Source organism: Tetrao urogallus (genome assembly GCF_951394365.1).
Source record: "Tetrao urogallus genome assembly, chromosome: 7".
NCBI lineage: Eukaryota > Metazoa > Chordata > Aves > Galliformes > Phasianidae > Tetrao > Tetrao urogallus.
In genome coordinates, this window is record NC_136820.1 from 2,651,559 (window position 1) to 2,767,772 (window position 116,214).

The 116,214-nt window shown below is 41.8% G+C and overlaps 2 protein-coding genes across 2 annotated transcripts; both read right to left on the reverse strand.

Moving 5' to 3' along the window:
• Positions 1–18,592: 18,592 nt before the first annotated feature.
• Positions 18,593–69,560, reverse strand: CDK13 (cyclin dependent kinase 13; the record flags this gene model as incomplete). The annotated part of the gene is made up of 14 exons (XM_079538032.1): positions 18,593–19,452; positions 20,643–21,200; positions 24,089–24,294; positions 26,594–26,725; positions 27,735–27,851; positions 29,934–30,011; positions 30,124–30,225; positions 33,225–33,281; positions 35,919–36,108; positions 45,644–45,814; positions 49,895–50,034; positions 50,344–50,511; positions 57,113–57,718; positions 68,356–69,560. 14 exons carry the CDS (start codon positions 69,558–69,560, stop codon positions 18,593–18,595), a joined length of 4,590 nt encoding a protein of 1,529 aa, XP_079394158.1.
• An 18,699-nt stretch (positions 69,561–88,259) lies between these two features.
• RALA (RAS like proto-oncogene A) lies at positions 88,260–96,397 on the reverse strand (the record flags this gene model as incomplete). Its single annotated transcript, XM_079538386.1, has 4 exons — positions 88,260–88,382; positions 91,595–91,769; positions 95,076–95,284; positions 96,284–96,397. The coding sequence occupies 4 exons, from the start codon at positions 96,395–96,397 to the stop codon at positions 88,260–88,262; spliced, it is 621 nt and encodes a 206-aa protein (XP_079394512.1).
• Between the last annotated feature and the right edge of the window lie 19,817 nt (positions 96,398–116,214).

A 116,214-nucleotide genomic window follows, 5' to 3' on the forward strand; every position in this document is an offset into this window, starting at 1 on the left:
AGAGACCGTTAGAGATGGAACTCTTTTTACAGTAACCAATATCAGCTGCCCTTGCACGCTGCAAAGATGCATTTTTCTACTTTGGCTTTCCAGTTGACCAAGGGATCAAAGCCAGCCACCTCTTTGCTGCTGGAACAGGGTGTCAGACATCAGTGAAGGTAGATGTTCCAGAAAGTGAATTCAGGAAATAATCTTGAAGCACTGTTCAATCAGTGCAGGCTTTCCACAGTGCCATCTTTTAAGCTGCTGCACCTATGCACTTGAGGATATGACCCAACAATTAAAAGTACATCACACTGCTAAAGACTCCTATAATTTGGTCAACAACCTGCAAGGAATTTAGATGCAATAAGAATACTAAACTCATCACACCATACCAAAATCTTTGCACTGATTCAACTTTCTGGTTCCTAGGAGACATTCTGAAATTACAGTGAAATTTCAAAATGTTGTTGGATAGCTGTAAAATGTGTGAACACATGCTTAGAACCATAAATATAAAAATTAAATATTAAAGCCAGTTTAAACTTTGCCTTTTTTTTTTTTTTCCTATGATATCCAAGAAGCTTGAGCACTTAACTTCCTCACTGATTTTTGTTTCTTTTCCCATATGGCAAACATTCTTTCTCCCACATGTTTTTAATAAAGATAGGATATACCACTTCCTCATTTGTTTATGAAGCCTCTTCGTAGCAACAGTGTGGTTCTGGAAGTAGTATTTGATGATGAGGAAAAAAAAAAAAAATCATCTGAAATGCATCCTTCCTTCATGAGCCCATGAAGCAGTATAGTTTCTGTGTCTCGCTAACGAAGGTATTCTTCTGTAATGAGCACTTAAGAATTTGAGTGTTACGCTTTCCTCAGCAGACTTTCAGGTAAGTCCTTGAACTCTTCAGAAGTTTGGGTTAGCGCCCATTCTGTCCTGTCAGTTGTGTTTGAGTTCTTTGTCCATTGAGACTTATTTTCCATTCAGTCATTATAAAAGGAATTGCATAACTCACTACTCCTTTCTAGCAAAAAAAAAAAAAAAAATCTGTAATTCTTTTTACTAGCTACTGTGTTCAGTGATCAGCTACATATGACACATTACTGAATTAATTTGAGTACGGTTCTATGTGACATGGTAACACAGCAGGTGTGGAGTGATCCCAAATTAGGTACAGCTATACTGGAAGGTGGTTCAGGCTTGGGTTTTCACTGCAGCTTTATGATACAGAATAGTAACTTTTCTCTGGCACTGCAGATGCACTGCTTTACATTGAAACTGTAAAACAAGCTATTTAAAATGTTACATTTCAATTAAAATGGGATTTTAAAGTTTGTATCAAACTTCTTTTTTTAAAACTAGAATTAAGATACAGAGGTTTACCTTTTTAGTGTAAAAACTGGAAACATTGAGGAAGAAGTGCTTCTAATCAGCTGAATGGTCACTGTTTCTGCAGTCAGGCTGTTTTCCTACTGAGGGTATCTTTATATGCTCTTCAGTTTGTGTATTCATTAGACATCTGGCAGAATAAGCATACATTTTATGTAGAGTCTGCAAGTATCTATTCTCCAGCTCCTCCCCCTAAAGAAAAGCTTTTATAGACTGTTTGGCTTTTGGGCTATGTTTATGAGAAGTCTCATTGACATCATAGGCTTCACTCATGCACCTAAGATTCATAAACATCTAACCAACATTGAAGTTTGATAATTACCAGCCATTGGTCTTTCGTTGTTCTTTATGAACTTTGCAGTGAGCTGATGTGGCTGGCAATTGCTCTGAGTTCCCTTCTTCGTTCATGTGCATTTTATATATGAGCCAAGCTTGTCATGCAGGGAAATCAATTTTGTTTTAGCTGCATTTTCCTAAATTCTTAAGAGTAGACATTTTGTTCTCCTTTCCCCAAATTTTCCTTCTTTCCAACTTGCTTATATTAGGAAGTTAAATGAAGGATTGCATCCACTGGCTGCTGAAGGATGATGTAATGATTTCCATGTCCCAGTCCCTCAGAAGCTTGTGTGCCATCTGAAGTAGGTAATATAATATCAGATGGCTCAACTGCTTCTCATACTAAATGGAAGGAAATTAAAGGTATGTTAAGAGTAGTATAGTTTGTAGAATCACAGAATGGCCTGGGTTGCAAAGGAGCACAGTGCTCACCCAGTTCCAACCCCCTGCTGTGTGCAGGTCACCAACCAGCAGCCCAGGCTGCCCAGAGCCACATCCAGCCTGGCCTTGAATGCCTGCAGGGATGGGGCATCCACAGCCTCCTTGGGCAACCTGTTCCAGTGCTTCACCACCCTCTGATGAAAAACTTCCTCCTCATATCCAACCTAAACCTGCCCTGTCTCACTTTAAAACCATTCCCCTTGTCCCATCACCATCCACCCTCACAAACGGCTGTTCCCCCTCCTGTTTATCCGCTCCCTCCAAGCACTGAAGGCCACCATGAGGTCTCCCCGCAGCCTTCTCTTCTCCAAGCTGAACAAGCCCAGTTCCCTCAACCTTTCCTCACACAGAGCTGCTCCAGCCCTCTGCTCATCTCAGTGCCTCCTCTGGCCCCGCTCCCAGAGCTCCACGTCCTTCCTGTGCTGGGGGCCCCAGGCCTGGACGCAGCGCTGCAGATGGGGCCTCACAAGAGCCGAGCAGAGGGGGACGATCACCTCCCTCTCCTGCTGGCCACCCCTTTTTCATGCAGCCCAGAACACAGCTGGCCTTCCGGGCTGCGGGCTCAGTGTAGTTGCAGTATTTGATCAGTTCACAATCAAATCTAGCACCCAGGCTAGCTTTTGTTTTCGACTGAGCATCTCTCAAAGCACAAAGAGCTGGATCAGTTTTGGTTTCTGCCATTTTCTTTAAAATATGTGCTTTACAGATTTGGAGTTTAGCATTTCTTCAACCTGGAGTTCTGAATTGTCCAGTGGGGAGTAGGTGCTTAGTGCCAGAACAAGGTCACTTCACTGTTTATCTCCCTCTATTTTCTTGCTATTTCCATTTGCTCTCGTCCAGGTGGTGGTTTCAGCCAAACAGTCAGACCTTCTGTTTCACCAAATCTCTCTGTGTTGCAGCATTTAAAACCATTTCAGAGGTTTGCTTACAGCTCATAGTGGATTTTAAATTCCAACAGTACTATAAATTGTAATTTGTAGTTTAACCCCTAGAACTCTTACCTGTTCTTCTGCAGTAAAATCACAGATGAATTCCACTGCCTTCCATCACCTGTGACTATGACACATGCCTTTTCTCAACCATTTATGCATTTATATACAGCAGGGTAACTCCTATGGCTAAAAAGGACTGCTCCTGTACAGTTTATTATTGACATTTTCAATACTGCTAATACTACTGCTATTCAAGTAAGAGCTTTTCCATTCCCTCTTTCAGCAGGACAAAAATTAAGCCAATGCTGGTAATACTAAAAAAAAAATCATCCCACTCTTTAGTAAGACAGAAGAAGGGATAAAATTGAAAGAACTGCACAATTTCACAGATCATGAGACCTGGCTTGTTTGTGTTTTTCTTCTGGAGAAGCACTGACTTGTTACTAATAGGTTCAAGGCTGGCCAGGTCCTGAGCTTTGGACAGAGTCACCCAATCACCATTCGACCTATTTAGTGATAAAAAGGACAATTCTGGTTTATATAAAACACAGAATAAATTGCACTGACCTGTAGCCTGTACTGTTCACTGGGTGTGGAAGGATTTTGACAGATTAGTGTGTATTCCTTTCAATTAGAGTAGAAAGTATTCCTGCATTGGGAGTTCACGTTGCCAGTATTTCTGGTAATAAAAAAACGTTATATATTCAAGCACTAGCAGGGAAGTAATTTTTGAATGTTAAAATTAATTCCCAAAGTTGCTTAATTCTCAGTACTCAGTTTTTTAGGTAGCAGCAAAATAGGGGCATGGAGGATTTATTGAGTTTATACTCATTTTTTTCTTACTGAAGAAAGAAGTTTGTTTTATTCAGATGTCAGTCTGAACTGGAGTGATGGTGGCAGTTGCATGCTGCAGATCAAAGATCTGAGTCTCTTTCATTTCTTACTTGGAAGAGCTTCCATTTTCCAGAAGAAGCTGATGCACTTCACGCAGCTTTTGCAGTGAAGATGCTGGGGCTGGAGGCATTTGAGACTACTGTGATCTGCACAGGGCAAGATGGATGGCATGAGTAGAGATGTCACTGCAATTCAGTGTAACCTCTACTACCGTGCTTCCAGACTGCAGATAGAAAGGAATTTTAACATAGGCAAAACAAGTGAGTCTTGCTTCCATCCCCCTGCATACATTCCTCAAGGGACCTTTCATTTTCTAAGCTTACATTGAATCCCAGTGTCACTGGGGTGAAGACTACAAGGATTTAAGTAGCGACAGAAAACTGGGAGGCAAAGAATTTGGTATCAGGTCAGACTGAGATTTTTAACAATTATTTTAGAACAGAGTGCATTTATCAAAAATGTGTATTACTTTTATGGGCAGCAGTGATCGTGCTGCTTAATGCTGCATTAAAATACATTTAAACCTGCTATCCATGTGTTTTGCCACAATCTAATTGCTGTGTAGTCGAGTCAACAAGTGTTTGCTTCGGGTTTAAATACTCCTAGCCTGCATGAGGGAACTGCATGATTCAGACTGCTGAGCTTGCTGTTGATACATCAGTGTAAATACTTATAAGAAGTGGAAGAACAACCCCTTTTTTACACTGATGCAAATCATTCCCTTTTCAAGAATCACACTGAGCTAATGCTGCAACAAGGGAAGAGGAGTCAGGCTAATTGACAACTTCTGTGGCTGATTACAGAGCATAAACCACAAAAAACAGAGCAAATATGAACTTCAAAAAACACTGATTGCCAGCTGGGGAGTAGTATCAGCAGTAATTGGATTATAAGTAGTAGTTGCACAACACTTAAAATCAAACCACTGCCTCCTGTGGCTTAATGAAAATCATTAGGTTAATGTGAAATCACACTTTTGAGTTGTATTCTCTTAGCAGATGTTAGGAATTAACATGTTATTCCTGCAGTGGAGTTGGCAGAGAAGAGGCATCTTCACTTCTCTGTTGTGTGTCTATTTTCTTAAGCTTAGTTAAACTTTGCAGATTAAGATCTCAGGGATCTCCAAAACAAGAAAAAAAAAAGAAAAAAGAAGACAGAGAGTAAACACTTGCATATGAGGCAGGCATACACCCTGTGTTGCTAACTGCAGGAAGGCACCAAGGCTCACACCTATTGATTACTGGCCGTTCCACATTCCTAATGCTTTTTTCTTTGTCTGTAAATTTGTAGTAGCCTTGTGGTTGCTATGGCAATTAAATTACACCAAACAAAATGATTTGGTTGTTATTTCCAGATGCTAAGAAAGCAGTATGTGGACCAAGTTGAGAAATTGTGGCTGTTTTCAGATGAGTGAGCTGCCAAGTCGCATCTCTGTTGAAACTGAAGACAGCTTCGCTATGAGCAGTATTCTTGCACTTAGAATAACTTCCTAAACAAAGTTCCAAGTATGTAGAAAGCACACACAAAGAACCTTTAAATCTCTGCTTTCAGGATTTCTGTTACTTCTGGTTATATTTTCTGACTACCTTTAATTTCAGCATAATCACTGGCTGGTCTATGCATTGATTTTGCTGTAGCCTGTCACCCTCACTGCTATGAGGTGAGGAAGAAATAGTATTTTACCTGCTTTCTAAGCACACAGTTGAGATGTTCCCTGGTTTAATTTCACTCACCTACAAGATTGTCCCAGCAAGCAGGTGACAGAACTCTCCTTCCATTAATCAGATCTCTATCATTTATCTTACAGATTTTTTTTAACACGCGTGCAAACACCCCTTAACTTCACTCAGAGAAAATACCTTAATCAGATTGAGTTACCGTGACTTTCTCTTGTAAGTCTTGTATTATCTCTTACCCCCCTGCCTTTTTTTTTCCCCACAAAGTGGTTATTGAATCAACTGTATCTTAAGGCTTTTGCATGTAGATTTTCCATAGAAATAAGCCTGCTTTTGCTGCGTCTTCTGTTAGAACAAGCTTGGTATGTCCTTCAGGGTTCTACTCTCAGTCTGCTGGAGCATGTGGTGGAATCGATCCTTTTTTAAGCTGCACACACACATACACACATAGCCAAATACACCCAAAGCTCAGCATATGTATGTGTACTGAAACAGTAAATCCTCAATGGGAGACAAAGCTGGAGGGAAAAAGGGAAGAAAACTACCTCAGGAAAGTGCAAAATGAGGCACTGTCTCTCCTCAGCAGCCCCAGAGCATGCTGTTTTTCAGTCCATGAGTGACAAGGAAGGAGATGTGTGTTTCAGAGAGAAGTGAGTTTTAAGAAAAATAAAAAGTCTGTGTGCACAGGGACTTTTCAGTATACATCATTTACTGTAAATTAAAAAAAGAACGTTCAGCTTTAGCCTACTTGCAGTTACTTTAGTACAAAACTCTATTTCAGAAGCTTTTAAATTGCTAGAAGATGAGCTGCAAAGCAACTTTCCTCTGTCTTAAAAACTTTCCAGTGTGCAGACAGAAAAAGCTGGTTTCTGGTTTCATTCTAACTGTACTGATGCATCACAGAAGAACAGCAGAAACACATGTAATGACAGTGTATACCTTTACTAGCAGTTAGGCTGTTGCTATGTAAGAATCCAAAAACAAATAGTTCAGTTCCTGGGGTTTTACTTACAGGCCTGGGGAAGATCTTCAGCCTAGCAGATTTCCCTCTCCAGCACCTCTTGGCAAGGAGGTCCTCTGGTGTAAGACTGGCTCCTTAGAAGCACATTCTTTGTTCCCCCTGAGGTTCGGCATCAGCCTCACTCAGTTGTTTCAGCAGAAAGCAGAAGTCCACGCTGTGTTGCACCTTCCTGTAAAGTGACATCAAGGAGTAGAAAGCTCAAGAAAGATATTAAGACCTGCATTCATTTTTCTGTTTCTTCACAGACTTCACAACATGCTTTGCCCTTTCTCCACATTCTCTTTCCACCAGCCGTTTCTATTTTCTTTCCTCAGCTGACGCTCCATTTGAAGCACATGCTTCTCTCTTTTGCTCTGTTCTTAGGACACTTAAACTCTTTTATGACTTAAGCAATTCCTAAGCTACTCTTCTCACAGCTATCTGTACCACACAGTCCTGTTTGTGCCGGACTGATTACCACTGTTCCATAGTTCTGCCAACAAAGCAGCTCTTCCAACTGCTTTCAAATCACAGCTTGAATAGTTTAAAGTATTTTTTAGACTGAACTTACTGATGTCTGAAACAGGAAAGCTAACTCCAGTGAGCTTTTCCAACAGCAAATTTCACAATAGAAGCTGTCAGTCAACTCACTAGTAATAAATTGCAACTTCAGTTGGAAAACGCTCAGCAAAGGCACTTCCATCTGTAATCTGCCTGCATCCTCTTCCTTTTTACTTCCTGCACATTCTTTTCAGGCTCTTGCTTCACTACCTTTGTCCTGAGGTCAGGCGGACCCTCTTTGGTTGTTGTCTGTTTTTCTCTCCTCCCTCTCCCTATTTTTTCTTTTTAACTAATTCAAAATTCTAAGCATCTTTCAAAGAGGTAAAGACAAAAAGCTTTTTAGGTACCAAGCAAAATTCATGCCTACTGAGTTACAAAGATAGGTGAAATTAATAGCTTCAGTGACGCTAACTTGTTAAGAGATACAGATTACACATCCTTTCATTAAAACCTGGATTACACCAAATAAAACTGAATACTGTTCTTATTTGCCTAGTCAGCTATACATAGATCTCATCAAATCCCAAATCACCCCCCACATCCACCAGTCGGTGCCAGAATGAAGTATTTATCCTGACATCCTGCATAATGGAAGATGTAAACATCATCCAACGACTTCTGCATCAAACCAACAACTTCACTTCAACCAGGCCATAAAACACCATCATTAGAAAGGTCTCTGATATTTGAAGAATTCAAAAGGCACCCATGGTTGGATAAGGAGAGGATCAGGCTGGGAGTGTCCTGCAACTCCTGCCACTCTGTCCTTCCTGCTTTTAAACCCATGGCAATGAAAAACCTCCCTGCAGCCACAGAGGTGGAGGAGGAGAGCCTGCATGCCAGGCCACCTTCTGCTGTCCCTTCCTGTTCCCAAGAATCCACAAATTGGATTAGAGAAACTGACTTAAGTAACTCTATGTCATGGCTGTGTAATCCTTCTGTGAACCTAAAGATACAGCTCTCACTTTTAGAGTATAGCACCAAACTCAATATGCCTGTCTTGTAAAAAGCGAACAAAGTTGTCCAATCTTTGCTAAGTATTGAAGGGAAATTGTGGAGCATAATAAATCTGAGGTACAAAGATCATTAAACTAGAGATACTACATGAAAAAAAAAGGATTTCAAGACGAAGTTTATTTGGTGGAAGTCTGCACCTCTCCATCACTTCTCCTAATGTGAGAAAGTGCAAACAATCCCTTTTTATCTGATTTAGAGGTCAGTACTCAGTTATTTTGCCACTGTATCTTTCTGAACCGGCCACTGTGAATGATGAGTGCAGGCGGAGAAGTGGGGCGCAGTTCTACAAACAGCTTTGAACCCTTCCAGTCCTCCATGTAGAAATTTGTCTTGCCAATGTTACTTTTAGTGTGAAGTTAACCAACACAGAAGCATTGGAATCAAATTGTAACAAAGACACCTCTTGCTAAGCATGAGCACTGCCTGATGACTGAAGAGGATCCAGTGTTTTATTCCTCCCTCCTTCCATTCCCTAAACTTGTTAACCAAGAAAAACTTCCAGAGCAGGCTTCAAGTGCACACATCCCAGGAGGAGATGTACCAGCAGAGAGGGAGCTGTGCTTTCCAACTCATCCCAACTGGAAATGATGCTCTGAGCACCTGTGCTATGACTAGTCATTAAAATGTTCCAGATTCTGATTTAAGTCTGCAATGCTACTTTCATTTTCCTGTTTTCAGGTTTGCTGCAAAGAATGCAAGTAGATGCAAAAACACTATTTTTAACAATAGGAAAGAAATCTTCTTAGGCTGTTGGACTGAAAGGCTTGGAATGGTTGAGAATCTCCAGTGATTTCACAGATAATCCATATATTTGTATAGATCACTGGATTTTGTCCTCTGTCTAATGTAAAATCTGCAATGACAGCAGGAACAATTTCACACCAATACAACAGTCTACATTTTAGTGCACAGTGCTGTAGAAATGGGGGTCACAGTCTCCAAAGAGCCTGAGAGGGGTACTTGTGTTGTTGAATTTCTCTGCAAATGGAAAAGATCTATGCCACGATCAGAAGTGTAGCTCTTTCCAGAGGGAGATTCTCAAGCAATTATCACTGGTAAAGCAGTTTTTAGCTCTACTAGCCATTAATTTAATTAGTCTTTTCTAGTTATTTTTATGACCAGTGCCTCAGGTGCAGCTGATAGCTGCATAATCCAGCCAGGCTCCTGCTTCCTCATCTCCTGGAGACGAACGTTCTTCTGCTATTCTGATTTAGGACTCAGACTGCAAAACAGTGACAGCTCCTAAACACAGCGTAGTGTCATAAGCTTTCTGTGCTGTGTTTTACAGAAAACAGTCCATAGATTGAGGTTTCAAGTCTTCAAGTTTGTTGGTGTTTTGTTCCGTTGGTTGGTGGGGTGTTTGTTTCCACAGAAAACTTAGTGCCATGATCTCTTTCTAGAGCATAGAACTAAATTATTTTTTTTTTAAGTGTATCTTACTTTCTAAAAGCTATCAAAAAATAAAATTAAAAAAAAAAAAAATCAAGTTTAAAAACAGTAATGCATCATTCGTAGTGCTTGAACTCCTGAAACACTGAATTCAATATTCTAACAACATATATTGTGTGATGTGGGCCTTTCACAAAACACTGGGTACGTAACACAACCTTGTTTTTTTTTTTTTTCTGACTGATTTGAGAACAATTAATGTCAACCTGCAAGTTTTTCTTTCCCACTTATAAATGGTTTCACAACTGCTGTGCAGAGCAGCAGCAACTGTCAGCTTTTCCAGCGTGGTTTGAACCACGCTCTTCACAGAAATCCGGTTTCCTGGGTCTAACTGCTTGTAAATACGATGCTGCTGGTGTCCAGAGGAACAGCTGCTGCTGATGGTTTCTCTTCTGCCCTCTGGAATCCTCCAGCAGTGTCATGCAAGCAATGGCTCCACTGGAACTTGAGCATAATTCTCCCTTTAAATGGTTGCTGAGCAGCAAAGCGCACGTTTCTACATCCTCTGTGCTGGGTTTGCCTCGTTACGCTGGTACAGGTTGCTCGTTTATCCCCTTTGCAAAGAGCAGCAGCAGTTCTGGATTTTGTTCTCACTCAAAATACAGCTGGAAACAGGCTCCCTCGGGTTGGGTCAGTGTCGGTGACGATCTCAACTCCGTGTTGTTCTGCACACTCAGCTGACCTTCACCATCACCCGCGGCCTCTTCTGTTGTCGCAAGGATGTCTGAAAATGTTTTAGCTTGTCAGTGTAACCAGTCCCTCTCATACTGCATTTTTCTTTTCAGTTCTGTAGAAATAACAGATGATCACACCTAAACCACCAACGCTTGGGTGCTGGTTGCTCCTCTTCCAAGACAAACCCAAAAGAAACACGCATTTCAAGCAGTCATGCCAGTTTCACCAAAATCTTGTGGTGAAAATTAAGCCTTCTTTGAAATGCTGACATTTTCTCAAACGTTTCTTTTTCATTCATATTGTTTCAGAAAGAACAGCAAATGTTTTTAAATAAATGTTGCTTTAAGAAAAAAAATAATCGAAAAGAATACTTGATTTACCTACCGGCCTACTGACTGCATACTGTGACACCGTATGACTCCTTAGAATTCTTTTCTTATAAATTCCATATTATACAAGAATCCATATTTAAATGAATTGTGTGAAAGTTGAGAGGCTGCAAGGGGGCGATGTTTGTGATCTACAACAAAAGAAGGAAAAAAATGAAGAGTCTGCCATGAGATCAGCTGAACGAGAAAGCCACCTCTGGTTTGTCTTACAGTATGAGCTGAAACAGAGTTGTGTTTATGACAGAGCAGGTCTGCAATTCGGTGGGATTTCTTTTGCCATTGTGCCCAAAAGGCAAGGTTGTAATTGCAAGTACGGTGTGCAAATAAAAATTCTTACTGCTCCGTGCACTGCTTCTTTCACTGTCCTGTGTAACTGTCTGTGCTCGCGGGGAAGTCAGAGCAGGATCTGCAGGCTGTAACAAGAAGCAATGTGTGGAGAAAAGCATTCACAGCTCCTAACAAAGCCTGCCAGGCTTACAGTGATACCTTCCTGGTGCGGAGCCACCAGACCATCTGCGGATAAGTTTTTAATTAGTATTTGCCACCCCCTTCTCCTATCCATCATTAATAGCTTTCTGTTCACTTCCCATGTCTGCTGTACTCCTTAGCCTGATTTTTCCCCCAGTGATGAACACTTGTCACCAGTAAATAAACACATTTTTACAACTGCTGTTCTTCAGTAGCACGACGGATGGCAGGGAGGTGTGCACAGTCCCACAGCACACTGCAGCTCGCTGTAACAGCTTGCTTTATGGAGACTTCACAAGGTATGAACAGGCTGAGCAGCGGTGCAGGGCAGCAGAGGCAGCAGCCCCACCTCCCTGCAGCGCTGGCCCTGCAAGCAGCCCACCTCCATCGGCACAGGGGCAACCAAGGAACAGCAAATACTGGGGGAGACGAGAAAGTTATCTTTTTCTCCAGCAGGAAAAATAGGAGATGATATATGGCGACGTCAGTAATACTGTATTTTCAGTTGTTACACAACAATATTTGTTTTTTACATTATTATCTGTTATTATTGCATGGGAGTAGTAATGTTACTGGACAAGAACCTCCTCCAAAAATTCAGAGCTTCCTCTGGCTCCCCAAGGAAGAGGACCTCCGTGTTATCTCACCTAAGTGCAGAGAAAGGCATTGGAGTTTCACAAACTGGAACATCCCTTTGCTCATCCTTGTGCAAAGTATTGTAACCCAGGTAGAACCATGGGACAACCCAAATCCACTCTTTATTGGCTGTGGACGCTCTGTGTGACCTCAGACAAGTCCCGTAGCCCAGATTCCCAAACAAGTAACTCCTGTAGCTGCCACCACCCCAAGGACACGTGGGAAGGGTCATGCTGTGCTGCTGAGAGGCAGCTCTCCACCTCTGACAGGAGTCCTTACGGGTAGGGGAACCGCCGCGCTCAGTTTGTACCAGTTTCTCATTTAGTGATTTTTTCACCCAGAAATACCAGATTTGCCTCCGCTCCCTAGGAGCAGGATTTCTACAGTAAGTCAGGGCTCAGACTGGCTGGCAAGCAGGGGGGAAAAAAGGTATACGAGAGAGATTCTTGTTGGATGTGCTTCGTCTTGTAGAGACTAAAGTGGGTCACTGTAAACAAAAATAGAAAAGATGGTCTTGGTATTTTCAGGGAACTTTTGGCCTTAAACATGTGGATGAATTGCACTTCCCTTGCATTTCACTGCAAGATGCTCTGAGGTTCCAGCATTAAGCACATCCCCTGCTTTGCTCTGGCAGACGTTGCCCTGCACAGCACCTCCTCCTCCTGGCTCCATGGGCCTCCCAGAAGGAATACAGCTCCAAGGCAAGAGTTTGCCATGCCGCTCTAAGATCGCTTCATACACTTTCTTCCCATAATCTGCTGCATGAAACAGTTTGAAACAGGAACAAGGGGGAAAAAATATGCCTGTCATTATTTCTAGAGCACCAACACAGCTACTGGATTACCTGGGAGAACAGAAGAGAAAGACTTTGGAGAAGAGATGCAATGCAGCATCTTTTTGCCACGGGGAAACTTTGCCACGGGGCTGGGCCATTCTGATGGCTTGACTTATAGTGATTTATTGACAGGAAGGGGTTTTTTTTTTGGCTTAGGCCTTATTATTCTTAATTTAGAGGAGAAGCCCAGAGGACAAGCTATTCCTATCTCCAGAAACAAAACTTATCAGTGTAAGGGGCATCTCCCTGCCACCACTCTATGGGGAGGAGAAAGCCAGCAACCATTACAAACTTCAGCACAAGCCATTAAATTCAGCTGTGAGGGATAGGATGAGGGAGAGCTTCCATGCATTGCATTGTGCCCACCCTGGCAGGGCTGCAAGTGCAGGGAGCTGGGAAGCCCAGCATGCATGGCGGGGGACAGCAAGGGAATTCTCATGGGGAAGCTGACACCCCAAACCTCCACAAAGGATAATAAAGCTGGAGAAAAACAAGGAGAAGCAACAGCAGCCCTTTTACGTCTCTTCCACACCGTATTTCCTGGTGTTGAAGAAGGTTTTGCACATCCTCTTTGAAAGAGGCCGTGTGAGAGACCCATTCATATCACGAGGATTCCCCACAGCAGCAGCACCTCCCAAGTCCCCCGGAGGAACTGTTTCTGCAGAACTGAAACTGAGCTGTGAGAAGTGATTGGAGTATGGCCTATTAGCAAGTGCTGTTATACCTGAAGAAAGTGAAACATTGCAGTAGAACTCAAATTTCTTTCCGAGTTGAATTACACTGATGGCAAGCTCCCTCCACAGGCAATAAAAAAGAGGCTGAACTAAGCAGACACAACATGCAGGGGGCTCAAAGGAGAGCCCCTCAGCAACGTGGAGGTAATTGCAGTCAGCTGGGAAAAGGAAGCAGCTCTTGTTTGTCAAACCAAATTCTTTCTCCGCTTGTTTGCTGCGGCTGCCAGGAGCTCCGACGTCCCCATGCAACGGGGAGCTGGTGGATGTCATGGATGTAATCCCTTCTGCCAGATGCCTTACAAATAGGAGCAGCCGAATCTTGTTCCATCTCATTTAATAGCACGGGCTGCAAGATAAAATACTTTTTCTCCTGTTCTTTGCCACTGACTTCACACATGTGGTCCTTGACGCGGGCTGTGGCACTGCAGCCATTTCTGCCCCTCCTCTCTCACTTGCTGCAGCTTTTAGAAGGTTGACTCACACAGATCCAGCTGGGATGATTCCCATTGCCCTTTGCACAGCACCCATCTGATCTGCTGTGTGCAGGTCACCACTTGCATAACGTGGAACGAGCTGCCTGCCTGAAGAACAGCCCAGGCTTTTCTTAGAGCTGCTGCCAATATATTTACTATCAGAAAGGAAGATCCTTTTGGCCGCTGCTAGACATTCTGTCAGCTTAACGTCAGCATGACCAGCACTGACCTGTGACTTCTCCTTCACCCTCTGCACGGGGTGTTTATCAACAAGCTGCTGGTGTAAAGGCAGCAGCCTCCTGCTCAGCCTGCGGCTAACGATGCGGAAGGTACAGCAAGTGACTTGGCTTTGGATGAAAACACAGCATGTGTGGGAAAAGGCATCTTTTTCACTGTATTAACTGACGCAGCAGGAAAACAAAGCAGCGAGGCCTAAGGCACTCATGGCACAACCGCTGGGGCCACGCTCTATTTGCCTTGCTGCCCCCGCAGCAACACTGCATCACCAGATCCTGAAAATACCCGACCCTTTGTTTCTGAATCCCACCCTTTAGCATGCTCACCAGCCTCTTTGTGGAGCTGGAGAGGGGGAGAACAGCAACCGTGTTTCTGCTTGGCCAGCAAAGAATGCCCTAAAAACACTCAGGTAGGAGATTGTTGCAGCTGCAGCAGCCTCCCACTCACCCTTTGAATTGCACCCCAGCATGCAGCCATGCCTGCAGCACCATTGCCAAACCACGCGCTGCCCAGGAGCCCGGCTCCAGCACTGAGCATCTGCAGTTCTCCTCCAAAAGGCAGCGGAGAAGGAAGTATTTGTTTGAAGAACTAACAACATTTTCACGTACTGAAAAATCACGTTCCCATGGATCTTGAGAAAGTAATTAATCCAAAGCTCTCTTAAAATTCCCTTCGATAACCAAAGAGGAAAAACAATGAGAGACTTCAAGTTTTCATGTGTTTTATTTACAAGCCACACGATACATTTATATACAAATGGCTTAAAATAACGAAGGGTAAGCAAGCTGAAGCATAACAGTTTGATTATTTTAAATTACGTTGTCTTGAAATAACTCCTGCAATAAAGTATTCTTCACCCTGATAAGCAAAAGTTAGTTCGACTTTAACCCAAGGTCATTTCATTTTTTAAATACAGAATTCATATCACTTTTCTGTGATCCTTTATCTTCTTAACACTCATGTATGAAGAACATCCCACAACCATCAAGAAGGGAAACAGCCAAATTTCCTCCTGTACAAATGCTGTAACAACAGACTGGAGAAAAGTAAAATGCTTGTGTGTTTCATTAACTAAGAGAATGCAAGAAATACATGAGATTTCCTCTCTTGGAAACAGAATTCATGGTCTGAGATCCAATTTGCGCGCGGACGAGAGCTGTGTTCCCACTGTCAGAGACCAAACAGATCCCAGTGCAACTGCGCCACACCAGAACCTGCCTGCAGCAGGGACCAGCAGAAGGGCAGAGCTCCAAACCCCGCAGAGCTCAACACTGCAGCACTCGGCACCTCTGCTGTCGCACTGCCGCAGCAAGAAGAAAATTCAACACAGACTCGTTTTGTGGAAACATAAGAAAATACAGAAATTTGCCATTTAATTTCCGCCCACCCCCCCAGGGAATTCTATTAACATTTAAAGACATGTATTTTTACACCCCTTCCCAAACACCGCTCCGTTTCAGGTCACAGCTAGCAATCCACGACACAAGTCAGTTCCTTTTCCTTTGGCTGATTGTAAGTGTTCTAATACTCTAAGTGCCTTAAGTCACATCCAGCAGTCCGGTCGTGCTCACGTTTCTCCTCTTGGTATGGCTAATGACTGCCCAGTATAAATAACAACGCTTGCTATTCCATGGTCCATGGTTACAGTACTTTGCTATGTTTTAGAAACACAAACACACAACACTTACTTTTTGATGTGGTGTCCAGGTCTCTGTAGCACACTTTGGAATTGCAGCACAGAAAAAGTAAACCCAAAGGAAGGTGGGAAGTAACCAAAGCCACGGCTCCGCAGAAAATCACACGGCTTTCAGAATGCCTGCGACTGCAGCAGAAACGCAACGGCCACGCGAAGCCAAATGTTGCACTAGCACTGACTCGCTCTGCTAAGTGAAGTTTGTTCAAAATGGTCAAATTCTCAACTGATGTGAGCACCTCTTAATACGGTACAGAAAAGAAACGTTGATAAATCACACGTGGGGCCAGCACAACCCCAGGTGGGCAGCCCTCGGGCCTGGATAACTCCTAGACAAGGCCCAGACCAGGGGGAGCCGGGCAGATCCCTGGGCTGCAGAGAAGGCAGCAGCCTCCTTGCTCAGCCATCATCCCATGCTGACTGTCCCCCTGTGCTACACCAGCACCGCTGTCCCAAGCTAACAGTCTTCGGTCACATCTGAAGACCAAAATCCATCTCAGCACAACAGTGCGGCAGCAGAGCAATGCCAGCCAGCAGTGGTGCTGCTCCGCCTGCCTTCACTTGCAGTACCGAAAGTCAAACCACTTAGTCCTCCTTGAAACCTACCTTCCATTTGAACTTGCCTGCTTTTTTTTTTCTTTCCAATTTACATTGGAAGTGCAGTAGAGTAACACGAGGCTGCACGTTTTTAGTGAAAACAATGGCCTAAGAGCTGTATAAGTCTTGCTTAACTCAAAAAACAAACCAACAAACAACTGTCTGAACCTCTTGGGGTTGTTTTTTTTTCTATCAATTAGTAAACAAATAAGCCTCAGCTGATGCTGTCCGTACCTAAATGAGAATAATGATTCCAGCCTTTAAAATTCAACCAGCAGAAAAATGTTACTGAGGTCCTTACTCAAGGAACCCAACCTGCCTCGCACTCCGGCAAGCTGTGACTTTCCTAAAGCACGCGGCCACGAGCGTTTGTTCCTGACTGCCTGGGCTGATTTTGCCTTCAGAGGGCAGGACTCCCTTCTGTGCCTGGCGAAGGCAGCTGCCGGACTTACAGGGACACCTCCATCTCCCACCTGCCAGATCCTCAATCCATGCCCTGCAACGCGGCACTTGGCCATCAACAAGAACCGAGGTTTTGAAATTAAAACAAAACATCGACACCTTTGGCTTCTATTCTGAAAGTCCAAAAAGTCACTGACAAGACTACATTTGAAATAGTGTAAGTAGAAATTTTACTTTTTAAAAAGTAATAATTAAACACTCAGTTACATAAGGTACCGATTTGTCAACTGGAGAATCAGTTGGGAAATTGTTTCCAATATGGGCTTTAAAAACATTCTTTTACGTACATGCAAAATATAACCATACCTCCTCTCTGCAGGAGAGGGACCGCTTGTCACCACAGGAAAAAAAACATGCTCCATGTTATGGGTACTGAGGAGTGGCTCTTGGTTCATTAAGAGTTTTAACTACAGTTGTTTTATCTGTTGTTCAGAGAGACTCGATTCCGACTCTAGAATACCGGGTGGATAGCAGATACAAGGACGATTAGTTGGCACAATCAAGAGTTTACAGAATTAGAACTAGTGTAAAATGTCTGCTTTAAATACTGGTCATTTGTCCTTTGTTTACTTCCCATAATGCAGCAGCTGTCATAATAAGGAGATAGCATCAGCTTTTCACACACAGTAATTACTGCTGTTGACATTTAAGAGGAGAATTTTTTTCACCACTTGGAAAGGACATAAGAAGCATAGTTTATTTGGCAGAGGAAGGGAATCAATTACTACAACTCCAAAGAGGAGCTGAGGAAAAACTGCGCTCTTCGCTCTTCTCACTTTTGCAGTTTCTTACGAAGTTCAATTTGGAAATGATGATGATCAAGATAGGATTAGATGTCTAAATAACTGGTCCACATGAAGTAAACAACACAAAGTCATGACCTATTTGAGTTTCCTATTATTATCTGGTTTTCTTATTAACTACCTAGGTTTCAGTATTACTGTAGCATTGATTTATAGAGTACTTCCAACTTTTGCAGACCTTAAGCTTACGTGTTAAGGCACTTACCATTCAAGTAAAACAGTTTATATATAAACGAGCCCGGGAGATGGAGAGAACATTTTACCAGAACATCCATTCTTTTTTTTTCTTTTCTTTTCTTTTTTTGGAAAGAAAAAATTAACATCGACCAAATATTTATAAAATTTTGCATCAAGAGAAAGGTTGTGTTTTATTATCTGAAATGAGCACAAAGTACGCCTTCCACAATAACACTGAAAGCAGTGCAATGACTGACAGTGACCTTTGACTAAAGGTAGTTCTGTAAAAAGAAAAATACCAAATAAATCAGTGCCCTGCTTTGATTGTTGTAAAATTCTTTTTTTTTTTTTTTTTTACATAAAAGTTGGTCCAAACTTACAAAAAAAGCACAAATGTGCATAGTTCAGAAGATCTGAAAGAGTGCCATAAAAAGCTGATGTCCCTAAATTTAGCATCCACTTAAAACTGCCAAAATACAAAAAAAAAAAAAAAAAATTCAGAACTAGTTTGTGAACATGTACAATCAATTCATCTCTTTTTCAGACAGCATGAGTTTTAAGCATTTTTAATTTTTCCTACTGTATGCAAGACCCTTTTCCACATAAAAATAAAGCTGTTGAATTAATATTATTCAAGTCTGTTGAATTGCTGCTTTAAACTGCAGCTAGAAAACAAAAAAAAACCCAAAGTTTTTCCAGATAAAAACGATGTGCCTGAGGAAAAACAGATACTCAAAACGGTAATCCTCTGCCTCGCCCTCTCACTGCAGACGTGCTAATGTGCCCCCTGTAGCCTTGGGAGTAGCCAGGTCCTTGTGCAGGGGATGTCCAGGTCTGTCCATGCACGTGGCTGATGCCACCGGGGTTCTCCTGTAAGTTACTTCCATAGCTATAGTTGTGCATCTTAGCAGGCAAGGAATGAGTACTCTCCGGCCCCACAGAAGCGTCCCTGCTGTTCCCCAGGACTGAGATTGGGCCGTGGCTGTATTCAAACCTATGGTCTTTATCTCCGCTGAAGAGCATGGGGCCAGCGTTGAGGTAAATGTCTCCATAGCCAGTTACTGAGCTGGGAAAGGACTCTGAAAAGGCAGACGGGGCGGGGGCACCTCCCTGTGAGTGAGATGAAGCAGTACTGTAGTTATCCAAAGGCTGAATATCTGCGTTCCCGAGGAAGCTCCTTCGCTCCAGCGCTCCCGATGACCCGCTTCCTATGCCATCGCTGCCGCCGTAGTGAGCAGAGGAGAAGGCAGACGATGCAAAGTTGTCCTTGTAGTCTGGGCCTGCTACATAGGAGTCTCTAGCCTGGTAATCCACGCTCGTCTGTACGGGCTCCTCTGTCGTTGCCTGAGCTTGATGCTGAGCGAGCAGCTGCAGAAGCGCCGCTTTCACTCCTGCGTGAGGATCTGTTCCTGAAGAGTTAGTTATAGGCAAATGCTGGTTCTCTGTCCGATAATCAAGGTCTTCGTCAGTGAGAGGAGGGGGCTCTGGGGGCTCCGGGGGACGCTGGTCTGGAGGCAGGATCCGAGGGCGTTCCTGTTCCGGCGTTCGGTTCAGGAGCCTCATCTCGGCCTGCCTAGCCAGGTCCTCTTGACCTATGAGATGAGAAATAAAAGCTTTGGAGTGAAAATATGCAATAACAATACCGGGACAGAAAGGGCTCTTTCCTAGAACATCAGAGAGGTTCATTGCCTCAGTTCTCTTTAACTTCTCAGTTAAGTTTTACTCCTGGTCATTTTGGAGTAGGCAACAGCATGGTTGCCTTAGGAAAGTGATACGAGGTTCTCCTCGTAGTAAGATTACCAAGCAAGCAAAGTTTAAGAAAAGTGTTGCACATTCCTTTAACAAAAAACTCCTGAAGCAACAGATAAACACCTGAAACTTCAAAGAGTGACCAGAAACATCTGCAAATGGCACATATCAGAAAAGGTCTTCATGGAAAGAAGATTCAGAGAACTGCAAAGAAAGGTTAAAAGCAAAATAAAAACAACCTTAACACCCCGCTGCACAAAACACACACTCCTAAGCCACTCCAGAACGTTTCTTTCAATAGTTGCACACTGCACACCTCAATAAACCACTATAGCTGAAATAGCAGTTCAAGATGACCAAAAACAGAGCTCTGAACATTAAGACAACTAAGAAAGTAGCCACTATAAGCCAATGGAAACATCCAGCCATGTGTGTTACTGACAAATTATGGGCAGCCAGCTACAGAAACTGCACTAAGAAATTGATAATAGTGCTCTACTCAGCATTAAAAAAAAAAATAAAAAAGCAAGCGAATGAACAAAAACTGCAACCTTCACCTCAAAATAGGCTTTAACTAAACACACAGTCAAAAGTGGTAAATTTGAGCTATGGATTCAATAGATGAGCCAGTCCTCTCCAACACCAGCACCACTAAGAAAAACTCAAACTGCCATAAAAAACAATCAGTGCAACTGTTTCATCAGAAAAAGTGCAGGTGCTGCACACCTGTCAGATGGACCATTTTTTAAATCTGTCGGTATGGCACCTACTACAGTAAGACACAAAGTCCAGCCACGCATTTACATTCCCACCAAAAATCCCCAAACCAACCAACCAACAACAAAAAAGCCACAAACCCAGCAGCTAGTACTTGAACAGTCACAATGCAAACAAAGGAAGCAACCAAATCGACGTAATAACCTCTCCTGTACTCACACAGACTGGTAGTGTTAAGTGGTTAACCCTTCACCCCCAAACTAGCTGCCTTCACAGCTCAAGATACCTGTTGCTTAGCAATGAAAGCCTTCAGTACCTGCAGGAGTATATAATGACTTGATCAGATGTGGGTAACCGGGCGCTGGAGATTCCATGTCGTCCCGGCTGAGAGATGCAGGCGTGGTGGGCTCTGGAGGCTGCCTGAGTTGTAACGACATTTCATTTCCTGATCCGTTTTCCTTCTCCTCCAACACCAAATCTTTTTGTTTTGTTTGCTGAGCCTTTATTAACTGAGACAGCAGAACAGCAAATGCACTCTGTACAGCTGCCTGGGCAGCGTCAGTTTCCACTTTGGGCTGACTCAGCTGAGCAGGTGGCACAGGAGGCTGCGTGACGGTCGGCTGTTTTAGGGACTCCTGTTCCGGCGGTGGCGGTGGAGGCGGCGGCGGCTGCTGCTGTTCTGACTGTTTTTCACCTGCTGACAAAATTCCAGCAGGAAGATTTATTTTATTTAGTTGCTGCTGAGTCTCTGGGTTTACCTTAATATTCAACACTTGGGCAAACTGTGCCAAACTAACACTTGTTTTAGACTGTAGGAGGTTTAGCAGGATTGCCACTTCATTCTGGTTTAACTGCTGTCCAGTGCTTGTTTTTGCTAAAGACAAAAAAGGTGTTTTTAAGAATTATACAGAATTTTCATATTTCAGAAACTCAAAATTAAGACTAATCTAACAAGGCTGTCACAACTGGCAAAGCGTGGTTTTGGACAACACAGAAACGGAATGCTTTTACAGAGAAACTGCCTTTGGGGGAGTATCTATAGGAAATGGAATATAAGATCCAATATAAAGAAAGTGACTTCCAAGGGGCACGCACATGCACTTGGACAGATGAGATACATCAAGCTGGAGCTCAATTTTCCACAATACAACTAAGCTGGGGCTTAAGGCCACCTGCTTTAGGCAGCTGTAAGATTTCCAATCCCCACAAAATTTCCTATCTTTGACATATCACATCCCTCTGTTAAAAAGTGGCCATCTGCAAAACGCATTTGCAGTCACATTCTGGCCTGTTCTAATTCAGCATCTGGATTCTAACACCTGCTCAATTGACCAGGCTGTAGATGACCCAGAAGCTAGCAGTATCAGCACAAGGAAGCAAATGCTGAGCTTGAAGGACAAGTCAATCACTGAGTAGCAGGAAGATTCAGGTTTGTAAGGTACCCCCTTTTTTTAAAAAACAAAAACAAAATGGTGTTTATTTGACAGAAGTAAGAGGGTGCTGATGAAGGGGGAGGTAAGTAAGGAAGTCAGAATACATTTTCTAAATTTCAAGCAGTCAGTGTCAGTTATTCTGAAAGGGGAAGTGAAGCAGCATGCCCCATAACTAGATGATTTAGAAAAGAAAGGTGAAAATTAAAATGGACGTGTTTTGTTTTTCTCTGAATTTCTGTAACCCAGCTCAACGTGCACACATTCTGCCTTCCTGCTAATACACTAAGACACTCATTCCTGGCACATTCAAAGCCACACCTGAGAAAAACAGTCACACAAAAATTAAGCAGTTGCCTTGCAAGACTACCAAGAGCACAGCTGGAAAGCGCTGCAAAAGTCACAACCTACTTGAGGATGCAAGCACCTGGATTCTACTCTGCCAGGTTCTAAGGACTTCAAAGATTTTATACGTCCAAATACAAAAATAAAACCATCTTCTATTTAGCAATAGATAAAAACCATTAACGTTTAATGCCTTGCACTGCTGGATCTCAGCCAGCTGTCACGCTTCACAGTATTTTGTGACATCTGAGGATGGTATGCTCAGGAAGATAACAAATTACATTCAAGCTTCTCTCAGCTTGTCAAGGTGCAAATTCAGCAGAAAGTGCCCCCAGGGGTAACTAACCTACCTGTTACACAACTCTTTGACTAGTTTCAAGTCTATTCCAAGCACAGACAACACTCTGGGAAACCTATCAGTTTCTACCAGAACAAAATGAATGAGCTGTACACAGCTCCTGTTAAATTATAAGATGTAATAACCAACGTTCTCATTCATGAAGCAGAACATCAGCAATTTATGTATTTTTAACCACTTTTTGGCACACACACACAGACACCAGAAAAAGCAACAGTTTTGCTTAAAGCATGCATTTCCCATTTATACACCTGATCCTTTAGCATGCCTTATGGGTGATTTTAACTAAGGTTTATTAGGATTTCAAGAAGAGCTTCACTTAATACAGAAAACACCTATATGCTGAACTGTCTAAGCTCTTTTTGTCTTCTTTTACACATGTATTTTTCTACCTGATTATGTGTAAGCAGTATCTCAGCTCTGAAAGATTTCCTTCTCTCTCTTTTTTTTTTTTTTTTAATAGTTTTTCTTTCTTTTTCTTTTTTTAATGTTTCATTTTAATGACTGATTACAGCAGGTCGCCAACATGCTAACTGCTACAGAAGCACAAGGAAAACTGCTACTGTCCTCTGGGCTTTAAGCCTCAGTTTGCATTTGTGGGGAAAACACTGCGAGGGCTGCAGAAAGGCATCTTTGGAAATACTGCCAACACTGCTCAGAGCGAGTAGTAGAGTGGCAGAAGCTCACAGCCAGCTTATCAGCTCTTAGTAAGAAACAGGATGAACAAGAAGCAATAAATTGCAGTAAAAACATGATGAAAATAACAGTGTACATGTTTAACGTTTATCTTTGTGTACTACATTTGGAGCTCTGCTCCACTGTTAAATGAAAAGTTGATTCAAGATGGCTAATATTCAAGAACTACCATGCTCAGTGAATCCATTTATTGTTCTTCTTCAGATCAACACCTGTGTAAGTGTCATAGGATTTAAGGTCACTTGGCACAATTAAAAATGGCCTAAATTAAACTTACCAGGTATCTACTCAGCGCTGATCATCTCAGCTGGTTTCCACATAAGGAGACCATTACTTTACTACTCACATTATTCTTCACTACGTAAGCATACAAGCAAGACATTTCAGTTAAGTTTCTGAATTAACGGCTGTGCAAGCTGCAGAGGTAGTTACTACTTTTTAGTAAGTTATTTGGGTGGTTGGTTTTTTTGTTTGTTTGTTTAGTTTCTTTTTTAAAGTTGGGTTAGCCCAAACAGCTTGGAAACATGAAGGCCAAAGTGACACGCTGAGGTAATCTCTTCTATTTGAAGTGATGGCTGTTTTAAAGTCTGCCTTTTGTCAGTTCATCAGTATCTTCAACCTGTGATGAACTTAAGAGTACAAACTGACTAGTGGGATTACAGAAGATTTTTATCTCTTACGAGGGATAAAACCTCCTCAAAAATACAGAGCAAGACAGTTGCTCTGGCTAGATTAAAAAAAGAAAGAATAAAAAGGAATTCCCAAAAATAAAGGCAAATCTTTTGTAACAAAGATTTAACTTACAATACCGTTCCCTCCTTCAAGAATCCAGGAGACTCAAGAATCCAGTCAGTACTCTGAAAACAACACCTAAAATTTCTAGAGGTGCAATCCAAGTAGAAAGTAAATTTAAGAACCGAAAATATTACTGACCAAGTGCTACACTAGAGTTGCCCTGAGTTTTGAGTTGGGAAGAAGTTTGCATGCCTTGTGGGGTGTTGGTTCTGCTCTCATCCATGCCTAGAGACAGATCCTTCCTAGGGACTTTAGTTGCTGTTGCATCATCAGTCATGCCCATTTGCTTCTGTCTTCTGCGTTTTTTACTCCACAGCTCATGGCAATCCTGCCACAAAGGAAGGCTGCAAAGAATGATTACAGATATCAGTTTTATCCCAGATTTTTAAAAAATGTTTCTTTAACTACAGTGGTAAAATAAACATTCAAATTACGCATAACACAGCATTTGTAAAGATGAGCCTGCTGGAATTTAGAAATGCATCAGGAAACATCCAAAGTCAGATATGCTTTCTCGCATCAAGTCTCTTTTTCAATTGCCTACTTCACAAGTGCAGGTCTCTCTGGCAGAGAACAGGAACGTGCATCTTACTATGACAATCAATGTCACTTTCTTGCTTGTAGAAGTACCACATCTGCACAGTTACATTTGTTCACAGTAGCAGACATGGCTATCCAGTATGAGCAGCCATACAGCACAGGCAACCAAGAAAGGGGAAAAAAAATGTTGCAGGAATAAACAGTACTCAACACTAACAAATTTATGTTGATAGGAAGAACAAGGGATACTCCAGCCCTTTAAGATAGACAAAAGCAGAGGAAAAATATCTTCTACAGCACTCATTGGAAATTAGTTCAATCTTCCCATTACTATTCCTCCCTACAGGTATCCCAATTCAGATCTCTTGAGGAACACAGAATCCTATCCCATAGCTTATGGAAATACTGAGATATGGCATTAAAACAGCTCCTTCTGTTTTCCCTTTACGTATCAGTAGTAACTGTCTGAGCAGTTCTCTCACCCAGGAACATGGAAAAAAATGAGGTGACAGATGATAAGAATCACTGGAAAGGAAGTTTTGACAGTTGCTTTCTATTCTCTTTCTCCACAGAACAGCAGGTCAAAAGACCTGTCAGGTATTTAGTCAACAACAGCTTGGATCAATCAAGAAACTATAAGAATTATCCTACAGTACTTGCAATCAGCAATGAGCAGCTGTTTCTTCCAAGAGAGGAGCCTTATTCTTTCTTGAGAAGAGTCATCATTTTCATTTCACTGCAACAAATGTTGGTGTCCATTTTTAAAAGGATACCAAAGGACAATTTGTTTGTTTGCTTTTAATTTTCTTACATCAGTTTCTAGAATAGATGCACTACCAAGGCCCTGAAAAGAAGAGAACGTTTTCTTCTCATTCCCTAACTTCAAAATGCATTAGCAACAAGGTTCTGAGATTTTAATGAACAGCTTAATATTTAATACTGCTGTTTAGTAAAGTTCAGATGATGGAAAGAGACTCAGTCTTATGCATCATTTACTACCTTCTATATGTTAGAGGTAAGTCTTGAAAGATTTTTAATGAAATTCTTAGATAAAGCAGAACTATTTTTTTCCAGTTGGTAACTAATTATTAAGAAGTCAGCAAGGCTGCCTTGAAGGTACAATTTAGTCAAACTATTAAATGTTCTGTCATTAGGCAGCTATCTCAAGGGAAAAGTTAAACTTGCAGACTCTTTAAATGTTTTCCATTGTATTGGAATGAGCCCTGAGTAAAAGTTTGTAATGCCTAAAGTGACAATCAAGTCACTGTAAAAAAAAAAAAGAACTACTGAACACTGCAATATATCTCTGTTCAGAGGAGGGAAAAGAACAAATAAAAAGCCACACAAAATATTTCACTTCTGGAGAACCAGGCATCTCATTTGGCACAGTAAATCACGTATGGTATTTTACTTTAACTCTCAGATACCTTTAAAGAATTCTGTGCCTAATGTCATTCTGTCATTGTATGGGAACTGTAAGATCACAGCCTGAACCAGTGATTGAGCACCTGTTGAAGAAGCATGGCTAGCCCTGGGAGCACAGGTGGAAGCAAAATCCTGGGTCCACCCCTCCCTAACCTCACTTAAGGGCTGGCAGCTGAGAAAGAAACACCTCTGTTCAGATATTACTTCCTTCTGGGAGTTTGCAGCAAGCTCTGGCCTTCAGAATGGGGTAAACTATTCCTATTACTGGCATTTGACTGATACGTTTCATGGGTCATTGCAAGACTTGTCAGAAGCAATTTCATACCTCTTCGCCTGAAAAAGCCACCAAAGAAGGTAATTCAAGTTCATGAGGGGCCTCAAAACCCTTGGAAAACATGGACACTGATAAACAGATACATTCCTTTTTTAAAAAAATGACAGTAATAGTCACTAATTCCAGGAGCATCAGTTCAAACTCATCTCAGATCCTCACAGCCGCTGATATCATGACGTAAGAGCCACTAAAGTGCACTTCAGTGCAGAATCACCAACTGTACATATTGACAATTTTCTTCTACAACAAGCTTCTTCAACTGAAACACAACGAGCTTAATGAACTCAGTACATGTTTGCTGCTGTTTCGTAGGTTAAAGAATATTACTAATGGAAATTACTTACTCTGGGGGAGGCATTTTAGATGGTTCCACATCTCGCAGAAACTCGCACTGAAGAGCTTGTTCAGCTGTGCAGCGCTTGCTGGGATCCAGAGCAAGCATGTAATCAAACAAATCTAATGCAGCTGGTGGGATGCTGCAAAAGAACACAGCGGAAAAAAGCATCACCTGTTTTCTGAATCACATGCTTCAGTGCAAAGTTTTCATAAGAACAACTCTCCAGAATAACTGAACATCTAAAATGAAGAATTTACTTTTAAGAGGCAGATAACCTCTGAACCAAAGTTCATCTTTATCAACCCCTGTAAGCATAGAAACCTAAATGTCTTATGGGTTTGGTTTTTCTGTTTGTTTGTTTTTGCAGAGGTGGGAGTGACTGTGGGCAGTTGTGTTTCTGTATGTGGCTGACTTGCTTGAAATACTGTTCTTAAAAAAAAAAACAAAAAGCAAAAACCCAACACAATTGAAGCCAAGACTATAGTGTTACTTGACACTTTGGAATTTGGTGCACAGAGAGGTGCAATTTTGTATGGACCAAGCAAAACAACTCTACTGCTTTAGGGAAGCCTTGTTAGTTCAAGCAGGATGATATACTGATCCTAAACCCTGAAGCAGATGAAGGAAGGGAACAATCCCTTTAAATTGAATCTACAGCTGCTTTCCATAGCTTTCATGTATGACATTTGAAAAAAAAAAAAAAAAAAAAAAAAGATCCAATGGTACGCAGTATTTTAGAATAGACTGTTCAGGTAACTCTTGTGTTGAATGAATTTATGACCCAAAAGACTGTGACGTTAACCAGACTTCATATTTAGCTGTAACCAGTTGTCCTAATAAAAAACAATTAAGTACTGCAAGCTGTTTTTTGGACAGGGAAAGCAAGCAGGTGTACTGATCACAGAAAACAAATGTGTCCTTAGGTGAAAGCTGACAGGTGGCTGAAATTTTAGGGCCTTCTTTCTCCCTTCTTGAAACTTTATTAAATAAGGGTTAATACAAGCTCTGCAGGAATCTTCTAGGATTTGAAAGCCATTTTTCTTTACACGAGTGTTTTCTAGAAACTGGCTGAACATCCATTAAGTTCACAAAGATGCCAGCAACACGTAATGCTGTTACAACTGAGTAAACTAATCCTTTGTCCTTACAATGCAAACTCTTCTCTCAGTTTTCGACGATACTGCTTCTTTGGTTTCATTGTGTTGAAATAAGCTAACTTTATAACATCAGGCCACACTGCTGGACAAGGGCTCCCACAGATTCGGCTGTACAAAAAGAGGAGGAAAGAAAGGCATGAGATCCAAAAGCACAAGTGTGCACAGCTGTCATTTTATTCTTAGAAGTACAGTAAATACAAAACTCATTTTCTAATGTTAACATTCAGTTTCATTTAGCTAAAATTTCTCTACAGAAAGGCCCGATACCATTAAGGAATGGTTAATTATCTAGGAAAGGTAACCACCCTTCACAGACTAAACTTCATAAAATCCACTATTTCTGTGCCCCAACCACTCTAAAGCATCTTCTGCACAAAAGGTTACATTCTGAAAGTCAACTAACTATGTCTGGACACCATTCACGTATTTGATCTGGAGAAGTGGATAACCCAGATCTAGGATGCTGGGCTGTTAGCTCCTAATTGCAGTGAAGAAAGAAATACCAAAGGCCTGAAGAAGTATTAACTTTAAGACTAACTAACTAACTAAGAATTTAGTTGACACAGATGATGCTCTTGGAGGAAAAAAAAGAACACAAAACAACCGACTGGTTAAGTCCTAGGGGTAAATACAAGCTTTTAGCAGCTCAATCTTGTTTATTTTTATCTTTACTTTTTCATTACAGTTATTAGTCTTCTGTGTTGGGCCTAATCTATTTCCAAATATGGAATTGTCCTTAGCCTCGGTCCTCCCACTCTGTCCATGCCTGTTTTTTCCCATCAAGGATGGCAGCACAGCCTAACACCACGCTTCTCAGCAGGAGAATGGGAGTGGTAATTTACCCTGCAATGTTTAAGACCTCTGATGAAGGCAGTCAATAAAAGAACTTGCTGAGGAAATATATTTCCCTACTTCACCCTTCTCCATTTATTTGATTTAAACTGCTTGTGCAAGAGACCTAAGTATGAATTAATTACGTCCCTATGTTTGGAGTACATTACTTTCAGGAAGAAAATAAATTCTGTTTTTTCTCCTAACAGAATTTACTTCAGTTCTATATTTGAGCATTAAAGCTAGAAAGAATAAAATGTAGAACTGTTGACTGTAACATGACGGTTACAGAGATTGTGTATAAAATTATAAACTAAAACTGATATATTACACCTAAACAGTCTCCAAATGCATAGTACTGAATAAAATGGAGAGGAAAAATAGCTACAAGCAGCTAGCTGCCAGCATTCTTCCAGCAGAAAGAAATCTCAAAATGTGGATTTGCTGTACCAGGAGGTAAAATCTCTGATGCCTGCACTCTCACTGCCATCTAGTGGACAAAAGCAAAGACTTCCAAAATCTAGAACTTCGTTCTACCAAGGATGATCACTGGTAGTATTGCACCTCCTAAAAACTTTATTTCTCCTCATCAGCTAGTAAAACATTACACAGAAGCATACTGTCATTTAATCTATCTTGAAAAACATTTCAATATATAAAACTTACATTTTAAAATACTTTGATTTTAAAAATAATTTTACTATTTCCTCTTCTGGTGCTGTAAGTTCTACAGGACTCACCCTCCTTCCCCCTTGTTTTTAGGAAGAGGATGTCTGCTCACTTATGAGGTCACCTATGATATCAGAATCAAGAGCAATTTCTGCTTGCAAAATAAAGAGGAAAACAAGATGCACTGGCTCCATGGAGTTATATACATGCCATCCTAAAATTTACTGAGATGATGTAGTAAACAAAATATTCACCTCCATAAAGTATCTGGCAGTTTGTAAGGGAAGAGAAATATATGAAAAAATGAAAGCCCAGGTGCACACGTGGGAAAACTCAATGCAAGATCTTAAGGCAAGCAGCATACAAAGCACCTACTGCTCCTAAACCTGCTGTCCTTAACTGACCATGTTTTCTTTTGATTTGCTGTAAAGAATTTGTGATGCCATCTTGAAAAGGAATTACATTCATTTACAACTTCAGTAACAGGAAAAGCTCCAGCTGCATTTTGAAACACTTCCCCACATCCACACATAAGACACTTATTCTACATGCCCCTGAAAACCACTAATATCTCACTCAGGATGATAATGAAGTACTTGTAAATGTCAGCAGTGTGTTACCTTTGTTTTTAATGTGAAAAAGATAGGCAGTTTACCAGGCACCTACCACACTGCAGTGCCTGCTAGTTACCTTATAAGTTCCAGCTGAGCAAGTTCTTGATTTGCTTGAAATATTGGTTTTTTTGTAAAAAGTTCACCCAGGATGCAGCTGTAAAACAGTTTCATACAATTTCATCATTATGGCTTCCAGTACAGACTGACAGAAATATGCACTGCTGGCTTGTTGTTGTGCTTTCTACACTTCTGTACCAAACTCTTACCCACAGCTCCAGACATCGATAGCTGGCGTGTATCTTTCTTCTCCAAGCAGAAGTTCAGGAGGCCGATACCATAATGTAATAACTTTGTTGGTATATGGTCGGCTGTTGGAGGGAGCAAAAAAAAAGAGGACTATCATTTTGCTACAATCTCATTTCTGAAAAAAGTGATATTTTGAGGGGTATAATTCTACGGTGTTATTTAAGGACAGCGTTGCCTTCCTTCTTTTCAGTTCTACAAAGTTACTACTGCAAAAAAGCAACACATCCATCTGACCAAGGCTATCGAAGAACAGTCTGAAACGAGACCTCAGAGATACACAAGTAATCAGCAAGCCATCTTGATGCTATGTGCATCCTGTATTTCAGATAATTAAACAGTTCACTTATCACAGTGCTAGCCATTTCAGGAAAAAGATCTGCTTTGATAAAAAAGTGATTACTCGTTAACTGTTAATTATCAGAATACTGAAGACAGGATTTCTACAAACATTTTAAAAAGGGGAAAAACAGTCACTCTCTCTCTGGAAAGAAACAAAGCCTTTCTCTCAAACTATGTCCTTCGACAACTTTGAATTCTAAGTCTGGACCATTTCTAATATATTCCTTTATTTCAACATTTTTAATTCTCTACAGTTCTAACCAGAAGTTCTGGTCATCGTGAATAATCCTTTCCATCCTCACACTAACACAAGGATTCCACTACCTCAGACATGCATTTTCTGTGCACTGGCCAACACAGAGCATCAACAGTTCAGAACAGGAGTCATAGCAGATGGTAGGGATGGGCTGTTTTCCACTTAGTTTTTGCTTTGTTTTTAAAGAGGGGGGATGGGCCGGGACAACAGTAGGATGGTTCTTAAAAGTGATAAAAAACATCCATCTAGTTTTAAGATCACAAGTTTACCAATACTAAGTAACTCCTAAGAAAAAGCAGAGCAGCATTAAGCGCAGTGTTTTCACAAGCTCTTACAACGTGCTTAGCACTACAGGTATCATTTCTGCAAAACTGTCCCAGCTTTTTTCATAAAGTCCCCTATTTTTGGTTTATTAAAATTAACACAGCGTGGTTTTTTTTGGAAGTAGCTCTACCATATATTTATCTCTGAAGCAAACATCCATGTTCAAAATGTTTACATGGTATGGACTTCCTCTACAGATAAGCCACTCACATATATATATTGGTATACTGTCATTCTTGTTTGAACAGCTGTTTTCTCACACAATCTGTCATAGCTCTACTCTAAACATATTAAAGCCTCCAAAATAACACTTAAAGAAGAAACTAGGATAACTGATAGGAATTCCGTTACAATTTTATTTCCTCTCCATCATGCTCCTACTAAACTCTGTAACCTTTTGAAAAGCAAGTCATTCCAACAACAGTAAAACAAGAGTAAAATACACAAACCTAATCATCACTTATATGTTTGTTGGTGTACACCAAGTACTGATGTTACTGCAGGTCAGAAGCTATTCAGAAGGAAAATGAATGCCAAAAGAATTGCAAAAAATATACTCATGAGATTCTAATAATCTTCCCAAGCTCAATTAGCCATTTTATTAGCTACAGTAAGTACATTTTAGTCTTGTTTAATTTATCTATAATGAGGTAATGTTGTTTTCACATTCAGTAAAACCTTATTTGCATTATAAGGATGTTGAACTTCCACTCTTTCAATTCTTAACATTTAGTTCTATAACCAACATCTAAATTTAAAAAGATATTAAAGATAATGACTGTAAACCAACAAAAAGTCAGTCTGAGGAAGATTAAAGTAGCTAGGTAGGATGGCATAATGTCTTCAGTTATAAGTACATCCAAAATGAAAGTGAATTAGAACCACAGAATCAACAAGATTGCAAAAGACCTCCGAGATCATCCAGTCCAGCTGTCCACCAACCACCAATAATTCCCACCACACCGTGTCCCTTGGGACAACATCTAAACGCTTCTTGAACACCTCTAGGAATGGAAAGTCAACCACCTCCCTTGGCAGTCCATGCCAGCTTCTGATCACTCTTCCAGAGAAAAAAAATTTCCTAACATCCAACCTGAACTTCCCTTGGCATAACTTGAGACCATTCCCTCCAGTTCTACTGCTAACTGCCTACCAGCTGCTATAAATGATCTTACCCCAATACTGTACTCCAAACAGTTTCCCTAATTGTTACTTGAGCATACCTTCCTGAAATAACAGCTCAGGAGACAGTGAAAATAACACTGTTGCACTGAAGAACGTCAGAGGTCTGTGAGAAAATAAACTCATAAAACTGATTATGCAGACACAGTTTCCCAAGTTGGGCACGCAGAACTCAAAGTAAGGTTAAGTACCTAACGTTCTCAATATCCAGCCATCCGTCGTACATATCGATGTAATTAACATTCAACCTTGACTTTGAAAATCTCAGTCCAAGTAACAAATACATAACACCACAACATATATATTAAAATTCTTAATCATAAAGGCTGTGCACCTGTTTCCTGGAGTACAATTGTAACAGAGCCATCAACAACAGAAGCACAAGTCACAAGAGGTTTCAGAAGAGCTTTTATTTAAACTTGTATCTCTGTTTCCAACAGATGTAACAGGACTGACTGCCTAAAGAATACAATAAACCTCTTCAAATTTAAGATTAAATCTTACACAAAAGTAATGCTTAAAAAAAAAAAAAAAAAGACAGTAAATGGATTGGATTTATGTCAGAATAAATGTCACTGTTCCTAAATAAACCTCTCCTAGGTACATCAACAGAAAGAACATAAGTTTACAAGACCATAAACTAACATTTAGTAAATGTCTGCAGGATGTAACCTATTTAAAACTGCAACTCTTAATTTCCAAACAATATACAGCTCCTCTCTACAGTTATTTACCCTCAATAGTCATAAGGGCAATCACTTGTACAAAGGCAGCTTTGTGTTTGTATGCTGTGTGAGATAACACGCACCTCTTGCAATTTCCTAAGCAACGCTACTTATGTTACAGTACAATAACATCTCCAGACAAATAAATAGTTTTTTTTCCAGCCCTCACAATACTCAAGAGTTATGAAAGAAGACATACCTGTCAATGGTTTTTCACAGTACAATCATATCTTACCTTTCTTCCGAGTTGTACAGCCGAGCAAGCCCAAAATCTGCAAGCTTTATCTGCCCTCTGGTGGGAAAAGGAAAGAATTATTTAGGAGTTAACCCTGCTAAAACTAGCTCAAGTTTCAGGTTTTCAGACAGCTGCAACTGAGCTTCAGGAAACGCCTTACAAATCACGTCTCTCTTCAATTAATAAGTACACTAACCTACTCACTGCCAAAGAAAAGCAAGCAAAATTACATACAGTGACGAAGCGGAATTTACACCAGTGAATGCCACTCAAGATTTAGGGTGTACACTGTTAAAACATTCAAACCAACAACTCTGCAGGAAAAAAAACTGATGGAGGAAACTTCTTTATTTTTTGATGCTTTGATAGTTGAAGTACTGCTAGCATAAGGATTTGTACAGCTAAAACAACAACAAAAACCTAGCAGAAACCCTACTTCCTTCTAGCAAGTCTAAGCACTCTTTTGTTCTTCTGAAGCTTAAATATGGCCTTCAAAACAGGATAACCAACCAGATAAGGGCTTCTATTTTTGCCAGCAGCCAATTTGCTGAATGATACAAGCCCTAAGCCCTTGAGTTTTCCCATACACGAGAAGAAATGTGGGTGATGCAGAGCTTTGCCTGGCTTTCTTCATTTGCTTTTACCACAAACACTTTCACTACTCAATGAGAAACCCCTACATCCACAAAGCTGGGATGATTTAAACATAAAGCAATGTGCATGGATTGGCAATGTTACATGGATTCTTTGTTTTGATTTGATTTCCCTGTAATTATGAGCGACTTTAAAATAAATGACAGTTTTGTCTATTTCAAACTATAGCAAGACTTGCAGATATGTGAGAGAATGACAATTTTGTGATAACAAAATATACAGATTACAGTTTGTATTTCTTTTTTCCCCCTCATCCATATGCCTGAAATTACTGTAACACTTCATGGTGATGCTCCAAAAGCAAATAAAATGTACTTTTATTCTTCAGATCCTGAATTTGTAGAATATCAAACAATTTTTGAGTACAGATGTTTAACTTGCATAGCTAAAATACATAAAATCCATGTCTTTCACTTTCAGGCTGTAATGGCAATGGGACTTTAGAAGCACTGGCTTAAAATTATTCGAATCAACTATGTTTTTCTTCTTCAAGTGAAAATCTCTAAGATACTCACAAAACATCCTAGGGGAAAATACTGTTTATCCTAGAATCAAGGGAGCATGGTACAGCAGAAAGCACTGCCTCTACTGTAACATGTCAAGTCATATCTCAGCTTCTGAGCTCCCAGACGTGCACAGTGACAGCATCAGCACTGGACTAACAGACAAGAAAGATGAGGTGAATGGGCAAGGTGAGCTATGTGGAGGCATGTGCACATCTGTTTGAGAGTCTGCATCAGAATCTTGCAAGGTTGGTGGCATCCAGAGCTGAAAACAGTCTAATATTAATTTAAAAAAAAAAAAAAAAAAAGGACAAAAAAGGGAAATTCAATTTGGGCAAACCTGGGACAAAACCAGGGCCCTCCTAAATAAGATGTTTGATCTTTTTTGCCCCGTATTTTATCTCCAACAATGGCGTAAGCAGATTTTTAAGGTGAATGTGTGAGACTTCCCAGCTTTGAGGCTCACCTTCCTTCTACACAACCAGCACCCAGGATCACTGAATTAGGGATCCCTGTCTAATGCTTTTAGCAGATTTTAATGACGTCCATGAACTTGTCTTGTCCTTTTCTGAATCTTATGATACTACCCTGAAAGCTTCCTGAGTCAGCACATCCCAGAAGCTGACAACCTGCTCTGTACCGGTAAGAATATCTGTCAAATCTGTACCTTACTAGTTTTTACTGTTGCTCCCTAGTTCCAGTACAACTGGATGTAGTGAACTGGAGTTCTGTATTAAAGATATCTGCTAGCTTCATCATTTTTCACACCACAATCATACACCTGCTTCAAAACAGTTTCTTGAATATTCCTCCTCCTACTCTTTAACCAGCTTTAGCTGTCCTCTGTGTACACTGCAATTCTATTTTGTCTCCTTTCAGATACAGGTATAAGAATTCAAGACAGAGACAGAAGTTCTGCACAGTAAGAAAGCACTGTCTTACTCTCAGTATCCTTCCTAACAGTGAATTGCAGTTGTGACCTTAATTTTTGCTGCTGCACATTCAACAACAGCATGTTTACAAATGTTTTTTTTTAAACCACTTGTGATTATAAATTCTTCTCTCCCTTTGATCGTGGATGTAATTGCAAGCCAAAATATGATTGAAAATACCTAATCAAATATTGTTGTAAAGCATTATCCTGATTAATAAGAGTGAAGGCTTCTGAATTCTGGCACAAAGAAGCAGCCTATCCACACTTCATTTTGAAATGATGATAAAAAGAATACACAAACAGATTTCCTAAAATCTCTGTTTTAATTGAACTCAGGTAACTTTTCCCCATCCTCTCACTTAATAGACACAAGTTTTAACCTTGCTATTTTAACATGCAAGTTTAAAAGAAAACTGCCAGATCCAGTATCAAGCAGAAATATTATCAGATTATTATTTTACAGTTAATTTCTAAATCAGCTAGGCAATCTATAAAAAAAAACTTTGGCTCATGGATTAAAGCAGGCGAACTGTAAAGATTATAAAAAAGATTTAAATATGATCCCAACGTACAACATTTACATACTAGAAGTGTTATTCATACCTGTTATTTAGTAGAATATTTGAACATTTTATATCTCTGTGCAAAAAGTTCTTCTTGTGGCAGTAGGCCAAACCCTCCATCAGCTGTCTCATAAATGATTTTATATGATTTTCATTAAAATGAACCAAACCAGATTCCAGCAGTCCCATCAAATCATGGTCCATATATTCAAATACCAGATAGAATGCACCTAGAAAGGAGAAACAGGAAACAGAAGAGAGACTGATTTATCAGCAGTCCAAAAACACTGTTGCTCCCTACTTTTGAAAGTGGGAATTGTTTTCCACACAACTATTTACGTGTTTTTTCAACGTTTATAGTTGCAGCTCATTTCCTATAACGGCAATAAAATAATGTAATGAAGTGTTTTCATAATATTGCTTTTCCATGCAAATAATTATTCCAGTCATTAAACGCTTGCGAAAACAAATAATTCTACAATGCAGTGCTTTATCTTACATAAACACAAGTTCTTCCTATGGCTCCTCATCAATAACATGCCACAAGGCAGAGATGCCAGCCACCAAATCAAGTGCCAGATCAGACTGCCCAGGGCCCTATCCGACCTGGCCTTAAACACCTTGGAGCATCCTCTCCGGGCGACCTGTTCCAGCACCTCACCACTCTCTCAGTACCTGGCCATACATCACCTTAGCTCATCTTATTCCACAGATAAACCCATTAAAGCCACAGGTCTTTGATAAACACAAGCATTCCTAAAAAGGAAATGTTACATACACCTGATGCAACAACAGACAACCTCCAGCACAACGTTATGTTTAGCACTGATTTTTTCCTATTTTTAACTCTAGGGCAGAGACAATGCAGACCCTGCAGAGCACTGGGTGCAATGCAGAACCTACATTAGTGGGATCTGTCTATCTTCCACTATCAAATATCTCCCCAAGAGATTTCAAAGCTACCACTTTACAGTGGAAGAAACTTCTGCCCAACAAGAACTCACTACGGTTCTAGCTTCCAAATGAGAAGTTCCAATTCAGAAGCTAGTTAAGTCCTGTAGCAGCAAGGGGAATTCAGCTTGCTAATATATACATTCACAGCCAGATTTTGGCAAACTGATGTGCTTTCTCGCACAGTGGCTGAAAATGACAGGGAAAAGTGCTATCACGTTTAAATTGTGTCTAGTATTTAGTATTTAAACAAACAGGTAAAAATTACACATTAAGTGCAAAACTTGAGACAAAGATCAGTGAAAAGCAGCTAAACTATGGGCCACTGCCCAAGAGACTGAGGTTCATGGCTTTTAATCCATCTCTTTTTGTCCTGCTGCATCCTACAGTAGGATGGAGGAAAAAGATACCATTCATAAAATACCCATCTGGGTGCACAGAGGAGGTGGAGCGGAAGATAAATCACTCAAATGCAACGCAGTCCCACCACTTCAATAAAACGAAGGAAAAAAAAGCATTGAGAGCCATACAACAGAAGCCTGTTGAGTTAGTATCTACCTAAACCATTCACCAGTGCAGCTCACCAGTTCTACACAGCAAAGCACAGAGGCTCCTAATCTTGGCCTTCGAAAACTGGACAGCTAGCAACTGGTGTTAGTTCTGCTAGGCTGACATGTGATACTAATGCAGCAGTGCCAGAATAATCTACATGTCTCCTTCAGAAGATGTCAGCTCAACAAAACTGAATACCAACAGCCTACCCAGACCGAGTCCCTGCTCAGAAACACCAAGGTTCAGGTCTCTGGCTGCAGGGAGTGCCTGAGCCTGTTGCTGCCCCTGCAGGATGGTAGAGACACCACCTGCATGAGGTGTGTGAAGGTGGAAGATCTGCTCAGCCTGGTGGCAGAGCTCAAGGACGAGGTAGAGAGATTAAGGACATCAGGGAATGCTCACAGGAGACAAGACTGATAGAGCAACTCCCTGCCATATCTACAAGAAAGGCACTGTGGTGATACACCCCAAAAAGTGGCAGAACCCCTGCCCTGTCACCATCAAGGCAAAGGACCTAAGAGATGGGGAGGAATGGAAGCAGGTCCCTGCTTGGCATTACAGGAAAACACTCTCCCTCACCTTCTCAGATGCCCTTATGCAATAGGTTTGAGGTTCTGGAACTCAAGGGACAGGTAAGTGAGAATGTGGTGGAAAGTTCACCCAAGAGGTTGCCTAGGGCAAGGAGGTCAACTCCACGCCTCAAGACTGCCTCAACCGAGAAAGAAGTAAGTACAATTCCCTTCTGAGGTCTCCATACATACATCAGCCAGACCTGACTTGCTGTATTCCATATACCTACCATATGGTAGGGTATCCCATTTGTATTCCTACCTGCAGTGTGCTGCCTCCCTAAGGCCCAGGTCAGAGACATTACTAGGAGGCACCTTAGTCCAGTTCACCCTTCTGATTGTTCTCCCTTACTGACAGTAAGTGAAGTCACTGAGAAAAGCCTGAGGGCTATCATCAAAAGGGACTTCAGTGGACTGTGACAGTTGGTGGATGGAGCAGGAGTACATTGTGGTGTTTTCCTCTATCCCTTCAGTGGCAGGGATACTGAGAGGAGCAGGAAAATCCATCTGAAAAAAAATACATGGCTAAGAGGCTGGTGCAGGAATTTATTATTATCATTATTATTATTATTTTAACCATGGGGCAGTTTCCTTGGCACCTGGCCTGATGGCTGCTGATGGCGTTAACCACCTAAGTCACTGGGGAAAGAATTCAGGCTGGATTCAATGAAGGTTGTTAAACTTGGTTTGAAGGGGGAAAGGTGTGATAGCAAGCCTACCCATGGCAAGGTGTGGGATAGAATAACTAAGTTCAAGGGACAAGGTGCTAGTAAGATGCCCCTAACCTATTGCATCTTATGGGGAATATACTAGGCAGCAAGCTGGTGAAGCTCATCACCAGGGTTTTAAACAAGATTTGATGGGTCAAAGGAATGTACTGCTGAGAAACACACAAGAGTCAGGGAATGCTGTTGCTTTAGGGAGCAGCAGGGGAAAACCTCAGATTTTTTCCAGAGGTTTTTGGGAGGAATCCTCTAGGAAAATAATGCAGCTGAAAGCCTGGCCAAAGTACCTCTGTAGCAATACAGCAGTATGGGGAAAAAAGTAGGATGAACTGGAAAACTACAACTTTACTGCTATCACAGAAACATGGTGCGATGATTCTGGACTGGAATACCATTACTGAGGTACAAGCTTTTTAGAAGGGATAGGCAAGGTAGGAGAGATGAGGGAGTTGTCCTCTGTGTTAAGAAGAGGATGAACTGCAAAGAGCTGCCCTTGAGAAACAGTCATGATCAGGCTCATAGCCTGTGGGCTAAAATTAGGGACTGACCCAATAAAGAGCATCTAGTGGTTAAGGTCTACTGCAGATCACCTCAAGGGAAACCTGTTGATGAGACCTTCTTGTTTTACCTGCAAGAGGCAGGCTTCCATACTGGTGGAGGATTTCAACAACTTGGATATCTGCCAGGAAAACAACACCATGAACTGCAAGCAGTCCAAGAGACCTCTGGAGACCACGAACAACAATTCTCTAGTTCAGGCATTAGACAGACACACCAAATGTGAAGCACTATTGGACCTGATGCTCACCAACACACAAGAAATTATTAAAGAAGTTAAGATCAGAAGCAGCCACTGATGGGGGTTGCATTTTCTCCTGTTTTTCACTGCTAATGCATGCAGCTGATCCCTCATTTCTTCACCTTCTGAGACTGTAAGATTCCTTATTGTCAGTGCACACATGCAGAACAACAGTGGGAACAGCTGAAAGGTAGCCTAGTTCTGAATATGGGATAACAGCAGCTGAATCTGTTAGGGAGGTACATGATAAACAAAGTAGACTTGTGGGGAAGCAGTTCTAGCCTTACTTCTTTGCTCTGTACTTAGGAAAACTCATCTGTTAAATCATTATGTCAGTGAAGATTGATAAGGGTCAGAAAGTAAGGTACTGGTTTAGAATAACTGAAGGATTAACACATCTCCTCTACATGCATTTCGTGCAGCTCTAACAGCATTCAAGTTTCCTCAATGAAAACACTAAATAAGCTTGACTATAACGTGACTGTGCTATGTAGATAGAATTACTAACTCTACAATACATGATTTTCAGGTGACAAAACAATTTGTGTGACATGAGCAGTCTGGTTTTTGGACTGTCATCAGCACAGACTCAGTATGGCAGGACATAAAGTTATGCCTTTGTTCCTAAACTAAGATACAAGTGCTTTGGGCAGAGGGGGAAGGGAAATAATCCAAAAACCTAACCTAATGGCAGCTTTTAAGACAATTTTTCCAAATGTGGTTTCATGAGAAAAGTTTTTGGGGTTCCTAAAATTATCTGATTGCTACAGTTCAGACAATCTGGCCACTGAAGATCTAGGGATGCCATATTATGTAAAAAATTTAATTCAATCCTTGTATATATATGCATTACAACAGTATCCTATAAATAAAAATGCTCTAAAAAAGGAACCCTGTCTCATTCTATGAATGGCATACAGAGGGCTGAGCTGCTGAACACACACTCTCATTTCACTAATAAACCTCCCTCAGCTCCTTCTATGTTATATATAGATAATATTTTTGCTTGATTGATTAGAGATAATTGGATTATACTTAATCTTCCATTTCCTTAACATTTCTCCTCCAGGACTCATGATATACCAGATTCCAAGACAGTTCTAAACACAATCTTGTCAAGCAGAGCTTCAAAATTTAAGATGACATTTTCCAATTCCTTGAAGTTACAGTGCTTCTAAGAAGACAGACGCTCATCTTTTCTTTCTACTTAAGTCACACAAACCTATTTTCTAATTTGAGAAACACCAAAGACATAGCCTATGAATTAATCATCTTAAGACTAAATAAGGCATCACTGCCATACTTGTCTTTCCACTCAGGTATCACAAGACAGAACAATTTTTTCTGCTTAAGACAAACTTAGCCTAATAGAACCATAACTTTCCTATACTGGTTCCAAATCAGCCTTCAGTAACACGTGCAGAAATGCAAAGAACCACTCACAGGCATTCACTAATCCTGATAACTTAGCTGTAGCATAAAGACTGTTATACAGAATCACGGGGTCTGTGCTTGAAGAGACCTCTGGTGATCATCAAGTCCAAGGCCCTGCTAAAGCAGGTTCTCTACAGATGGTTGCACAGAAAAGTGCAAGTGACCTAGTGGGTCCTGAATATCACCAAAGGAGACTCCACAACCTCTCTGGGCAGCCTGTTTGGGTAACAAGTTTCTATCAGCTACTTCAGGAGCAACAAGACAATCTGGAGGCTTTGGAAATTCAGAGACTTTTGTTTTGTAAGCATTGAATTTAACAGCCTAAGCTCTAACAAGCTGCTTTGCAGCAAGAGGATCAGAGAGGAGGCAGGAGGGATAACTGGAAGTTGAGGTTGCTTAAGCAGGAGAGGAAAACAACATGGAAATAGAGGAACTAGCATAATGTCTAAAGACCCTTTTATACCTGCAAACATGCATGAATACAGTGACAAATCCTTAAACTTGACAGAGAAGATGTGAACTCCTGATTCTATCATAGATGCTTGCAAGCTGAGCATGACTCATTAGTCAATGAAGAAGAGACATCCTGATCAAAGGGCTACAGGAAGAAACATTCCTTCTTCTAGAGACATCTCTCCTTATATTTCTAAAAGAGAGATCCCCATGGCTGGGCCAGCATTCACCTAATGTCACTTACCAGCAAGAAAATAAAAGGAAAATACTTGATTATCTGCTTAGATGCATATTTAGGCAGCACCCCTTCAGTAATTTATTCCAACTGTAAGGTCAAAACAAAATCAAAATGCTAATGCTTTTTTTTTTTTTTTTTCTGAATGGCTCAAAGTAGCACGTATTTACTGAATTTTCCATTTCTGTCTGGGAAATCCAGATAAAACTACCTACCATAGGAACAGAATCCTGTAGTGAAGTACTCTCTGATGACTGCATGATTGCTGGTAAGGACTCCTTCCAAAAAACAAGCTTTCAGACAAAGTACTCCATGATGGATACAGGAAAATAGCTAGCTAAGTTATACAACAACATTCCACAGACTCAGAGTCCTCTTCACAAGTATATTACAGTACTGTGGTAGATACTGGCTTCCTGCATAAAAAAGTCCATTAATTCTTGTACAGCAATTGAATTCAAAATTGAACCTTCCTAAAGTAACCTTAGATTTTAGAATGAGTTACAGAAACAAGCATACAAACCTAAACAAGAAATTCACACACACCAAGACCAAAAAAGTTCCTGTTTTAATTATACCTCTTTTTTATTAGAGTCTCCCAAGCAAACATCCACATTATCCCTTGAGATACCTCTTGGGATATCAATTGACTGTTCCAGTTGAAAGGAAGAGGAGCCAGTCCATACTCATGCAGCTTTACATTCAGTGCAACAAAAGGTAAACCAGGCACTTAAGAGTGTTTAGCAAAAAGCAATCATGGCAGTTCCATAATTAGATTGTTGATCATTTACAAACAGCTCACAGTTAATAAATAGGTGATGGAGAACTAGAGGACCATCTCGGGTGCACAAGGGAGAGTCCCAAGAAAGAGAACAAACCAGAGATGATAAAAGCCCAGAGTAAGAAGGATGGTCTTCCCAATACTTTTCTTGCAAACTTAGATAAAATGGCTCAACTAATTTTGCAAAGAACTATGGATTTTACTACATCTGAAAAATAACTCTAGGTTTGTTTTAATCCCATCTCGTTTCCTTCAATTACAGCTGCATAGGTAAAGCCACAAACTTTCTCAGACAAAAAAAAAAAAAAGGAAGAGTGAAGGAAAACACAGATAGCAGCAGACTTGGTCACAAGCACAAACAGTATCAAAATGCTTCTGGTAACACAAAAAGCTGACACCTGCAATTCCTGCACTAGCTCACTGGGAGAAAACATCTTCAAAAATAACCACAGCTCTGATATTTTAGGAAAATACTGAGTGGCATCTATAGCTCACCACTATGATCAAGCCAAATAAAGCTTTATGTTTTCAGAGAAGCAAAGGAAGATTTAACAGTACGTTCAGTTGTTTTTTACCTATTAAAATCAACTGTTATGCAGATAAATGCAGAAGACAGCACACAAATTGAGTCAGGTGCCCCATTCCTAACTTTACGTATAAGCTCTGAATGATAGGAAGGAAGAGAAAAAGCCTATATTCAGATGAGCTACTAGAGAAATGCACAGAACAGATACTCCTTCTCTGCAAACCCAACAGCACTCATAATCAGAATCAAGATGTTATGCTAGTAATCAGATGCACCTTTCTCCAACTGTATCAAATCTGTCTTATACTTATCTCACACATGCTCAATGTTACAAAGGTAAAAAAAAAAAAAAAATCAGATCTTCGTTATAGAAGATCCACATATAACTCACTTAACTGTGCATGTTCCCAATTCATACAAACAATTTCTGCTTCACCACCAAAGGAAATACTCTTTACATTTGCAACTCGCTACTCGATGTACTGCATTTCTTTTTCAAATGTTTGGTCTAGGCAGAATTAAAACAAATCCCTTCTGTAAAAGCTATTGTTGAGATAACAACCCAAGCTGGCTGAGGTAAAACACTGTAAGAAACTTTTCTTGCACTCTATGCATTTAATATACTCAACAACATTTTACTCCTAATTCAGTAAGCTTAGGCCACTAAAAACACGTAACAGTTCAAAAGCATCAGGAAAACATGGTACAAGTAAAGCCACTGATGTTTGCAGGCCAATGTTACTATCTTCAAAAACATCCTTAAAGTCAGTACTGAATAAAACGTGACGAACATTTATTGAATTGCCAGGACTCTCCATTTGATGCATTTTAAACTTCTGAAATCCCAATTAAAAACCAAACAGAAAGTGAATGAGTAGATGAGTAACAGGTCAGGAGATAATAGGCAGTCTCAGACAAAAATTACTTTTACACGTACAACTAAAGGAACGTATGTTGGCAGGAATTTTCTCATTCCCTAATTTCACAAATGAGATTTCAGCAGTAAGGGATTTTTAACAGCTATATTCCGAAGTTAAGACAATCATAACATACATTAAGCATAAGCACATTCATCAGAAGGCAAACACTTTGATTCAACTGTAATTTTTGCTTCGATAATGTATGCCACTACCACGTCAATATTTGCCATGGTTTACCATGAAAAGACTGAACTTCCCATTTGCTTTTGCTCTGTGCATAGACTACAACTTGCCCAATACTCCTCAGCTACAAATCTCCATCTCCTCATTAGATGCAGATTGCAGTAGCCTGGAAAAAATAAAATTCCATCCTTTCAGAAACAAACCATAATAGCAGACTTATTATCACGCTAATGCTTTCCAAGAGACTATTTCAAAAATTTATTTTATTCTAGTATCTCTAGAGAAGTCCTTCCCTTGCAGTCTTCTGAAAATATAGAGAAGTAAACCAAAAAATTTACAATTCAACCTTACACATGGCTCCAAGTAGAAATGGAGAAAATTAACCAATGAATATAAACTTATTCAGGGCTCAACGTGGTCTCATTAGCCAAGGTTAGGCCTAATTAAAACTTCGTACAAGACTCACAAGAAAAGCCTAAGCTGGCTGTTGCAGATCAGAGTTTAAAGAGGATGCTGACCACTGAAACTGCATACATGTATCTAGAGGAACTGCTTTGCTACACGTTTCCTGCTTTTGAACAACAAATAAATGTTGTCCATATATACACCCCTTGAGGTACTACACTTTCTGAAGAAACTAGAGAAAGAACTTCTTTCCTGCCTAATTCTGACACTCATCTGCAGAGTCACCACAACATCACATGTTGGTTCTGCTGGCTATGCAGGACATTCACTGTTTCCTTTCCATACTAGTGCCAGACATGCTGTATAGACACTCAGGAGGACAGGGAGACAAGTACAGGTTCCAGACTTCAAACTTCCTCCTCTACCAGATCATATATATCTACCTACCTTCAGTGCCACAGGGCACTAAAATACTCCAAACTGATACGTTTATAAGATTTGTAGCTGAGAGGACATGGCCTCCAAAGACAAAATGACTACATTTTCAAACAAGCATTTGGTACCAAAAGTCCTAAACAGCAAAACTGCATGCTTTTCCTTTTGTTTCCTTGATTCTCCAAGAAAAAGAGGCTGCAGCATCTCAGACAAACCAGATTTAACACTGAAGGAACCAAAACAGTAGATGTCTGTAGGCCCTGCATTTGGCAAAAAGCAACATTTATCCTTCTAGCCTTCAACACACACACGTACCCAACTATAAAAAGAAAATAATCAAACACAATTCAAACAAGACTGACACGCAGTAGAAAGAATAATAGTAACCTCTTCAGTGTTTGGCCTGCAACATTCCAAAAGATGAGAAAACACTATGAGAAAAGTAAAAGGCAAAAAAAAAAAAAAAAAGCAGCAAAACCATGCAACCCATCCAGTATGTAAGAACTTCCCCTCGTTACTGGCCTCCCCAATCCATGAGTGTCAAGTTAAACACCTATTCTTCGAAATTGTTCCAGCCAAACTAAAATCAAGTTTGTTTTTTTAAAAGCCACACAAAATATTTACAGAAATGTTTCCATCAACAAGAGGCACAGCTGATCTAAGTAAAGGACTTCTGTTAGTAAGTACCAAGTGTCACTGTTTCAAACTTTTAAAAATGAAACTTCAGCTGCAGAGAAAGCAGGCTACTGTATTAAGAACATGACCAGAAAGAGCCACCCTAGTGTTCACACACATACCTTTGTCCTTCTTGAAATCCAAAGCATCTTCCTTATCTGTCACTATTTCCTTCATGTTGATAATGCTTTGGTGATTAAGCTGTCGAAGAATTTTAATCTCCCGAATAGCTGTAATTGGAAACCCTTCCTTTTCATTATCCAATCGTACTTTCTTTAGTGCTACCAATTCTCCTAGGAGAAAATGAAAATTGAAAAAGATTAGCAACCAAACTATGAGACTTCAGATTGCTTTGTTTTAAAAATCCATCCCATTTGTTACTGTTTAGTTTTATAATCTCCACTCAGAAATAGTTATGATTTTGGTTCATGCATCGTGCCAAACAGAAACAAAATTAATTAGTGCTGGGAAACAAAGATATAGAGAAACAGTTATAAATGAGAATTTTTAGCTAACCTCTATAATAACCATCTTCCACATGTACACCTCACTCGTGTCCTGATCTTCCACACCAGGTCTACCAATAAACCCCTATGTAAGAGTGGTTATCAACAGCAGCTTTACAGACAGAGACCTTTGTTTGCTATGGTTTTATTGCTTTTATACCACCACAGGTGAGAACGTACAAGAAAGGGAACTGATCTCCCAAGGGTTTGATCAGAAAGGAAAACAAAGACTGGTGTGTACCTTGGGAATGGAGATGTTCTACAAGGAGGCCACCAATAGCAATGCAAAGTCACAACCTCCTTTGCTGTCTTGTAACTAGATAAAGCAGAAGTTGGAATCCAAAACAGTCCCTTTTTCAATCAATCCAATAAATAAGGTAAGCCTTCCTGAACACTTTCAGTCTGTTGACAACAAGAATGTGCCTTGCATGTTGAAGAACAAATACAAAATACTGCAAGTACAAGAACAAAGTTTCAGGAAAAAAAGTTGCTTGGACAAAGACAAAGACAAGTGCAAATTGATTTATTGATTCAGAAGAGGCTCTGAAGGAACTCTGCTGTTACACTTACCACCTCCAGAAAACATCATCAAAAATGAAGGAGTGAAGAAGCAACCATCAGTTCAAATCATTTACCCATCCAGATGATATGAACTGGTTTAGGTCCTATTGAAGAACTATTGTTGATAAAGATCCGCAAAGCTTATTCGGCTTTAAGATGGCAGAATACGAAACATTTCTCACTCATTAGCAAGTTCAGTAAGAAGACAGCTACCAGAAAAGAGAGGACAAAGGGTCTCTTTGTTCTTCATGAGAGGAGCAGAAATTCAAGTAAAATAGTTGATCTGTATATAGCATGAGGCTAAGAAGGCACAGATGATACCAACACTCAGAAAGGCAAAAAGTAGTGTCAGAAAGATTACTGTGGACATCCTGTGACTTGCAGAATAGCTTAATCTGGATGGAAAAGGCAGAGAAGGCACATCCTGACTGAATAGATATGCAGGGTTAGAGGCCTCTGAGGTGTATTTTCAGAAGGCTCAATTAAAATGGCAGGAGGCACAGCACTGAGGAATGCTGGCCACCAGGAGAGTACAGTATCTTTACCAGAAGTTCCTCTGGCCAGTAAAAGAACTAAAACACTTAGTAGCAATAGAAGCATCTACTCTGAAGTAGGTAGCATTTGTTTCCTTCCGCAAGTCATGGAAAAGACCTTCCAGAGAGTCTTCCTCTAAACTCAATGTATCTGAAGATGTTTTCCCTCAAAGGGAAGATCTTATACTGTATACTGACTCTCACTGAGTAAGCTTCAGAACCACAATCATGGTGGTTCTGAAAAAATCACATCTTTACTAATAAAGGCTATTATTGTGTTATAATAAAATCCTTAGGAAGGCAATGTGAGACATGACAGTTTAGTTAGAATTCTCACGCGTGTATCTAGAGAGAAATACTACATAGCTCAAGATGCAAGGCAAACAACTGAAGAGACCTAATATTTATCAGTACACTTACTATGCACAGAAGTGGCACTGTCGTGTTTACAGTGAAGAGAAATTTCCCTTATTTGCTTTATTGCAGGCTGAGCTGGATGAAGCTAGATTCTGCAAATCAGCAGGAGCATTATGTAGCCATAATGGAAGACAGATATCTAAAGAATGTACATTAGCTCAATCATTTTGGGTTTTTTTTTTTAGTAGATTTATTGAGCTCAAATCTGTTAAATCTAATAAGACCTTATAACACACCTCTGTGTATTGAACATACGCAGCATATCATGTTTCGCTATGATTCAAGACAAATTCAGCTGGAAACAAAGCAACAGCACACGAGTCATCAGGGATAATAACTTGTGACATCTCTAAAAGTGGAGGTAAACAGTGGACGTTCAAGTTTACACTGTGGCGGTCCCAAGAAAAAGTTAATGCAGAGGGCCCACAGACCATAAGAATGCACAGTCAAGTCCTTCCCTCAGAGATGGAAAATAGAGGTTACCATTGGACCTCAAGGGGCCCAAGTCTTACTTGCATACTCTTAGATTTACGGCAATCCTTCAGACAGGAAAAGTATAACAGGATACCTCACAACTCAAAGTAGGTATGACAAAAACTAGGACTGTGATATAGGAGTGACATAGATGCTAATGTTGCAGCTTATGTCTTCCTAAGTATATCAACCTGTTCTTAAACTTCAAAAGATACTGCCTCTCAGATCACGCCAAAAAGATGGGATGATATACAGAACTGTAAGGAAAATGGGAATAACACAGGATCTAATGAAATCTTTTTATCTTTTGAATTTATATAAGAATAATTATGCAGTTTTCCATGCACCATAAGATCAGCTCCAGAAAAGACAGTGGTGGAGGTACTAGAGATCTCTCTAACATCAAAAGCTGCAAAAACAAGAGAAAACTGATTAACTGTCCTTCATTTTGAGCAAACTAGTTGTTCAAAAAGCAATTGCTGCAAAAACTGCTGCTTTGACAGAATTATTGGTAGCTGTTGCAACAGAGGCAGGACAGGCACCATTATAAAAAAAAGTAAATTCTCCTGTTAGCATTAGAAGTATTCACTGAGGACATGAATTCAAAACACCTCTGCTCTCAAAAGTCACACTTTAAAGATGTGGCATCAGCTTGAACTGGTGTCTGAAAGAGCAGTTGTGCACTCTCTTCAATCTTGCCTTGAAAAGCCCATTGCAGAGCCTATTATAAGAGAGCTTGAAGGCTGTAATGCCACTCTTTACACAGAATTTGAATTCAAGGCTGGAAGGTTTGAAAGGTGGAAGGTTTGCTCTAACCATACAGGCCTACCCAGTATAGAGAGCAATAACTTCTGCAAGAGGTTAGAAAATGACTGCCACAGACAAACAACCAGAAGCTTGACAATGAGGACAATATGGTAGTAATTGAATTAGAAAGCTAACTGTACAAAGACCACAATACCAGGAAGGCTGGAAGAAACTGCTAGCAATGATTTGCAATGGCTCCAAAGATAGGACTTAAGAAGATTTGATTTGTGACCGTTCAACTCGAAAAACTAAGGTCTGAAAATTCAGACAAGAATGGAAAAAGAACAGTTATACTGTTCATTCTTCTGGAGATCAGAAAGAAGGCTACTATGCGATCATACGTGCTTCAGCTACTGCTGAAGTAGGGAATTAGACAGTAGTGAAGGCACACACATAAGTCAGAAGGGCAAGGAGTCGCAAGAACTACTGACTGAACTTAAAACCAACAAGCAAGGTACAGCACAGCTGTGGAAACAGATTTGACTGTTATCTATTTAGAAGCAGTGACAACATTCCTGCATATCATAATGGTGATTGCTTGCTCAATTCAGCAATAGTTAAGGTGAGATCTAGAAGTCATGTCTCTGCTGTGCTGCCAGCTATACTGTAAGAAAAATACCTGATATGCAACACTTCAGGACTGCAGTGCACAGAGATATGTTTTCTTCCTACTAGCAGCTAATGGCAATCAGAGTACAAAGAAGGAAAATGGCTAAATCTCACACCTACCTTCATTCATCTTTGCAGCCTCTTTACAAACTTCATTATTTTTTTTATCATTCTATCAGTGGTACCATTTTGTTTCCCTAGAGTACTTAGCCTTTTTTCTTCGCTACCTCAAACTGTGTACTGAGCATCAAAGTTTAAGAAATACAAGTTCAAATAGAGATTAAGACTACTCAGCATGTACTTTCAGTTACAGCTTTACAAATAGATAATTTTTAAGGCAGCAAAAGATAGACAAAAGCTAGATTAAAAACAAAGAATACACAGATTTTATTCAATTATAAAAACAAACAAAACCCAAACCCACTGACTTCAGAATTGCAGGAGTAAGTTCACTTTTGTAACCTACCTGTGTCTTTATCCCTGGCTTTGTAAACTTGTCCATAAGTGCCTTCACCAATAATACCAATGATATCAAATTTATCCACACAGCGTTTTCCCCAGTCTATTTCTTTTTCTTTTGTTTCACCGTGTCGTGGTCCACATATTCTAGAAAACAAGGATTTTAAAGAATACAGCTCTTTTATGAATGCAGCTAACATATACAAGGATCATCTTAAAGTAATTCAACACTAAATATTCATGAGACATTATTAGATAACAACCTTACTACCACTAACCAGCAGCTACTACTACAAACGATGCAGTCTGATTTAAGACTATGCAGTATGAAGGAAGCTGTTACAAAAAAGCAGAAATATTTCGAACAGAATACATTTTTAGGAAACTATTCTCACTTCTGCTCCCATGACAGACTTTAAAATAAATTTAAAAAAAAAAAAAAAGTAATAAACATACTTTGGTCTCCTCTTGCTGTGTAACTGAACTGTTGGTTTCTTTTCTTCAGGACTTTTGCCTAACTCAGCTCCTCCCGGCAACTCAGGTGGAAGTGGCAAGTCTGCAAGCAGATGGCGAAGTTTCTTCTCTGTTTCTTTAACTGACTTCACTGTAATATTCTCTTTCAAGCTACTAAAAAAGAAACAATTTTGCTCGGACATTGAACACAGGTATTAAAACAAAAAAAAACTTACTGGAATTCTTTTTTTTTGTCATTGTTGGTACATTCTAAGCTGCTGATACACTAATATTGCTCCCAGAATTGACAGAAACTCAATTTAAGCTTTACGAATGAGTTGCAAACAGCTCAGACCAACGCACAGCTGATTATCAAAATTCTACAGAAAATAAGATCAGATGGTAAGACATCGTATTTCTGACGAAAGCTGATGCTGGATGACATTGCCCATCTTCAAAAAGGGGCCAGAAAGATGATCCTGCTAGCTACAGACCTATCAGTCTCACCTTGGTGCCAGGAAGCATATGGAACGGATAATCTCAGGAGCTGTAGGTAACTGTTGAGTCATGACCTAAACCACTGAATGAGCACTTCGGGAAGGAACTCCCATCAGCCATGGGAACACAGGTGAAGGCCATTCAGCTGTGCAACCAGAAGGGGTGGAACCTGGCTCCACCTCTCTTAGACCCCATTTAAGGGCTGACTGTCCCGTGGAAAGATCTCTGATTGGAGATCCCTCACTCATGGAGTCTTTCCTGTGCCCCTCGATCTTCAGAGGTGTGTGAGCACTCGTCCTTTGTAACACCATTCCATCCATGCTAGCCCCTTTGCAGTTGCACTCCTCTATTGCCTTTCCACTGCATTTATCTTTCCAATTGTAACAGGAGCCATCACAGATCAATTAAAGGTCAACCAGGGAATCAGGCCCAGGCAGCATGGGTTCATGAATGGTAGATCCTGTTTGACAAACCTGGTTTCATTCCATGACAAGGTGACCCACTTAGTGGATGAAGGCAAGGCTGTCAATGTGGTCTACCTGGACTTTGGTAAGACCTTTGACGCTGTCCCCCCACAGCATCCTTGTGGAGAAGCTGGCTGCCCACAGTTTGGATGGGTGTACGCTCTGCTGGGTGAAACACTGGCTGGATGGCCGGGCCCAAAGAGTTGTGGTCAGTGGAGCTAAATCCAGTTGGTAATCAGTCATGAGCGGTGTCCCCCAGGGCTCAGTACTGGGGCCGTTTCTATTTAACATCTTTATTAACCATCTTGATGAGGGATTGAGTGCACCCTCAGTAAGTCTGCAGCCAACACCAAGCTGGGAGGAAGAGCTGATCTGCCAGAGGGAAGAAAGTCACTGCAGAGGGACCTGGATAGACTGCACTGATGGGCCGAGGTTACTGTATGGGTTTCAATAGGGCCAAGTGTCGGGTCCTGCATTTTGGTCACAACAACCCCAGACAACCCTGCAGGCTGGGGGAGGAGTGGCTGGAAAGCTGCCTGATGGAAAGGGACCTTGGTGTAGTGATGGACAGTGGGCTGAACATGAGCCAGCAGTGTGCCCAGGTGGCCAAGAAGGCCAATGGCATCCTGGCTTGGATCAGGAGTGCTGTGGTGAGCAGGACCAGGGAAGTCATCCTGCCCTGCGCTCGGCACTGGTGAGGCCTCACCTCGAGTGCTGTACTCAGTTTTGGGCACTTCAATGCCATAAGGACATGGAGGTGCTGGAGCAGGTGCAAAGAAGGGCAGCAAGGCTGGGGAAGGGCTTGGAGAATATGGCCTGTGAGGAGAGACTGAAGGAACTGGGGCTGTTCAGACTGGGGAAGAGGAGGCTGAGGGGAGACCTTACTGCTCTCTTCCAATATCTGTAAGGTGCTTAGTGGGGTTGGCCTCTTCTCACTGGTGACAGTTGACAGGATGAGGGGAAATGGCCTCAAGTTGCACCAGTTTAGGTTGGATCTCAGGAAAAACTTCTTTACAGAAAGGGCTGTTAAGCACTGGAATAGGCTCCCCAGGAAGGTGGTTGAGTCACCATCCCTGGGTGTGTTTAAGAACCGTTTGTATGCAGTGCTCACGGACATGATTTAGCAGAGGGTTGTTAGAGTTAGAGCAGTATAGCTGGGCTGTGGTTGGACTTGATCATCATTAAGGTCTTTTCCAACCTGAGGAATTCTATAACTCTATGATAGCAAGCCTTACCAGCCAGAACAAACCTACCTGGGCTTCAGTTTAGGCTTCTGCCATTCATCTAAACTACTCCTCTTCCTCCCTTCTATCCCCCCCCAAACACTTAGGGCCCAGACTAGTATTATTCAGAGCTCAGGTGCTGCCAGATACCACAAGTATAGCACTTAAATCTGTAGTCTGACACCACGTATAAAAGATTATACTAATCTAATTCACTTCAGTTTTGATCTTCAGAGAAAACTAACTTCATGGTTACAGCTACTGCAAAGCACTGAAAGGCAGTCCATACCATACTACTTGCAGATTCCAAACTCACAGATTTGCAGACACATTCCAGTTTCCATGTGTTTCTAGTTATCAGAATACAAATCAAGTGGAAAATTGATTTCTTCTGCCATGGGTAACTGGCATTTTTATTTATTATTTTAAATTATTAACTTTTTTTTTTAGGGGACAGTGACAGTCTGTCTTGAGAAGAACCCCCAGAATACACAGCAATGTATTTTTATTCTAGAGATGCTCTTCACAGTCTAGTGGGTAAATTCTGAACATGCAATGCTTCCTGCAAGATAATTTTTGTTTTAAACTCATGGTTCTGTTTTGTCCAACTTCTTCCTTCAGCTGCATTTTGGCAGATATAATATAACAAGTAAACCCATGATTGTTGCTGAAATAATGACATGGCTTTCTTCCTGATAGGACTCTCAGACAGTACTCTCTCATCAAGTTTCTTCCATCATTGCATACAGAAAATCTTTTGTCATGCTCTGAGTGTACATTTGCCAAGGTAGCGACATCTGCAAAAATCATCACTGTTCCATTCTCAACATCCCTCTCAAAAAAACTCTTCTGGAAAGGTGTTTTTCCTGCAACTTTCTATCTACCCAGTTGCACAGATAAAGTAGGAACTTCTATAAATGGAAAGACCTTGCTATCTTCCATCATGGAGAATGCACGTGTTCGTTCATAAATTCATTGCAATCCGCAAATTTTATACATTTAATAAAGCATTCCAGCATTTTGCCTATGCCTGTCCCTTCACTACAAAATCAGAACCCTCAAGAATCTTAGACCACCTATGAAGCTGCCACTGCCACAATTCAAAGAGGCACCTCGAGGAAGCATGTACTGCCCTCATCGTTCTGTTCATGTTAGCATGAACACAGCAAGTAGTTCTCATAATGAAGACCTCAATTTTGAAGTTCAAGTATTTGCATTTCTCTCACAATTTCACCCTCAAACTTTCGGTATTAGTGGAAGTACAATATATGAGAAGTTCTGAAACAAGTTTCAAAAGCAGTATGTGAAAACAGAGGCAGCCAAGAGCAGCCACTTTTCAGGTTTGCTAAATCACACACTGCTGGCTACCAGAACAGTCTTCTCTTTCAACTAACCTTGTCATTAGTTTCTCAGCAGCACTATTTCTTTAGGGTGCTTGTTTGTGGTTTTACCAGATTCCTACTGAACGTCCACTGACACTACATTAGGAGCCAGCAAGTTCTGTGCAGTACCAAGCTTTCTGAGTTGGCACAATTTCCTACAGCAACTGAATACATCTGAACCTTGGTCCTTCTTCCTCCCAAAAATCACAGATCATTTTCCTCTAATGACTCATGGTTTAACCTGACTTGTTACAGACTTCACATCAGAATGATTACGATCACATCCCAAAAGTGAAACAAAGTGAAGCATAAAAGACATTCTATTTCCTGTCACTAATCTTTCTGATGCATTTTGTTTGCATGTATTACGTTGGGGTTTTTTTGTCTTTTGTTTTGTTGTTTGGTTGTTTTTTGTTTGTTTGTTTTTTAAGGAAATGAGCCCAGTGCTAATAGAACTGTTTAGGTATACTTAAAACAGACATTAAATTAAAAAATACTCATAATGAGAAGTGATGAGACAGCTTCAGGATAGAATCACATATCATGTTATCACATTTAACCCTGCAAACAAAGCCTGTTAAAACAGTGGATATCCCTCAAATAAATGTCAGTAATCCTGTTTACCCATGGAGGATGGCTCTGTCAAAGTCAAATGCAACTGTACATTCACCACACAGGTGTGATTCTGGATAACTGGAATGGCATTTGCTAGAGTGCAGAACATTCTCTTTTACTGCTAAAAAAGAGATCTACCATCTCATTAAGTAATATTGACTCACCAAGCCCTGTGTGTTCTTACACTTAACACTGCATTGAATTGCTAATAGAAACATTTACACCACTAGTTGTAACAACTTGCACTAATTATATAGTGCAACTTTCCAAGTGCAAGAGAAAACATTACTTTCACAGATACAAAATATATGAATGTTTAAAAGGTTTGGAATTTCTCTTTTACAGTTTTTATTTCTTACAAAGATATATCACACCTAAATCAGTTATTAATTCAGTACTAAGAAATTTGGTTTTACTTGTGAGAAGTTGATCTCTCAGATAGCACAAGACCAGTAATAAGAGTAACACCAAAAGCAACTTTTCTCACACTACCAAAACCAAAAGAAAAATACTAAGTGACAGCTCAGTAGCATCGTTTTCCAATTCATATCACAGCAAGTATTCTGTTTGGACCAAAAAGAAACTTAGCACAGCCTAAATTCAGATTACACTTCGGGTACAGACCCAAGTTTCCTTGCTACAGACCAATCTCTAGCACTTCAAAAGTCAGCACAGATTAAAAGTTATGAACATCACACCTCAGTTACACATACTTAAAATAATAGTGATCTGCAAAATGAATTAACTGAAAATAACAGATCTATAAAAATTAAAGTCAAATTCCAATTTACTGAAAGATTTTCAGATACTGTTACTGAATTAATCTTTTCCCCAGAACTATGCCTACATTTGCAATGAACTCGAGATCTTGAAAATTACATATGTGCATTATCCCCAAAATTCTTATCCGTCTGCAATTTTAAGTAATCTCTTTAGTGTACTTTATTGAAAAATTCCTTCTACAATACATCTCAGATAAATTACTTTTAACATTGCATTCCCCTTCGGTTTACTCGTAATCACCACCTTAAGCAACCAAGGAGCAAGAACAAATTACATCAGCCTGATCTAGCAAATAGACTAACCCCATGGGTGCTCCTGATCTAGCAAAGAGGGCATTCAACCTTTTGACTTGCCTTGGTCACACTGAGTGAAGAGGAATTGTCTTGGGCCACATATATGTAGGCTGCTCTGAAAGTAACGCCTCCTATTTATTTCCATGGAAACTACAATCGATACAATAAGCACAGATACAGCATATGACAGAACAAATTCTCAGCTACAAAACACTACTGTTCAACATATTCACCACCATTAGCAATGTATATTCCTCAGTGATGAACAAAAGCCTGCATATCAAGTTTATAAACACCTGCACCAGTGGAGGTGACCCACTGTTGCTGTCGCCACTGCTGAAACGCACCACTCACCACCACCTCACCGTGCTCACATTCACTGTTGGGTTTACATAAACGTTCAGCAAGAGTTGATGAACGCAAGTGGTTGCCATTTTTTCCCCATGTGGATAAATTTAACGATGCCTCCGCTTCAGGCAAACTTCATGCCAGACTTGGTCAGACTGCCCCACTAATGCCATTCCTCACAGGGCAACAAAATGTAATGGAATATTGGCAGGAAGCTTCAATCCCTACTCTGTCATACCAACATCTGCCTCTGACATTGTGGGCCAACATAATAAATTAGGAAGCACTACTTATGGAGCAGCCTCCATAAATTATACAATATAGTTAGCATGTATACATATATTTTTTCTTTTGTTAAAACAAAAAAGGAAAGGAACAAAACCATAAACTAGTGGGATACTGGGCCTCGTTTTTGTGAAATTAATGCCTCAGTTTGGTTTGGTGGCAGTGGCTGCAGTTCTCAGTGAGTTCTCAAGGTGTTCGTCAAACATTTTTGATGAAGTTTTATTATTCCTGTGCTTTATCCTTGAAAACAGTTGTTCATGAATGAAAAGCAATCAGATGAACAAGGTGTGACCATGAAGTGAGGGGTACTGCTCTCTTGCTAAAACAGGGCTTATAAAAGTTCAGTAGAGACACATGATGAAATTTTTCAGTTTAATGTCCGAATGCAACTCCCCACATTTCATCTGAAAAGCTGCAGGTCACATACTTATACTGATTGCAAATGAAGTTGCAAGTGTACCAAAGAAACGATGATTATTTTTTTTTTTAGCAACCTTGAAATTTATTTTCAAATTCCCTTATCAGAACAGAAAGGATAGCTGCATATATTCTGCTGTTCACAGAATAGTGTTTAGCCAGTGTATCAAACTGCATACAACTACTTGCTGTAACTTGAGTTAACCCTGTACTGCATCCTTCTTGTGCCTTGCTTTCAGGCCAGATAGAGTTAAGAGCACACCAATGTTTTGTTGGTGCTGAGTGACAGCTGGCCTAGGCAGGCTGAGTGCAGCAGCAGCGGGTAAGCTGCATTGTGAGCTGTGCCAGGTAGCGTGCAGCCCACAGGCTGGACATGCCTTGGTTACCATTAGTTTTCCAAAGCAGAAATAAATAAATAAAACCAAGAGACAATCCCCAAAAAGCAAATTTACATCACAACTCACCTATCAGTTTCGTTATCTTCAGGCAGCGTGGGAGGCAAAGGCAAGGGTGGCAGTGTGGAGGCTGGTAGTGCAACAATTCTCTCCTTCTCCTTTGTTACTACGCTCGGTGTGCTCGGTTTGGTTTTCTCTTTTACAGTGACCGGTTGCTGTTTTACAACAGTTGCTTTGTCCTCTTTTACCGCTGTAGCTTTCTGTTTAGTATTTTTGTCTGCGATCAGATTATTTTCTCCTTTAGTTTCTGGAAGTGAGACCTTTGCTTTTGCCTTGTCATTCTTCACATTTACGCTGCTCGTAGGAGAAGGTGTATGCTCAATTTTTACTTTCTTCAGGTCCTTTACATTGTTCAATTGAGGTGCGCTTGCAGCAGTGTCAGTGTTTCCCTTCGTCGGCGTTGAAGTGTTGGAAGCTTTTGCACTGGCTTTAGCTGCCTCAGCTGCTCTTGCTTTTTTGTTTTTGTTCAGCTCAGCAGCCAGGCTACTCTTCAGAGTTAATGTGCTAGGAGAAATACTTGAATGACGACTTCTCGACCTGGACAACCTGTGTCTGCTACGAGATCTTGAGTGCCTTGATGAATATGGACTTCTGCTTCGAGATTTTGCTGACCGTCTGTTTCAAAAACAGTAAATATTTACTCAGGTAAAAAGTTGTGCAGTTTCACTCTCTTTTAAACCAACCATTCTCACCATGTTTATAGAATAAAAAAAGTCACAAAACAGAAAAGGCAGTGCCCTGCCAAAATTATTTGGAATACGCAATAATCAAGATTCTACATCTAAACAGGTTGTTAGAAAACATTAAAGCTTTCTTAAATACAGCTTCTCCCAGTAAGGCACTGCAAAATACAACTGTATGCACCCATAGGACAAATGTGCTTCCTCACTGCATACCAGAAATGGTATTCTCCTTTCAGAAATGGTAATTCTCCTTTAAAGAAAACTTGATGCTACGTTTCATGTGTCAACGCATGTAGTATCTGCAATATTACAGAAAAATTCAGCTGCCTACACAACCAGAATTTAGCATAATGAAATTCACGTTGTAGCATCACAAGAAGCATCTAAACACAACACTGAACTGTAAAAAAATAAATTGTTTCACTTTTACAACTGCCATAAAAATGTTAAAAAGCAACCGGAATGCTAAAGGTTGCAATGCTGCTAGCTAAAAAACAATAAGCCTTAGCTTTCCTTTCCCAAAATTTAAAGGCACATTCCCCCTGCCTCTCCAGAAATAACGTACTCCGTATTTATTTACCTACTGAAGGTAATTGATTACCTACAAGTAGCAATATGCCACATCCACATCAGATAAGTCAGATAAAAACACCCATGAGACAGAGGGGAAAAAAAAAATATCGAAGTTGTCTACAAAATCTTAGCAAGGAAACAAACCAGAATGCGGGCAGGGAAGGAGGGAAAGGACCTTAACAATTAAGAAGCAAACTTCAGCTGTACAGAAATACAATCTAATGAAATTGTTCATTCATTTCCTAGTAATTTTGATTCAATTCTTCATTAAAAAGAAACTGAGACACAGGGCATGAGAACAACTAGTGAAGTCTATTGCCACAACAAACATCTAAAATTTAATTCATTGGACAATACTAAAAATAGCAGATTCACAATATTTACAAGTATTATCCTGATTCAGGACGTAGAAATCTATTTTTCCTGGGCACATCACTTGCAGAGGAGAATGAAATTAAGTCAAGAAAAAAAAATCCATGAGCTAGACAATGTAAAATGTATCCAGTAGTGAAAACAATGAACTGTCTGGGGAGCTAGAAACTTCACAGTTCAAAAGATCGCATCAACGTGTAGAGGTTTCCCAAAGTTTAGGGCAAATAAAAATAAAGCCAATCACAATCATTGTGGTCAGGCCTAATCACCACTGTGTCAAATTTAATTTCAAGAATAATCAATGCAGTTTTAATTATCAACTTAAAATCACATAACAATCCTTCAACTGAAGAAATACCTAATGCAGAATAAAACCATTATTATGTTATGGGCAGTATTTGTTACTTCCCATGTGTACACACTTTTTTCCTGCGTTATTAAAAATAGACTTTCCTTTCTAGAACAACATAAGGACATCAAACCAATCAAGATTATGCAGGAGACTCCAAACCAACGTGTAGGTGAACACACTGAATACTGCATCACAAGCTTCACATTCAGCAGGTAAAACTGTTATTGAATCAAATGGCTACGAGAGACCATTAAAAGTTCAAATCTCATGAGAAGACAAAGCCTGGAAATAAACACAGTAAAATTCTGTGCCAAGAAGGCACCTTACAGGATTTTCTGGTGGTGCAAAATTGCGAAGTAACTATGAAGTACTACGAAGTAATAAGACTAAAGTAAAATGAAAGGAAATGAAAGTAAAACATTGAGAATTCAATTTTGTGAATTTTCAACTACAATTTCAATTTGGGGGTTAGTAAAAAGAAGGAATAAAAATAATTTTAGTGAAAGAATGCACTAAGTAGCACTTGGATTTGGGGTAACTGATTACTTTGCTTCCCCTCTGCCCCCTATTACTAAATCACTACTTGAGTCTTGTCAGTTAAATCACAATTTGGTGAAGAGATATTAATGTCTATGTCCACCAAAAGCCAAATGAAAACAGTATTATTCAGAAAAAATCCCCTGGAAGTGCATTTCTGCTCCACTATGAAATGCCACCGTAGTTATTCTTCTCATTGTCACTTTGAAGGTCCAACTAATTCAATCCTGTATTTTGGACTTAAAACATTTTCTAATTTTTTTTTCTATTTTTTCCCAAACTGGGAAAAAAACGAAAAAAGAAATTAAAAAAATAGGTGAAGTTCTGTAACAACAAGGCATGATAAGAAGGGGCTGAGATTATGCAGACAATAAAACACATTACAGACTGCAAGGCCAGAGCACTTGTCACATTTATCTCCCTTTCTGAGGAGATATCTCAAGGAGGGATCCTGCCTGCAGATCTGCACTGGAAATAGAATCAGTATAATTCCATGTCTCCAGCATCAAGTACAAGCTAATAAGCATTATGAGTCCTAAACTGACCCCTCACACTGATGCATCATTTGCCAGAATGTCACTGACCTGCCTAGGAAAACATCTGCTTGCACACCTCATTCCTGGATTAGCTATCTCTAACTTGCTCCATTACCTGTACAACACCATTCCCACCTTCAAAGAACCCACTGCAATCTGCAAGCCTCAGTTGTATTCAATTTTTAACCATAAAACACGTCCTAAGGTATCAAGCTTTTTTCTTTCCTAAGTACAATTTCTGGGCTTTTTGTTATTTTATTTAGAAAGGTGCCCAACGTGAAGAAAGAAATCCATGTCAACAAAAGGAACAGGTTGAATTCCACATTCACTTGAAAACAGAAGCAGCAGCTTAAAACACCACAGTTTCTGAGATTGCATGTCTGATCACAAGGCTGTTCCAGTTCATTAGCTCAAAATAAAATAAGTTCATTCATATCACTACCAAGGATGAAATGAGAAAGTCTGTTTGAATTATACTAACCAGAAGCACTCATCTGGTCAGCTACCAACACTTTGCTAAGGAAGAGCCAGTAAATCTATATACTGCCTTCAAAAAGAGACACATAGGCAAGCTAAGCATCGACAGTGGCTTGAGGTGCATATTTTATCAACAGCAGCAAAGAGCTTAGAACGTGAACAAGGATTTACACAAGCTCTGAAAGCTGCTCACACAAGTCAGAAAAACCACCACCACCACCAAACACCCACTAAGTTCCCCCGCCCGGGTATGACACCTCAAATGGCATAACTTTGTCATGTCAGAACTATATCCATAGGGAAAGGAGCAGAAACACAGGCACTCAAACATTCAGGATTCGGTTCCACTGTATCATGCAGCCCTCGGTGTCAGATCAAAACTATGGTTATGCAACAAGCTGAGTACACTGCTTTAATCTGAGTTTTTCATTATTTATATCAGCAAGAGATGTTCAAGTTGCATTACAGAATGCATTCCCAGGCTAATAATAAACCAACTCTTCCACTGGCATCCCAAAGACCTTTGTCACAACATCTTGCTGTACCTTGTCCACCAGGCAAGAGTTACAGGAAACACAAATACCTTCAGCTGAACAGAACGAACCACAAGTAAAAGACAGCTCTGTCAGAGCACAAGTAATTCAAGTTACAAGAGCTGCTCTGAAAGTAATGCCTCCTACTTTATGGTGCTGGCCCATGACATCAGAGGCAGATGCTGATTGTATGGCAGTAGTGACTGAACCTCCCCACCACTATTATGTTCCATTTTGTTGTAGTGCAGCAATGGCAGCAGTGGGACAGTCTGACCAAATGGTATCTGACGTGGAAGCAAAGGTGTGTCACTGAATTTCCCCACGTGGAAAAAAAAGCATCCACTGACATTCATTGACTCTTGCTGAACATTTACGGGGACCACACAGCAGATCTGAACACAGTGAGGTGGTAAGCAGTGTGCTTCAGCAATGGTAATGGCAAAGTGAAAGACAAATCTCATTCTGCCATGCACAGCTGTTACACCATGAGATGAAGAGCATTTCAATCAGCTGATATGTGCAAACTGACTAATGATGGTGACTACATTGAAAAATAGTGTTTTATAGCTAAGAATTTGTTCTACTGTGTTCTATCAAGCGTTGCTGTGCTCTTTGTATCTGTTGTGGTTTTCACAGAAATAAATAGGAGGCATTAATTTCAGTGTGACCTGAGTCCACAACAAAAGTGCTGTTTCCCTAAGTTCAGTGATCTTTTCAAATATTTAACTACCATTTTCTTTCATCAGCATTAGTTCCAAAGTCCCAAGAAAACCTCCCAGTCTAGACAAAACTTACATGCAAGTTCCCACCTACTAAATGCCACAAAAACAAAGCTATGGATGTTTACAAGCTTTCTCTCACAAGCTCACACGGAACTCTGAGAATGGTGAAATGCCACCCTACACACAAGGCCAGTCAACTCACGCTGTTCAGAGCTAACACTCGTTTCAAATAAATGACAAAGCCCCAGCACCACAGCACCAGGCTCACACCATAGCTACTGCCTGCCGTTTTAACAAGACACTAACATTTGGCCAGGACCTTGGGAAAACAGCAGGAGATGCACCTGAACTACACAGTATTCTCTGTATATTCCACCGGACTTAAACACACAGGCATACATACATGCATATATCAAATGCCTCATCTGACATTTGCCATCAATTGTTTCATTGTTAGTTAGCACGGTTTGTTTTTAACATGGTAACCAAGAACAAAAGGACAGTGGCTATGAAGACTAGGAATTGTGTTGCAAACAACCAACAAACCCAATGAAGCAACCCAGATTTTCTCACCCAAATCTGCAGAGATTAGGAACCAAACTGAAGGTAAGGGTCATAGCTAACCCAGCCAGTGAAAGCACTGGCATCTGCTGGCAGAGCACCCCTAAGTTTTGTCCCATTTACAGGTACTTGTGTTGTGCTTATCCATCAGCAGCCTTCTACAAGCACTGTGAATGCACCCCACACAGCTGTACATCCCTGGAGAGAGGAACTGCCAAACTCACCCCCATAAAACCACTTCTGAACCATCTACACGTTTCGGTATTTCTTATATACAGAGGAAAAAAAAAAAAAAAGGAAAAGAAAACTGATTTGCCTAAAAACTATAAGTAACAGTAGGACTACCCTGCATTAAAAGAAGTTCTTTACATACAGCTGCTTTTTTCTTCCCCTGGAGACAGCAACAAAGGAGACCAGGAGCACAACCTCATTAGCTGCAGAGGGAAAATTGCAGTAATTGCATAATATTATGCCTAGCTAAAATATGAAACCAGAAAGAAATTTTCAAGACGTTACCTAAAAATCATACAGAGAATAGGTGTATGTAACAAAACAAAGGAAGAAAGCACTAGTAAGGAATTCATCCCCAAAGCAGAACTTGGCACTGCTTTCGTCTGTACCTCAGAAGACAAAAAGAAAGGAGGCTTCTCTTCCACCAAGAAAAAAAACAGTTGTTGCTCAACACAACCCGCTTGTTCACTGTATAAAAACACTCAAAATATCTAAGTGTTATTAGTTGCAAGTTTTGAAACTGTCACAACGTTCCTCTTTCTAGCAATTAAACACAGTGTTACATTTCTTTGGATCTGTATTTCTTCTCTGTTCCCCATTCCACTCTCACGTATTTATCAAAAAAAGAACTACATTTTATTAACAAATCAGAACAGCCACGTGTTATCTTCTCCTGTTTGTAAACTTGAAAACCTCTCTTCTTCTTAACTGCATAGGCTACATGAAACGCGCCAGCAGCCAGATGTGTTACCTAAGCACAAACAATACTTTACCCAAACATATTAGGCCTACAGAGTGAAACAATGAAACTGATTCTTGCCCTATGTCCTATAGTTTTAGACAAGACAGAACACAAAGGGATTCATCAGAATATAGAGCTGAATACTGAGAAGGCAAATAGAGCCAAACGGGGCTAAAACACCCTCCGCAGCCAAGATCTGCCATCAACAACCAGTGAGCTGCATTAAGGAGCAGGCACTGCCATCTTCCAGTTCACGGTAAGGTGTATTCGAGAGGGGAAACCTAAATTTAATCAGTTGACTTCACCACACATCTTCCAAGACATTTATAATCATTCAGTAATATAAACCTCCTCGACAAAACATTACAGCTGGTAGTACAGCTATTTCATGTTGCAACAGCAGGCAAATCATGGAATGGCCTGGGTTGAAAAGGAGCACAACGCTCATCCTATTCAACCCCCTGCTGTGTGCAGGGTCACCAACCAGCAGCCCAGTCTGCCCAGAGCCACATCCAGCCTGGCCTTGAATGCCTGCAGGGATGGGGCATCCACAGCCTCCTTGGGCAACCTGTGCCAGTGCCTCACCACCCTCTCATGAAAAACTTCCTCCTCATATCCAACCTAAACCTCCCCTGTCTCACTTTAAAACCATTCCCCTTGTCCTATCACCCTCACAAACAGCCGTTCCCTTCTGTTTATCCGCTCCCTTCAAGCACTGGAAGGCCACAATGAGCTCTCCCTGCAGCCTTCTCTTCTCCACCTAACAGTATTGGTGCTCCCCCTTAATATCTTACATCTCTTTATTTTCTCAAGCTCTTAGTTCAGCCTTATATTCTAAGCAGCCCTGCAACCAACATCTTATTCTGCTTTGTACATGAAGACTACATAACTTGCTTAACCATTTCAAACCAGAAATCTGTAAAAGGGTTTGCAATACATACAGTGTAAGAACATTGAAAAATTCTTTCTTAAATCTGCTTTATAGCCCTGTGTTCTCAGATGGAAACTCTACATACAAAGAAATCAATCAGCAAAAAACAGTGCCAACTCATATTTTGTATAACGAACACATTACAAGGTTCATTTTTTAAATAATTCCCACAATAAGGAAAAACAAAACAAAACAAAACAGATCAACAAGGAAACTGAAAGGCACATCATCAAGGTAAAAGCAAATCAGCAAATCATCTTTCGTACAAAAGGTCAAATCCACAGCCAGGTAACAAGTCTCAAACATGCTGGAAGAATTAGCCATTCCAACAGTAAAAACACAGCTTCACTTCCAATTTTTTCCAAAATACAGTTTTACTGAACAAGAGTCAAGAGTTTTATAAAGAAAATCTTTCCCGAAAGAAAAGACAAAACATCTGAAAACACTTTAAATCCAAAAGCATTGAGATCACTGCTTGCAAAGCTTTTTTTTTTTACACGGCGTATGAAACCATGGATTCTGCATGAAGTAGAATTGCCCTTACTCGCTCAACAAATATTTTACCATTTTCCCTGTGCTGATTTTGGTTTTGCACAGAAGTGACCCATATTTCACAGAGCCTCAGTGCTACATTAGCTACCACAGAAAAAAAAAAGGGATGGCTTCAGAGTTCAAGTAAGGAAAGAAATGGCGTATTTTTCCTTTCCTATAAGCGACATCCACACACCAGGCCGTATTACTATGCTAGTAGTGCCCCACCTACTTACTTCCATCCAGGCAGATGGGTAGGTGTATCCAAATTTGGAAAATGCAATTACTCATATATACAGCTAACCAAATTAAATGTGTGATCACATAGCATATGATCTGACTGAAATGAAGAAAAGCATCACTGCCCACAATTTCATCCTAAGCTCATTTCCAAAAAGACTCTCCTTATTTTGTCATTTACGGTGGATTTTTGTTGTTTGGTTTGGGCTGAGTTTTTTGTTTTGTTTCTTGTTTCTTTAATTATGATTATTTTCTGAGTCCTACAAAGATAAGAGTCCATTTATCAGTAGAGAAATAACTTCCTCATGCTTTTTGTAACATGGAAGGATTCCCATTACCAAAAGCGTGCACGCACTTAAGAACAAGTGCATGTTACAATATACAAGGAAACATAATACAGATCCACAAACAGCAAGTGAAGAAGTTTTCTCCATCAAGTGAAAATAGCTCAAGCAATCAGTTTGCACAAAATATAAATGTTTACTGCAATTATAATGGCAAAAGCAATTAGTCTACCATTCAAAGAATTTTCCAAGCATAAAACATGTATTTTTGTCTTTGCTTCTGAGCAGAAGCAATCTCCAGGCAACTACAATGAGAGATACTAGTCAGCGACTTCTGTAATTCACAACTCACATAATTATGCTGCTACTGCTGCTTGAGAAAACCAGGAATTCATATGAGTGAAGCTGACTTCACTTGTTTCTCTCCTACTGTTTATCAGAACTTCCTCCCTAAGCAGCTCAGACACAGACGAAAAAAAATCAGGACTCCAGACAGGAGCTGACCAACCTTGCTGGAATCACTTCTTTCTCACCTTCTACATACTAAAATAGAGAGATAAGTAATAAAACGCTGCTGAAGATTCATACGTGAAATACAAAAAGACTCGCAGACTGGAATGCAAAGGAACATACACAGTTGTTACCATTCTGACATCATAGATAGATGCAACCCCAGAATTTCGTTTTTAAATCACCAGGATCAAGAAGACAGGTGCTCTAAGAAGCTGCTGCCTTCATGAAATCATTATATTCTATCCAGACTTTGGGTGCTATATTGATATCTAAGCAACACAGCAACAGTTTCCAGCACATTGAGCGCAATATCATACAGTCAAGCAACAAAAACAAGCATGACAGCTCTGAATAGCTAACACAGCAATACAGCTGTCTTCCACCTTTCCTGACAACCAGAGTGCACACAACGAAGTGAAGAAACACCAACTCGCATTTCTTCACAACAGGCAAATATAACAAAGGTTATCTTCACTCTTCTTGAGTTTCTTTCTTTTTCTGTGAAAATGTCTTTTTTATTATTATTACTAATGCCACGTTTGAGCAGACTAACTTCATCTTCTCTGCAGAGCAACCTCCTCTTCCACTCAGCCATTCCAGCCTCTCCCAAGTAAATCTGACCACGTGCAGTAGTTAACATAACAATTAATCTGTGCGCAGATAAAAGACAGGATGCAAATTGAAGTTTAACTGGAGGAAGGAAGGAATGAAGTCACAAAGCTAACTCCTGGAAACAGGTCTGCAACTCAAGTAAGATTTATACACTTAGAAGAAAGGCAACACAAGAATCAGGAAACAAGCTGTCATGCTTCAAACCACAGGCCCAATACCAACAGAACCAAGTAAACAAAACACTCCTACAGATCTCCCCTGTAACTATCATAGAAGACCTCCTGTACCTTCTACTACCAGCCAGCACATACGGCAGGTTCTCAAACTAACTCGACTGTTAAGCTGCCTAATACAGCTACTCATAAGCACAAGCCTACTGCATGCAGCTCTATCATCAATAGCTTTCTCATTCCAAGACATCAGTATTGACAGAAAACACTGTTTTTCTAGAACATTTAGATAAAGATATTCCAGAAACGTTCCTGCTATTCTACTACGCAAATCATCCTGAAAAAAGAATCCTTAACTACTTGGAACAGGCTCTCACAGAACAACAACGTGCTCCTTTTCTGAGCACTCACAGTGCTTTCTGCTTGAAACAATCTATTGTTAACAAAACTTTTCCATACAACTGTACCTTAAAATGACTGGTTTTCTGTTTCTGCTTCATTCCAAAGGCACCTTTGCCTTGCCCAGGATACGTTAGGGCATAGTGCTGTTACTTCACTCTTTCAACAGCATTTGACACACGCCTCAGACAGGATGCCCTACCAACAGCCACCAAAACACAGCAATGGCTTCAGCATCTTCACTGGACACCTCAATAGTAGCTGACACAAGGTGCTCATTAGAAACATCAGAGAACGGTTCTCAGACAACCTTCCGGGTAACGCGGTGCAAACAAAACACTTGCCAACATATCACTCGACACATTTAAAAAGCTAACTTCAGATGTGAATTGAAATAAACTTACACACAATGTGGCAAGAGTACAATTCCAATATGAGAAATGCAAGTCTTCAGTGATAAGTACATGCTAACTAAATGCTCCAAATTCAGTAAGTGGATTTCAGTAAGTGAAAATATTTTGAAATGCTTTAATGCTGTGATGTTGCTCGCATATGATTATAGAGGTAAAGCACTCATTTATTCTCTATATAAAACACAAAGTCACAGCAAGACTGACCTTTGCAATCTAAGTTTGCACAAGGAGGATGATTTGCAAGCCCACACTGAATAACACAGTGGGAAATCAGTTTATCTACAGTTTGACACTGGCTTCTTCTCCTAGTGAAAACAAAGACCAAATCTTTGTGTAAACCCCTAAAAAAAAAACCTAAATCAAGAAATACTAGCAACAGGAATTACCCACCAGCTTGGTTTCTTTTTAGATTATGAATATGCTGGTGAACATTTGATAAAACCTGCACCCTGGAAGAGAAAATACACAAGCATGTACCTGAGAATACCTGTATTTCTTAATATTTAAAACCCCAAACCGGTCCTTCGGAAAACTTGTTCTCTGAGAAGTATTTCCACTGTCATTCGCATTGGAAAAAGTACAGAGCCCTCAGTATTTAGAAAGTGTTCTTGCCAGCTACGTGGCCTCCCTGACACATGAAACAGCCGCAGGAGAGAAGTGCTGCCCGCATCTCCTTTCTCCCCAGGCCTGGGCAGGAGGATCTCCACTTACCCCCTTTCTCTAAGCCCAGGAGCAGCAGCAGGGCTTTTGTCACCAGACACCTGCTGACCCGCACGGTCCAGGACCCTCTCCTCCACCCACCGCCCCCTTCTCTTCCCCCCTACCGCAGCCCACACTCACCGGATAACGGGGCTGTAGGGGCTCCGCGACCGCCGCCAGCTGCTGTAGGGGCTGGGCGACACATCTCCGCCGCGCTCGTAGGAGCTGTGCCGGCTGTAGCTGGGGGATCGGCGGCGGCTGTAGGGGCTGAGGGGCGAGCGGCCGCCCGCGGGGCTCAGCGACTTGCGGCTCCGCAGGCTCTGCGAGGAGCGATGCAGCGGTGGACTGTCGTCCCGGCCAGGGCTGGGGGACGAGCGCTGCCGCCGGTAAGCCTTGGGCTCGGGCTTGTCGTCGCGGTAGGCCTTCGGCGGGTCCTTGTAAGCCGACGGCGGCTCTTTGGCCGCTTTAGTCCGGCTGCGGTGCGCTTTACTCTCCCGCTCTTTCCTGCCGCTACCGGGCGAGGCAAGGGAGCCCTTCCTGCGGCCGTCGCCGCCGCCGCTCTTGAGTCCCTCCCGGTCCTGGCCCCCGGCGTGGTTGTGGCGGCTGCGGGACTTGGAGGAGGACGAGGCGGCCTCGCTCCCCCCGCGGCCCGCCGCCGCCCCCTCCTGCTGCGCCTTCTCCTCCCCCCGCCGCCGGTGCTCCCGGTGCCGCTCCTTCGAGCGGCCGCTGCCGCTGCGATGCTCCCGGCGGGATCGCCCACTCCTCTCCGCCTCGCCCCGCAGCCGCTGACTCCCGCCTCCGCCGCCGCCCGGGGACGAGGCCGGGCTCCCCGCGCCGCTGCCCGCTCCGCCGCCGGCCGCGCCGCCGCCCACCAGCCCCTCGGACTGGGAGCTCACGTCGTCGTACTCCTCCACCAGCGTGCTCAGCCCCCCGCTACCGCGCCGCTTCTCCGCCTCCTGGGTCCCGCCGCCGCCGCCGCCTCCGCCGCGGCCCCGCCGCCGCTTGTGCCGGGATCCCGAGCGCCGCTTGCCCCGCGGCCGCTTTCGCTCCCCCCCGTCCCCGCAGCAGGAGGAGGCGCCGGTGGCCGCCAGGAAGAGCAGGGACTGTGGCGGCAGCGGCGGCTGCAGGAGCGGGGGCTGCAGGAGGGGCGGCTGCAGGAGCGGGAAGAGCAGCGGGTGCGGGGCCGGCGGCGGGGGGGGAGGCTGCGGCTGGGCCGCGAAGCGCTTCCGTCTCCGGTGATGCAGCCGCTTCTTCTCGGCGGCCGCCTCCGCCGCCGCGCCACCGCCGCTCCCCCAGCCCCGGCTTCCCCCACTCCCGCCGGCCGCCGCCTCCGAGGTGCTCGGCATCGAGATCACTCGCGGCCGAGGACGAGGACGCGGCCTAGGGACTCCGCCGCCGCCGCCGCCGCCTTCAGGGCGCCATGGAGACGCGGCGCCGCGCCCGCCCCGGGCCGCCCGCCGAGCCTCGCTAGCTCGCTGCTGCCGCCGGCGCCCGCCCGCCGCCCGCCTCACATGGGAGCCCGGGGCCGGGTCGCAGGCCGGCCGGCGGGGCGGCGGGGCCCTCCCGCAACGCGGAAGTGTCTCCTGGGAGGCCTCCTCCGCCTCACTCCATCCCGGGCCGCCGCGGCCTCGCCCGGCTCCGGACCGCGCTGCGCGGGGTTAGGCCGCCCGCGGGCCGCCGCCTCCGCCTCTTCCTCCTCCTCCCGCACGCACCCGCTCCCCGGCCGGGCGGCGGGGTCAGGCCGAAGCCGGGCCGCCTCCCGGCGATGCGTCCGGAGCGGCACGCGGCCCTGCGCTGGCCCCGAGCCCGCTTACCCTGCGCGGCGGTTCTCGGGCGCCGTGTGGCCGCCGGCCGGGAGCGCTGCCCGCGGCTGACACACGCATACACACGCACCGGGGACACGGCCCGGCGGAGCGCGGCGCATGCGCGAGGCCGGCGACGAGAGGAAGCCGCGCCCCGCCAATCGCGCGCCAGGCCGCCTTCCTCACCCGCATGCCCGGAGCCGGGCGCACCGCCCCACTCTCGCGAGATCTTCCTTCCCTTCTCCTCCGGCCGGCTCTCGTGAGCCCTCATCCCTCCTACCGCCGCGCTCTCGCGGGGTTTTTCTTCTCGCGAGAGCAAGGTGGCGCGAGGGAGGGATGTGGGTCCTTTCAGCTTCGGCGCGGCGCTTCTTCTGAGGGCAGAGTGCATCGCTGCTGCTCTGGCGGTTTGCCACGGGGGAAGTACATACAGCTGGAAAGCTTAAAAATCCTGATGCTGGATTCGGCCTCGAGATTTCCCGTGGTCCGTACCTGCGCCGTTCAGTTAACGTGTGTGAGCAGGGTAGGACGCAAAGCCTGTTCGTGTTCCTGTAGGGGCTTTTAGTGAGAGCTCTGTGCTGAAGCCGTGGTGCGATGCGATGGGGCACGCGGTGTCTGAGGGATGCGCCTCCCTCCGTTCTTCCCTCCATGCTGCTATCTTCTGGCGACTTGAAATAAATGCCAAAAGCATAAGAATTTAAAAAGCTTCACTGTCAAGCTCCAGCAGTTCTGGGGAACTTTAAAGCGAGATGCTGTGGTGGATACGGGCATTACAGGGGAGGTATTTCTCATAGGCGTGAACAGCTGTGGTTTATAATGTCTTTAGAAGAGTAGTTATTGAATTAAGTGAGTTAGTTCTGTGCATATGTCCATACTGAAAGACATAAGATTTCAGCCAGGAGGAGCTGAAGCTCAGCAGAGGAGAGTTATTGAAGCTATTGGTAAGAGAGTAGTATTAGAAAATGAGTTTCTTCAGCTCTGTACGTATACAAGGACTTGGGCCACAACTACTAAGAAGCAGCTCTAAGCTCTCTACTACCTAGCTAAATCATTTGTCCCAACTAAAATTTTTCACACATTGTTATTTCACGTGTTAATTCCATTGGTAGCAAATCTTTTCCTCTACTCAAGCACAACATAGGCAAACATCCAGGCAGTGCCTGTTCTTTAAGGAGAGTCCAGCTACTTGCCACGTGTCTAAGGGAATGAAACTCCTTCTGCGTGGTATTACTAAAGCAATTCAGGCCAGGTATTTCCTCAGCCTGATCACTTAAGAACAAGAAGTACAAGGCAGATTTAGGATTATCATCTCCATATCCTTTGTTTTACAGCAAAATCTGTATAGTGCAGAGAATCTCATGCAAGCAGTTATCTTGTCTGTTGCTGCTTTGTTCCAGAGAGCAACTTGAATAACTGCTTACCAGAATTAAGAAACTGCGTAACAATTTGTACAACTGCAAATTAGGTGAAACCAAAGGGGAGACTACACAAAAATAAGAGTTTTAAAGTAGTGAATTGAAGTGGGGTTTTGTCTGTGGTCTTCTTTGTTTCTTTGTTTCTGTGTTGTTGCTTGCTTTAGCAAAATACCATAAAATTTACACATTCTGTGCTTTTTCTGTATGTACATGACAACAGTTCTCTTTGCTATTCCCATTTTATCCAGAATACTAAATACTACTAAATAATAATCATAGAGTATCTCAAGTTGGAAGGAACCCACAAGGATCATTGAGTCTAACTCCTGGCTCCACACAGGACTAACCAGAAATTTAACAATATTTTGGAGACCCTTCTAGAATTCCATCAGAAACAGCTTCCTACTCTCTAACCTGCCCCTCCCCTGACACAGCTCCACGCTGTTCCCTCAGCCCTGTCACTGTCACACAGAGCAGCCGCCATCGGGCCTCCCCTCAGTTCCTCTGCTCTGGGCTGAACAAACCAAGGGACCTCAGCTGCTCCTCATACACTTTGCCCTCCAGACCCTTCACCGTCTTTGTACCCCTCGTTTGGATGTTCTCCTGTAGTTTTATGTTTTCTTACTGCAGTGCCCTAACCTGCACATAGTTCTCAAGGTGAGGCTGCATAGAACAGAGCACAGCAGGACAACCCCTTCCTCTCGCCTGGCTGGCAGTGTAGCCCTGATTATAGAATCATAGAATGGCCTGAGTTGAAAAGGACCACAATGTTCATCCAGTTCCAACCCCCTGCTGTGTTCAGGGTCGCCAACCAGCAGACCAGGCTGCCCAGAGCCACATCCAGCCTGGCCTTGAATGCCTGCAGGGATGGGGCATCCACAGCCTCCTTGGGCAACCTGTTCCTGATGCACCACCCCTGGGTATGGTTGGCCCTTTGGGCTGCCAGGACACGTTGCTGACTCAGATTGCTGCCGACTAGAACCCCCAGATCCCTTTTCATTGAGCTGCTCTCCTGCCTCCTGTACCCAGTCTGTATGGGTTGCCCTGTCCTAGAAGCAGAATCTAGAAAATTATGTTTTTAATTCTCACGCAGTTGGTGATTGTCCAGACCAGGACATTAATGTGGTTAAACAGGACTTTCCTCTCATGAAACTGTATTAGCTGTGACCAGTGACTGCAGTGTTTTTCAGGTGTTTTTAAATAATTCCTAGATCTTACCCATAATTTTGCCAGGCACCAAATGGAAACTGACAGGCCTGTAATCCGCGGGGCCTTCTTTTTTACCCTTCTGAAAAAATTGGATAATATTTGCCAGTTTCCAGTAAAGTAGAACCCCTCCAGATTTCCAAGAGCATTGAAAAATCATTGAGAGACTTCTCATGATGACATCAGCCAGCACTTTGATTAACCTGGGATGAATCCCATTGGGCCCCAAAGATTTAATGCATGCAAGTGGAGCAGACAGACAGAAAGCTTGGGCACACCCTGCAGCCTGAGGCTGGGATGGCCACGTGTTCCCTAGGAAGCTCTGTCTGTGTAGCTGTATTGGCTCCTATGGCTGGAGAGGGCACAGGGGTGCAGAGGACATGGCTTTCTGCTGGATGTGGGTGATAGCTGCTATTTGAAGTGGCAGACTGATAGTGCCTTCCTTGCACACACTTTTGCAAAAAACTCAACCACAAACACTAAAAAGTTGTTGACTTTCTCTCTTTCCCTTTCCTCACTCCTGCCAATGAAGTATAACGAGGAAGCACCGCTTCTGTCCTGATCCCCCTCCACCTTCTTGTCTTGACACCAAACAAAGGCAATTCCCTAAACCTGCCCTGAAATGCCATGTGAGTGAGCCCCTACCCAGTCCTGAAGAGCTGGGCCAGGTCCACACAACACACAGCAATGACATTTCTTTACTGGGGAAATCAGGAAGACACATGGGAATGCAAATATAGACAAATGTTGAAAAATATCTAAGGCATGACTGTTTTTCTTTGTTTGATATTTGAATTATTTTTCTTCTCTTATTTTCTAACTTAAAAAGAAAAAGAAAAAAGTTTGTTGCTCAGTTTTGAAAAAAAACACCTGATACCAAGGATAATGGTTCTCCATGTTGACATTCAGTACTTCTTCCTGTCCTGATTAATCTTCCCTTTATCCAAAGGAAAAGGACACTACTTGGAAGCTCCGGGAATGCTGGGGTCCTTCCCGTGGACACTGTTCAGCATTGTGGATGTCAGTCCCGAGCCTGTTCTCTTACTGAAGGCTTGGTGCAGAATTGACATCAACTCTTTGAGAGGGATGAGGGGAAGAATGGGAAAGCAAGGATCATTCAAGCTTTGTGGGTCACTGGAAGAATTATCAGGGAACGGATACACCATGTGAGCCTGTGGGACAATCTTGCAGTTGGGGCTGTATCAGCTGATCATGGGATTTTCCCTTGTGGAAGCAGGATGGCCATTTGGGGGAAGAGGACTGAGCTCAGCCCTCCTTCAATGTTTAGAGAAAGGGCTTTTTTTTCTTTGTTTGTTTACTAACTGCCTGAGAGCAGTGAGCCTGTGATTCAGCTACAGCTTAAGCTCTTGCAGGTGATGCCAATTCAATCAGTTCTTCTTCCAGTTGTGGATCTACATCCACGGGTTCTCCATCGCTGTCAGGAAGGGCCAAGTATATGGGCACGTTGTTACAGAGCCTCCCTGTCAGCTGCCACTTCTTGTTAGGAGGATCAGTCAAGCCCTTTAAGAAGAAAGAACACAAGTCTCACTTGCAAAAAGAGCTCAGGTAGGAGAATTGACCTCAAACCTCCTTGATGGTTCTGGAAAATATTTCTGTCCTAGCTGCCTAAAAGCAATGTGCCTGTAGTGGGCCTGCCCTGCTGCAGGTGGCTCCAGTTCAATCCATTCTTCCATTTGATGTCAATCCACCTTCAAGGGCTTTCTCTCTCTTTCAGGCATGTCTACATTGGCTTGATTGTACTGCTGCTCCCCATCAGCCAGCACTTCTTGTTCTAGAGAGGTTCCATCCTTCCTCTCTGGATGAATTATTACTGTTGTTCACACTGCTATCAGACATCAATGTTTTCTGTTCGACCTACTTCTACAAGGTTCTGTTTGTATTGGGAAACCAATTTGCTCAGCAACTTGTGCTCTCGCCCCAGGCTCAGCAGATAAGGCAGTGAAGTGGTTTGTTACATTGAGACGCCACGGTAATGTGATACTTTCTCGTGGTGACAAAAATGTGGCATTCTGGGGAGCTGAGACCTATGGCAGGAGAGCTTCCCAGTTTTGAAGGCAGAGGAATGGCAGAGGTGCTCAGTAGCCCTTTCCTGGGAATGGCTTCCTGATGCCTTTTATCTTGCCTAAGGGAACATCTGCTCTTTGAGCACAGGTCCATGTTTGGTCTCCGGCCTCCTTTTCATTCCATGCGTAGGGTCTCATCGCTCAGGCTCATCTCTGTCCTCCCCTCTTCCTCAGAGCTCAGAGTAGAGTTGATGCCAACTCTTTAGGGGAGAGGAGGGTGGGAAATGGGAAAGCAGGGCTCATACAAGCCTTGGCCACCAATAGAAGGATTGCAGGAAAAGAGTGCTCCACGTGAGCACATAGGTTGGTGCTGCAGTCGGTCTGTTGCACTTGCGGGAAAATCACAGCATGTTCACTGGTTGATGTGAGCTGGCTGGGAAAGGTGTACAGACCCCAGCACCCCTTTGATGGTTGGGGAGAGGTCTCTGCAGGCTGCCTGATACCATTGTGGTGACCACTCAGCCCTGATGAGGATGGATCCAATATCATTGCTTGTGTGACATCTGGAGGAGATCCACATTCAGTGAGCTCTGCATCATTCTAGGAGGTTCATGGATTCCACATCTCTGCTCCTTCCTAGAAACTGTAGCTTCTTTATGAGAGGATCATTCATACTCCCCCATTCAAAGAACCCTCTTAAATCCTGGTTTTAGAAATCCAAGAAGTTTTGTGTCTTGCTGATAAAGAAATGTTTCATATTCAGAGAGAAGCAATTCTTAAATATTTCACATAGCCTTTCATTTTCCTTTCCCATTCTCAACGCTTTCAAAACAGCTGTGTTGATCAGAGTCTGGTTTATTTACCTGGACTTCCTAAGGCTCAGCTGGCACCTTGAACTGTAGTTGGAACTACTGATTTGCTGTTTGTGCTTGCTTCAATTTAGAAAACCTACAAAACATCCAAAATACACACAAGTCTATCCAGCCATCACATTGCAAGTGAATGTTTCTCATGGGTAGCACATAGCCTGATTTCCTCCTTAAAGAGTGCATAGACCAGCAGAGATGCTGCAAAGCTGAACCCACACCCCAGGCTTGGGACACTCAGCACTTTGCCTGCTTTTTGGTGAGGGCAGATAATGACCACACGAGGCATTAGAAAGTTCAGTCTGACTGATCACATCTCCTATAATGCTAAATGTTTGTAATGTTTAATATTACTTAGGAGGGCTTTGCAAGGTAAATGATTGCTTATCTGCTATGCTGACTTGCTTTTGTCAAAACAGTCACAAGAGAAACATAATTCACAGTGCAATTAAGGAGTGATTGCTGGACAGGCTTAAAAGGGAGCTCCAGAAAGCAGTGTACAAAAGTCTAAGGCCAGGTGACTGTTAAACAGGTGACACATAAAGCAGTGCTATGACTTCCTGAAAAATAAGCATTCTGTTCTCTTACACTATTAAAATTAATTTCAATTTTGTGCATTAATTTTTTCCTCCAAGCTTCTTGACTCTTGATTTCAGAATCTAATGGGGTCTCAAGCTCTGTGGTTTTACCCTTTTTTTTTTTTTCTGTCCTTCCTACCTTTTATTTTACATGATTACTTTGAATTTCCTCACTGGAGCTGCCACTTTACTGCCAGTAAACTGCTACTACTCAGCACCAATTTCTTCAGGTGATTTGGTTTTGTTAGGTGTATCTGCCATATCATCTTGAATGCTATTTCAAGTGCTTTGAAAGCAGAATTTGTTATCTTTTCTTATGGCTGTGGTAGTTTTCTAGCCACACTGTTATCTAATTGGTTTTACCTAGCCTACATACATGCTACTTATATCTTGTATCTGCTCTGCCAAACACACACAAAAGAAACAACAAACCACAAAAACACCTACTTTCCACTGTTGTATTTTGATACCTCAAATGCAAAAATGATAGTCTCCTCTTTTCCTAAGCCAAGCTGAAGTAATCCTCCTGTCTGAGTTCTGTGAGCCTTCTTTTACAGGTGCATTTAACTCCAGTCTTCACCTCTGTTCCACTTTGTATTTCTTACTATCATCAAAGCATTCATTACGTGTTTGTATACTCAGACACACTGACTTCAGGTTTTCTCTTGTGGAGAACATCTCATTCGTTTTTCTTTTCTGTAGCAGTGTCCCACAGGGTGGCGATGGAAACAGCTGACACACTGCCATTTCAGCACAGAACATGACTGTCAAGAAAAGATTTTTGAAACCGGGACAACGCTGCATTTATTTTTAGTAGAACTGTTTGTTTATGAAGACACTCCGCATTATCAAAACTCTGTGCAATTCTGGGGTCGGCAGCAGCACACTTTATCTCTTGCCCGCTGCTGTGAGTGGAGCTCTTCCAGGTTGAGTCTGAAAGCAGTGACCTGGAGGTTGGTTGTAGCTTTGCCGGTGTTCATTCTTGCTGACAGCATTCATGAATATTCAACAACTATGAAGAGGTCATTCAGTGCATGGTGTGACACACACCCAAGCACACTCAACCAAACCAGTACCCCATCAGGCTGCTAGCACATTAAAGGCAACAAAAACAAAGCCCATAAAGCCAACAACCATACATCACAGAGCCAGACGCAGAGAGTGTGGATAATTACATAGGACAGATCTGGGGAATTCAACACAGGCTGCAATTTCCAATTTACTCCCGAGCATTTGATGGCATTTCTGGAGCACGAATGTATTATTTGGAAGAGTTGTGTGATTAGCAGTAGTGAGCTGGTGTTTTTGCATGTGGAATGTGCCTCGTGACTTTCCAGAGAAGCTTCCTACAGCAGTGAAGTTTCTGATGACATTGAGTTTACTCTGCCTTGAAAGTAGCTATGCCAGATTACAGAATGATTTACCAACAGTGGTCATGCCAGTGCCAGCAGCTCTTAGCCAGCAAGCAGCGGAGGCTAAGGATTTGACAGTGAAAGCTTATAAAAATCTATGCATTCCTGACATAAAGCATTTCTGAAAAGAATTCATGAAATGAAATTCCTTGGAAGCATCGCAGGCACTGATTGATAGCATAGTGCCAACTGCTTGCTTCCTGAGGAACCGGGAAGTGTAGGGTTCATCAGGACTTGTTTTCACAAGGCTTGGTGGTGAAGAGTAAATAGGAGGGGAAAAGAGAATCAAATTGGAAGATTCATTTTAGCAGTGTTTGCTGCGATGGTGTGGAAATCAGCACTCTGGGCAGGTCTGGCCTGATGCTCCATAACAAAGCCAAAAACTTACACCTCAGGAATAGTGTTTGCAGCTATCTGTTCTGCAAAGTGCTCCTGTGTGCCCAGCAGATGAAAACAGTGGCAAACACTGGAAAAAAAAGCAAAACAACAAACATCTCCAAAGCTGCAACCTGGTATCTATGATTCTTTTCCTTCAGTTATCTAGAGATCTTTGAAGTTTTGTTTCTAGTCTTCCATGTCACCCTGCTATTATGATTCTTCTTACAAAAATAATACTGTTCTCCCAAGCATATGGAGAGCTGGAATTTTATTTTATTTTTTTTTAATGGAGTCTCTTGTAGTGTCTCTAATACCTGCCATGAATTCAGTTAGTTTATTATCTTAGGGGGTTCGTGTGTCGTTTGTTTTTGTTTGCTTAGCGTGGAATCTTAGAAGACAGGCATTATTTTTACTCCCTGAAGAAATAAATACACAAATTTCTTCTCACCGTTTTAAACAGGTAGTAAGAGGTCCAACTGTGCTTTCTTTTTGTAGTTGCTAATACCTCTGCCATTTCTTGACTGCTGTTTTACTTGTACCTTGTGCTAAGATTGTCTGGTGACTCAAGTGCAATGACTCGAGGTTCCCTATGCACCATGGAAAAGCTAGCAACGTTCAGAATTACAATGTTAGGTTGTTTTGTGTTTTGTTTTGTTCTTCCAACCAGAGGAACACTTCTGTGAATTGGGATATCCACAGTTGGAAAAGACAGAAGGATGAGGACCTTAAGTGATCATGGCACAAATGAATTTACCATAGAAAATGGCAAATGCAACCTGTATACCAAGAAAGAGTTAAGATTAATGCCTTATTTCAATCAGTCATTGTTTTCATTCTACTCAGGGGATGATGAATGTACAGCAGGTGCAGAAAAGGCTATGAAGATCAGTGGTACCAAGTTCCTATTTTTGGGGGAGACTGGCAGAGCATGGTTAGTCTAGCATAACAAAGACAAGGAGGAAGTTGTACGGTTTTGTAAATTAGTTTGAGAGTAGAAAAGGAAAAGAAAAATGCCAGAAAGAAGAACTAGTTGCACTAAAAGACAGAGTTAGTGCAGGCAGTTATAAACAGTCATAATGCAGCCTGCAAATGGGCATTTATTACTTATGAAAACAATGGGGTTTTTGGGGCCTAGTAGAAGAAACCTAACAGTGAAGCCCAGCAGCCTTGATCAGTTTAAGGAAGGGATTTCATTGTTAATGAAAGAGTGATGTGCCTGTAATAGGAGGGCCGTGAACTTGGTGGAAAACAAGAAGTACTTCTACTGTACATCTTCAGCTAGTCAATTGCTGTTAGGGTTTTGGCTTTTATATGTGTTCAGTACCAAACATTCCACACTGGGATGGAGTTCTGACTGACTGAACTGAAGCAGGTTAATTGAGAAACGTTTCTCTGCTCTTGAACAACGCTCATTAGCAGGGACTCACTTTCACCCTCTTGCATCTAGACGGAAAATGCTCCTGACCCACAGCACATTTTCTCAGTCAGATAATGAGGAGAACAAGAAACAAGATATCCCAAGGCTTTTTATGGATTAATGGAATCATTTTCCTATAGAGTATGCACACTGATCTCTCTAAATCTCTTCTCTTTGCTTTAAAGCAGTTCACTTGAAACAAACAGAATCTCTTCAAAGCTTTGTCGTCTATTTCCTTTCTGCAGGCACCATTGCTAACAACAAACTGAGCAGAGCTTTGTGGCTTTTCAGCACATGAAAAGTCCTTTCTGGAACAGACATATTATCTGCTGGTGGGAGGCATGTGCATAGTCGCTTTTGCCCAAACTACTTTGAGAAAGCAAGCTATTCTTTACAAAGCTTTCAGACTGGAACTGGTTGATACCAATTTGATCTGTTGCTGAAGCAGTCTGAAAAGTGCGTGCCACCCTCCTTCCACCCAGACTCAAAATGCAGAGTCCTATTCAAATATTCAAAGTTCCGTGTCACTTCTTAACACAGGATATGCTTTCTCTGCTGACTGAGCTCCGTCCAAACGTACCATGACCTTGACTCACTCAAACGTGTTGGGACCAGCAGAGGGAGCAGCAAACAGCCTGCAACTTCTCATTTGGCATCAGGGTGAAGCCCTAAACAAAAAGGGCAGTGACTGTTTTGGCCATGCTAGTTCCTTATACAAATGCTTTGGCAAATTGTTTTGCAAACAGGAAAAGCTTCCTTAGGTCAGCGTAGCGAAGACAGAAAGTTTGGAGCCTGAGTTAACAGCAGTATCTGTGCTGCAAAAAGTCTGTTTATCCTCCAAGAATTCTTGTAGGTATTGCCTCAGATTCATTGCCCCCAGCTCTCGAGGCAAACTAACACCATTCACACTGATCTCCCTCTCAGTCTCAGGGATGAAAAGTAACATTTTGAACAACTTGAAACTTACTGGGAAGGTGGTAATCCTACTCTAAAATACAGACTTCTGCCTCAGAAGCTGGGAGGCTAATTTTCAGAGGTGTTAAACATTCAGCTTTATAAATGAAGGTGCAGAACCATAAAGACATTTCTAGCTTTACAGCAGACATCCTGTATTACGTACAGGAGCCTTCAGAGGCTTTGCCAACAAAACACTACATAGATTAGAAATGTGGAGTTTTTTTGCAGACACCATTTATTCAAGTTTCATTTCAAAGGCAGTCAGAATCCTCAGACTGCAACCCGAAGCAAAAGCCCATTTCAGTTTTTTGACTGCATTAATTATGAATGAAGAGCCACATATAGAATGGCCTGCAGCCATCCAGCACTAACAGAATGCTAAAACAGTAACATTTTATGTGTCAAAAAGTAAAGAGATGTAGGAAGTTGCAACAGAACAAATGCAGAGATTAAGATAAAAATTAGTATCTCCACTGCACTTACCAAGTCTCAAGAGTCCCTCACCATTGACTGCAAGTGGGAAAACCACAGAAGGGGCGGTGCAGAAGCAGAGGCTCCATCTTTAGGTGAAAGGGAATCAATCTCAAGCTACACATTCCATGGTGCATCAACGTGCTGTGCTCTTGAGAGTCCAATTTGTGGCTGTATCACTGTTCAGATGGGCACTGAGCAAGCTCTGTGCCATGTGTGCAGCAAAACCCTCTGCGATGCACAATGCCGTGCCTTGCGCCTGGAGGCTGTCACAATTTGATTTCAGCTAACTTTCCTCTGTTTGAAAAAGGCACTTGCTTCAGTTTACTCACAGTGCTTCCTTTTTCTGTAAGGCTGGAATAAGTCACTACAACGTGGTCCTAGATTTCAGCCTCTTCTCTCTGTGAAATGCATCATCACAGAAAAATCAGCTTTACACAGGTAACAGTGCCTGTGGACACAGTCACTTCAAACCAAGATGAATTCTGCTCATCTGCGTGCATACCAACACTGTGAGCAGCGGAACTTGCCAACCATCAGTTGGACACCAAGGTAACAGAAGTTACACAGGTCCTTCTTAGGTCTTCTGTCACTTTGTGAAATTAAGCCGTAATATTTCCAAGCATATACATTATTCCAAGTTCCATAATGGTCCTGAGAATTATTTTGCTCTGTTATCGGACTTTCCATTCCATTTCTCAGGGCTGTCTCATTTTAGTCCTGACGCAGGTACCAGATCTGCTGCTTGGTGTTGCCACAGCACCCCTGTTACAGTCAAACAGCTCTGATGTGAGTGAGCTGGGTGCAAATATGAAATTTTCAGCAGTTTGTGGTGTTACCAATGCAACCAAGCACAGCACACGGCTTGCTGCATGGAAAGACCAACAGCCACAGATCCAGGAGGGTCAGGTCTGATCTCTGCCATTCCCACGTCAGATGTTAGCACTGTGCTTCCAGGCACATAGTGGGGGAAAGGAACTGTCAGCTGAAGGAACATCATTCATTTCTACCTTCAAATAAAAGCACCTGACTTGAAACCTCCACTGGATTATGGCAGCACTGCCTGGCTGGTGTAGCACACTTACATGAGCCATGTGTTAGCTGCAAGAGATGCTACCTGCAGCATCTAAGAGAAGGAAGAACAAAGCTAATCAGTGGAAACACCTAACTCTGAGGTTTCTTCTTGCTGCTTCTTTTCTGATTTTGCTTAAAAAATAACCGCAGCCGACTACGATAAGCATTTCTGAGTGCAAGAGGGATAATCTAGTTGCATTATGGAAAGATTAAATACTTTCATTTTTAATCTCACTTTCACACAGAAGGATCAAGATCTTAACATCAAAATATAATGCAAGGTAATGAAAAACATTCGTACATTTTCTTCTGCACTCCATCGTCGTAAGTGCACTCGTGTGACTAGAGGATTATAAATTATTTAAACAAATACAGCAAGGAGCTCGTTCTAAACATGGTTTCTTCTGCCTGCTGATACATCAGCAAACAGAAGCATTTAAGGAGCCAACAGCACTGTCCCATTTGGACTTGGGTATTGCCCTGGTGACTGCAGCAGCTGTTCCTGACATGGGAAGCACCATGCTGCAACCTCTCTGTAATGCAGTGACAGGAGCTAGAATCATAGAATCCCTGAGTTGGAAGGGATCCCTAAAGGCCATCTAGTTCAACTCCTCCGCAATGAACAGGGACACCCACAGTTACATCAGTTGCTCAGACAGTCCTCCAGCCCAACCTTAAGTGTTTCCAAGGACGTGGCATTCACCACATCAGAGGCAACCTGTTCCAGTGCTTCACCACCCTTACTATCAACAACTCCTTTCTTACATCCAACCTAAATCTGCCCTGTTTCAGTTTGAGACAGTTTCCCCTTGTCCTGTCACAATAGACTCTAGTAGAGTCTGGTTCCCTTCTTTCTTAGAGATCCCCTTTAGATACTGACAGAAAGTATACACTAACAGCAGTGTCCTAGTATTAGGGCAGCTCTGCAGTGGTGCCTGTGGACCCCTGTCCTCAGGGTAGGACCACATGGAGAGGTTTGTTGGGTGTTCACTAGCACTCCCAATCTAGATACTTCAGCTAGGCATAAGGATGCTTCACATTTATGAAGTTTTTGGGAAGTTGATGAAAAATACCCTTGTTGCCTTGCAGATTTAGTTAACGCTGCAAAACAGAAGCAGTGCCACAGCCTCATTTTTATCTACTTAGTCCTCACCTAACAGAACAGGGGCAGTCAAGTTCTCCAAGCCTCTCGCCCACAGTGTGTGTCTGCCACCAGCATCTATGAGCAGGTGGCCCTGTCTTCTCAAGGCCCTTCTGACACTTGCAGCAGCTACAACAGCCCACAGGTACCTGTAGAAATGGTATGGTGTTTGTCACTTTTTTACACTCCCCCAGGCCATTTCAGTAGGCATTTTGGTACTTACCAAAGAAGGATTACTGTTTCAAGCTTATTTAAAAAAACAAAACAAAACAAAAGGAATGACTAATATTAAATACATTAGTCTGGCAGCCTTCTACAGAACAGTCTCCCATTTTTTTGCATTGTCTTCATAAGTCTTCAATAGACAAGAGAGAACCAAAAATAAGTACCAGAAGCATACCAGACATGCTGAAAGTGGTTGAAGGCAAATACCAATTCATCATCTCCAGAATTGCAGTCCCTGTCTGAAGTACAGCATTAAAAATCCTGGGTGTCACCAGTTAGCTAGGACACCCATGAGGCACAAGCCTTCCCATTTCTTCCTTTTCCAACTACGTGCCCCTGGAAGGCTGCACCCCATCAGATGGCTCCTAGAAGAAAGCAGCTTCCTCCACCCTCTTTGCTATCTGCCATAAAGAAGAAAGATAGACTGGGAGGAAAAACATGACTGCAAGCAAGCTCATTAAGTGGAGAACCTGCATAATTCTAAATCTGCATTCTGATAATATATATATATATATATATATATATATATACACACATACACGTATATATATACAGCCATTTCCACTGGAAACAACTGTTTCCTAAAGAATCAGCCTCCAAAGTCACACATCCTCAGGCAACCCAGAGACACTGGCTCAGTAGATGAACGCACATCTGCTTCTCCCCATGCAGTTACAGCCACCTCTGTTACACATTTGCCCCGGTGGGGACATCCTCCTTACTGTGCTTTATTAGCAAAGAGCAGATTTTATTCCCAGATCCAACAAGCCTCTCGCCATTCCCCTGGTTCACTTAAAAACTCCACCCATAAACACTGAGATGAGCTGTTGCCCTCTGAACACGCTTTAAAATGAATGCTGTGTTGCTGGACTATAAGGAAACAACCAACATTTTCTTAGAATATCAGCAATTAAGGAAAACTAAGCTAAACTGCAGCTAATGCCAAACCACGTAGGAACTCAAATTTCTGAAGCTTCTAGCATGAAGCACACAAAAATGATTGAAAAAATAATTCTAACTGTCTGTCTGCTACAGGCTGGATTCTCTTTCCAAGAAAAGTTCCAAAGTAGTTCCTGTCGCTGGGCATTATTAAACACACATCCTCCTCCTCACCTCTGTTAGCTGAGAGCAAGGGGAACAGTGGAGCAATGAAAGATTTTCCAGACATTGTAATAGCATTCTGGAGCCTGCTTACCATTAGCACATAGTTTTATGTTGTAAACTATCCCTCCTTCCATTCCTTATTTATAACACCCTGTCATATTAAGTGAAGCAGAAATCAGGCAAAAAAACCCAAAACAAAACAAAACCAAAACAACCCTCAATATCGCAGAAGTGTTGCACAAATCAAAGCACGGACCCAACAAGCACCTGCACTGCACTTCATTGTTATGGGTCTGAGATGCAGCCACCACTGCTCTCGTTCTTCTCAGATTTGTCTTACATTATTCCCCTCTTAACTCCTCACAAGGGTGAGTTGTTCCAAACTCTTTTATTTTATACACAGTTTTGTCTGCACGAACAGGAGCCCACAGCAAAACTACAGCTATGCAGCTGCTTGAAGGCAGCTACAAAACCAGCAACTTCCATCTAGTAAGAAAATCCAGGATCTTGGTAGAAGGCAACCTTGTTTTGAATCAGTGATAGCAAACCACTCCAGTAACTGTGGAAAGCAGAACAAAAACCCTGCTAAGGTTTTTTCCAACAACGTAAGCTTTGGTATTTTTCCATTATACATGGAAGAAACAAAAGGTTAAGAAAAAAAAAAAAAAGACCCTAGCAAGCAGTACCAAAATTGGATCTTCTGAATATTCTCCCTAAATGGATTGTACCAGTGGTTAGTAAGATCCTGTGAAAATCAGAAGTCTCATCATGTGCCTGACCATGGGCAGATCTCAGAGTTTGAACTTTATTGACATAGAAGCTTCAGTCAGAAATATTCCAGTTTGGTCAATGTGTTTAGAACAAAAGTTAGCTTGAACTCTGCACTGACAGCATTGGTGCCTTTCCTACCACTCAGTGTTAGTAAAATGCAAAGTCAGAGTGGCAAAGCTCAGTATCCCCGAGAAGAACCCAAGATTATCAGTAAGCCAGTTTCATACATAGATAAAATATTCCTGCAGATTAATATGGCTGTAAGGCTCAGATACAGCTTGTGTGTTAGCGTACTACGACTGTCATTTGAACTTGCAGTGTTTATTCTCCGCACTGCACTGACGCTGATGTCCCTCTGAATGGGAAAGCACTTCCTGCACACCATGATGCTTTTTCAGAATCAAAGAAAACTGTTGCAAGTTGCCTTTGTTAACCTGTGCTCATCAGGAGGCTTCAGAAGCTACCAAACGGACCGCTGAGCCCTTACCCAATATTTTTGAAAGTCCCTTGGGTTTATAAAGCTCTAAAAGAAAAAAGTGAGTTAGCATAATTCAATATTAGTTTTGTACACAATGGAAGACAACTTTACAGCTTGGTATAAATCTGTCTGGCCTGCAGTTTTATAACACAGCAAATTACACAAAAGGTGGCAATAGGATTACCAGCATGTTAAGCTAACTGGGGAGTGAAATCCCATGGAAAGCTTTAATCCTGCCAATGTAAGAAAGCATCTTCGACTTCTTGGAGGAGAAAGAGGAGAGAAAATGCTTACTGAAGAAGCACTTTAAGCAGGTAAACCTAGCAGTTTCAGGCATAGAAGTAGGCTAAAGCATGAGTTCATGATGCAAATGGTTCACATACTGGATGACTCTCTCAGGATGTACCAAATCCTATTATACAGAGTTCAACTTATTTTCCCTGCAAGCTGGAGAAGCAAATTTACATCATCCCAGAAAATGCTAGAAGACACAGCTTCAGGAGCACTTTTTTTTTTTTTTTTTTCCCCTTAGATTTATACAGGATTTCCTTTAAAGAAAAAAAGCAACAAAAAAAATACAACCCATCAAAACAAAAAAAGCCAAACTCTTGCCATTCTTATGGAAAGGTCCTTCTGGAACACACTTACCTCAATTTTGTCTGTCTGCTTTCTGACATTCCCTGGTATAGCAAGCAGGGTCCAATTAGCACTGGATAGAAGGGAGCACATGCGTAGTCTCAGCTTTCACAAAGTGGATTTTTTAATCAGACTAATTAAATGTAATCTACAATTTTGTTTTGTTCGCATACACTAAAAAGACCTCTGGAATATTTCAGTTTAACTGCTTGACAACTGCTCTCCACTACAGCAAAGTGACATAACACACACGGTGCTCATCAATAAACACTGCACGAGTATTTAAAAAAAGTGGAAGTTTATTCATCTTTGAATGGCTCAAATAGCAAAGAAAAGGACAGGGTAAGGCATCAGCCAAGACAAGTTTCATATGTCTGGTGGCTTCATAACACCTCAGCTCCCAGCAGACAGATTCCAAAGCAAAGTCACAATGTTAGTGGTTAGACTCCCTGGCTAAGTAGACCAAAATGAGTACACAGGAAGGTGATGTCTGGCTCATTTGCCATAGTTACATGAGTAACTTTAATTCTGCACTTGGCAGTCTACTAACACACATACAAAATTCCTACTGATAAATATTTAACGTGACAAAGATAACTTCTAAGACTTGAGCCCCTAGAATGTCTGTTAGCATGAAAGTTAAATATTTGTTACCTAGTTTGCTTGAGCACATTTTAAACTGTCAGTTATAGGCTTACACATGTATAAAAAGTGTAACAGTTTGTGGAATTGATCCAGCCCCAGAGGAGTCCAAAACCCTCAAACGTTCTGGTATATTTTTAGTTAAGATGCAGCACACTCACTCATCACGTGCAGGTATTCCTGCTATTCTGAAGCAACTGAGGCAGTACATTTTGTTTGGGGATTTTGGATGTCCACGGTAGATGTTTCTGTATTGCAAAAGCATCTTTGATTGTTTAATATCAACATTAACTAGAAAAAGTAGCTACAATGTTCCCCATTTTAAAATCAACATAAAGTAGACTAAACAGTACAAAACCTGCAGCGAGCTTCAGCGTAACACACTGTGTTCCTGCAGCTGAGTGTCAGGAGCACAAAAGAAATTAACCGACGGCACTGGAATTTCCAGACAACATCTTAACTCAAAATACAGCAGCGCTACTGAATCAGCTCCACCCCACCCTACTCCAGGGAGTTAAAACCCAAGGAACACCTAGACAAACATCTACTCGCACAGGGAAGCTTCAAGGTATCAGTACGTTAAGTTCTAAGCAGCCATTCCAGGCTCGGATGTGCCACAGGCTTTTGACTTCCATCTTACACGTATTCTGACCTTTCAGCTATAAGATGCCATATAGTTCACCAAGCTACAGATGACTGAATATGCTCTGTATTATTCACAAAACCATAGGATGGCACACATCTGAAGAACAGACACCGCTAGCAGACAGCTAGTTAGCGAGATCATTCATGGAACTGCACTCTACTGAGAGGGCAGGCTCGCACTGATGCACAGGGAGAGTCTCCATGCAACAAGCTGAAAATACACCCTTGACTAAGCAACCTGCTATTTTAGGTTTTAAAATTAAGGCATGTTCAAATGCTTCAATGTAGAAGATTACATCACTCTTGTAGGTTAATCAGGTAATGCGGAGCATCGTAGAATCTTCCTCAGCACAACTGTTGGCATGTACATTATTCTTTCCTGATTTGCACAACTCCATGGCAAAACCACCTCCTGTTAGGTATCACGTTCACAACTGGAATTTTCAAGGCAACGAAAGACAAGACAAAGTGACAATTATCAATGATAAAAAAGTATGCTTTACAAGAAACCACAAAGTAATATTTCCCCCCGATTACTAATAAAGAAAAGACTCCCCATGAAACACTACATTCAGAAGAAATGTGAGAAGGTAGGCGATCATGAAATGGTTTGCTTCTCTTGAAGCCACATCAATCTTTTTCAGTGAATTTGACTTTCAGTGCAGCTCCAATTCATGCTTTTAGTGGTACATTACAATTTCCAACATGTTAGAGTAATTTCAGTCACTTGAGCCTTCAATGGCATGCTGATAAATTATGGTTTTTTATTAGTATGGTCAACGTAGGAAAGGAATTCGGGGTTTTGATTATAAAATGCAACATCTTTCTCTGATCCTCTTAGCTAGGCTTTTTCTTTTCTTCTTTCCATTCTTCTCTTTGCTGTCCTCCATTTTTCTGGCTCTAATTTCTCTCATCAAATCAAAAAACACCTGGAAAAGATGGAAGAACGTAAATGCCAAAACACCATCAGACCTCTGAGTTACTTCAGGTTATCACTGATGACATCTACTTCTGGTGGTGAGAATACAATCAGTTACACATCATCAGTCTGAGCAAACAAAGACTAACCCAAAAAATCTCTCACTGGTTTTCAAGGCCAAGTCCAGGCGATGCACATCTGCTTCTTTCATGGTACCTGTAGTTCAACTAGCTTCTGCTGTTTGCTTATGAACCTTGTCAGAAGAATTAAAGCAAGACTCATATCGCTATCTGGGGTTTTATTTTTTTCCCCATTTCCTATCTACATCTTACATCTTACCCTGAGGAGACTCAGGGAAATCAGTTTACATTTTGAGACTATTCAGTGATGAACTGCAAAGATTGAAGCACTGCTACCATTAGTTCTAGTAGCACACACTAAACATTTCACAGTCACTGTGCCCCACGATGCAAATCTAAACAAAAAGTGCAGAAAAAATGAATTAGCATTCCCTTTAAACACGGGTTATCAACCATACAACTACATCAGCTATTTTCAGATTAGGTATCTCAAAGTGTGCATAAACTTCATTATTATCAAGTAGGAAACAGAAGTTGGAGACGTATCAATGACTCATTTAAGAGAGGAAAGACTGTAAGCTAAGGCCTATGACAGGAGCCTTAAATTACTTCATTCATTAAGACAATCTTGCCTTAGAGAGGGCTACAGAAAAGAACTGTTTCATCTTTGTTATCATAGGAGATCATTTGAACAGTTCTAAAACTTCCCCACCAGGAAGACTCCCCTCCTGATCTGTCAGGGGGCTCGATCCATTTCAATGCAGCACAGACACTGCAAGGACTGGAAAACTCTTCCGTAAGAACACAGCAGGTATTTTTATCTGCAATCACACTAATCTCATATTGACTGCAGCAAAAGCATGAACTTCCATTACAGAGGATATGAGGAAAATCAATGCAACTACGTGTCTCCACCAAAAAATACAAGTGCCTTTAGGATACTACATGTTGAAATTGCTTGCTTTACTTAAACCCCTATTAATGGTATGCTGCAACTGTCAGCTTGCTTAAGCCTGGCACTGTATCACAGCATCTGGGATACGTAACCTAGTGTGAGAAAATCTTCCTTTGCTTACTGTTGTTACCAGAGTGAGTGAAAGCTCAAGCCCACCCTTCTGGAATTTAGAAAAGAACATTTTTTTATAGAATACTAACTTAAGTTCATATAATTAACCCTGTAACTTCAAATGCTTTAAGAAAACAAGTAACTAATACCTGGTATTCACTAGGGCCAACAAAGCCTCCTTGGGAGCAGCCCTGCTGAGAAGGACTTCAGGGTTCTGGTAGATAAAAGACCTAACAGCAGTGTGTGCTTGCAGCCCAGAAGGCCAATGGTATCTCCTGGGCTGCATCAAAAGAGGAGTGGCCAGCAGAGTGAGGGTGCCTTCCTACTCTGCTCTTGTGGGACCCCATCTTGAGCACCACATCCAGGTCCGGGGCCCACAGCTCAAGAAAGATGTGGACATTTTGAAACAGGTCCAGAGGGAGGCCATGAAGATGATCAAAGGGCCGGAGCATCTCTCTGAGGAAGAGAGGTTAAAGAAGCTGGGCTTATTCAGCCTAGAGAAGAGAAGAATCAGGGGAGAACTCACTGTGGCCTTTCAATACTTAAAGGGAGCTTATAAACAAGAGGGCAATCAACTTTTTACATGGGCAGACAGCGGTAGGACAAGGAGGAATGGTTTTAAACTAAAAGAAGGAAGAAGGATTAGATATCAGGGAGAAATTTTTTAACCAGAGGATGATGAGGTGCTGGAAAAGGTTGCCCAGAGAAGTTGCAGATGCCCGATCCCTGGAGGTGTTCACAGCCAGTTTGGATGGGCAGCCTGACCTAGTGCCCGATTTAACGGCTGGCAAACCTGCCTGTAGGAAGGGGATGGGAACCACATGATCTTTGAGGTCCCTTCCAACCCAAGCCATTCTATGACTCATTTACAGATCTTCAAATCAGAACTCTATGTAATACATATCAATCTGGGTCCGTAATGCCACCTGTTCCAAAAAGAAGCCTTGAGCTCTTTAGCAGCCTATCATGTGAATGCAAAAGTTATTGGTTATATATCTTAAAAATATTTACTTTTGCCCCCCTGCTGCTAAAGGATGATGAAACAGATTTGGACGACCTCAGAATTTCTGCAAGACTGAAACAGGTGGATGTTAACTGCAATTATGCACCAAAACTAAAAGCAACTGAACTGCTCTACATTTAATTGCCTTAATGTTCCCTGCAGAACAGCATGATATTTTTATTTCAGCAGTGAACAATCCATTTGTTCACAATGACAACTGACAGATGACAACAGTAAAGTTTAAGTTATTGCAAAACAGTACTCCTATTACTGCCTTATGCTTCAACTACTCATATGTAAGCATTTACATTAGAAAATTTCTGGGTCACCAAGTCTATCAAGAGGTCTGAAAGAAAAAAATCTGCACTTTAAACTAAGCTTCTCACTTTTGCCAGATACCTATTACTTTTTCAGTCTACAAGGCTGACAGCTATTCCAAATGCTGTGTTTCAAGAAGTCCTGCCTTCTCAAGATGCAAGTGAAATACTTAGAGATAATCAGTAATTTATCATCTTTGTGCTTTCTTATGACCTTCTGATCCAGGCTTTATCTCAAAAAGCTCTGGAGGCACTTCTGGGCCATTTAGAACCTAAAAGAGTAAATCCATTCTTCATCGACACAACACACAGGCACGTGGTTAGACGAGGGTAGACAGGATTCCAATCCCTCCCTTGGTTTTCTGAGCCATTTTACTCCTCAGACAGCATTCTCACTGTCTAGAAGCAGTTTTATCTTCCAGTTACAGAAAACACAAGAAGACAAGGCTAATACAATTGCCTCAGTAACTTTTTAACAATAAAAGGCCTTGTCTAATGACTTAACCCATCACAGTTTAGGATGTGATAGCTTGCTATGCCTATGCACGCTCACCATTTCACTGTTTCATATTAAGCAACTTAGTCATGCACTCATCACAAGCTACAGGAGAAAAGCATTTGTTTTAAGATCCACCCCTCCCAAGTAAAGAGGCTAAAATCACTTGAACGTGTAAGCTATGACCCATAGAAGACAAATATAAAGTAAAAACTGACAGATTGTTTTATTATTAGGTGAGTTACGAGGCAAGTCATTACCTTGTCAACATTGGCTCGTGTTTTTGCAGAAGTTTCCACATAGTTAACATTCCACTGGTCAGCTCTGTTTTTTGCTTCTTCTATAGAAACTTGCCTTTTATCTTCCAAATCTGATTTGTTACCTACTAGCAAAAAAGGAACATTCTCATCTTCTTTTACTCTTAAGATCTGCTCCCTAGAGAAAAATAGAAAAGCGAAAAATAAATTACTTTATGGAGTATTTTCTGGAGTACTGTTCTTAGAACACAAGAATAAGAATGCGGATTTAAACACTCCTCCATCCTATTCCTTTTATACTCACTCACTCTTTTTATGAAGCTTACATAGCAGCAACATCTTAAACCAAGACAGACTATTGGTCTTCCAGGAAGGAAGGAAGATGAATCAGTAACAGATTAAGCAAAGTAGAACAGGTGAGAATTTAAACTAATGAAGTTCTCCTTTTATTAAAGATATTACTTGACACTATTTCTCACTGCATTTTATTATTATTAGCAATCACATTTTTTAATATACCCAGACTACATTCTTACACTCAACTTTTTTTTTTTTGCGCCACTTTTAAAGCTGATGAAATTAAGTAATTAGGTAGTAAGCTTAACAAGAGAAAAATCTCCTTTCAGGAATCTTTCTGAAGTCACTTATATGCAGCCCCTACAAAGATCTTAATGCAGTTATAAGCCAGCGTAAGGATAACAAGTTGCACATACATCAGATGTTTAAGGAAAGATCCTGTCTGAACCACTCCAATGAAGAGTTTAAATTTATAAACAGAACCTACAGTATAAAGTACTACAAATGCTTTGGTACATCCATCTGAAGAACATTGCTCCTGGAAGACAAGCATTCTCTCTTTTGCCTCAGAAAGCTGTACAAAGTTAGCAATGAAATTTAGCCCTCCATCGTGGAACAGTTTCTGAAGATCAACAAGAACCACAAAGAACCACATTCCCTTTTCTGGCTGAGGTGAAGCCTATCAGCAGATTTCACGTAGAACAGAAAGAAAGTGGGAAGAGTCAACTGATCCTGTAACTATCCTTTGATTGGGCACACATCAGAATCCTCTTGTTGCTGTGAGATGTTTTCCTTTTTGTAGCATTTGGTTTTGTTGAGCTAGCTTCTCTTTTCTTTTAAACCAACAGATAGCATTGGAGGCAGCCTGTAACACCACATTCATCTCTCAGATGTAATTAAAGTAACATTCCTTCCCTCCCTGCTAAATAGAGCAAGTGTTGCACCTGTGCTTGCAGATATTAAGTAGCTTGAATAGCCAGTGGATTAGGATGAGTGAAAACAGGAGGATTCAGTGCAACAATAACAGAATCCCTTAGAATAAGACTTTCAGATAAAAGACGAGATATACCAGATTGAAGCCTAAGACTTAAATTCTCTGGAGCCTCTTCTCAAAGCAAGAACACATTTTATCAAATTGCCTTTCAAATATTTAAAAATGTAGTCCTAGCAGATGTGCCTTCTATTGGAAAAAAAATTACCTAAAAGAACGATGGCATTTCAGAGCCCCCTGGAAAACCCATCGAAGATAACGATAGTGAACAGCTCTGCTGATGCCACTCAAGGAGAACAAAATTCTATGGAAACACTAAAATGTCCAAATTCTTCTTTAGTCATTTTCTTTTGCATCCGTCTCTTAAGTGGTATCATCTCAGGCTAGTCAACAATGCCAAAGGTATTTTAACTGAACCTTTCAGGAGACACAGGGTATTTTTACACAGAGCAGGAAGAATGCAGTTGTTATGAGGCCTATTGTAGCACTTAGGCTTCAGTAGTTTCAAAAACAACTTGAAAAGCACTTTAAGAATTGTACTGGGCAGAGTTTTAATCTCTGCATCAAAGGGCTTTTTTTTCTTCCACTTCTTTCCTGTTTCAGCACACATACTGTCAACACTCACCCTGGCTTAAAAAACAGGAGCTCTTTCTAGATTCACAGAAGATGGAAGAGGGCCTCTGAAGAAGCCATTTTGCACTCCAGAGCTCAGCCATACTAACCAGCCCTCCAGGACTGCCATAAGTAGCATAAGCCTGTAAATCAGTCTGGGCTCCTCTCTCCCTCTTTAAAGACACAAATACATACACTCACATACTGAGAAAAGGAAACTAAGAAAAAAAACCAAACACACACCAGAAGGGGACAAGCTTTCTTTCTCCCCTCTCCATAACTCCTCCTCCACCCTTACAGAAGATTTTAAATGTATTCTATACTTAGTCCTAATTAACCTGAGCTATGATAGCATCTCTAAGAACACTTATTTCCACAAGATGCAGATCATTTCCTTTTATATTATCGCCCTCCAATTTTGCTTAACTTTGAACTGCTAAAATTTTGGGGGAGTGGTGACTTTTTTTTACTGTAATATTATATAGCAATGAGATTTTTTTTTTCTTTGTAGATACGTGGAGGGATGAGTGTTTTAAACAGGCTCTCAAGCAAATTTAAATACACATAATATGACCATTACAAGGGTCTTAATACCTTGCATGCTTGAAAAACACTTGAAGAATAAAGAAAACAACTGGCCTATTAAATCCTCATCCACACCTAGTTGACAAAGGAGAGAGGCTGTGGATGTGATCTACAAAGATTTTGTTAAAGCCTTTGACTCTGCCTCCCTCTGTACCCTCCTGCAGAAGCTAGCAGCCGTGCTTTGGACAGGTGCACCCTTTGCTGGCTAAATAAAACTGGTTGGAGGGCCAGACCCAGAGAGTGGTGGTGAATGGAGCTAAATCCAACTGGCGACCAGAACGAGTGACGTTCCAGAGCAGTGAGTGCTGGAGCCAGCCTTGTTTAATGTCTTTATTAACAATCTGGACAAGGAGATCGAGTGCACCCACAGTAAGTTTGCAGATGACATCAAGCTGGGAGGAAGAGTCGATCTTCCTGAGAGCTGGAAGGCGCCACAGAGGTGGCTGGATGAGCCGAGGCCTATCGCATGAGAACGAAAAGACCAGGTCCAGCATTTCAGTAACAGTAATCCCATGCATCACTACAGACTTGGAGCAGAGTGGCTGGCAAAAGCCACATGGGCCAAAAGGATTCAAGCATGTTAGTTGACAGCTGGCTGAATATGAACAAGCAGTGTGCGCCCAGGTGGCCAAGAAAGCAGTGGCATCTGGTTTGTAACAGACAGTGTAGTCAGCAGCATTAGGAGATGGCTGTCTGTCAGTACTCAGCACTGGAGAGGCTGCCTATTCACAAACATGATTCTTTGCACTGTAGTGTAAGTGTAAAGCAACACTGATTTACAAAAGGCATCTGCTCTGTTGCAGTCATCGCTTTGGCATTCAGAAGCAGAGCAGCAAAGATATCTGAAGTGGCACAAAGATAATAAAGGTATGGTTAGATATCTATTCAAAGTAACGTGACTACAGTCATGTATTCTGGACTACCAATGATACTGCAAAAAAAAAGAAATAAAATTGTAAGAACCTCACTATAATTACAATAACTTGCCTTGTAACCTACCTGAAATCCGCAGTAGCTGCAAATGACTCCAGCTCTGTAATAGAGAAAACGCAAAGAAAGCCTTCTCCACTTCGGAAGTAGTTGTCTCTAATTGCAGCATAGTCCTCCTGCCCTGCTGTGTCCAATATATCAATTTGGACCTCTTCCCCATCCAGAACCACCTTTTTCCTGTAGCTGTCAGCTTTGGTGGGCTCATAATCTTCTACAAACTAGAACCAAAAATGTTACTGTTTGAAAACCAGGTCTGCGCAGGGCAAATGCATCTATGTTCTTTATGGATATAACAAACATCTCACATGGTCACAATAATAAGCAAGGCCATGTATTTAGACTACATGAAATACTCAAGTTATTCAACACAGCTAAAAGCAGGCTCCCCATCAACCCAAACCACTTACAGGATTTTATTTTTTTCAGCCATTACAAGGAAATTTTAAAAGGAACTGAAAAACACCAGTGGCCGTGCACCAAGTATCTACTTTTGGTTAGCACAGCATCTGGCTGCATTTCATTATAGTATCAGACATTTCTGAGTATATTTAATATCGATTTTTAAGGGACACTGAAGGCATAGCTTCCATTTCTTAGTCAAAAAGAATGACTTCCACTGACAAAAAAAAAGTAGGGAAATGAGAAAAGATTTTTTTTTCTTCTTTAACAGCAACATAAAAAAAGGAAAAAAATTGGTCACCTCAAGCATCAAGCAACTTCCTGAAGCAAAGAAGCTTTGAGTTTCAGTACTGAAGCTTTAACAGGTCTAGTAGCCAATGTGAACATATACTCTTAAGGAGCAAGCTCTACAATCACTAATTGCCTAAAAATCAAGGGGGAGGGAAAAAAAGGCATACTTACATATTGACAGGTGTCTCTAAAGGAAAAAACTCAGAATTTCAAAGTCAGTTTGGGTTGGAAGGGACCTTAAAAAGCCCACCCTGTTCCAATCCCCACGCTGAGGGCAGGGACGCCTCCCAATAAACTAGGTTGCCCGTGGCCCCATTCAACCTGGCCTTGAACACTTGCAGGGATGAGGTGCCCACACTCTGGACAGCCTGTGTCAGTGCAAAAATATTTGTGCTCAATTTAATAGTTGACATTTGTACATCATATACATTTAGACCTTTCCAGAAAATAACTGTACCTATTAATGCTTAAGTAACAACACTACATAACAGACGTCACACGGGATAATTTATAGGGGACATTCTTACCTCATCATACATAAACTGTAGTGTTAAAGCAGATTTTCCTACACCACCACTTCCCACCATGATGACTTTATGTAAAGCCAGCGAATTCTGCCCCTTAGGCTTATTTGCTGCCATCTTTGGATTACAGAAAATTCACAGGTATAAAACGAAAACCTAGAAGAAAAAACATCACTTCATTAGTTCTCCCCTTCCCACATGCAGCGTTTTAAATGCATTCATTTCAAATCCCTGCACAGCTCAGATTTAGAGATATTTAGGTTTCAGTTCTGTTACCTTCACTGAAAACCACTTCTTACTGGAAATCATTCTGCAAATTACAACAAGCTCATCTTTCTTTTTTTTTGGTGGCAAGAAAGCCATCACCACCTGCAAAGGGCACAGGTTCACAGCATCCAACAACAATTAGGGAGAAAGATTTACATTTTGGTACGTGATACTTTCTGTTAGAGACATGGCATTTGGCAGGAATACCTCTTAGTTTGCTAAGAAAGAATTGTAGAAAGGAAACCACAGTGAGTCAACACAAGAAAGCGTGAGATATGACAGCTGCAGGGAAAAAGAAACAGACATTTGAAGGAATTTCCAGCTCAAATAGCAGGCACTGGGACAACAGTAACATCAACAAGGATTGGTTTCGTGCACTTTTCAGAGAAAACCAGGCACGTGTGTCATTTCAATCCTAAAAACAACCTGTTTCTGCAGGTCAATCAGGAACTGAAAGAACAATCTAGGTGAGGCAGAGTGCAAAGAATCAACTTGTCTCTGCAGATTACAAACACAGTTACCCAATGTACTACAACAGCTCTTCTAGTCTCACAGCTGCTTGGTCAAACACAGTCTGCACCTTGGCAATATTATAGGGCTTTGTCACAGTTCATTCCCACACACGCTCTAATGTGCATGTGCACGTATACAGGAAATAATCCCGTCAGATTTTGGGTTTTCTGTTTTTAAATCACATGGTTTTTAGCAGAACCCCCACTGTTCTCATCCCACACCTTCCTTTCATTCCTTCCCTATCCCAGTAATAGCATTACTGTATTTGTGTTTAAAGGAAGACAAAACATTCTGTCTTAAAAACGCAGGAAAGTCTCTGCACAGATTCACAAGAATGCTTAAAATCTCGTCAGCATCCCCTTCCTCCAGAGATTAAGGTCAAAAGCTCTGATGTCCAAAATGACTTCTGTGTTACAGAGGATGTAAACACACAGCACATCTACAACAGCAACAGAACCAAACAGTTGACAAGAAAGCTCAGAAAGCACTCACATGGCAACGCAGGTTACACACAGAACTATCAGACAATAACACAGCTCACTAATAAGATGCCTTTACTTCTGACAGTCTCACATTAAAATTACGTTCTCCTGCACTGTGAATCACCATGGTGTGCAAATCAAACAACTGGAACATCAAGAACAACAATTTCCTTGAAACTTACACCAAAGCCCTTAGCTGAGAACATGTTTTTGTCAGCAGTGAGGCACTTACATAGAAAAGCATATCATTAAAGACTGAACCAATCCTTCCTGCAATTAAAGATAAACGCAGAAGAAATCTACATGAAGAACTCTGGATCACAACAGCAACGCTGCCTATTACGCTGTCAAAGAACTCTGAAAATGCACTGAATGGCTTAACTTGTTTCTTCCAAAAGGGTTATCCAAGTGAAATGAGCACGAATGAGCTGCTGCACTAATTACAGACACGTAGCAGAGAAACATAACTAACGTTACATTACCTTTTTTTTTTTTAAAGGAGCACAAAAACAAAACAAAACTGGGTTTTGGTCATTGAAGCTTAAGAAGAACCACTGCTTGCTTTTTACTCAAGAGGGAGCATGAGAACATGAAAATAACTCCAAGCTGGGTACATTTTCAACCCACTACAGCACATTTTGAACTACTCCATATCGTCCTGCTTTTGCATTTTCCTCTAAAGAGAAAAGAACGTATACCAAAAGTTGTGCCTACTTTCTTTGTAACGTGTGTTTCATACAAATAATACATAGAAGCACTCCTCTGAATCAGCAACTGACAAGAGCTAATTTTGACAAGTTTACATTGCAATAAACAGCCTTGGATGCACAAATACTGAAGCACCAGCACACACAGGCCTGGCCACACCAATTCTACTGAGCAACAAAGCAGAGTATTCTTCCACATGAACGCCAACGGTGCAGGAAATTCAAATGAATTCAGCAGGACCGCTGTCAGATGTGTCTCTGCAAGATCAATACCACCATTTGCTCTAATATATGAGTCACATTTCACTGTAACACCTGTTGTAAATTAACCTGTAATCTTCAGGTAGACTGATCAATGGGAATGTTCCTATTCTGTGAGAAGCTCCAATTCAGCCAGCAGGATTCCAGCATACAATTAGCTGCCACTTGTTCTCTGTCCAGCTGACAAACTGCTTTCAAAACAGAAAGATCCTTATAAGCAGTCAAGTTAGTGAAGATGCTTCTTTCCACTGAATGTTCTTCTAAGATCTTGTGGCAGGCGATCATTTTCAGAAGCCCTGATAACATCTTTTCAAAGAAGCATAAGAGACAAAGTGAAAGAAAAACCCAGAATTAAGAAAAACCTGACCCAACCAGTCATCAGGACATCAATAACCATCAGTGGACAGCATCCCAGTGAGATATCAAAGAGAGCTACACTTCATGCTACTCCATTTCAAATCTGAAAGATAAGCTTGTCACCAATACTCCACCCCACTTTGTGGTGGGAGGAGGCTTGGTGAGGTCAGTTTGCTTTCAAGTTCTTCACAATCCAACAAAGATACAAGACTGGCAAATTCAGGCCTGCTGAATGGGAAAGTAGAAAAGACCAAGAAACAAGCTACAAACTGAGCAAGATTCTGTGCAAGTGGCATTCAATCCAGAGACTGCCCTACAGCACATACAGCACTTGAGAGAACGCAGACCTCAAAAGTGATGTTACTGCCACATACCCCTACCTTTTCCAGTCTGCCTTTTAAAGCAAAGTGGATCATAGCTTCCAATTTTAACAGTAAAGTATGCAAGACGCAAAGCAAATTTTCCTATCCTTAATTCATGTAGCCTTCTTTGCGTTCATAAAAAAATACAAGTTTTGTTCATGTCTGTTTTCTTGGCTGTTCTACTCTGATAAAACTGGCAGAGCGTGGCAAGAATGCTGTTGTGTGTAGTCAAAAAAGCACACTTTCATATTTTGTTGTAGTGCGATTTATTTTTTCCATCTTGACACTAAAAAATTGTTTTGAGTTCCAAAGACAAACAGGCTGACCTGCAGCAGAGCCCCACGTTACGACACAGCAGCGGAGCTCACAGAGATAAGCAGGGTGTTGTCAATAGCTGTGTAATCCATCCATACAGGTCAGCTGTTTACCACACCCACTGGTAATCCCCACCCAGCAATAAAGCTGATGAGATATACCAGTTTATTTTTAAACAGTTCTTTGCGTAGTCTAACAAGTCATAAGAGAAGTGAAAGCTTAACTGGCTCGACAATGTACTCCCATATCTTCACTTGAAGGGCGAGAGCTGTCTAACCACCACCATGGATCTCTCCTCACCTATGCTGCAGATAAGCTCCTAGGAAACTGCCCTTCACAACATGTACGAGCACAGAAATGCACAAACAGATGTGTCTCAGTGGCTGCTCAGCTGAAGTGAGTTCTGCACACCCTTACAGCTGCTCATTATCTGCACGCAGATAAGTGCTCACCCCAGTTCTGTGCTCCGTCTCATGGCAGGCTTCCAGCTGGAGCCAGGATCATTGATGTAGAGCAGGTTAGGGTGGGCTTAGATTACAGAGGAACTGAAGGAGAACCAACTAGAATTTGTGTTAGCATCAGCCACAACAGTCCAGCTGCAGAAATCTATTCAAAAGGATGAAGAGTAGGGAGAAAAACGACCTAAGATCACTCGGCTTAGCAAAAGGAACTTGTAGCTGGATGTGTAAAATGTGTCTCTCTCAAGTGACCAGCAGCTACCTGTCGTAATGCTAACTCTCCCAGAGCTGCACACCTTGCACAGCAGGCCCTCTGTTGAAGAAACACTGTGTGCCCACTGGATCTAAACATGGCAGGCAGCTCCAGCCACCAGAGGAACAAACAGGAGAGTGTTCCTGTAGAGGGACCTGAACAAGGAAGCTAAGCGTGTTTACATCATGTTAACTCTTGTATAAAGTCTTGAAGCATGGAGTAGCTATCCAGATTCACAAGCACAAGTAGGACGATCAGGTACCAGTACAAAGAGAGGTTTTCAACTCCAGGGACAAGATTAAATGGCCAGATATCTTTGCAAATGTCTGACAGTGGAAAAAAAAACAAGTAGTAATTTCTGATCTCCCCGCTGCAAGTGTCTGTCATCCAAATTCTCAGATTCTCTTTGGAAATTAATTCTTACAGAATAACGTGCTCCAAAACAACTATCCAAAGCATTCTTGTAGATGTGCAAACATGGCCTACTGTGTACCAGCTTAAATAAATGGATGTCTAGCTCACATTGCATCTTTTCCTTCAGAAGGAGCACTGATACAGATCTCCCTTTAGCTAGCAGCAAATGCTCAGCAAACTTAGTGAACAATCAGATCCAAGGCGTCTACTCCTGCCAGAATGTACCTGACCCTGGCCAACAATCCAAAAATTAAGGAAGAGTAGATCAGATGATCAGTTGGCCTGATTTTCAATGGAAACTGACTAAAAGGGGTCAAGAAGTTACGCTGTCCATTTTGATCCCTCTGGAGTCTCATGAACGCAATCTCAATGAGCGCAGACCAGGGAAGGAGAAACATTACACTAAGTCACGTCATCACAGGCATGAATTCAGCTGGCAATTTCTGCACTGCTGTACATAAGGCTGAATGCAGGCTTTGTGAAAATGCAGTTGTCCTTAACGGGAGAACTTTCATTTGCTGCAGGCATTTGTGTGAAGGGGACTGGTTCAACACAGCTCTGTGTTTGAAGATAATTGGTACAGTTAGCATACTAGATTCCAGTTAATAAGAAGGGATAGTGGTGTCTTCCCTCAATTACAAAACAGTTTCTTACTATTAGTAGTTTTATAGCCTTCATAATGCTGTGACATCAAAACTGAACTCCAATTCCTTTGCTTCTGTTCTCTTTAAGGGAAAATTATGTAAAGATTTGCAGGATGGTAACATCAAGTTTATTACCCTCTCACTTCTATGATGAGCACTGAGGACTGTTTCACATAGAGAGCATCAATAACAACTTACACGTCACAGCACCTGATTTTGTTGTTTTCCCACCCATTCCTCTAAAATTCAACAAATTTGGAGGAACACAAGTGATTTCACTGAAATACACGAGCTATGGGTATGATATCAAGAACTACAATTAGAATGCTTTGCCTGGAATACCTCCCGAAAGGCAAAATATTTACCAACTGCTTACTGAACAATAATAATGGAAACCTATGATCTCCTGAACTAACTTCTCTCTTTTAAACTAAGACCTATTATTATGTTATTATGTACTTTAAGCTTCATTTAAAGTATCACACTAGAAACATGAGCAGTAACTTCTTTATTTCCTTCTAAAGTGAAAATCGACTGCGACTCAACAGTCCCAAAGTAAATGTCAATACTGTCCAGTTTCTCAAATTCTCCTGCAAAGTGACTCACAAATCTGTTGCTTCATATGCCTTACCAGTGACAAAAGTTCAGATTCTGGGGAAAAAACAGAAAAGCAATGATAAAAAAGACTGAATATATTTCATTTCCCTAGGGACCATCAAGAAATTTAGTCTTATTTATTATTAAAACATCACGCTTTCATCCAGTTAGTTCGTTTCTTATCGAGTCCAGTAGCTTCAGCTCAGTTAACAGCAGCAAAATCACACTTCAAAACGAATGGGTCAAAAAGGATCAAGCACTGACTAGGGTACTGGATGCAGATCATCTGGAAGACAACTCAGGAATGACTGAGATATTCCTGCAACAAAATTGTTCCTTGACAAGGAAGGAGGCAAATCCAGGCAAACAGAGCCTAGTCAGTCATCCCTCCCAACAGCTGGTTGTAATTACAATATTCAAACCACATCAGCAGAAACACCCCACGACCTAGGAACAGGCAAGACACATGAGGATGCAGCACGCTGCCAGCTGTTTTAAGACCTGGAGAGCAAGAAGTCTTTTTAGGTTAGATCAGCATTACTCTAATAAGCAACACCCCATGTCTCAAGTTTGATTTGTGTTTTTATTGCAGTTTAAACATGCAACATCTGTTCAGCTCAGCACAAAGTAACGTCAGCATCGTATTAAGGTGGAACAAGTACTTCAAAAATTGAATAATCACTCTAAACTCTTAGTAGCAGCTTAAAGAAAGAGGAAATCAAACTCAAATCTTCTATCAAACCCTGGAAATAACTAGCTCCGTTAGACAAAAAAACAGGTATTCCGAGCCTGTACCTCAGAAGAAGTTAGAAACACTGCCACAATAAGTCCTCTCCTAAAAATAATCCTTTGACACAAACTGAGAGTTTGGATTCAGTTTCCCATGACTTCAACAAGCAGCCAAACCATATTCAAGTTTCAGTATGAACCCTTCTTTCCAACGCTGCCTAATGCTCACCATGAGAGGCATGTATCTCCCCCACACCCACAAAACAAACTGACTGAGGTTCCTAATACTTCTACTAAGGACAGTAAAGAACAGAAAACTGATTTCAGATCAATCTCTCAGCAGTAGGAAACATCCTCAGGCAAGAGACCCCTGTTTCCCAGCTTCCCAATACGGGTACTTAGAGCTGTAACTACACTCAGACACTGAAAACAGGAGAGTCAACTTCGTTATCAACAACTCCTCATCAAGTAACTGAGGCCCAATCCATTCCAAAAATTATATCGGGCTGCTATAGAGAACAGCAGCCCCTCACATGGCAGCAGCACTATGCTTAAAGGCATCACCACACGCATCCAGATCCCCCAAGCTCACAGCCTTGCTGCAGCCAAGCCTCCCACCATGCCTTGCTGCCAGCTTTGGCCACAGCTGGGAATTGAGCAGCAGCTTCTACAATGAGACTAGATATGCATACCACATTTCTGAACTTCAGCATTTTGTTCCCAAAATCCCTCTAGGTATCCTGCAAGTAGATTTCTCAGGAGGCATCTCCACAAACACTTCTTGAAACCGATATGGAACGGCACAGAAAAGCCTTGATGGACTGAACAGCAGAAACATTCTGGAACACAATCAAATTTTAAACCCTCCAGAGTACTGAAAATGAACAAGCTGTATCACCATCCACATAAACTGCTAACAAAACACACAAATGAACCCAACTGCACGTCTGCAGCGCTGCTATGTATGACCAGTATTCCCATCCTCACCTTTCTGACAGCACTGATGTTAGAAACAACTAGGTGAGAAAGCAGCTCAGAAGTCTGTCTGGACAAAAACCAACCTCCACAGGCTTTAGGACAGATCTAAACAAGCTTGCTGGCACCTATCACAAATGAGAAAACGCCTGAGGGAAAAGCTGGACTGTTTGCTCCAGCCTACAAACATCGCTGAAGAACAATGCAAGCATTACAGGGTTCCTCAGCTATTTAGTACCTGCTGAAGATTCCTCATCTTTTATAAGCTATGTAATGGCTACCATGGAACATCTGCAATAGTTTACCTGGACAAAGATCAGAGGGGAAAAAAAAGCAGACTCAAGCATAGCACTTCAGTTGAAACCAAGGGCAGGCTCGTTTTCATACTACAATTGAAGTTACGCTGTGAAGTAATTGTAGTAAAATACATATTTACAACAGAGTCCAGTTCAGTACCTGGCTGGTACCCTATTCCAATCACTGAGGGAACAGCACTGAAGAGCTGCTTTAACATGAAATGTAAATGCCCTGCCTTCCCTTAGAATCTCCAGTGCTGGAAAAGACCTCCAAGATCATCTGCTAGTCCAACCACACACTTACCAACAATATTCCCCCATATAAGCCATGTTCCTAAGCACTACATCTAAATGTTTCTTGAGTGCTCCCAGGGACAGTAACTCACCCATCTCCCTGAGCAGCCCTTTCCAGCATCTTACCACTCTTTCAGAGAAGAAACTTATCCTAATTTTTCCTGAACCTCCCCTGGCACAACTCGAGGCCACCCGTTCTAGTCCTATCACTAATTACACAAGAGAAGAGGCTGACCTCCACCTCCCACAACCTCCCTTCACGTATCTGTAAAGAGGGCTACGGTCTCCCTCCTCTTCTCCAGACTGAACAATTCCAGCTCCCTCAGCTGCTCCTCATAAGACCTGTGCTCCAGACCCCTCATCAGCTTCACTGCTCTTCTCTGGACACACTCCAGGGCCTCAATGCCTTTCTTGCAGTGAGGGACCTCAACGTGAACACGGTACTCCAGGTGCGGCCTCACCAGTGGATGTTCCTTCCCTGCAACACTGTTTGTGAGACAAGTCAGGAGGCCGTTAGACTTTTTGGCTAGCTGGGCAATACAAACCCACACTTTTGCATGTTTAATTTAGAGTATTAAGGTATTTGTTCTGATATAATTTAATTTACCATGAGAAGAGCTTAAACTATAACAGCAGTCATGGTACCAGACTGCAAAGACATTTTGCTAACTAGGCTCTCACACTCATCCATGCTAGGGTCAGAGAACTTGCAGAGGTTAATCCAGGAAAGACGATGCACAAGATTTCCTAGCATAAGCAAGAACTAAGGAGGAAGAAAAGGGTAAGACTGAAGAGGGGGACATAAAGAGAAGCAGCTTTCCATACCAAATACTTGTAATTAAGTATCTCAACAGAAGTCAATTTTCAATCATGGGAGACACTATGTAGAACAGCTGCTAATACTGAATTGTACTCAGCATTTCCACAGCGAATAAAGACAACTTTTCCCACCTTGAGATAAACATAAGTGATAAGGCATAGCCTACATGGATAGATTTTACTAACAGAATCAACAACTGAAGGCCAACCAAGGGAAACACTTTGTGAGCATCGTTTGATCCGTGCCACCCAAAACATACGAGCCGGGGTATTTCCACCCTGCACTTCAGGTGCAATAAAGCATGCTAAAAAGCCAAGATTTTGACTGGGACAAGTCAATACATCATACACACTTGCAAAGAACTGCTGCTTTTCAGCTACTCTGGAAAGCAAAAATGGAGTTCTCTCGAAGGCACTACGCCAGAATTTGCAGCATGAGCACTGCACTTTTAAAAGCAGTTAAAGAGCTCTGCTTCAGGACGTTGCTCACAGCATGTTCAGTACTTTTTAAAAAGCTTTTTTTTTCCCAACCATATTTCAAAAGAAATCTCAGATCACAACAGCGTGCCTTTCTTGTCCTTGTACATTTACCCTTCAATATCTATTGAATGCGTTTTAAAAAGATTTAAATGCAAGCATTTTGACTTGGCGTGACAAAGTAAAGTGTTTAAACAAAGTCTGAAGAAAGCTTCCAAAAGATGTATTTGAAATATACAGGTTTGCTAGTACGGGTCCATAAATACACATTTTCTCTACCATAAGTGTCGCATTTGTTGTTAACAATCCAGTACCTCTTTATTCAGAAGTTCAGAACATCAGATGTTCATTTTCTAGAAAAAGCAATTATCAGTACAGTCTTTTTTAAGGCCAAAAAAGACAATGTGAAATCCCCACTCACTAAGCCTGATGCTCCAGCCAAACAGCTTCACTGCTCTCTAGGCAGAAAAGTCAACTTGATAAAGAGAAGGCTTGAAACAAGTGGCACCTGCAAGAAGCAAGTTTCCTCGTGGAAAGCTGTGCCAGCACACCAGCCAAACTGAACCGAACAAAAGAAGAGTATGCTGCATTTTGCATTTCAAGACTCCACATTCCTTTTACTCCTCCAAGGAATCATCCAGCTGCAGTAAATAAATGTCACTGGTGAAATCTGACTTGGCAAAATAAGTAACTTCAGTCCTTTCATGGCTTGGTCACATGTGGTATCACTCATTTACAAACATGCACATATTCTTTCCTGATGATACAGTAAAAGCGTTAATTTTGCAGCCATATTTTCTTCAGTATCTTCTCCCTCTCCTGTTAACACTCCACACTGTGCAACTTGCTCTTCCTAAAATCCTGATCGTTTTTCTGTTTTATTCATGGCAGAAGGATTTGATATGCATGACTCAAAGAGACCGGTCTGCAAACACAGAGGACTTGCAATTAACCTTTTGAGCAGGTGATTCACATACAAACCAGTTACAGACCTGATGCTGCATGTTAATCCAGCATTCACGAAGTTGAAACACCACTGAGTCTGATCCCTTCCAATTATAGATATCGTTTATTCTACAACTGTTAGGTCTACCATTTGAAAACTCAGCAAGAATCCATCCAGTAGATTTAAAAGACCCAACTAATTGCTTTTTGGTCGATATATGCTTGCCACTTGTATGACACACGGCAGCTAATGGCTATTTAACATATCACAAAACACTCAGCCACTAGAAATACAGCGTCTGGTTCATGAACTTCTTATGAAGTTTTAAGTACTCAGGTCAATTTGCCACTTTCCACACAAAGTGCCAGTGTAGAATTAATTTTGCAGTCACATCCCAAACTCAAGAAACCTTAGAAAAGCCACCAGTAAAGATGGTATATACCTCCAGGTGGGTCTCAGGCTCTCTTCCTCAGGTCAGCCACACAACATAAAAGCTACATGGCATTCCAGTAGCAGCCGCAGGCTATACCCAGCCTATTTTCAAGGTCAGCCTTTCCAGAGAAGTACCAGAGAAGTCTGCCTACGGTGAAATCTGGTATCTTCATCTACATTTAACCAAATTAATTCTACACACGCTGCAACACTAAACGCTGCCCAAGTGTGAACTGCATTTCCTTGAACTTGTAAATTCCAGTCGGAAGTATGTGACCTAATATCCTCTCAATACAGCACAGCGTAATATAGGATTTCCCCTGGCCTGAAAAATCTTCACTACTGCCAACTTACAAAAACATTGTACTTCTAGCTGATCATTTGAATGCTTTCAATTCAGCTGCAGTAATCTCCAATAGCGTCAGGTCTGCAGAGTCAGAATCTAACTCCACAGCCTTTTTCCTTAATACACGGACAGGCTGAATATTGCATACACTCTGGACAAGTTTCTTGTGTTATAACTCACTCCTGTCGTTGCCAGATAGCAGCCAGCAGGAAGGACCATAATCTGTTGACAAAAACACTTCCCTGAAAATCTTTCCTTCAAATTGCTGACAAATCCAAGAGTAACTACAGCAGCCTGAGTTAGCCATAGCCTTTTCAGTGCTGCATTATGTTGTACCTCACTGCTCACATTTCTGTTAAACATAAAACACCAGCATTTGGTTACAAAATTGTTTCTCCTTCGGTTTCTCCTCCAATAACTACTTTTTCCTCAGTTTGTTATAACAAACAAAAAACAACTTAGAAAGACTACAATACAAAACTTTGTTTATCAAACAGAAGATTATTTTCTTCCAGTTGGTCAAACTGCAGACAAAATCACTTGTTCTAACATCGTTTCACAGTGTTCTTCAAAATACTCAAACTGTGCATGCTGCACATGTGAGCTCATTTCTAACTTCTATGTCTTATACAGAATGTCTTTACTGGGTAATTTCATTCTTCTACCCCTTTTGACTCCTAAAGCTGTTAAGCACAAACACTTGCAAGACAGAAAATAAAACAGATGTTGGTTAACCTTCATTCAATTTAAAAGCAGAACACAGTCACATAAGCTTTCCTCCTACAAAAGTTCCACATGCACTAAGTCAACAATTACCTGGCAAGACCGAGTATGTTAACAGGCTAGCAAAGTTTCCCAAAAGCAAAGCAAACAAAGCCACCATCAAAAACAAAACCACAGGACTCTCCCAAGCTATTTGCATCATAAAAAAAAAAAAAAAAAATCAGTTCATATCCCCGTCTCTGGTAGCTGAACAAAGAGCTGCTGAGAAACAGCAGCATTTTGGTGATCAGTGATTGCCCTACAAAATTATTTTTAGGTGTAACTGTGACCACAAACCCACCAGTAAAGCTAATAACTATAGATGCCCACTCAAAGTTTGTGGCTGACAGGAAGCCAGTTGCATGGTAATACATGGATAGGTTTGTGTAAAATACTTTGTGCATCACCACCTGTGGGCCTCAGCACATCATCCATCTACAGCTCATAACCCACCTAGTTCTGAACGCAGGAAATGCTGGTTAGCAATGTCTGCATAGGGTCCTTAGAGATGGTGAAGACGTGCTGGTTTAAAGCAGGCTTCTTCCTTCTTCAAAGCGGTAGCAGAAGGGTAAACAGCAGAGATCACAACTTAAGATCTAAGTTGTTATCACAACAAGATTTAAACAAGAAGACTGAGATATAACTTGAATTAAGGTTTAGAACACAACCCTGCCAAGTCCAAAGGGCAGCAACAGCTCCAGCCCACAGCCACGGCCGCAAGACAAGTTCTTCTCTGAAAGAGTGCAGCAGCTGAAAGACATCATTCAGGTAACTTGGCACTTTTTAAGTATCCCTGAAATAAATGCCACTGTATTTCTAAATGGATTGCTCTAAAAATGGTTCCTTACGTCGCACTATAGTTAAAACTAAATTAGTAATGACACAAACCAAAGCAGTAATTCAGACTAGCAGCTTTCTTAAACCTATTATTGTTCTTACTGCAATCTTCAATTAACAGGGAAAAACAATCCAGTAATACCATTTTATGCATCTCAACAAGTCGCGCTGCACATCTTCCTTCTCTGGTACTCTAAAACATCACAATTTCACTACTGAAGTTATATGCAGACGTCCCTTTTCACTGCAACACGAAGTTCTTAATAATTTTAGAAGGTGAACTTGCTCAAAAGAAAGCCATTTCTGGTACTTAGCCCAAAAGCACCTGCTCTTCAAATTCTGTATGACCACGCAGCCCAAAATCCAAATTCTTGTGCTTTCTTCCCAGGCTAAGTTCTTTTGTGTTACTATATACCATATCTGCAGTGCATATGAATGAGCTGGAATCTCACGGCCATTATGCCTGATCAACAGCAGGGAAAAAATACACAACAGGAGCAGGAAGAAAGGAGGCCTTAGCAATTCAAACTCACACAGACTAGTGCTGCACCACTGATATTGCAGCATGAATTTCCTGAGCTAAAAAAAACCCAAAAGATGTATTATACAGTTAAAAAGCACTGACCATTTCAAAAATGTAGAAGTCAGAAGACTGAAGGTACAAGAAGGTCCAATGAGCCACTGGTGATGGCCACACAGGACCAGTCACTGAAGCACTGCAATGAACTCTCAAGTTAGCTATTGTTAAGTACAGATTTTGACCTTATAGAAACCAGATGTTAGAATGTGTGATTTAAAGCATTATTCCTTAAAATCCAAGAAACCTGGTGCTTGGAATGAAGTTTAATTTGCACGTTATATGCAAAAGTGGAATTAAGTGGTCAACTGTCTAAAAACTGTGTAAAAAGGTACTATCCTACCAAAAAAAGCTCAGCCACACAGTAATTACTTTTATTCAGCTCCTGAATTTGCTTACTTTGACCTCTGCAGTAATACTGATATAGTTAAGAACAAGCTTCTCCTACCCATGCTTCAAGTTGAGCCTTCATGCCCATCATCTCAAACACTCTCCACGGCACCTCTTGACAAGCCAGCGGTGTTTCCAACGTGACAGACATCACTGGGCACATTGCACTGCTCAGTAATGCTGCTTTCCTGTCTGTACCGATTACTTCATTTTGAAGTCTGAAATAAATTCCATAGGGAAAGGTATGGAAGTTGTTAATTCCAGCTAAACAAATGCCCTTTAAGGAGAGCACAGGTCTACTGTGCCACGCTGGATACCAGACTACCCTGCTACAGGCTTGAAATGCCAGGTTAGCTTTCCTCTGTGCTGCTGGATGTGCTTCATTCAAGAGGAGAACTAGCAAAAGGACAACACAGTGCATAGATGGCTTTCCTTGTTTTGAGTAGGACCTCCACGTTTGGAAGACTTCCATGTTTACCACACTCTACTTAATGTTGATGGAAACATTTCTGCTTGCCTACATGTGGGTGTTACACATAAGTATTCTCAGACAGCGGGAGACAAGAATCAGAGTTAAAGATTGAGTCTAACAGTGACACAGAAGAGGACAAGAGGACTTTGGAGTAAAACGATGCATGAAGCAGGGCCTGAGCGCATGGCAGCTCCTTGCTACCCACCCACTAAGCACAGGTGCAAAGCTCCTTTGCAGAACCACATTTTTTTTTGATTTCCAGAAGTACTCATTTGGTCATACAGTGTATTTACATGCCAGTTTTTAATGAAATTGTGTAGGCCACTCTGCACCAAGCATTCCCACAGTGACGCATCAAATGATGAGGTAATAAACTTTCTGTTGGAGAAAAAAATACAGCGTATTAAATGAGCTGTACGGGTAGGAATTTCATCTATAATGTAATCACATGAACTAAGGAGCCAATATCACAGAATAAGCATCATCTATTCCACTAGGTAATGACTGCTGAGTTACTATACAACCCACTCTGTCTTGTGTGTGCTACCTTTTTTGCATTCTTGGCTCCCCTCTGTATTACCATTATAAACTGCTTACAGCATAGCTTCTTTTGAATTCTCTACAGTGACTTTTTCATTATACTTCCTCTTTACATTGTCTACCATCTCCTACACACCTGTTTCTCCATCTTTCCCCTCTGTGCACAGCACACCATTCTATGCCCCAGCGGTGCTGGGGATTTTGATGACGCCAAACTAATCCTAAGCAAAACATTAGCAATAATGACTAAGTCACCCTATGTGCAACCAGTTCTCTTTCATCAAGAAGTTCTAGGGCAGCATTACTTAGCTTATATGGCATTTCTTTCCCATCTGCATCCACCCCTTAGTCCAGTACTCTTTTGTTTGTTTCTGTAGGAATTTCTAAAATAGATTTTACTGTTGTGGAAAGCTCCTAAGACTCAGCCTTCTTGCCCAGCCCTTTGGATTCATGGGTTCACGCCTACCAAAAATCCTGGACACACAGCAGTGACCACCAAGAAGCCCTTGGTTGGCAGGTGCTCGCTCCAACTCCAACTTGTTAAGGAAACGTGCTAAGAAGCAAAACAGGATTTAACAATTCCTTGGTCTGTCTACAAACCAGATTTGCTCCAGTTTAAGGGACTCTGAGCTCTTCACATCCACAAGGACTGGACACTTCAGATTCCGCGTACTTCACCAGTAACATTTCACAACTATCCTGAGCTGGTTTTCTGCAACAGGTAGAATAACAACATATAACAATTTCTTCCCTTAGAAATTCACACAACGTTTTGCAGAATGTCCAGTAGATTTGTACTAATTGTACCAACTGTTCTATTTCCTTCCTTCATCACATCCATTCTTCATTACAAAGGAAAGAGCCTTAAAACAGCCACCTGGTAATTGAATGTGTGATGTGGGCAGGTTGTAATGTATTCATTAGAATACTGTCACTAGCATACCAAACTGCCTCGTTCACTTAAAACACATCTCAATTTAGATTCTAAGTAATTTCGATAGCTGGGAGGTACTAGGAGTTCACTGGAATTTGGCTGTAAACACTCCTGAGGGGGTGACGAGCTTCCTGCCCAGAATACACCATGCTTGTGATCAGTAGCTTACTCCCAGGCCCACCATATCCTATAGCACTCTCCTGGTTGGCAAAACAAACAAACCTAATCAAAGAGCTACATGATTTTTTTTCCTCATACAATTATTTTTTCTCCAGCTGAGAAGCTGCAGGACAAACAATGCTGGTGGCAACTAGCCGAGATGTTTGCCTCAACAACTTTTTATGTAACAAGACGCCATACCTATATTACTGTTTGAGACTCCCAGTGACTGGAATACACCAGGTTCTAAGCTGGAACATCCTCTGCTTCAGCAATTTTATCCTCCAAGTCAGATGCACTCGAAATCTAACAGGAGTAAAGGCTCACCGTGGACAGAACATTCCTGTTTCAGGGAAACCCCCTTTAAAGATATTTGCAAGGATGTCGATGTATGGCTTAGTGGTGGTTAAGAACACAACTGTGTTTAGAGAAGTAAACCTGACTGTGGTCTGCCATTCAGTAACACAGCACATTTAACCCCACAACTGACTTCTCATGCAGAGGTCTGGATGCTTTTTGGACTGTTCTGTGTGAGATCAAGCCACTTCATTTTTAATTTTTATCACTTGAATGTCGGTGGGAAAAGAAAACAACAAAAAAGCTTAACTCTCACGAGCATGGATGAAAGGGATTAAACCCCGCAGCAAGAACCTATAGATTACACAGCCCTTCCATGAATGCTCGCAAGTTCCCAGAACCCAAATATTGAGCTATTAGATGAGTAAGCAGGCTAAGAGGTAAAGCTTAGGGTCGCTTCGAGCCAGGGAACCAACGAGTGCTTTCTGCCAGGGCAGCACAGCGATGCCACAAGGCAGACACGCGGCTCGGACGCAGACATCTCCACGGGTGACTCCAGGGGCGGACACGGCCCACTTCACACCTTCATTCCGAAAGACGCTCAACCAGAGGGAAGGCGTGGGAGCCACCAGTCGCCACTAAAATCCCCAACTCCCGATCAACCCGAGGAGCCGAGAGCCGCCTTGATTTGGGGAACTCGCTCCGCACCTTTTGTCTGGCAGAAAGCCGCCTCTCCCGGCCCTCGCAGCGCTCCTCCCGACGCCCCCAGCCGCAGGGCGGCAACACGAGCCGAGCAGCCGCAGCGCCCGGCGGCCCCCAGGCCTCTCCCCACGGCCGCGCCGAGCCCAAGAGGACGCAGCTGAGGGGCCGGGCCGCGGCGCTCCCCCGCCGTCGCTAGGAACAGGCGCCGGCCCCTGCCGGACCGCAGCTCCCCCCACCCTTCCCGTTCGCTTCTCCCGGCTCACCTGCGGCCGGGCTGCCCGCCGGAGGAGCGAGTGAGGCGGGCGGGGCCGGGCGGGGCGCGGAGCGGAGCCCTGGCGCCGCCCCCGCGCTCGGCCAGCGGCGGAACGAGGGGCGGGGCCGGGCGGGCTGCGGAGTGAGAGGAGCCGGCGGGGAACGGCGGGCGGAACCCGCTTCCGGGAAAGGGGAGAGCGACTTCCGGTTGGGAGAGCGCGCAGGGGGCGTGGCTTCATCTGCGGGCGGGGCGGGGATTGGGGTGCGGCCGTGTGGTGAGGCGGGTGGAGGTCCGCAGCCGGCTGTGTGCTGCCGTGACGCGCCCGGTGACTCGCCTTTCCCGCCTGTTCCGGCCTTATCTTTTAAGCGAGATAATTCGCTTAATAATAATAATAATAATAAGGAGATAATTCGCAGACATCTGTCGCTGAATTTGTCAGCCATGGTTTTTGGCGTGGAAAACAGAAAAAGAACCTTCCCTGAGGGACCGGTGCAGGCCGCACCAGCATTCAGCTCAGTGTAGAGCTTAACGACTATTACCATTTCCACAACGGGCATGAAGCACCGAGATTCCTACATTATTATTATTATTTTTTAATATCCAAGGATATTAACATCCATGCGTGAAGGGTTTTATAGCTCCCAACCAAAACGGGGCTGAAAAAGGAGAGTTCCCATGTTCATAATAAAAATTCAAATAGCAGCTCCCCGGTGTCTGCATCCTTCAGTATAAAGCCAGCAGCTTAAATGGGAGCTTTGTGTAAACACGGCGTGAGCAACGCAGAGTAACCTGATGATAAAAATGGGCTGCTAAGTACATATTTGTATTTTATGAGGCTGCAGCCATTCTTGTGTTCGCCTCACTGGAGACACAGCTGGCAATCAGAGCTTCAGCCAGCTGGGCTTTTTTTTTTTTTTTTTTTTTTCAGAATGCTGGTGAGAATGGGGGAAAAACATGAGCAGAAACTACACAGGCTGTCTTGAGCGCTTTCCTCCTCCCCACAATGGCTGTGTGTGGTTTCCAGGTTTGGTAGTTGGAGTTTTTATCAGCTCTGATGGAAATCTTCCACCTCCGTGCTAGCACAATGCAGCCTTTGTGTGCAGTTTGCAGAGCAGGTGCACTTTAAAACCTTCTGTGCTGTTCTCTGTGCTCAGCTTTGTGCAGGTTCTGACATCTTAGACGTTTAGCCAGTGTTTAGGCCACCTCCCTTTGGCTTTAGTTTCTTTGGCCTCACATTTCAGTATGAGCTAATTTCTGCACGCTCCTCAGAGTTTAAGAAACTGTTAGCAATAAAAGAGCAATGCAGATGCAGTTCTTTCCGATTTATTACCAGAATAAACTCATTTACACAAAGAAATTATGGATCCTGTTAACTAGAGAAGGAATGCTGATAATACCAAGTCAACGGAACAGTGAAAAAGAGACACATTTGGGGTATTTCACCACAGGGGAACATCTGCATACTAATTAGGCTTAGTCTCTTCATGAGACCATAAAAATGTTGAGGAGTGATAGCATGACTCTATACATTCTGGCTCAGGAGCCTTTAAGAAATTCTGGTCCAAATTTAGCATCTCTGCATATTTACACACTGTATTAATTTATAAATGCCTATTTGCAGCGCTCCTCGGCTGAAAGAGTCGTAGTTCAAGTGGCATTAATACTGTTCAATACTTCCTAGTGTGCCAAGAAGCCAAAATTAACATGTTAATTTTGCCTCCAATGATTATTCTGTCCTGAGCATCCACATTCACCTGAAATCATGCAGTTTTAGGGATCGTTAATTGTGGGAAAGACGTCACTTATGGCTAACAAAATGTATGTGCAGTCACTGTTGTTTTCCCTTTCCTGCTCCCTTCACCTTTTATTGATCAGTAATCATACCCCTTCCATTGCATGGAGGAAGGAAGCTCCACTACTGACACTGACAAAGTCTTTGTATTGCTTTAATAGCTGTTTGCATCATAACAAAAACAAACAAACAAAACCTGAACAAATAAATAAATCATTTTGGTCACTAGCATTATGGTGGTTAGATCAGGAGTGAAACTGAAACTAAGCTGTGGATTATCCTGCTTTACTCTGCTTTGATTTGCATTGTAGAGTAATCTGAGAGCACACAAAAAGGGTTTGCTTAGGAGGAGATGCTAAGGTGCACTACAGGAGTGCATGTGGTTCACTTACACTGCTACTGAGCATTCTGTCCAGGGGAGCAGACCAGGGCTGGTTGAGCTGTTCCAGAATAACCTTCCCTCTGTAACACACACAGTGTGATTGTGGTTACCAGGTCCTTAATCCAACTGTTTCACGCTACAGATACGCTTCTTCTGCACCACTCTGCTTGATAACGTAAGCGCAGCCTTTCTCCTTTTGAACTCCCTTTATAGGTATCTTGTTTGAGACAGCAAATGATTATCTATTCTGAGTTTTTCCCATGGCCCAAACTGCATATTATAATGCAATAAAGAACAGTGTATAGTAAATCCCTCAACCTTTATGTGTGCCCTGGCACCTTGCCTAAACCAAGTGGAAAAATCAGCTCTTCAACCTCAAACTAGCATAAACATTTCCATGGAAATGTGTTACATGAATATCTCCCATTTGCTTGCTAACAAGTGACTGTAGTGAAAGCATCTGTACAGAACCTGTGATACTTTAGGACATTATTCTGCCTTTTCAGTGTCAGAAAGCAATTGGAGTGTCAGAGTGACGTTGTAACTCTTCCTCTCTGTTGACTGCATCAGAACTTAGGGTTGGGCTGCACAAGGTGATTGCAGGTCTGAACTCATCAATGCTTTCTGCTCTTTAAATGTTACACAGTGGACACCCAAAGCCATGTAGGCAATGTGGCAGATATTTGTGTGTAGCTCTAAGGATATACGTAGTAATTGCCCTTTCTTCTTGTTTTTAGATGTATTAGTGTATGTGCGAGAACAGTTCTGCACATGAGATACTTGCAGAGAAAAATTACAAACTGTAATTAAGCAGAAATTTAATTATGTGCCACTAGCATTTTCGTTATTCACCATAATAAACTAAGAAATCGACTTATAGAAGAATATCAGCT